This window comes from Tubulanus polymorphus, chromosome 4 (assembly GCF_964204645.1).
Source record: "Tubulanus polymorphus chromosome 4, tnTubPoly1.2, whole genome shotgun sequence".
In the NCBI taxonomy this organism is placed as follows: domain Eukaryota; kingdom Metazoa; phylum Nemertea; class Palaeonemertea; order Tubulaniformes; family Tubulanidae; genus Tubulanus; species Tubulanus polymorphus.
Window position 1 is genome coordinate 14,535,387 of NC_134028.1, and position 106,241 is coordinate 14,641,627.

At 37.6% G+C, this 106,241-nt stretch overlaps 2 protein-coding genes across 2 annotated transcripts; one reads left to right on the forward strand and one right to left on the reverse strand.

Moving 5' to 3' along the window:
- The first annotated feature begins 5,697 nt into the window (after positions 1–5,697).
- Positions 5,698–105,046, forward strand: LOC141903249 (sphingosine kinase 1-like). The gene is made up of 7 exons (XM_074791335.1): positions 5,698–5,829; positions 22,628–23,022; positions 32,926–33,069; positions 39,732–39,826; positions 39,907–40,022; positions 61,822–62,042; positions 100,981–105,046. Exons 2-7 carry the CDS (start codon positions 22,644–22,646, stop codon positions 101,844–101,846), a joined length of 1,821 nt encoding a protein of 606 aa, XP_074647436.1. The 5' UTR covers positions 5,698–5,829; positions 22,628–22,643; the 3' UTR covers positions 101,847–105,046.
- On the reverse strand, positions 9,757–15,348 carry LOC141904312 (uncharacterized). The gene has a single exon (XM_074792891.1). The coding sequence runs from the start codon at positions 15,346–15,348 to the stop codon at positions 9,757–9,759; it is 5,592 nt and encodes a 1,863-aa protein (XP_074648992.1).
- Positions 105,047–106,241: the final 1,195 nt, after the last annotated feature.

Sequence of the window (106,241 nt, forward strand, 5' to 3'; positions counted from 1 at the left end):
TGTACAGCTCAACTTTTAAAATCCCTGGAAAAGCTCGCCACGGATATATCTCAGTAATGATTAATTTTCCCACAAATTCTCCCCTTCGAAAAACCTAAACAACCAATGTACGCTTGCTCTAAGTTTCCCAATGCACTATTGTTACCTTTTCTAGCTATTTGCACTAGCTGTTTGTCGCAAATAGATTGCATCCTCTATTACAGGAGTAAAGGATACAGCTCTGAGACCCGTTTCTTAAAAGATAGTTTAAATTAACCATCATCCAATATGATACATGACTAAATACACTGAAAAAGATCAACTATGTACACATTTCAAATTTCAAACCATGTTTTATCATTAGAAAATTACGACACAACGTTCAATCTCTCACTAGAGATAATCTTTTTGAATTTGTACACTGAGTTTTCGTATCGTATTTTCAATTCTCTGCTTTTGAGTCAACAAGTACAAAGTTATTTTAGCAATGAAAATTTAATCGTCATTATAAATGTTAACTATCCACTGGTAAACTTACTAACTTTTGGCAACTGACCTTAGATCGTGGAATGGTCTCAGGTGGCCTGCTGATCCCCTCTTTATTTATACTACTGAAGAAATATACAGTATAAGACGTAAAAAGTATATGAACATATTATTTATCTTTATATCGCGATAATTCGTGTACGTATGATTGAAAAACGATATTTTATCGAATCTCATGGTACTTATGATTATCGTGTATAGAATCAATAATTAGCAACCCTCCACGTATACGAAGCAGCCTAAGTTTACATCCTACCAAAATTATCCTCGAAACTCTCAGCATTATTTCAAGGGTCGGTCTTAGAAAATATATGAAGGAAGTGCTCACAGGTTAACGAGGCCAAAAATCTTCCCCAAAATTTCAAAATTTTACAAGCAAAGATAATATACTTCATGCTTTTGGTGCACAAAAAAATACATGTCCACAAAATGCAAATTGTGTTTTCAAAGTAAACGATTGAGTGTGGAATTGTTTCGAATTCAAGGTTTTCCCATTAACACTCCGGTATTTTTCAATAAGTCAAACTATTGTTGATGTGATCAGATGGCCAGTTGAATACTTCATCATTATATTGAAAGATATGTTATACTTAATGCATCTTTTCTTAGGCCTTACAGCTTTCTCTATTGGTTAGCGTTGTGATCACTCAAAATTAACCATAATTATGAATTCTCACTGATCTACTACATCTCTACAACAAAAATATATTTCATATTAGGCGATTAACTTTGATCTGTGGTCAGTGGACAGCAGCTACGAAACATTTCAAACTGCTACATTATCATTCCATCTATTTATGTATATATAATATGATATGATATCTTCTTTGTTCAGTTTAAAAGTCTTGATCGTAAAAGTTTGACAAGTCTCGCATGTTGGTACCGATACGCACGTTCACGCGAGTGAAATGTGCACGTTACAGGCTCAAATGCGCACGTTACAATTACAAATGGAAACGTTGTTCGTTCAAAACCCTACGTAAAAATCTTATGCATTTTAGCGGAATTTCAAAGTCAGCTCGCTACCTACAACAAAAATCGGACAAGACTTTTTCAAGCGACACATTTAAATGTAAGAGCTAGTAGCACTAACGAAGGATTCACTAAACATATAAATTACTTATGGGGGTTCTGGTTAGCACTGGTAACTGGTCTGTACTGGTCAAGCATTGGTCAGTTAAACAATTTTTAGATTAATGCCCACATCATATCTATTTATTTGACACCAAACAACTTAATTGTTTGCAAACAAATAATTTACTATATGGTCAGTAGGCCTACTGGTCATGCATTGGTCAGTTAAAAGACCATGGTCCACGCCACATTTGATACCAAACATGATTGGATTGTGTCGTTTCGAAAATTTATCGGTTGGGCAATTTGTGGTCAGCCCTGGTTCGTTAGGTTCTTATTTTGCGGGAATTTTATCTCGAACCACCGAAAGACCGAATCACTAATTAATTCACCAGACCGTTAATTGCTGATAATGAAGATTAGTGTTTAACTAATAGTCCTTGTCTGAACAAAATGTCTCTGGTATGGGTCCTATGGAATCATGTACTTAACTGTACACCGTACTGTATCTTTGTACTGTATCTTTTCATGTTCACTACTACCGTAATTGACTATGATGTTTTCAAGTGGTCTTAAGTACCGCTAATAGCCGAAAGTCGTTGATTTATGTGAAATAAACATACAGCGCCACCCGTTGATAGTAAAACTAACCCGAGCAATACGGGTGTTAAATAGATACGCTAGCAAACCGGCATTCTCATAATGTAATTTTCCCACAAAGTCTCCCCTTCGAAAAACCTAAACAACCAATGTAAGTTTGCCAATGCACTATTGTTACCGTTTCTAGCTATTTGCACTAGCTGTTTGTCGCAAATAGATTGCATCCTCTATTACAGGAGTAAAGGATACAGCTCTGGGACCCGTTTCTCAAAAGATAGTTTAAATTAACCATCATCCAATATGATACATGACTAAATACACTGAAAAAGATCAACTATGTACACATTTCAAATTTCAAACCATGTTTTATCATTAGAAAATTACGACACAACGTTCGATCTCTCACTAGAGATAATCTTTTTGAATTTGTACACTGATTTTTCGTATCGTATTATCGTATTTTCAATTCTCTGCTTTTGAGTCAACAAGTACAAAGTTATTTTAGCAATGAAAATTTAATCGTCATTATAAATGTAAACTATCCACTGGTAAACTTACTAACTTTTGGCAACTGACCTTAGATCGTGGAATGGTCTCAGGCGGCCTGCTGATCCACTCTTTATTTATACTACTAAAGAAATATACAGTATAAGACGTAAAAAGTATATGAACATATTATTTATCTTTATGTCGCGATAATTCGTGTACGTATGATTGAAAAACGATATTCTATCGAATCTCATGGTACTTATGATTATTGTGTATAGAATCAATAATTAGCAACCATCCACGGATACGAAGCGGCCTAAGTTTACATCCTACCAAAATTATCCTCGAAACTCTCAGCATTATTTCAAGGGTCGGTCTTAGAAAATTTATGAAGGACGTGTTCACAGGTTAACGAGGCCAAAAATCTTCCCCAAAATTTCAAATTTTTACAAGCAAAGATAATATACTTCATGCTTTTGGTGCAGAAAAAAATACATGTACACAAAATGCAAATTGAGTTTTCAAAGTAAACGATTGAGTGAGGAATTGTTTCGAATTCAAGGTTTTCCCATTAACACTCCGGTATTTTTCAATAAGATAAGTCAAACTATTGTTGTGATGGCCAGTTGAATACTTCATCATTATATTGAAAGATATGTTATACTTAATGCATCCTTTCTTATGCCTTACAGCTTTCTCTATTGGTTAGCGTTGTGATCACTCAAAATTAACCATAAGTTTGAATTCTCACTGATCTACAACATCTCTATAACAAAAATATATCTCATATCAGGCAATTAGCTTTTATCTGTGCTCAGTGGACAGCAGCTACGAAACATTTCAAACTACTACATTATCATTCCATCTATTCATGTATATATAATATGATATGATATCTTCTTTGTTCCGTTTAAAAGTCTTGATCGTAAAAGTTTGACAAGTCTCGCATGTTGGTACCGATACGCACGTTCACGCGAGTGAAATGTGCACGTTACAGGCTCAAATGCGCACGTTACAATTACAAATGGAAACGTTGTTCGTTCAAAACCCTACGTAAAAATCTTATGCATTTTAGCGGAATTTCAAAGTTAGCTCGCTACCTACAACAAAAATCGGACAAGACTTTTTCCAGCGACAAATTTAAATATAAGAGTTAGTAGTACTAACGAAGGATTCACTAAACATATAAATTACTTATGGGGGTTCTGGTTAGCACTGGTAACTGGTCTGTACTGGTCAAGCATTCAGTTAAACAATTCTTAGATTAATGCCCACATCATATCTAGTTATTTGACACCAAACAACTTAATTGTTTGCAAACAAATAATTTACTATATGGTCAGTACTGGTCATGCATTGGTCAGTTAAAAGACCATGGTCCACGCCACATTTGATACCAAACATGATTGGATTGTGTCGTTTCGAAAATTTATCTGTTGGGCAATTTGTGGTCAGCCCTGGTTCGTTAGGTTCTTATTTTGCGGGCATATTTTCTCGAACCACCGAAGGACCGAATCACTAATTAATTCACCAGATCGTTAATTGCTGAAAATGAAGATTAGTGTTTAACTAATAGTCCTTGTCTGAACAAAATGTCTCTGGTATGGGTCCTATGGAATCATGTCCTTAACTGTACACCGTACTGTATCTTTGTACTGTATCTTTTTATGTTCACTACTATCGTAATTGACTATGATGTTTTCAAGTGGTCTTAAGTACCGCTAATAGCCGAAAGTCGTTGATTTATGTGAAATTTACATACAGCGCCACCCGTTGATAGTAAAACTAACCCGAGCAATACGGGTGTTAAATAGATACGCTAGCAAACCGGCATTCTCATAATGTACTAACGAGGATATCATCCACCCGCTAAGCAGTCTATTACTACGTGATACTAAACTATAAATACGTACTACTAATACCGGTACCATTCTATTCTCACAAGATTGATTTTTCAAAATCAATCTTGTTTTTCAAATTGTATTAATTCCAACGAACGAATTGGCGGTTGCGGGGCCGCCCAGCGTGGCAAAAATTCAAAAAACAATCGGATCAACCCGCTCGTAATGAATGATTAGGCTTCCGTTTATATAATTTCTTAATCTTCTACTTCATATGAACTATTTTTCTTCTTTTCCTGGAGAGCGCGATGATTTGTTTGCACGGTGGCCCGCAACCAAATCATCGTGCCACCTCTGAAATCTTCAATTTATAATAGTTTGAATACGGGGGTGATTGCCACTTGGGTTGTGACACTGTTAAGCCGTTAGAAAGAAGGTCCTAGAAAGAACGCAAAAACCGTAAAGTTTCCCAAGTCTCCGTTTCTACCTAACGCATGCGCATTAGTCAGTGCTGGAATTGCTCTAAGTCGAGAAATCGGCACATTGCGCATGCGGCACTACATGTGAGCTACATGTAACCTTTAATGACTAATAGTCGCTGTAGTTTCCATTAGGTTCGAATCCCGTAAAAATATTGATCTTATTTACGCTGGTTCATCTTATAAGCGGCGCTATCAGATTCGAAACCCGAAAATTACTGATCGTATTTCAAGCGTTACGACATGAACTTTGATGATTAAAGTGTCACTGGGTTATTGTTTGCCGAGTAAAAAAGTGATAGCATCCCGGATATGAAATAATGAACTTTGATAGCCCCAGGATTTACTTTTAAGTGCTATTAGGTTCGAATCCCGAATGTGTAGCAGAAAAATACATTCATCCTTTATAATATACCGATATATATCTTAGATTTTTAGCTTATGGCAAGACCACTTGAACACCTGTCATTCCCAAAAATACAAATGATCCTCTAAGAGGATCATGAAGAGTCTTAAGTGACCAAACAAACTGCGCCTTCCCGCTGCGCAAAAGTTCACGCAGGTTCATTCCGTTATAGTTCTATGTTTCAGCGTTCTGACATGACCCATACACATGTAGCGACGCATGCGCACGCGACCAATTTCTGGACTTAGAGGATTTCCCCAACACAGAAAGTACAGCTAATTCAAAATGGCCGACATTGTTTACTTTTTGAAGCGAAGAATTCGCTCGATTTAAACATCAATTCCGTTGCAAAAAAGGAACTACAGACAACTATATCATTTATTTGTTGAATGAGAAACCACCGTTTATTTATAAAGTAGGTTTTTGAGCATAGTTCATTTTCATGAAGTGAGTTTTGACAGTATAAAGATTCGTCGTTTTTCGGTTTTCCCAGCGGTGCGGAATAAAAATCCAAGATGGCGGCCCCCGGTGCCGGTCGCTATTCTAAGAACCTCTTACTATTTGTTATTGCAGCGATTGCATAACTATATATATATATCAATATATGATATCCCCCAGCTAATGTCAAACTTAAGTCACTTCTATCAATTGTTCTTCAAAGTTCAAATTCACAGGTCTAACTCCAGTTCCTAACCCTTTTAGTTTCAATACCACGTTTCACCAAGAATCTTAGTGTCTGATGTACCACAGACACTAAGTCTAAGATGCGAACGACATTTTCTCGATACTTTTAGATCACTGCAGCTTTAAACCACCAGAAATCCAGTTTCACCAAACCGATTGTGAAAAATGAACTCTCTTTACAAACCTCAAACATTCAGTTTTCTTATTATTATATTCATTCGGAGGTTCCTTCATCATAGTCTGTGCTTGATGCCATATAAATACAGAAATAGCAAAAATGACACCATTTTTTCACTTTGAAACTAGGCATTGTAACACTGTAGTTCGTTAGCAACAAGACACTTGAGCGATGCGTGTCTCATCACTAAACAGCGCATCATTTTTGTATCTTAAATTTAATTGTACTAAAATCAGATTTATCGTCAAAATGATATAATGAACAAAAGTAAGACATCATAAGGTTAGTGTAGATAGTTTATTTATCAAAATCGGTTGTTTATTTGCCGAGATATCGCAGTTTGAACACGGACAAAAAAGCCGACCAAATTCTGGTCGGCAACTGTACAGCGAATTTGAATGCACGCGTCTGGGTGGTTGGTTGCACTGGGATCGTAGAGCGACGGAGATCACTGGTGGAGACAACCACTGCCAGTGCTGGGTGAATACCACATAGGCCTAGGCCTTATAGTGTCTCCGCTGTTTTAAGAACAACTAAAAAATGGTGTATTCCTCCACTTATTTACCCACTTTTCAACCGATATTTCGGAAGGCCGGATGTAAGGGGTGTGATTGGCCTTGGGTATTATTTCTGGCCTCAGAAAATTGTTACCTATGTATTTGACACTGATATAATATGTAATAGGGGCCTATGTAATAAATGAAATCTAAGTGACGGACGCCTCGTCACAGCTTGATTCAATTTTTCATAGTAAGAAATGATTGAAGCGATTGGGGAAAACAACCTCAAGTACGGGGTAATGAAGTCGAAAACACTCAAAATATTGTCAGTGACAAGGAACACACTTAAATGTTGTTAATGAAACTGGAAAGAGAATCAACTCCAATATTTCATATTGAAATTGTACTGTAGTTTAACCCAAAGCAATGAATTAATGAAGAAATTAAATCAATTCTTAGTCAAAACTTGGAAAATTTAAAATTAATGCTTGAGTTAAGGGGTGGGAAGAAAGAAGATGAAACTGTAACTCTGTAACTGTAAGTTTTGATTCATTTCTGAAATTTGGGCTTGATATAGGCCTATTATAAGCCCAAATTTCAGAAATGAATCAAACCTCATAATTCTTTAATCTTATATTATAAGATCAAATGAAATTTAATATTTTAATTTTTGCGAGAAAAAAACTTGAAAAATTTCTTATAAATTAGGTCTTGGTACCACTGTCTGCTTCAAAGATTATTCTTTCGATTTAGATAAAGTGTCATTTTTAGCCCACTTGGGACATTAGTCCCAGTGGGCTATTGCGTTCACTTTTTCGTCCGTTGCCGTCCGTCCGTAGACGGAATCCAGTTATTTTGGGAAGTTTTGAAGACGCTTCAAGGTAATGTCTTGATATTTGGTTAATACATGTATCTACCCTAGACACATCTTCAGCCCAAAAAATGGCCCTGTCAGAACCAAGTTGGCCGACTGGCAGCCATTGTTGTTCGCCAAAATCAGCACTTTTTACACATTTTTGAACTTATTGAGGGAAATTTTGAAGACGCTTTGATCAATTACCTTGATCTTTCGGATATATGTGAATCCCCCCAGGGCCCATCAGCATAACAAAAATTGGGTCGATCGGACTTAAGATGGCCGTCCTATGACCTTTTTAGTGCCCAAAAATGTTAATTTTGGCCCGAATTCTGAGTCCTGTAGCTTCCTACTGGTTTACCATTTCTCATTGCAATTTATGATGGGTATTCTTTGGAAAGGGATGTTTTATACCTGAGACAGTTATTTTTCATCAGCCAATTATGACGCAATTGGCGGCCATCTTGGTGTCATCAGTACTCATTCGTAAGTGGGAAAAAGTTTTTCCACATTATATTGATACCTAAGCGTATTTTGTTACCACAATCATTAAGAAAGTTGTAGCTCATAACGTGTTCTATGATTGTAGTGAGTTTCAAGGTCATTGGATTTTGTATATGGCCACCAGGGGGCGTTGAATAATGCAATATCTTAGCATTTCTATATTATATTCGTACCTATGCATATTTTGTAACCACAATCGATTGGAAAGTTGTAGCTCATGACATCATCTACTATTGTTGCGAGTTTTAAGGACATTGGGTATTCTATATGGTCACCAGGGGGCGTTGAATAGTAGAATAACTTAATATTTCCTTATTATATTGGTACCTAGGCATATTTTGTTACCATGATCAATTGCAAAGTTGTAGTTCATGACATGTTCTATGAATGTGATAAGTTTCGAGGTCATTGGGTTTTGAATATGGTCACCAGGGGGCGTTAAATAGTAGAATAACTTAGTTTTTCCATATTTAATTGGTAACGAGGCATATTTTGTTATCACAATCAATTACAAAATCGTAGCTGCTGACATGTTCTATGATTGTGGTGAGTTTCAAGGTTTCGCATTGGTTTTTGTATATGGTCACCAGGGGGCGTTGAATATTGAAATTGTTAGATTGTTGAGCATTTGGAACCACTTCCCAAGTGGGCATGGTGTCCCTGGACCCCTAGTTTGGAATTGAATCGAGTGGCCTCGGTAGCTCAGTGAGATAAGGCGTGATGCTGTTGTCTTGAATTCCATCCTTGTCCCTTCGGTTGAGCCGAGAAGTAACTTTTTAACGACCAGTTTTTCTAGTTTTCATGACTTTTTATTTATTCTTTACACTTCCGGTTCTGGCAAGTGAGCATTCACAGATTTTTTCCTATAGATGGCAGCAGTAGCCAAGGTTACAATACAGAGTGTTTCATAACAAATGTCACACCAAAAATTGAACACAAATAAACAAACATATCGATGCCACTGCAATCAATCAATGACGTCGTTAATAATACTGATCAATAATAAAAAATATATTCGCACTTCGCGACACTCCCACCAAGGAGAGCAAATAGTAATCTCACCTAATTTTATGATTAGAATTAGTAACTATTAATACTGGTTTATGCAATTCCAATTAGAGAATACTAACTAATCAATAATGATAATACACATACACACACTTTAACTCCTTACAAAACATAACTCCTACATTAATTTTCCTAACACACGTCACAGTGTTTTTTCTTTTTAAATGAAAATAATCAATCTTTTACTTTACGTTCATTTTATGAGTTTCCATTATAATACCCTGAAATTACTTTACACCCTTAACGGTATTTAAACAGCAACGGAGTAAATATAGTTCTTTTCACAGTCACCAAGAAAAAATGTAGGCTCTTTAATACGCACGCAGTTCATACCGTTATAATACACCAACGCCGCACAAATAACAGTCAGTTTTTTTTTGTTTTAACTATATTCACCACTGATCCAGTCCGTTACTAGTTGAATGACGTATTACTTCACTTTGCGGAAATCATACGGAATTTATCTACGCACGAAGCTGCTTTATTATATATAACTGTGAGCTAAAAAGCTCACAACTGACCATAGCACTAGCAGCAAAGATTTTCGAATCTTTAAGCACAATCAAAACAGAATAGCATGAATGATCCCGCTGGATCTTCGTCGTTAATCCATCCTTTGATTTTATCCCGAGCTGCTCGAGCAGCTGAACGTTTTGGATGATCCGGGAATATCACGCTTTTTTCCTGTGGTACAGGTACATTAGACACATTCGGAGGATCCGGGTATATGTTGTCTCGTTTCGCTACAGCTACATCTGACCCCATTGGTAAGGACGATGGACATTCCAGGGGGTATAGATGTCCAATAGATCTTTTTAACGTGTTGCCAGTGGACAATCTGACAGTAGCTGATCTCGTTTCCCCATCCGCTGATCTCATCAAGGCCGACACAACTGCTAACTTCCAGCACCCTCGAGGCATCTTGTCCTCTTTAACTAGAACAACATCACCGACACTTGGCCTACTCTTACTTCTTATTCGGGGTGACCGGATTTTCGTTTGGTATCTTTCACGCAAACTCTGGAGATAGCTTGTCTGCCATATTTTCCAAAATTCATCCACGTAGCTAAGACCACGTTTCCAGCATTTTACAAGATCTCTTGCCTCTTTTTGTTCATCATAATCTTCATCATCATCAACCAAATCAAAATTTATGTCCGGAACTCCCACATTTGTTTTCATTGACATGAAAGAGTTCGGACTCAATATTTCACCCGAGTTGATGTCTTCACCAACATAGACTAATGGACGGCTATTGACTACCGCCTCGACTTCTTTAGTCACTGTCAACATTTGATTAAGTTGTAACAGTCGTTTGCCCACTGCCCTTTTTAGAGCTCTCTTCACCACACCTACCATTCTTTCATATATTCCACCTTGCCATGGAGCTAATTCTGTGATATATCTCCAGGATATACCATTGTTTGACGCATAATTTATGACATCATTATTGGTCATCAAAGATCTCCATACTAGTTGTAGAACACGATCTCCTAGTTTTAACTGGGACGCATTGTCTGATAGAATTTCTTCTGGTTTCCCTCGTATAGCAACAAATCTTCTTACAGCTAGGAGGAATTCCTGAGTTGTCATGTTCATCACTACTTCTAGATGTACAGCTCTGACTGATAAGCATGTAAATAGACATAACCATATCTTCTTCACCTCACTACCCTCCTTCACATTAAAATGACCCATGTAATCGAGACCAACGTAGGTGAACGGTAGAGATCTCATCAGTCTGTTTGCCGGTAGTGGAGGCATCGATGGTAATTCATACGGTCCGCCTTCTAACAAACGACATACATTACAATCGTTCAGTACTCTTCTAACCACATCTCGGCCTCGAGGAATCCAGTATTCTTTTCTGACTTCAGCAAGTGTCTGAGCAGTACCAGCATGTAGTTGTTTGCAATGACCGTGATACACCACAAGATTAGTGTAATGGTTCTTAGTAGGCAGTAACTTAGGTTGACCTCCGGGCAACTTCAAGTTAGAAAAACGTCCATAGCATCTCAAAATTCCATTTTTGTCCAACTGTAGACCCAAATCGGTTTTCAACTTATTTTTCAAATTTTTCTGTACTGCATTGATGACTTCAGGGAATGCCGATTTCTGGATAAACTTATCCCATCTCAGTTTGGCTTCTTCAATCAAATGTATGTTCAAACATTCTTCACCGACATGTTCTTTTTTCATCATCTTAAACAGTTTCAGAATCCATGCTGTTACTCTGAGTAACTTTATAAAGGAGGAGAATTTCTTCATATTCACTTCACATGGACCAATAAACTCAACGCTCAGGAGAGGGGTGCCCTCCCCAGCCACCAATTCTCCTTCTATTTCTTTAGTAAGAATCATTTCTTGCTCATGTACTTCATCGGCAGATTTATTCCATACCGGCCATTTATTTTCTTTCATAACAAATTCTGGACCATTCCACCAGATTTTTCTATTCATTTCTTCAACAGTGCATGGTCGAGTCGCAATATCTGCTGGATTTGATGCGCTTTCGACATAGTGCCACTGTACAGCTTGGTGTTTTCTAATTTCTTTCAGACGATTTTCGATGAAGACAGGCTGTTTCTTCCTCGACTTGATCCAATTCAACACACACTGTGAATCCGTCCACAAATGAGTTTCATCTATTAGGGTTGGTAGTTCGTTCGTCACATAATTTAAACATCTCACGCCAATCAGCACAGCCATTAGTTCCATTCTTGGTATGGTACAACCTTTTTTCGGAGCTAACCTCGATTTGGCAAATATCAGATTGACTTTCTGTTCAGTAAAACTCTCAACCTTCAGGTATACAAGTGTTGAATAAGCTCTATCTGACGCATCACAGAAACATAACAGTAGGTACCTCAATGGATCTTTAACTCCCATATATCTGGGTACCCTCACAGTAGAAATCAAGTCTAATTGCCTTTCAATCCTCATCCACACAGATCTCTGTTCTTCAGTCAAATCATCATCCCAACCTTTTTCTTTCAACCATAACTCTTGAATCAACAATTTTCCTCCAAGAATCACTGGGGAAAATAGTCCAAGCGGATCAAAATGAGATGACAATCTCATCAATATTTGACATTTGGTATTTACAATATTTCTTTCTTTCATTTCTTTTTTCATGGATGGGATACTGAGTTCATCTCGTTTTCTATCCCATGTTACACCAAGGACCTTCATAACCACATCATTCTGTTCATGATCCTCCTTGAGTACGTTCTTCATAAATTCACTATCATTTGATGCATAACATCTCAGATTCATTCCCATCTGATTAAAACTTTTCTTCGATTCTTCGTAGAATGTCTCTTTTCCACTGTCGATACTAACAACCATGTTGTCGACATACATATTTTTTCGCATTTTTTCTGCTACAGCACTATTCTCAGTTCGTAAGTGATGATCAATTACAGCTGATAATAAGAATTGGCTTGAAATAACACCGAATGGTACTCTACAGAAGCGGTATGTCTGTATGTTTTCTGCTACACATGGTCCATCCACATCTTTCAGCCAAGGGAATCTTGTCACGTCACGCTGACTTTCATGCATTGAGATTTGTAGGAAGGCTTTTTCAGCATCAGCCACAATTGCCACTTTATGAATCCTAAATCTCATCAGTAGACCACATAAGTCAGACAGTAACACAGGACCGCGGTACAGACATTCATTTAAACTCTTGTTCTCTCTTGTCCTCTTACACGACGCATCAAAAACGACTCGCACTTTAGTTGTCGTTTTCTGAGGTGTCATCACCGCATGATGTGGGATGTAGTGTATTTGGTTGTCTGTTGGTTTATCTTCAACCTTTTCGATGATATTCTTTTTTTCCTGATCTTCAAATATGGCTTGATATTGAGTCAGAAAATCTTTTGATGCACTCAGTTTCTTCATCAGTGATTTCAGTCTGTAGAAGGCGATATCCTTATTCTCTGGTAAATTCAACCATGAGTCTTCGATCCATGGCCACCGAACCATGTAACGACCATCTTCAAAACTTATGGAGGCTTGAAATTTTTCTAACGCCTTGTCGTCACTAGATATCTTTATTTCTTCAGTTATACCAATTGCATCCAAGTCCCACAATCTTTCCACATGAGGGTTGGTGGCTGCCAATGCCATATCAGCCTTGGTATAAGAATGGAGGTTCGCAACCTCCTCCTCAGCATATGTCAAGATTAGCATACCAGGGTTTTGTTTCACATCTATCGCACTTTCACTTACTGATCTTCCTGACAATAACCACTCCAATTTAGATTCAACCAAGAACAAGTTTTCTTCTACCTGTATCTTCCTCTGTTGTACCAGGTTCAAATAATAATCGTTACCAACCAACAAATCTACTTCAAATATTTTTTGAGTCTTTGGTAAAGTATCAGCCAGTGACATCTCTTGGTCTGACAATATGACTTCTATTCTCTCTATCGTCTCAGGTCGAACGGGATTTTGATGAAGTTTACCCGTTATCATGGGTATTATGGTAATATGTAACGTCATCAAGCTACCATCATTCAGTCTAATTTGCAAATATGATAATTTCCCATTGAGATATTTTGGTGTATTCGACCCAAACGTGTTGACAGGAATGTATTCTATTGCATACCAAGACAGCTTCAAACTTTTTGCTTTCAAGCTAGACATATACGTCCGATAGCTTCCAGTGTCGAATACTAGTCGACCATCAACTTTGTTTTTGGTTACCGGATTCATCATGGATACCGTGGCTGTCTGCATACATACAAGTGGTCTGCCTACACCTGTAGCTACCATACTGAAATTCATTGTCAACATCCCGGATTCAGCTTCAGCTCCCCGTAGACTTGAACTCTGACTCGATTCAGCTACGCTACCACTAGCTGACGTAAACAAATTCGGACAAATGCTACGATGATGGTCTTTCCTCACACCACAGTGTGCGCATAACCGGTTTACCATACATCTATCTTTTCTGTGACCCTTTTTCAGGCAAATATGGCAAACAGCCTTCAATTTCTTCTTCCGACCTTCAATTGTTGAAAATTTCGTGCACTCATCCGACCAATGGGAGTCAGTACAATAGAAACAGCGTGGAGAGTAACCACCGATGGCGCCTGTGGCAGTGGCTAACGTAGCCGACGGTGTATGTTGTCTTTTCTGATAATTGGTGAACTTGAAATTCGATCTCTGGTATTGGTGCTCATTGGGTTTAACCCTGCCAGTTGAACCATCATTCTGGTTCCTCTCCGCAACTTCTCGTGCCGAGATATAATTATCGAGTGATTCTCGAAGTGACTTCACCGTCCACTTTTCGTCTTTTTCTTTCTGGATTTCAATTGTTACCAAACATGCTTTGGGTAATTTGGACATAATAATCGATACGAAGACACTTTGATTAACATCTTGTTTTAAGACCTCTAATGACCGTAAATGTCTCTCAATATTGTCAAGAAGTTGACGTAGTTTTGCCGTTTGATTTGTTGACACTGGTAACTCGATGAGATTTACATAGTGCGCATTTATTAGCACTTGGGTATCCCCAAATCTTTCACAAAGCAGTTTAACTGCCACTTCATAATTGGCATTGGAGATCGTCAGACCAGCAATAGCATCTAGGGCTTCTCCAGTCAACAAACTTTTCAAGTATGTCATCTTCTCCACATCGGATAGGTTTTCATTTTTATGTATCGATGTCTCAAAATGATCCCAAAATTCTTGATACTGCATGGTATCGCCCGAAAATTTAGCAATACTCAATTTGGGCAGACTGACAGATGTACTTTTTTCTTTACTAGTTGACGCCTTCTTCATACCAGTACTGTCTTCTGCTACCGTCAATTGAGCCATGGCTTCCGTTGCCATAGCAATTATATCAGTGTCTTCCTCGTCGAAAGACGCCATAACTTTTTCTTCCTTCTTTCTTTCAGTATCCTCAACGATTGAATCAACAGACTCTGCCAATTCATCCAGGGCTCTTTCAAATTTTGAAAGATAATTTCCTATTAATATTTTGAGTGTGGCAACTTTTTTCCGTAGCTCACTCACGTCATCCTTTTTCGCTTCAGCTTCAGCCAACAACGACCTCTTTTTTTCAACCTCTTTTTTTATGAGGTTCATATACCTTGTACGACTACCTTTCTTAGAAGAGACAGACATCTTTCTTTCTTTTTTTCTTTTTTTTTTTTTCTTTATTTTTTTATTTTTTTTTTTTTTACCTCTACACTTTCACAGTGGGACGGGAGGATGTTGTACAGACCAACTCGAAAAAACTCACCACGTGCACGTGTTCATTTTTCCCTCTCGATTTCTTCGAATTCTGGTGTTCAATTTCTCTAACACCACTATCAATACTTAGTTCCCGGGTTTCGGCACCATAATTATGTCTTGAATTCCATCCTTGTCCCTTCGGTTGAGCCGAGAAGTAACTTTTTAACGACCAGTTTTTCTAGTTTTCATGACTTTTTATTTATTCTTTACACTTCCGGTTCTGGCAAGTGAGCATTCACAGATTTTTTCCTATAGATGGCAGCAGTAGCCAAGGTTACAATACAGAGTGTTTCATAACAAATGTCACACCAAAAATTGAACACAAATAAACAAACATATCGATGCCACTGCAATCAATCAATGACGTCGTTAATAATACTGATCAATAATAAAAAATATATTCGCACTTCGCGACAGCTGTTGAATCCACTATCAATGCTGAGTGACAAGTGGGTTCGAGTCCTGCTGACTGCGAACAGTGTGCGGGCAACACTTCAAAGGCTGTACCGTCGTGAGGTTAAATGAACAATCCAATAGGAATAGTCTTGGGAAACCAAGATCCAAACGACGTATGTAAAGCCAAACAAACAAAAAGACAAACAAACAATCATCAGGCGGCCTCGGTGACACCAACGCCAGCATCGCTCTCTGCGACGTTTTGCATGCGTACATGCATCAGAGCTTGGAGCTCTAAGATCAGAGGGTCTTGCAATTGCATTCAGAAAAATCGTTCTGTTTTTGTTTTCAATATTCAGTGGGGTCTAGCAGTTCATGCGTAAAAATGGGTTTTTGTATCCAAATCTTGATTGATATAAATATCTTGGCTGGGACATGATGGAAAACACCAGAATAAACTAGTTCCGTCTTTTTAACAGAATCGCATTAATGAGGTTTAACAGTACAAATAGCCGAGGCTAAATCGTTCGGCAGAAAATAAATTCATTTTCAGAAATAAAATCGTACTAGACAAATAGACCTTTAAGTCTGTGGTCCTCCCAATCAACATCGTCATAGAAGATTTGCCGGCAGATGTAAAACATTATAACCACTTAATACCACAGTATAATCTACCAATGCTTCAAGGCCCATGGGCCTCTTGTTCCTGGCTGCTGCCATCGTGGATTTTATGCGGATGGCAGCACCGGCTGATACTAATAGATATGCCTTTTACAAGAAGGGTTAAGCGATACCGTATCACATATTGTACGGGTAGGCCTATGCTAGCTTGCCAATTTGTACCGTATGCCATACGGTAGTGGTATTGTATGGGTTAAATCTTATAACTCATATATAACTAGCTTTATGTAAATTCGAGTACCTTATGTTATTCTCTTGTAAATAAATGAATATCATTTATAATCAATTTCATTTGAGTTTTTTTCATTAATGAACTGACATTAGACGGTTTATAGAGTAAGTGTTTAGGGGGTTAGGGATTAGAAGGTAAGTGCTTAGAGGTTAGTGTTCATAAGGTTATAGTTTAAGGGATTTAAGTTTAGCCTTTAGGGATTTAGAGTTAGCCTATGGTTTATGGGGTAAGTGTTTATATTATTAGGATTTTTTGGGTTAGGGGCTAAGGGTTTAGAGGGTTAGGGATCAGATTTATAGGGTTAAGTGATTAGGGTTTATTTGGATTAAGTGTAAAGGGGATTAGGTTTAAACCAGAGGCCGCTGGCGGGGGACTTGGTATCCTCCTCCGTACATCCGTCTGTCCGTCCGCATCAGCTTGTGAACAGGATTCAAGAACAACATTTCATCGCAGGCCTGTTATATTACACAGTATGATTACCCCTAGAGAGAGGATGTGCCCTATTGATTTTGGAGTCAAAAGGTCAAGGTTACTACAGGTCATTCATGTGAAACCTTGTGAACGTGATTCAAGAAGAACCGTTGATCGCAGGACTATGATATTACGCATTATGATTACCCATAGGGAGAGGATTTGCCCTATCGATTTGGGGTCCAAGGATCAAAGGTCAAGGTCACTACAGATCATTCATGTAAAATCTTGTAAACGCGATTCAGGAAGAACCATTGATAACAGGACAAGGCTATTTTATAGTATGATTACCCCTGGGGAGAGGATGTGCGTTAGTGATTTTGGAGTTCTAGGGTCAAAGGTCCAGGTAAGTAGAGGTCTTTTGCCTAAAACCCTGTAAACTCAATTCTTAAATGACTATTGATAGCAGGACATGTTTCATGATATGGTTATCCCTGGATACACTCATCATTTTTCGATATTAAAGATCAGTTTCTTCAGGGGTCATTCCCTACTGGCTAAGGGGGGGGGACGTAAGGAAGGAAATCTTCAGACCATAGACGGATTTCTGACCTTTTCTAACATTTTTAGGCCTGCCATGGGCTGAGCCTATTACTATGCAAATGGAGCGAATTTAAATGACATGGTTTCCAGAGCTAAGGCTCTTTGACTGAACAACTGAGTATATGTTCATACAAATCATTCATTCATGCATTATCCATTCTCCAACCCCTATGAAGCTGAATTTTGAAAAAGGGCCTCATTGAAATTTATATGAGCTTTTTTGCAAAAATCTGAACGCAAAAATATCTGTTTTAAATCAGAAAGCAAAGACTCCTCTATGATTGGCTTAGCCGCAGAGATCAGCAGGTATTCACGCGAACCCGCAGTATCGTCTACCATTTTACTTCCAGGTTTTATTCCAAGATCTAAAATTGTATTTTAAGATCGATTTCTTTGAAATCTTTAGTTGACTTGATTTTTTAGCCCACTTCGGACTTTAGTCCTAGCGGGCTATTGCGTTCACTTTTCGCCGTTGTCCGTCCGTCCGTAGACGGAATCCAGTTATTTTGGGAAGTTTTGAAGATGCTTCAATATAATGTCTTGATATTTGGGTTACATATCAAAGTAATGTCTTGATATTTGGGTTACACATGTATCTACCCTAGACACATCTTCGGCCCAAAAACTGGCTCTGTCAGAATCAAGATGGCCGACTGGCAGCCATTGTTGTTCTCCAAAATCAGCACTTTTTTCAGCAACTCGTTTTTGAACTTTACCAGGTAGTTTTTGAAGATGCTGGATCAATTACCTTGATCTTTCGTATTTATATGAATCTCCCCAGGGCCCATCAGCATAACAAAAATTGGGTCGATCGGACTCAAGATGGCCGTCCTATGACCTTATTAGTGCCCAAAAATGTCAATTTTGGCCCGAATTCTGAGTCCTGTAGCTTCCTACTGGTTTGTCATTGCTGATGGGTATCCTTTGGAAAGGGATGTTTTATACCTGGGACAGGTATTTTTGATCGGCCAATTATGACGCAATTGGCAGCCATCTTGGTGTCATCAGTACTCATTCGTAGGTGGGAAAAAGTTTTTAGGCCAGCCGTAGGCTAAGCCTATTACTATACACTATACAAATGGAGGGAATTTAAATGACATGGTTTCCAGAGCAAAGGCTCTTTGAATGTGCAACTGGGCATATATTCATACAGATCATTCATTTAAGCATTATCCATTCTCCAAACTCTACATAGCTGAATTTTGAAAGAGAGCCTGGTAAAAATTTATATGAGCTTTTTCCGCGAATATCTGATCGCAAAAATATAGGTTTTGAAAAGCCAATCAGAAAGCAAAGACTCCTTTATGATTAGCTTAGCCGCAGAAATCAGCAGGTGTTTACGTGAACCGGCGGTATCGTCTACCGTTTTACTTCCGGGTTTTATTTTAAGATCTAAAATTGTATTTCAAGATCGATTTCTGTGAAAGCTTTTAGTTGATTTGGTTTTTGGGAGGAATATTTTTATTAGCACTACAGAAAATATCATTGACCATTGTGCAAAGTCTAGGAAAAATTGCTGTTTCTCAAATCGAATAGATGACCTTGATGTGCTTAAACTACAAATTCAATCAAATTTTATTCTGCAAAAAATATCAAATCCAATTCAATTTTGCTTTATTGAGCAAATTCAATTCTATTCCGCATTAAAATCAATAAGACCAAGGGAAAAGATTTATCTGAGGTATTTGTTCCTGCCAGATCCAGTCGCTGTCTGGGCTGCTTTTGTATTCTACGATTGTATTGTGTGAATTATTAGATAGGCCTATTGACTCTGTGCTGGGAGTTAGTCAGTAACCTGACTGTGGTTTAATTTCATGATCGGATATTTTCACGTTGGTTTTAAGCTCATCCGATCATAAAAAGCTTAAACTAACTAAGCTTGGACTGTATTTTGACACGTTTAACCCATAGAATGCATCATGAAAAGCTGACTGGCTGGCCATAGTGCCCCTTGGGGCTCTTGTTCAACATTATATTGATACCTAAGCATATTTTGTTGCCACAATGAATTAGAAAAGTGTAGCCTGTGTTCTATGATTTTGATGAGTTTTAAGGTCATTGGTTTTTGTATATGGCCACCAGGGGGCATTGAATAATACAATATCTTAGTCGTTCTATTTTGAATTTGTACCAATGCATAATTTGTTACCACAATCAATTGCAAAGTTGTAGCTCATGACATCGTCTATGATTGTGGTGAGTTTTAAGGACATTTGTTATTCTATATGGTCACCAGGGGGCGCTGAATAGTAAAATAACTTAGTATTTCCTTATTATATTGGTACCTAGGCATATCTATTAGTTACCATGATCAATCGCAAAGTTTTAGTTCATGACATGTTCTATGATTGTGGTAAGATTCAAGGTGATTGGGTTTCATATGTGATATAATATGGTCACCAGGGGCGCTGAATAGAAGAATAACTTTGTATTCTCATATTAAATTGGTAACGAGGCATATTTTGTTATCACAATCAATTACAAAATGGTAGCTGCTGACATATTCTATGATTGTGGTGAGTTTCAAGGTCATTGGTTTTAGTATATGGTCACCAGGGGGTGTTGAATATTGAAATTGTTAGATTATTGAGCATTTGAAACCACTTCCCAAGTGGGCATGATGTCCCTGGACCCCTAGTTTGGGGAATATTTTTATTTGCACTACAGAAAATATCATTGACATTTATGCAAAGTCTGGGGAAATAGCTTTTTCTCAAAAGGGATGGATGACCTTGATATGCTAATTATCAATGTGCTCAAACTGCAAATTCAATCAAATTTTTTTCTGAAAAAAATATCAAATTCAATTCTATTTTACTTTGTTGCACATATTAAACGTCAAATCCAATTCAATTTTGTTTTATCGAGCAAATTTCAGAAAATTCAATTATTCCGCATTAAAATCGATAAGACCAAGGGAATAGATTTATCTGAGGTATTTGTTCCTGCAAGCTCCAGTCGCTGTCTGTGCTACTTATAAAAACACGATTGAATTGTGTAAATTATAGGCATTGAGCTTGGAGTGAATTTTGACAAATATAACCAACAGAATGCATAATTTGCCATATTTATGAAAAGCTGACAGGCTGGCCATAGTGCCCCTTGGGGCTCTTGTCTTTATTCCTGAGATCAGTGGAAATCGCCTCCAATCGTGCCTGCCACAGCGCTCCATACTGAGGAGTGCTCCATAAGACAATTTTCGGAGGTAATTAGCACTACTGTGGACTCAGAGAAACCCATATGGCGTCTCATTCAAAAAGCGACTCTAATTCAGGCCCAAACTATTAACATTTTGACCAAAAGAAAGTAAGTTTTTTGGCTAAAAGTTGCTGATTTTTATTTCCCATAAAAAAATTATATTTTTTAGAAATATTTTCTTACTTTTTCAATATGGGCGGTTTTCATCCCTGGGACATAGATACATAGTATCAAATTGCCTTGTTGCTATCTGTATTCATCAATACCTTCATAACCAGATTAACCCTCTCCTCAGTCCATATCAGAGCCATTCACACCGTTGGAGTTCAATTGAATATCACCTTTACGCTTCACTGACTGTTATCTCCAATTCGGTGCCATTTTGCCTTTTGTTTTACCAAAAACTTGTCAAAAGTTCATAAAACTTTTAAATTCTCTAACAAAATCTGCCGGAGCACCACCTGCTAGATGTTCATTACCGCCAGGAAGCATTCAAAATGGGGTGCGTATATTCTGCATATGTTTTACTGGCTTTCCGGAAGGGAGTGCGTACTGAAAGGGCTAAACGTGCTTCACATCAACATAGTTATTACTATTCACTTTTCAAGTTCAGAGTCACTTAAGAGAGCTTAAACCCATCATGGAAAGTTTCTTTTTGGTTTCTGAATGTGATCTTAGGCTATATTCACAGCTCGCATAGGCTTTACCATCTTCATCCGTCGAGGGATTCGAAATCACTAAGCTTAAGCTGTTCCCCAAACCCCTTGACCTCCCAAGTTGTTGGAGTCGTTACTAGCCAACCCAAATCTGGTTGTACCAGTCTCAGCACATGTAACAAATGGCAGTAAGCATCTGTTTAATTTCCTGTTAAATAGACCGATCAGCGAACAAAAATGTATTTTGCAAGTTGATTAATGATGTCATGTGCAGAAACGACAGAAATGAAATCACGCCTTGTGAGGCCAGGGGGCTTGTGGAAGCGATTTAGGGCAGCAATATCAAACCACTGGCAAGCAAGGATGAGGCTTTACAAGTTGAAAAATAATAAGTTTGATAGCAATATATATTTTAAGCAGGGTGATATTTGTTCTTATAGAATGCTTCTGTTAGCTCTTGGTGACACAAATTGAAACCAGTGGATATACACAACTGATATTTTGTCATTAGGAGGGAATTAGGTATTGGAATTGATATGGCAAGTTTCGTCCATCAGCTCTAAGCTGTTTGGAAGTGCTGGGAGAAAATGTGCAAAACTTCACCGAATTTTTCCCCATTCTACTAATCGATGCTTGACCTTGTTTCCTGATATCACAGGGCATCACTCGGAAATCGCCCTAGACGGGTCTCCCAGTGACATCATTATCAAGATCATTATCATTTTCAACCATGTACTTGTGACTCATAGGGAAACCCATTACCATGTATATCATCAAAGTTGAACGTGCTACAATGATTTCATCTTAATCAGCTGTTTATACATCATTGCAAATCCAGGAACTCATTGATTTTTTGCTCAAAACTAAAATGTACTCAGTTGATTTTACTGGACCTATGGTCTTCTATTTGTAAGATTCTGTGGTAGGGTCCAAATGTGAGTAGGATAAATGAACGAACCATAATTTCAAAAAATTGTATTCTTGTTTTCAGTAAGCATTAGCCAAATATGGCGGCTAAAGAAGAAACAAACAGAGCGCCATTATTACAGGCAGATCTTTACTTATTTCCGAAGAGTAAATCTCTCTATGATGTGAGATTGTATGAAAAAGGGTTACATTACAAGTTAAAAACTGATACAACTGGCTTTGGCGAAGTCATTGATATAGGAGATGTTGTTGGATGTCATGTGATGAAAGGACGCACTGTAGATGATTATATGGCTTATTTTGGCATATATAGCTACCCATACCGTAGGAAATTACTCGGTCAAAGTGTGCGGAAGAGGCAAACTGTAACATTCTGTGTTTCGACTCACGGTACGTTCAACAAAAACAAAGAAATAGCAGATAACTGGCGGACAAAGATTCTTGGTCAAATCCATACAGGTATTTATTTGGTTCATTTTGAACACATTGCTCAATCCAGACTTTGATATGTTTTCAGACCTGTCAACCACTCTGTTTTTCCCGGAATGGTTACGTAAATTAAAATGAAATTACGTGTTACGTTATTCAAGAAATGTTGCGTATTTCATTTAAATTCAAAATCCGGGACATTTTTTTCCATAACGTTTAATTGAATATCATTTATTGAACAAAAAAGTCCTCATATTGTTCATTTAGGCCTACTTGATTTTGCGTAAATCACGTCACAATAGATAATAAACGATCTTTGGTGGAACACTGACTGCTTTGTGACCCGCTATTGTGAAGTTCCATCAGCTATCGCCATCTATGTAGAATCGAAAATGACATCTGGTGTGGATAATTCTGACATGTCTGATGCTGAGTTCTCTTCAGATCCATCATCTCAATCTGAGCCTAGTGACACACACGATTCTCAACTTGAAGAAGGTCCCGCCAAAAAAACATTTGATTTTGATAGATGAAATTTTTATTTTTCTGTTTAGTAAAAGGGTAACTGACACTTTTTAGCTCGCTTAGGACTTTAGTCCCAGCGGGCTATTGCGTTCACTTTTCAGCCGTCATCCGTTCGTCCGTCCGTGCGTAGACGGAATGCTGTTATTTTGGGAAGTTTTGAAGACGCTTCAATGTAATGTCTTCAGCCAAAAAAATGGCCTTGTCAGAATCATGATGGCGACTGGCAGTCATTGTTGTTCGCCAAAATCAGCACTTTTTAGCCTACTTGGGACATTAGTCCCAATGGGCTATTTGCGTTCAGTTTCGTCCGTCGTCCGTCCGTTCCATCGTCCGTCCGTAGACGTAATCCTGTTACTTTGGGAAGTTTTGAAGATGCTTCAATATAATGTCTTGATATTTGGGTTACATATGTATCTACCCTAGACACATCTTCTGCTCAAAAACTGGCCTTTTCAGAATCAAGATGGCTGACTGGCAGCGATTGTTGTTCGCCAAAATCAGCACTTTTTAAACATTTTTGAAGTTTTTGAGGGAAATTTTGAAGACGCTTAAATCAATTTCCTTGATCTTTTGTGCATATTTGAATCCCCCAAGAGCCCATCAGCATAAGAGAAATTGGGTCAAGTGGACTCAAGATGGCCGTTTTATGACCTTTTTAGTGCCCAAAAATGTCAATTTTGGCCGGAATTCTCCTACGGGTTTGCCATTTCTCATTGCAATTTGTGATGGGTATTCTTTGGAAAGGGATGTTTTATACTTAAGACATGTATTCTTGATCAGCCAATTATGACGCAATACTTCTATTCAGATGATTTCAATGTTTGCCGCCACCGCTATGAGCGCAAGTGTATGGTCACCTAGGCCAAAGGCGAAATGAGAAGAAAACCGTTCGAAATCGACAGTTTGAGTAAAATTTAACGAAATTAAGGAACTATAAACCATAAAGAGCCACCGGGCACTGAAGATTGAAGTATTTTATAATTTTTCAGTACATGAATGTACTGTTGTTTGCCTTTGATTCCTAAAAAATTACTTTAAATAAGATAAATCAGCAATGCAATTACAATCGCTGTTACAGGCCCATAGATGGCACCACTATACGGTCATTATTATCAGATATTTTTGGAAACTACCTACCATTATAATCTTGAAGATATAAAGGAGTTATCCATATAAGTAAGAACGACATATATTTTTAGATAATTTTCCATTTTTTCCAATTTACCTTATTTTCTCAAATTATCGCAAAATAAAAACTACTATTATACCAATGATACCATATTCGACGACACAAGTGCACGGAGTAAGAATAACGTTACTAATACTTTGATTTGGAAGCGAATGCGGGCTAGGAACGACAACGGGGCCGATTTTTTTAAGATGCTGATATGCATGATTGCGCTTCTAGTTTCAAGATTCAAATCAAAAATAAATGCAGATTTATGCTTGAAAATAGCTGCATTTGTTCGAATTGAATTCTTCATGAGATTAATATCTCGCATAAAAAGAAGGAAATTTCGATTTATCTTAAAACTACATAGCCAATGATAATGTGTAAACTAATTTAACTTGGATCTCGATCGTTATCGGATATAGTTGAGAATCAATCATTAGATTTCATACGCTTAAAGAGTATCTATGTCTTATGTCTAACTTTTCTTGATTAATTTCTAATTCATTTTTCAAATCTAGTGTACCGGTAATAAGAATATCATGTACAATATTATTAAATTCATATATTTGCTTAGTCATCTGCATATTTCCTGGTGGTTGATTGAATTTATTCAAACTCTGTATAATTTTGAGCGTGATAAAAAAAGCTGATGCTCATTTTTATATGCCTAGGTGTATGTAATTTATTCCACAATAATAATTCATAGATGTTCTGTCTCAATCGTAACTTTTATAACTTTCTGATCGATGTAATGTATGAATTCGCGCAATATTATCAATATATTTATATCACTTTGAACTTTTTTTTGTTTTCAAGTTATCAATTCTTTCTACATTATTATAGATTAAGCTGTATGGATATAGATTACATCCATACAAGCTTTGTAGGAAAAATATTTGTATAATAAATATGTATTTGCATTATATTTGAGGTAGAATCAAAATATTAATATTTCATTGCAAGAACTTGGTTTCAATTATTGGAGAAATATAACATGATTTTTCCGTTCAGAAAAACAGTCACTAGGGTTGATAATCCTGATACGAATTGTCAATTGTGATTGCACCTTTATGTATGATAATGCTACACAAATGAAACGAAATTTGAAAAAAAAACTTACCAGAATAGTTAGTAAATTATTACTAATTTTTGCTGTGCCATTTCAAATGCTGTCTTCGTAGCAGTACAAGTAAATGATGCCATTGACCATCCGGCTCTTTTTATACAGGTAGTCCCGAGAAACATAGATAATTCCTCGGTGATAGTTTATTTCACGATAATCCATCTCTAAAATTATGTACTCCTCAGCATGTGCGTCTTCACTTTCAAAATATGTTTAATACGCTTTATGAATATGTAACTGTATATATCAGAGATGCTAGTTTTCCGGAAATATCCGGAATTCCGGAAATTTAGGATCGCCGATGTCAATTCCGGAAATTGGGTGAGAATTCCTCACGGCGACCAGTAATGGCACGGACCGTAAAAGCGTTCGTTTGCTTGTACTCGTCGTCGCTTCTGTGTTATTTTATCTTGGTCTCTGTTTCCGAGGACGTTCTGCTACAATGTATATATGTGTGCTTGTTGTGGTATCTGTGCGTGCGTAGGCGGAGCGCCACTGTTGTGACGCCATTTCCAATTAAAAGTCAATTATCTTTACGCGCCGTTGTACATCGTCCCGCTGATGGCCAACGATGTGAAGATGCACGTGGTACTAATTAAGATGATATCTAATAAATATCATCTTAATTATTACCACGTGCGTGCTATGTCCTGAGGCACGCAGCTTTGAAACTTTCTTTTTGCCTGCAGCTGTCAAGCGGGACGGTCTGCAAAATGAGCCCGCACGGAAAGATTGTCAGTCGGGAGTCGGCCGATATAAAGGCAATTGACAGCGGTATAAAAAATAAATTTAACTGGCACTGACTAGAGTGTAAGGACAGAAACGGGGACTACTTATCGAACTACATTCGTAAGTTAGACTTAGCTGGCGTGGAATACTGCGTCGTTTGTAAAGACCAGGTCAAATACGGAAGTGGCGGGAAAAAAAGATATTCTTCGTCACCCGGATAGCGCGCGGCATAAGCAGCGAGGGATGTGAAGCACAACGAATGCCTGCCGTCGTATTTTCAGATACCCAGATCGCTCTAGAACGCATTTCCGGCGATGCAAAAACGCAAAAAGACCCCTGTTCTAAATTCCGGAATTTTGGTACTTTGGCCCTAGCATCTCTGATATATAGAGGGATATAGTCGTTCAAGTGTATAGGCAGAGAAATTATCAATTAGGGATCCCGAGACAAAAGGGGAATAAATAATTATGTTGTTTGTGTTCTTAATACCCGTTAGAATTGTGGACCGAAAATTTCAAGAGGTATTGGTATAGTAGAATTTCTAAATTCTTCAATTAGCAAGTTACAGATATTAAACCTATGGTAGTGTGACCTCTATAGAAAATGTTACACATTCAAAAATTATTTTTTTAATTTATGCTAATTTATGCTAATTAGGTGGATTTTTATGCGCAATTAGAGGGGTTTACGAAAAACACTCTAAAATATAAACCAATTGATATATTGATATAATTCTTTCAGCATTTGGTTCATAACTAACATGGCTAGTGCTTGTGCCTCTATCTAGTGATTACACAAGTTATATTTTTCAAAACATTATTTCAAAGTTGAAACTACACAATTTTTCAGAAATTTTCTACCTAATTATATATTCATAGAGGTACCTAGCCTACCATAACGTAGATATTAACTTTTCCAAGGCACATGCACTAGCTTTATGTATAAATAACAAGTATTTCAAATTTCAAGGCTCTACCTCAAATACTTTTTTCAAAATCATGTTTTCGGTAATGTTCGTCAGCCGTAAATGATGATTGCGAGAAAACACCAATCTTTGGAAATTTCTCAAGGAATTTGACTTAATTTATCTAAAAAGGAACACTTTAGTAGGTTTACACCTATCAAATTGTTCATTTGAATGCTGGTTACCCTGCAGGTAGCTCCTGTGCCACCATATTGTGCAGAAGTTGCCAAAATTTTCATCCTGATGCTGAATTTATTGCCTTCACCCTTGGTGGCTGGCTATTTTTAGCAGAGGGGTGGGCTGATTGGATTACCCGTAAACTTTTTTTCTTTTTCTTTGAATGTTTCTAACTTTTCTCATTGATAGATAACAGTTTAAAGTTAATCATTTTACCACTCAAAAGCCCAATGAAGCAGGTATTCACGAGACTAAAGCGAAATATGCTATGAAATTCTGTGAAGTCAAAATTCTGGAAAATTTCATGATTTTCATTTCTTTCAAAAAATGACTCCCAACGACCTTCAGATCAATGTTTTGGGTTATAAAGTCTATTGCGAATCTATTGTAGATGGCAGCACCTCACGGGTATAAATAGTATCGGTTTAACACCTCTAAAAGTAACTTAGAACACGTTGCCAAGGGCCGTTGCTAAGGGCTTTGAGATTGGAGGGGTCTTGTTTGACCCCCAAAAACATACCTTTGCCGTTATCTGACCACTCCAAAAATTTCGGAGGTCATTCTACCCATCTATAGTGTTCAATAACAGTACTTTTTAAAAAACTGAGAAATTTAAGATTTTTCCCTGAAATTCTAGTATACCAATACCTTTTTAAGATACCTGTTAATTTGTCTTGATTTGAAATCTAGACGACTATAGAATTACAGACTTTCAATTAAGGGTAATTAGAGGTGGAGTGACATGTGTTGGGTTCAACTGCCACTAAATCTATGATATATATTCACATTTACTGAAAACACGACAAGTACTCTTTAGTTGCAAAAAAAAAACAAGAAATTGATTTCACATAAGAGGAATCATTGTCAAATAGGTCAAAGTGAATTAAGATTCTATTATTTCTTCTGTTGTGCTATTTCCACTTTCCAGGCAGTGATGCTGAAACCATACAACATGAAACAGCACATCATAGAAAATAACCAACATGAATTTGATAGAATAATCACATTTGGAAATAGACAAACATGGAAATTGACCAACATGGAAAATAATAGATTTCTATCAATTTCCATGATGGTCTATTTCCGAATGGGACTATTCTATCAAATTCCAGTACTGGATTTTTCTATCTTATTCCAAGGTGTTCACTGATGTTAATTTCCATGTCTTGCATTTTCCAGAAGTGAAAATTCTATTTAAATCCAGTACTGGATTTTTAGGACGATTTCATGTCGGACAATTTCTGTGTTGTACATTCATGTTGTACTTTGTCTATGATTGGTTTATTCCATGTACTAATTCAGCATCCCCACAAAAAAATGATACCAATAAAGCGAGAAAATACCAGAATTATGACCGTAAAACTGTAGACGTGGAGATTCTATCACAAAGCTGCGGCAAGCGAGTATACGTGTTGCGTAGATTCTCATGTAATGGATTAGACTTCTCTGATAAAATCGTCGAAAAGAGCTACAAAACCATTTCAAAATATAGTTTTGATCATCTCAAAAAAAATAAAACACTCGGAACCTTCTACAAATTGGAGTTTGCAAGAGTAGGGGATCTCTGTTTAAATGTAGTTCTAGGATGAATACGAAAGTCACCGACATTTCAATGCATTTCACCTTTGAGGTAGGTGACCCAACACAGTAGCGTCGCTTACGGCGGTGGCTAACATTGAAATCATCTGAATAGAAGTATTGGTGGCCATCTTGGTGTCATCAGTACTCATTCGTAGGTGGAAAAAAGTTTTTCAACAGTATATTGATACCTAAGCATATTGTGTTACCACGATCAATTGAAAAGTTGTAGCCCATTATGTGTTCTATGATTTTTGTGAGTTTCAAGGTCATCGGTTTTTGTATATGGCCACCAGGGGGCGTTGAATGATACAATAACTTAGTATTTCTATATTATATTTAAACCTATGCATATTTTGTTAACACAATCAATTACAAAGTTGTAGCTCATGACATCCTCTTTGAAAGTTGTAGCTCATGACATCGTCTTTGATTGTTAGTTATTCTATATGGTCACCAGGGGGCGTTGAATAGTGGAATAACTTAGTATTCCTTATTAGATTGCTACCTAGGCATATTTTGTTACCATGATCAATTGCAACGTTGTAGTTCATGACATGTTCTATGATTGTGGTGATTTTCAAGGTCATTCGGGTTTTGCCTACAGTCACCAGGGGGCGTTGAATAGTAGAATGACTTAGTATTTCCATTTTAAATTGGTAAGGAGGCATATTTTGTTATCACAATCAATTACAAAATCGTAGCCGCTGACATGTTCTATGATTGTGGTGGGTTTCAAGGTCATTGGTTTTGTATATGGTCACCAGGGGGCGTTGAATATTGAAATTATTAGATTGATGAGCATTTGAAACCACTTCCCAAGTGGGCATGGTGTCCCTGGACCCCTAGTTCTGAAAGCAAAAAGTCAACACCTTTTAACTCGAGAATATTTCCTGATATGCCAATAAAAAGAAGCGATTATAAACCAAGTTGCAACATTTCTAATGACCTACAACATTTAATCGACATGATCGATTAGTGTCCACAGTATGTAATTAAATTGGAACAGGAGACCAGAATGCAGCGAGATTGTTCTCTTTGGTTCAAAGAAAGACAGTAAGACTGACTGCGAGTAATTTTGGCTTAGTACTGAATCGAAAAGCAGCTCCAACAGAGATATTTTTTTCATCTCTTGTTACGAAAAAAGATTTGAGTTCTGTTGCTGCCATACAGTATGGCATTGACAATGAACCTTTTGTTCTGTCAAAGTATAGAAACCATATGGCTAATTCTGGAAAAAATGTAGATGTTTTACCACGTGGGTTAGCGATAAATAAATCTTTCGTTTGGCTGGGTGCAACTCCGGATGGGAAGATAATAGCTGCCGATACCCAGGGTTACGGTCTCGAAATAAAATGTCCATATTTGCTTAAAGATGTTACCCCTAAGGCAGCCGCAAGAGAAAAGGAATTTTGTTGTAATCTTATTGATGGCAAAATACAATTGAAAACATCACATCATTATTATAGCCAGATTCAAAGACAAATGGGTGTATGCGGCTTGGACTTTTGTGACTTTGTCATATACACCAAGAAGGGTATTCAAAAGGATTCCATTTCAACAACAATTTTGGGATGAAATGTTGGATAAACTTTCAATCTTTTATTTAACTTATCTAGCTTCATATATTGTGAAAAATACATATGATGCAAATGATGCTTGAATTTTGTACTGCCGAAATAACACATAACACATGTATGATGTATCAATGCTGATTTTATTCTATCAATCATTCACTGAATTTATTATGTTGACATGAAATATCATATAAATCATTTATATGACATTTAAAATTTCATATACAATTTGTACAGAAATACACGAAGGTTGAATGCAGATAACAAGCCTTAGGTTTTCTTAACTTCTTGGGAAATTATTGGGTTCTGAAACAAAGTGAGCAGCACACAACTCGACCATAGTTGATTAATCGACCCGGCCAGTGTGTGAGGAACAACAATGTCAAATATATGGAAACTTTTAATATATTGTTCAGCTTCTCAACATGTATACGCTTGGCAGCAATTGCTTGTGTATTGTACACATCTTCAGCATCTATTTCCCCGTCAGAAATTGACCCAGTGTAAAGTTGCGACACAAAAGTCAGACAACCAGCTGGACTTATCCCAATCGAACCTTTCAAACTATTGCTGCTTTTGTAATTAGAATACGACGCAGACAACAAAACCAGTGACGATGGCATCTCTAATTTGATTTCAGTTGCATAAATTATTATTCTTGTTTGTGGGTATTTAATTTTAAAAGGTTCGGGCATAATGCTGATTGATAGACTGTTTCGTTGCACTTATATTTAATGATACATTTAACGGTGCTGAACTATAGGTGAACTATGGAACAGCAGTAACAGTGCTGAGAGCTTAGCATAGTGTACTTAAATAGCTTTATAGCAGTGGATTGAAATCTGCATCTTCAATTTGATCGATTTTGCCTATTCAGATTACTCATTGATTCTTACAAATAGGTTTATGCAATAGACAATAGATCCTTCTACCTTCCTGGCCAGTTTCAAAGTTGTAAGACAATCTGGCATTGAGATATAACAAAATACACGCAGTCTCCTCAAAATTCTACGTATTTCTATAGACGCTATTTCTCAGCTGTCCATTTAATGACGTTGCAGCGCGCACCTGCTGATTAAGCCAACGCTGTCCATTTAATGACGTTGCAGCGCGCACCTGCTGATTTAGCCGACGCTGAACAGTAAGCGATGTAAACAACATGAGGTCAAAAATCATGTTACAAAATCACAAATTGCGCGTAAACAAAACATTTTTGAACAGAACGTCCGAAGACGAGCGTATAGATCAATAGAATACATCATATTTTGAAATAAAAAAAAGTGTCAGTTACCCTTTAGGGAAACTACTTATTTTTCATGAAAATTACCAGTTAAAAGGTCCTCAGAAATTTCTGGAAGTACAAAAAATTTAGGTATGTGTTACTTGGGAAAAAATTCAGGTTTGGCAGGTCTGCATGTTTAATAGTATTGTATTTATAAGTGTAACTGATCTGTTGGTAAATCCATAGCCCGATTAGCACTGACGAATTTCAAAAGTAGTGGTGTATATTCCACCTCAGAAAATTCAAATTCATATGAAGAAACATGATTTTTGATTTCCATAATTTACAAATTAGTGTAATTTTGAATTAAGATTAAGGGATTTCATGATATAATGTCGATCTGGACCATCACAGTCATGATCTTTTAATCTATAAGTTTATCCCAGCTTGCTTGCTTGAATTAGTGCTTATCAATAATCAATCCAAAACTGGCTGAGCAAGTGCGCATGCGGTGAAAGAGTTAATCCGCAGAGTGAACAGATCATCTGTAGCAGCAAAATGATCAGAATAAATTAAATTTACTCTACTTACATCCTGCCAAGTACAAGTATCATTTCATTAGATATCCCAAACTTCGGTTGACCATCAGCGCGAGATAAGTATGCGCCATATTTTAGGAAGACCGATTCTATTCGATTCTATTCGATCTCACTATGCCTCTAATACCAGTTTATTTTCTTTCGAAACAAAGAGATTTCTTATTGTTCCCCTTTAAGTGCTTTTTTATTGTTCAAATTTTTAATACATTACATTTTTCAAGTTAGGCCATCATTTTTTTAAGTTTTTTTTATTTATTTGCAATAGGTATGACACTCATCCCTCAAAACAAGAAGTACTTAATTCTGCTGAATCCATTCAGTGGACCTGGCAAAGCTTTACAACTCTTTCGTGAAAAGATCGCAGTGATGCTTGGAGAATCAGAAATGCCATATGAACTAATAATAACTGGTAAGTTTTATCGCCTACCTACTGGTATAGAAAATACTAAGGGCTGTGTATGGCCACATTTTTAGCTGTGGCTACTCTGTTACTAAACAGTTATTGGGAATTGTATCTTACGTAAGAAACATGTTCAACTTGGAATCATTAAATCTTAACTGGATTGCTTCGTTATTACAGTAGACTCCGCTTACCTCGGAATTCTTGGGACTGCAAAATTATTTCTGAGGTATGCGATTTCCGAGGTATATAAAGTCCGCAAATTTTTTCATAAAAAAAATTGTTGCTGACACGTGGGCTCAAATTATCCTTCTTATACTAATCTATGTTGAATAAACACTGTATATGTACCATATCTGACAGGCTTTTATTGTTATTTCAATCAAAACCTCATATCCCCAGGATATTTGACTTGTCATCTTTTCAATCAAAACATCGTACTGCAGTACACCAAGTGAAGCCCCTACTTCCCAGTTGAGAGAATTTAAAAACACGTGGGTTTGATGAGCAGTGACAAGTCTATAGCTCCGCCTACATCCATTCAATACACGTGGTAACATAGTGCAGATGTTGATTCACGTCGCGTCCAAGAACAGGTATTGATTAATCTGTTTCAAGTTGTTATGCAGTAGGCTAGGGATGCGTTTTTGAAAAGACGATGCTCAGAATTTGCGAGGTACACGATTTTAGGACTCAATTTATAAAAAAAATCATTCTGAGGTATGCGATATTCCGACGTATGCAACTCCGAGCTACTCGGAGATTTTCATTTGAGAAATAATTGCATTAAGAAAAATATTTTAGATTTGTTCTGAGCAAAGCAATATTCCAAGGTGTATGACTCCGAGGTATGCGGAGTCTACTGTACTAAAATTCATACAAATCATTCATTAGAGCATTATCCATTCTCCAACCCCTATGAAGCTGAATTTTAAAAGGGGGTCTCGTTAAAATTTATATGAGCTTTGCGCGAAAATCTGATCGCAAAAATATCTGTTTTAAAAAGCCAATCGAAAGCAAAGACTCCTCTATGATTGGCTCTATGATTGTCTCTAATTAGCCATGTGCTCAAACTGCAAATTCAATCAAATTTCATTCTGCAAAAAAATATCAAATCCAATTCAATTTTACTTTATTGAACAAGGTAAAACTGCAAATCCAATTCAATTTTGTTTTATTGAGCAAATTTCAGAAAATTCAATTCTATTCCGCATTCAAATCAATAAGACCAAGGGAAAAGATTTATCTGAGGTATTTGTTCCTGCCAGCTCCAGTCGCTGTCTGTGCTACTTATGAAAACACAATTGAATTGGGTAAATTGGATTAGCCTGGGATTGACTAGTCTGAGCAGGGAGTGTATTTGGACGGATTTAACCCACAGAATGCATCATTTGCCATTTTACGAAAAGCTGACAGGCTGGTTATAGTGCCCCTTGGGGCTCTTGTTATACAGGTGTTCAAGACATAACCTCAGCTACAATCTCTCTTCTAATGGAATCTATTTGCCATTCCTCAGGTGTCAAGCAACTTGTTACTGCTCTATGTTCTAGCATTGAAGACTTAACAAATTGTGTTTTATCTCCTACTATTCTTATCATTGTAAAAGCACCCTTTATACAAGAAGAGGAAATTTCTGATTTCTAATAACAAATCAATGTTGTTATCAATATCTCTCAAACTGACGATTGCTTTAAAACCCTTCCAGTGTCTCAGGCGCACCCAGTGCGCCGTGAGTTTTAAAAAAACCGAATGCAGGTGCACCAGATGGCCCACTGTGTTTAAAAATTCAATAGATGGCAAACGTATCGGCATATGTTCACCAGATTTGTCTGACAGCGCGGTATATGAATCATACAGCTGCCAGGGGCGGATTTAGACCGTATTGACCGTGTTGCCCGACACAAGGGAATTTTAAAGTGCCTTTTAATTTTTTCTCTGTATCAAAATTTGCCCTTGAAACCACCTGAGATACACAATAGATATTTTTCCTAAATATATAACCTATGTTTCTTGACTAAATGCCTCTCAGAGATGCTCAGAAAGCTCTAAAATGATAGTAAAATTTCCAAAAATTTGCTGATATGCCTTTCACCCAAAATTAAGAATATGTGTCCTTTTTATTGGTCGACATGGTCACAACATGCCCCTGGATCCGCCCCTGGTCGCTCTTAAAATAACACTCACAATACACACGTCGCGCTGTGCTTGACCTCTCAATATATCGATGCATTTTCTATAGACAGTAGTACTATAGTACATAGCGCATAGCCTATGCTGTAGTAGTGCAATACTATACCATGGGGTCTTGTCAAAGATACTTAGGTGATCAAGCCAGGGATCTTACAGCAATATGTAGATGATGGAGACGATGATTCTAGTGAAAAAAATTAGCGAATCGAGCCAGGGGTCGCGGTAGAGGAAGGGGAGCTCAAAATCATGAATTTTTGATATATCGGATTTTGGACCCCCCTTTTTATCAAATCTTATCCAAGACCTAGTTCAAGCCGCTCGCTAGTTCAAGCCGCTGTATAGCGCGTTGCTACGACGACGATCGATCAACATACTGGTACTCGCTGTGTAATACTGAACACGTATATACCTGTAGATATTGATCGTACTAGCACCGGTTTTAATCCCCGAAGTTGTTGTTACTTTGTTGACCTCGCCGTTTTATAAGCTTACCGATGATTCTTCTAGTATTTTCAGGGTCACAAGACATGACGAAGTCGCAAAGTTTTGTACAAATTTCACGAAACAAACAATTATTTAGGCGGCACCTGATCTATTGATTAATTATGATAACTAATGTTTATTTCATTAAAAATTTGTTTTATTCAAACACTACTTTCATCGCACATAGCGTGATCGGTAGGCCCTACTACTCTACGGTAGGCCATGGACTCTTTCATGTGGTAGGCCTATTACAAATGATACAATCCGCGTGTCCGTGAATAAGTGACACGTGGTGGGGCGGGTTGTGAGGAGCATCGAAACTAATCCGTCACAAATAATAGATAGAAAACAATACCTTAAGAGGTTAACTTTTATTAACATCATTACCAAATCAAAACCTGCACATCCTATCATAAATAGAAATTCTAAGAATTTATTTCAAAGAATAATAAATTACGTCTAAATATTGGGATTCGAACTCGTAGCATCGATTCAGGTGCCTTTCCCAAAGCGGGTATCCCGCGGGGAAAACCCATTACTATTTATATCGAGAATCGCCTTTTTGACAGCGAGTTCGGTGAATGAAACAGAAACAATTACACAGAAACCCATCATGGAAAGTTTCTTTCTGGTTTAAAAAGAGTCGACAATGAAAGGGTTAACAAAATCTTCTCTGAATCTGTAGAAAGTTCTGTACTACCAGTACCCATCAACACTTCTGCACAACATTTTATGTACCACCTTTCCTATGTATTGATATCAATGATTCACTCACATTGTATCCACTACTATTACACGCCAGTGCTCAGGATCCTTAGGGATACATCATTCCAATGTACCCATATATAAATCGTCATATTGGTCGTGTGAGTTTACCTATATCAAGATGTATCTAAATACATAACTCAAAACTATGACTTCAGGGTTGTTCAGAACATTTGAAAGCTTCTCCATCTTCATTAGTCATTTACAATATGCCTAAACTATGGTGGCTGATTCGGGCCATGTAAGAAAAATCACAAATGGTGCAAATTTTTTTTTACCGATGCCTAAAAGTCGTTTTTTCGCGCAATAAAACGAAAATTACCACGTAAAAACGAGAAATTACCATGTTAAAACAAGAAATGTTGTTTCATTGCGGAATTAAAACGAGAAAAAGTCATGCCTACTACAGGCACTCTTCCCTAAGTATCATACTAAGTACTCAGGCCAATATGTTTCTCAAAAACATAATAATGTGAATATCTTCACATTTGGAATGTATGATCACTAATGCAGTAATGAAATCTCTAAACCCTTGCATTTCGCTGGAAAGCATTGCTTATTTAGTTATTTCTAGCATTGGTTGATGTCTATGACGTCATGCCAATGCTAGTAAAACGGATCAAAGTCGTAGTCGAAAAAAAGCGCCAATTCTTCTCATTTTCATAGTAACTTTAAGTCGTAACTCCGTTCTCATAAAACATTAGACACCGCTGAAAATGACTCAAAATAATTTTTCAATTATTGCCTACAAGATAGCCTCGCTGGATTTCTGTTTTATTGGCCCAAAAGGTGTTTCTATCGCAATTTTCTCGTAAGCTATGTGGTAGGTAAGAGGGGGTTAAGCAATGGCGTAGTGATATGTCTGCATTGACATTGGCAGTAAAGAATGGGGAATGGCCTCTTGAATAGAAAAACATAAATTTATGTAACCCCGGTATATGAATATCATAGTCTTTAAATATCACTGTTTTATTCCTCCTCTCAGAAGCTATGAGATTAATTCAAATTAATTCTCAGCGGCAGAATACATATAGGTTAGCTATGTGATCGCGCAGGAACGCCTTAACTAAAGTTAAAACCATTTCATGATGACACAAAACATCAATAGGTTAACCCAACCATGATATACATCACCAATAAAGATAGATTATTTTATTCAATTTTACCAGAGTTTTTTTTGGAGGAAATTATTGTTAAATAGGCCGAGAATAACCATGTATCATCAATCAGGTGACTGGCATTTATTGCAAAATTCCATAGGTTTGGCTATATTCTAAGATAAGTTTTCACTTTAAGATGCCCTGCCCGCCTCCTGCGCACTCACGAGGTAGTAGCAGCCCTGCACGCACTCGGCAGATAGATTTGCTTTCAAATGCGTGCCCGGGAAAAATGACTCTTATTATCTTTTCCATGCATAGCACACCACAACAGTGATTAAGTGAACACGTTGTTTGTTGTAAATTGCAATATCGCGATGGTTATTTTCCGCTGCAGTAGTTTTTTGGAATTGTGGCCTCGGTAGCTCAGCGAGATAAGGCGTGATGCTGTTGCATCCGCTATCAGTGCTGAATGACAAGTGGGTTCGAGTCCTGCTGGCTGCTTACAGTGTGCGGGCAATACTTCAAAGACCGTCCCGTCGTGCATAAGTCTCTTGACTGGAACATGATGGAAAACATCAGAATAAACTAGTTTCGTCTTTAATAGAATCGCATTGATGAGGTTTAACAATACAAATAGCGTACGCTAAATCGGCGTTCGGCAGAAAAATGAAATTCATTCAATTCTTAAGTCTGTGGTCCTCCCAATCAACATCGTCATATGTAAGGCATAACCACTTAATACCTTACCATAGTATAATCTACCAATGCTTCAACGCCCATCGGCCTCTTGTTTTATTGTTTGATCTACATATTTTTTTGGAAGAACACGAACGTTGTTACGTTATGTATGTTTGTGCTTTACTTCATAGACTCGCTGCTATGGGGTGTATTAATCTTTTCACTACTGCTAGCTACATACAGTGCCTTATTTTTGACCCGGCTTTTATATTTCGAGCCTTAGGACCCTGACGTGGTACCCTACTGAGCTGTTTCCGGGATGATTGAGGTGCCTACTTTGAACACCGATTTGAATATTGTCTGACCCATTTTTTTCATTTACTCAAGAATGAACAACGAATGACCAACTGCTTTGCAGCAGTCTTATTTTGTCATTTGAAAGTGGGGTTGAGATGTGCCAAATCTCCTTGAAATCGTAAAATTTGCTTTGGGGAGGCCCCCCAAAACCGCCCTTAGGTGCATGCAGCTTCGGTGCACGTGACTGCTGGCTTGGCCAGAACTATTTAGCCTAATACTTTTATTTCTGATATTTCCCCGTTTTTCAAATGCCTCTCTTTTCATCCCTGTCTGTAGGGGGAAATAGTAGTTGGAATTGATATGACAAGTTTCGTTCCTATGCTTTCAGTCACTAAGAAGTGCTGGGAGAAAATGTGCATAAATTTCAATCATCTTTACTTAAGTGTCTTAGACAAAAGCTTTTGCCCAACATCAAATTCAAGTAACAAGATTTTTTGGCCTCAAATTTTGCAAAATAGAAAATTCTTTCTACCTCCCGCCTCACCCTGAAAATTTGGGATGGCATTATGGCAAATAGACAATTAATTTGTCAAGCCAAATTTTTGAGATAACTTTAAAATTTTTGTGTCTTTAAAGTATAAATCTTTAACTTGCATTAGCAACCTTTTGCCATGGTTCATTAGATGACCTCATGAGCTTTATACTTCGGCATTGTGTCCAAACGTAACATGACATGTCTCCAGATGTTAATGTAATTGACTGATAAATCTTGAATCTTTGTAAGATAACCTGATCAATCTCATGGTTTTCTTGAATACATGATAAGTTTGTGATCCTATCATTATTTGCAATCTTTAAAGGATAACTCCTGGGGTGTTTCAAGTTTCAATACCTATGATTCTTGCTAACATTGCTATTGAATGAATCCACCATCAGTGACAAATTTAAGGATTAACCAGGCATGTGCTTTTGTCCTTTGCTTTAAGTTATACTTCCCTACCAAGATTCCTGTTAATGGGACCATAAGTGAATTCCTACCTTGTAGTGAAAAAGTCTCAGGTATGGTAATTCCAATATTTCCATACAGTAGGAGATCACCATTAGTGATTAGCCAAAATTGTAGAAACTTTGTTAATAAGTTATGTTTCTATTTTTCAGAATATGCAAATCATGCTCGAAATATTATGAAATTATTAACTTTATCTGAATGGGCAGGAGTCATTATAGTATCAGGTGATGGCTTAATATTTGAGGTAGATCAAGTTTTCAGGTTAGAAATCACAATAGTTTGTCAGATTTGTGATAATTTTCTGTGGTGCACTGCGTGTTTTAGGTAGTGAATGGGTTAATGGAAAGAGATGATTGGAGAGAAGCAATTAAGTTACCAATTGGAGCACTGCCTGGTGGGTCAAGTAATGCTCTTTGCTGTGCCCTTAACTTCAGAGCAGGGTACGTAAATTTACTTTATGGTAAATGGGGTTACTAATATAGTAGTCAGCCAGCCACCTCTCGATGTACCTCAAAACTGTGTACCCCGTAGGATGTAAAAGCGCCTTCTCACTTCGTCCGTCCCTTCGTTGTCTGTCTATGTCCATAGACATAATCTACTCGACTACACATTTTGGGAAGCTTTGATGACTTTTTGATGGATTCTCTGGATATTTTTTTCTTACGTGTATCTACCCTATTCAAATCTGCAGCCTTGAAACTGGCGCGGTCAGATTCAAGTGGCCGACTGGCAGCTAGCTGATCAGGACTTTATACTCATTTTTGAAGCTTATAAGGGGAGTTTTGAAGATGCTTAGACCAATTTCCTTGATAATTCATATGCATATGTATGTGTATCCCCCTAAGGGCCCATCATCATCAGAAAATTGGGTCATTCAGACTCAAGATTACCGTCCCATAACTTTTTTTGTGCACAAAAAGGTAATTTGTGGTCTGAATCTAGAGACCTGTAGCTTACTAATGATGCGTAGATGTGTAAACGATTTTTAACAAAAATATCAACTGATTTCAAGTCATGTTATTTGATCATTATTAGCATTAGTCGTAGGACACATCTCCTTATATGGTAATGGGGTTACCCAATCTTATGTTCTCCTCACTTGGCAGGGATGAAAATCTTCCGACCATAGATGGATTTCCAACCTTTTCTTCCATTTTCTTCATTCCTGAGATCAGTGTAAATGGCCTCAATTGCGCGCATCACATCGGAGCGCTCCGTAGTTAGGAATGCTCCTTAAGACGGTTTACCAGTGGTAGTTAGCACAACTGTGGGGTCGGAGAAACCAAAATGGGGTCTCATTCGAAAATCGGCACTAATTCAGGCCCAAACTATTACAATTTTGACCAAAAGAAAGTAATTTTTGACTTTGGCGTATGTCGACATCTTCATAATGGGTCTGGAGACCACTCCGGAAATAAAATGCTCTGCATGTAAACTCGTCTTTTGTACTGTACACTTTCGTCATGCGATCAAACAAAGGTGAAACAGTGAGTAGATGAAACCATGAAACAGTCCAGTTACGCAGTAATTAGCAGTCAAAGTTCGGTATTTTTTCGCGAATATGTTCCATCTGAAAAATTAATACCTTCATACTGCGGAGATCACGTTGGCTCTTCTAGTTAATCACTGCTCTTCAACAGGGTAGGCTGCGGCCTGCGTGATTGCCCTTGTGATATCATTGGGAGAAAGCTGCACTCTGATTGGTTGTTGAGGGAATACCAGGGAATACCCTGAGCAGCTGGGATATTCCCAAACAACCAGTTAAGCTGAACAAGAAATTGAACAAGGGATGGACGGCATTTTGATGTCTGGGTAAGTGAAGTTCATTTTTTTTTTGCTGAATATGATAGAATTATCTTATGTAGTCTAAGAATAGCAATGCTGGGTCCAATGTTGATTGAATTCTGACTTTGATTGATTCCGTCAATGTCTTAATCACGCAAATTCTTACAAAAAGAAATTAATTAAACAACCTGACAACTGTGCTGTTAGCTTGTGTTTTCTCTCAATTTCTAACGACAAACTGTCATTTACCTAGGCTAATGATTAACAGAGCTACATTGCATCGACATCAAAGTATGCGGCGTAACTTTTAGTTGCATGTGATTTGTTTTCAACCGCATTTGTGTGCCCTTATAATAATTATTAATTTTTAAATTCAAATTTCAACTTGATTTATTTCACCTGGGAAATGATCTGCTCTCAGCCGCGTATGGGCCTATGTAACCATAAAATGAGTAAAACATTTCCATTTTTTTCAGATTCATTGTTCTCAATCGCTGCTTCAGGATTCCTGCTAAGGTGAGTTTTTTTTCAGTATTTGTCATTTCAATATGAGACAGGGGCAAGTTATTGTGACAGTTGTCGTAGACTTGCAAGGGGTTGGAGGGATGAATGAAAATGGCTTGGCCGGGCGGTAGTGTCAGCCCAAAGTTTTCTTGAAATATCGATTTTTTTCGCAACCAACACCAATGGTAACTAGATCATGGGGTTTCCATGGCCGGCCTATTAGATATCCTAACTTGACAAGCCCTGACAGTGTATTGAATACTTTTTTATTTGTGTTTTGATTAGGCAGAAACTAAATTGGTACATTTTTTTTTGTTTCAGATTTGTCAAATGGATGTTGAATGATACTTACAATTCCTAACTACACTAGTACACTAGACAGTAGTTTTCTATTCATCTATACTACAGTAAACACCACTTTCTTGGCAATAGCTTCAAAATCGATACTCCACCGGAGAAAAGGCATTTCCTATCTGAAACAACCTAGTGGTACCAGCACGTGCAGTAGTGATAGAACGGACATTGAATTTCCCTCGGATCGCACATTGAACAATTCAAGTCTCAATGGACTCACTGTTCATCAACAACTTGTTGGCAATCAAACTGTTGTGCGTTTTCAAAAATATCGAGAAGCAGGTCGATTTTGATGTAATCACATATGTTTCATTCAGCCACCTATCTTCACTTCAAATCCAGAAAATAAACAGCATGGTTCAATGTTTAATTTGGTTTGATCATAGAATTTGTTGTATGAGTTACCTTAAAAACCGGCGTATAAGTCGAGTTTTTAACCCTTGATTTTACCACTAAATTATTGACCTCGACTTATACACCGAGTACAGTTTTCTACAAAGTATTTTCAGGTCACAAGAAATATTGATTCTACCAGACAAAAAAGACAGTGTTCATCTTCTCACTGCTATAACAGTTTCAATAATTATTCATGATAAATAAAGCTATTTAATGAAAAAAACTTCTTTCATTTTGACACAGCTTCATTTAAAACGATGTATTCATATATGTGCGCTCATAGCAGCGCTTAATACATTAGGCTATATATAGGCTGTATATAGAGTGTGACTCACACTACTGCATCACTGTATGGTAGCGGTGTTGTCATATCGCGGAAAGACGGAATCGCGGAATTTTCCAAAAACGCGGAATTTTTTCATTTTTACTATAAATAGTAAACGGGTTTTCCCACGGGGATACCCACTGTCGGACAGGGCACCGGACCCAGGTTTTCAACATCGGGAATTAGTATTTGATAATTTATTATATCGCCAGTCAACAACTTAACGATACTGTTACAAATAATGGAGAACCTAGGCAATACCATAGAATGGCAATACGTGCTTTGCGAATTCAGTGATACAGAGTATCGCTGCATTAACTGAAGGAATACAAATCGATGGTACGTAAACGTAGGATTTGTGATGAATGACACCATGGGTCATTCTCCAGGACTCAGTTCCGAGTTAAGATTTGACTCTGGTCTCTGGATTTAAAACATTGGAAATGAATTGATTCTAAGTAACTCAGAGTTAACTCACAAAACTGTGGAACTGGATCGATGTCAGATGAAAATAAATATACATTATGTATATTTCATTCTGGCTTAGGATTGTTCATGCGTGTTGTGTGTCTACATTGTTGTTAAAAGCGAATGTGGTTTATCTTTTAGAATTAAATGATATGAAAGATTATAAAATGGTTTCGTTTTTTTTAATGTTTACTTTGTGACTGCTATAACACATCTGTTCCTATGCTGATTATTTGGATCAAAAGAATCTTATTGGTAGCGGTACTGGACGGCCGTATAATTATAATAATTTCAAAGGAATTTGAACCGGAACTTGTTTGGTCGTAGGATTTCATGTTTGCAACCATCTACAACTACAGTCCGACACCGCGAACGTGCTCAATATTTATCTGATAATATTCGTTTCTGAAGTTCTCAAAAAGTCGATGAACTTCGATAACGAAGTTTGCCTAGTAGAAATAGACATTACGTGGCTGGTCTCTTTCACCCCACTTGATTCTGACTTCTTCTACAGGTGGCAGCCAGTCAACGGTATCGTAATATAATAATTCCATATAAAATTGCCTGCAAATAATGGGATTCGAACCTAACTCGTTGCATTGATCGGTCCGGTGCCCTGTCCGACAGTGGGTATCCCCGTGGGAAAACCCGTTTACTATTTAAAGTAAAAATGAAGAAATTCCGCGTTTTTGGAAAATTCCGCAATTCCGTCTTTCTGCGATATGACAACACCGGTATGGTAGTGTATTATACCTGAGTGTGAGTGTAACAGTCTATTGATTAACACACAGCAGCAATCAGGCTGACGCGCAGTGGTGTGCGTGAAGGCACACATCGTTATCAAAACAAACTATTCAATACAATGATACTAGTAATTATTCTTCTAAAGGAAGGGACTCGACTTATAAGCCGGATATATGTTAAAATCATGAAATGTAGGTCTAAAAATCGACCTCGACTTATAAGCTGCGTAGACTTATACGCCGGTTTTTACGGTAGTTAAAATGTCCAAGCTTATTCAATCTTTCAGTGCTGCCAAGTGTCCCCATTAAAGCGGAATCGTTACGCCTTGGTATAGAAAAATATGATGTTCCGACTTGTGCTTTAAAAATAGGATTTTCGAATAAAAATATCCCAATTTCACGATTTTTCTTGTCATTTTTATGATTTTGATGAATGACTCTTAATTGTTTGTATTTCAATCATAAAAATCTGTTTAAAAACATTGCAAGAACCGATCATCGATAAAGTTTCTCAGAAGTTTCAAGTGACTCCGCAAGGCTGTGCCACCAGCTGACTTGATATGCTCCCATGACTGGCAAGTGGGTGAATAAGAACATTACAACTGGCAGCCTCTACAGGTTGTAAGTGACTTGCCTCCGAAGAGGACTCCGGACAGCCAAGTAAGAAGAAGAAAAGAATGCAACAGTTTAAACTATCATATTCGTCAGCCTTCCCTGGCGTCACTATGAGCCAAAAAGGAACACATTTCGTTTTGTGCACTGTTTGCTGCTGTGAGTTTAGTGTCGGCTGGGGAGGAATTTGGGATCTGAAGAACACCGCTGTTCTTCTACAAACACGTGCGTAGAGACAAGTATGAATAAACTGATTTCGGCATTTTTCAAAATACCATAAAGTTTTGATGGCATGACCAAAGTGGAAGTCCTATTTACCATTTTTCTTGTAAAACATAATTTCCTGTTAGCTGCTGCTGACCATGCTGGCCCACTATTTCGCGAGATGTTCCCTGGCCCTAGCATATAAACAATATTTGATAGGGTTAGTCAGCAAAACAGGGAAAACTTGACGAGAAAACGTTTTTTGTTGCGCTGAATGACATGTTCTGGCGGAAATGCGCTTTACCCGTCGATTTGAGTGTTTTTGCACATCGTCATTTTTCCAATACAGGGAAAATTTGAAGAGAGATGCAATAAATACTGAAGTCTCTACAGAGAAGTAGATAGATGTTGGCAGTTCATAGCTGTATTTTCTTAAAAGTTTTTCATTAAAAAGTGTTGCACATTCCATCAAGTTAATTGTTATTGCGGAATAAAAAAGTTTTCTACTTAAGTTTTACTTGTTGTTAATTCTATTTGATCACGTATAAGTGTTATTTCAATGTTACTCCTTGAACCACTGAAAATATGAAAAAAGTTAAAGGCGTCCTGAATTTGAAAATGATAAGGTTGGCAGCACTGTACTTTGATAACAAGTAACCTTTAAGTCCTAATAGCAAAGTCAGTCTTGTTGATTTTTTTAAATTTTAAAACAGGTCCTTAAGTAAAATTGCTGAAATATTTTATATCGTTACATTGATAACTGTTTGTAATGACAAATAATGTGTTATAATCAGGACTTTATGTATTGTTTATTTTTCATTAAGAGATTTTTTATTGCAATATTTTTGGAATGTTTTCAATAAAGTTTGAATAAGTTGGACAACCATTTTTCGCCTTCTCCGGGAAGATTTTGCTGTGGCTTTTATTCATCTACTTTTAAGAGGTATTCACTGATGTGCAGTTGTAACTGGGGTGGTTGGATAGAGCATCAAACATAAACCTCAATAGGAATTACCAGTGAAAAGTTTTAGCTCATGTGGATCTTTGAGAAAATAAGCCCAGAAACAAGCATATTTTAAAATTAAGACAGTATTGAATTCTAAATTACATTTCAGCACAAGTGGTGACATATAATATTTGTCATACATGTAAATGTTATTGATACGTCGGAAAAAAATTGATCCAGCCTGCCCGGCGAGGCGGAACTTGTTCTTTTTCCCAAACTAAAACCAAAAACAAGCAGTGAAAGTAAAAAACCTGTACTCCTGTTTTTGAAAGTTCATAACCATTCACAGATGTAATGATATACTATAGCTGTATTTTCATACAGGGAGATAAAACAAATCCGTACTTTGAAAAGAACAGATGAAGAACTGTAGTTTTAATGGAGCGTCTGTACTTCCGTATTTAGCTCTAAGTCATATGATATGTATCAATGAATTATCCAGAAGTGCGTGAAAATGAGCATGTAGGGATGTTCAATACATTTGCATTATGAAAAATGCTTTGTGTAAAAGATTTAGAATATCTGAATCAGGTGCCTCTGACATCAATCAAGGCTACATACTAACATGACTAGGACTGGTGATAATAATTGATTGATGACAGATATAGCCAAAAAACGATAATTCGTGTATGTACAAATCTCTTTGTATATTTGGATGTTAACTAGTTGACCATGCAAAGCAGTTAGTTTGACGGACTGCTGCTCCTGTGACAGCACACTAAATTGTTCAGGTGCAGTGTTAAGGATCTTTTCAATTTGATTGCCAGATACTTTAACCCATAGTTCTTGCATATTGTTACTGAAGGCATTATTTTCCAGCAATTTAACTGACAGTGCGAAATAAATTTTGCTTTTTGATTGAAGGCCACATTTACGACATGACATCGGATTCCCTATAATATTGAGCTTGGTTCGACATTTACTGCACCCTATATAAGTAGCTGTATTTGCTGTAGTTGAAATTAGGCAATCTGTGTTGTAGGTTGTTAAAGTACAATCTTTTTTAATGTCATTAAATTCATCAATTTGTTTGTTGTCAATGGACACATTAGATAAAGCCGTTTCCTTCGTCGGTGATAATACAGGGTTGAACGTTATAATGGAACTGGTGTTGGTTGGAATGAATTTTATTTCCTTAACGAAATTCTGCTAGCTTTGCAAATGAAACATTTATTATGTCGCCCTCTTCAGCATTGGAATTTTTTGCGAAACCTTCCCAGATACCTTACTAGTTTCATAGTGTGGTCGGTGTAATCTACTATATATATATATATATATATATATATATATATATATATATATATATATATATATATATATATATATATATATATATATACTATATACTATATATATATTACGAAATGTCATATTTTTGTGAGGTGCAACATCAGTGTCATCGAATTTAAATATTTTAGCAGCTACATTAACTGCTTACCTCTGCGGATGTAACAGTTTTGATGTTAGTGGTTGCTATGTCCATTAGCAGTGGGTGATCCATTTCCTCATACATGGTGTTGAGTTGGAAATCTAACTCGACGTCATCCTTGTTGTATCTTGGGTTCGGTTTGTGGTAGGAAACGTCTTTAATTGTATAGGTTTTCTCAATTAATAAGATGATAGCCTTCTGGTCAGCTTCCCCAAAGGCTACAGCTCGTCCGTTCATTTGTCCGTCCGTTCGTCCGTCCGTAAACGGAATCCAGTTATTTAGGGAAGTTTTGAAGACGCTTTAAGGTGATGTCTTGATATTTGGTTTATACATGTATCTACCCTAGACACATCTTCAGCCCAAAAACTGGCCCTGTCAGATTCAAGATGGCCGACTGGCAGCCATTGTTGTTTGCCAAAATCAGCACTTTCTACACATTTTCGAAGTTTTCAGGGGAAATTTTGAAGACGCTTTATCAGTTACCTTGATCTTTCGTTTATATATGAATCTACCAAGGGCCCATCAGCATAAAAATTGGGTCGATCTGACTCAAGATGGCTGTCCTATGACCTTTTTAGTGCCCAAAAATGTCGATTTTGGCCAGAATTCTATGTCCTGTAGCTTCCTACTGGTTTGCCGTTTCTCATTGCAATTTGTGATGGGTATTCTTTGGAAAAGGATGTTTTATTCCTGAGACAGGTATTTTTGATCAGCCAATTATGACGCAATTGGCGGCCATCTTGGTGTCATCAGTACTCATTCGTAGGTGGGAAAAAGTTTTTCAACATTATATTGATACCTAAGCATATTTTGTTGCCACAATGAATTAGAAAAGTGTAGCTTATAACGTGTTCTATGATTTTGATGAGTTTCAAGGTCATTGGTTTTTGTTTATGGCCACCAGGGGGCATTGAATAATACAGTAACTAAGTATTTCTATATTATATTTATATCTATGCATATTTTGTTACCACTATCAATTGCAAAGTTGAAGCTCATGACATCTTCCACATTTTGGTGAGTTTTAAGGACAAAGGTTATTGTATATGGTCACCAGGGGGCGTTGAATAGTAGAATAACTTAGTATTTTCTTATTAGATTGGTACCTAGGCATATTTTGTTACCATGATCAATTGCAAAGTTGTATTTCATTGTAGCTGCTGACATGTTCTATGATTTTGGTGGGTGTCAAGGTAATTGGTTTTTGTATATGGTCACTAGGGGGCGTTATTGAAATTGTTAGATTGTTGAGCATTTGAAACCACTTCCCAAGTGGGCATGGTGTCCCTGGACCCCTAGTTCATATATTGGTTGAAACGTGACTGTCATGTTTGATATTGCTGCTTGAAATCAAATCAGTATCTACCTTTTGGGGTCTACCTATGCATGAGGTAGACTAATGTGGTAATATGTCAGAGGCTTATGCCATATTAGACCAGTGATTGAAAATCACAAAATCACAAAGAAATGTCAATGTAATGTATTTTTACTAGATCGATACTTTTTATGCATAACTAGGGGTCCAGGGACGCCATGCCCACTGGGGAAGTGGTTTCAAATGTTCAACAATCTAACAATTTCAATATTCAATGCACCGTGGTGACTATATACAAAACCAATGACCTTGAAACTTACCACAATCATAGAACATGTCGGCAGCTACGATTTAGTAATTGATTGTGATAATAAAATATGCCTCCTTACCAATTTAATATGGAAATACTAAGTTATTCTACTATTCAACGCCCCCTGGTGACCATATGCAAAACCCAATGACCTTGAAACCCACAACAATCATAGAACATGTCATGAGCTACAACTTTGCAATTGATTGTGGTAACAAAATATGCATAGGTACAAATATGATATAGAAATACTAAGATATTGTATTATTCAATGCCCCCTGGTGGCCACATACAAAAACCAATGACCTTGAAACTCACCAATATCATAGAACATGTTATAAGCTAAAACTTTCTAATTCATTGTGGTAACAATGTGACGGGGCTTTCTTGTAAATCCTCTATATGCCTCGTCCGTCCGGAGGTCCACTCCATCGACCAACATTAAACAACAACGAAAGACCAGCGGGAACAGTGTAAATCACATCAACATATATTTCACAGAGTGGTTGCCTGGAAGGCGACCGCCAACAAACTAACCAATAAATATTACACATGATAAATAATTAAGTCAGAATCATCCAAAGCTTTCTTACCTGCGGGAACAGTGTAAATCACATCAACATATATTTCACAGAGTGGTTGCCTGGAAGGCGACCGCCAACAAACTAACACTGTTCCCGCCAAAACTTCAAACTATATACAGACCATGAAGGTGGCAGCACCGAACGGAGGCTATCAATTATACCGCCGAATAACACCCTCCCTTAACGTCAAGAATTTTCGTCCCCGAAATAAGTGACATAAACAGGATGTCGTTTCAGCAATCTAACATTTTTAAAAAAAATCCCTACCTTCCAGACGGTCGGACGGAACGCAGCGAAAAATCATTCAGAACAAAGCACAGATTACCGACCAAGAACTACAAGCTCTTAATTGATAGTGACTTAATAGAATTTACATAAACAAAATCCAAACCACTCCCACAGTCATTTATAATACTAATCTAAGAATTTCACTTCAATCTTTTACACCAAGTTTGACATACAGACGTGTAACTTCCATCACACACATAAATTAATATATATATTGAAAGACCCGGCATATATACCACCCTTCCAAAGAAAATCTGTCCCCAGATCGAGATAAATAAACACATAAGAAGCGATGTAGCTTCAAAGAATTTGTTGTATTTCACGACTTCATCTTATAGACATCACATAGGCTAAATGAAGAGAAAAGAAAAAAACCCAAAATGAATTAAAACGCACAACACAAAATAATGGATATACATGTTTCAATAACCCGGACATGACATACAAAATACTTATTCACATAGTTTCAAGACCGCTGCCAACAGAGTCGGATTTCCGCTTATCCAAGCATCCTTGCTTGCCAATAACAAAGTATCCAGCTTCTGTTGCCATGAAGGACCTACCGTTAAAGCGCCAACCTGATAGTCAGCAAACCGTTCAGGCATACGTCTTACTCTTGTAGGACGATCGGCAAGGGCTGGACGCACGGAAATATCTGGTGATTGCACCTCATTAGATGGATCGACCTCTAGCCTAATCTCATCAAAAGGTAGCCTAATCTCATCAAAAGGCACGTCCGCAACAAGAGACGCATCAACACCTAGCGGACTGACGTTGGGCCTAGTCTCATCAGGAGAAACGCTCTCAACGGGGGGGGCGATTCAACAACAGAATGACTTTCCGGACTCACGTCCGATGCGACTACAGATAAAGTAGATTCGTCGTCGGGGGCGTCCACTGTTAATGAACGAGGGATACCAGACAATTCCTCATTAAGAGGAAAAGTCCCCTTAGAAGCTCCCCGATCGAACAAGATAAACTCATCGGTCCCATCACAACTCGTGCTGACCGACTCCGCAGGCTCAACAAAACTAGTCTTGTCTCTCCTTATCCCGGGACCATGTTTTCCAACTTCAACAACCTCAGAGCTACGATTTGGACGCAGAGTAACTGAAAGGAACAACAGCAAGTTGCGATGAAGCATCCTCGTCTTACCAGACACAGTGTCTCTAACCACGTAGACGGGTATATCCGTATTAGGCTGGGATACAATCACATATGGATTTTCTTCCCACTTGTCCCCGAGTTTATTGCGTCCCTTAATGCCTACACGATTCACCAAAACGAAGTCACCCACAGAGAGCGAAACACCACGAACCCTGGAATTATAGTTTTTCTTTGAATTCTCGGCTGACTCCGCTGACTTTACTTTGGCCTGAGCCCATAAAGAATTAAACTCCTCCTGAAGAGTAGCTGTATACTGCCGAGAAGGCTTGCTTAATCGTCTACAGGCAGAATCGGACTCCTGCCAAACATTAAGCGATAAGGCGAAAAAACCAGTGGACTCGTGAGGCGTACAATTGTACATAAACAGAACCGAAGACAAATGATCTTTCCATGCAATTTTCTTTGCAGGTTCCAAAAGACCCAAACGTTGATTAAAGTTGAATTAAAGCGCTCACAAGCACCGCGTAGTGCGCGATTTCTCGATGCCGAAAATCGAACATAATTCCTTTATGAGACCGCTTTCAAAGTTCGCACCTTGATCAGAGTAAATCCTCTTAGGGATTCCAAACTTTGAAATGAAAGAATCAAATAGAACACGGGCCGTTGTTCGTGTAGTCTGGTTCCGTGTCGCAACAGCTAAAGCATACTTAGTGAAATGGTCAGTGATAACTAAAACATTCTCAAAACCACCTGTGCATTTGTCTAAAGTTAAGAAATCAAGACACACCACCTCCAAAGGCTCAGACGTGGTGATAGGAACTAAAGTTGCCTGTTGTAAAGGAGTAGGAGCTTTATGGATAACACAACGCGAACAACTTCTAATGTATCGGTCAATATCTGAAAACATCCCCGGCCAGAAAAATCTCTCACGAATCATACCCAGCGTTTTATCGCGACCCTGATGACCTAGGTCATCATGCAACATCTTGCAAACAAAAGAGATCTCAGCAGACAGTGAAACAACTTTTAAAATTTCGGATTCGTCCTCGACAACTCGACGACATAATAAACCATCGCTCATAGCGTAGTTATATTTCTGCCATTTCCGATCCAACCGAGAAAACGGCACGTAACGACCAACTGACTTGATCTGCTTGACAATACAATGGATATCCGGTTCAGCTTCTTGAGCCGCCATGAGATCACGCCAAGGAAAACCCAGGCCGTTCACGGGTTGATCAAGTTTGTCATCAACAAAGTGCACTGGTGTAGCTACCGCTGAATGACACAGAGCATCCACCGCTAATGGTGAAACGTGAACTTGTCGACTCAATGCGTCCGCATCAATGTTGCACTTTCCGGACAAATACTCAAGCGACAAATTGCAAATGGACAGAGCATGGAGCCACCTCTGACTCATAGCGTCCAATTTCGCCAAAGAAAGAACATATGTTAATGGGTTACTGTCGGTCTTAGCGACGCACTCGTTGCCGTACAAATAATCATAGAACACCTCACTGACAGCCCACTTGAGAGCGAGGAATTCAAGTTTATGTATAGGATACTTTCGCTCGGCATCTTTTAAACAGCGACTAGCGAAAGCGATCGGTCTCAGATTTCCGTCCTGGCGTTGGTACAAACACGCACCAAGCCCGTTAAGAGAAGCGTCCGTATGAAGCTCAAACGGAAGTTTATAATCAGCGTAAGCCAAAACCGGAGGCTCAGAAAGTACTGACTTTAGTTGGTCAAAAGCTTTAGACATTTAGGCAACCCCTTCAAAAGATCATTTAGAGGTTTTGCAATAGTTGAAAAACCCTTCACGAAGCGACGATAATACAAGGCAAATCCTAAGAAGCTACGGAGTTCCGCAACAGTCGAGGGAACAACCCAGTCTCGGATAGCCTGAGTTTTCTTGGGGTCGGATTCAATACCAGCCACTGACACGATGTGTCCCAGGTACAAAATTTTTTCGCGAAAAAAAGTACACTTTGAGGGCTTTAACTTGAGCCCGGCCTGTTGAAGCTTCCTAAACACGTCAGACAGACGCACGATATGCTCATCAATGGTGTCACTAAAAACAATTATATCGTCAATATAAACAAGACATTCCTGGAGATTTAATTCGCCTAAACAATTCTCCATTAGACGTTGGAACGTGGTTGGTGCTCCCGTTAACCCAAAAGGCATTACATTGTATTCAAAAAATCCGAACCCCGGACCAACAGTAAAAGCTGTACATTCACGATGCTCTGGTGCCATGCTTACTTGCCGTTAACCGCTCTTGAGGTCAAGGCATGAAAAGTAAGTGGAACCAGCTAGTGCACCCAGCTGCTCGTCAATCCTAGGGAGGCTATACCTGTCAGGAATGGTTCTCTTGTTCAACTCACGGTAGTCTATACAGAACCTAAGTTCTCCAGTTTTCTTCCGAACAAGAACTATAGGAGACGCAAACGCACTGTTGGACGGGCGTATCACACCTGCTTCCAACATCATGCGCAGATGTTCCCTGACTTCATTAACCATCGCTGGAGGAATCTTCCGATACCTCTGATGAACAGGAGTAGGATCAGACATGTTAATCCTGTGTTATATTAAACTCGTATGTCCCATGTCGAGATCACTCATTGCGAAAATAGATCGCCACATCCACAGCAGATCTTCGAGTTTCGATTTAGCCTCAGGTATTACGCCATCCATTTGGAACAGTTTTATAAAATCCTCGCGCGACAAAGATGCGTGCCAAGGTTTTTGAGGAGCAACATTATCGTTAGAGACTTCCGAAGGAGGAGGAGGAGGAGTAGGAGTATCAAGATCCGGCGTAGCATCACCGATGCCCGAAGGACTAATCTCCTCCGATACAAACCTGCGCCCCGCCACGAAATCGACAGGTACGGCACAAGCAATAATCACTCTGGCCTGAATCGACACATCACGGCGGGATGGGTTTCGCACCCGTACTACCTTGCGATTGCATACCACGGAACAGGCTTCCTGCGCTGTAGGTACTACATACAGGCTGCTGGGAATCTGACTACCTTCGGAAGTGATCATATATAACCCTTCCGGCCCTTTAATCCGAGCCAACCCATGTATGGTAATTTCAGCCCCGGCTGGCACAGAGATTGCCTTAGTCAATTTAACCGATTCGGAAATGTTGTTACAACATATAGCGTCCGCTGCAGCCCAGGCCGGCGACAAGGTCGAAAAATCCTTGACCCGGTCCAGCACATTGGTGCCAATCAAAGCAGGTACCTTCTCATGGTAGTCGGTACTATCAACAACAAGCATAGGGATTTCCATTTCCAAATCAGCTGCTTGCAACCGAGCAACGACATAACCGGAATATGGCAAGACCGCAGCACCCGCGGTCGTTACCTCAAGAAAATCAGCTACTGGCTGCACAGGGACTTCGGGTTTTTTTGGAGGCACCACAGACTTGAAATCTCTCCGTTCCGTTTCCCCTTCAATCTTACTAGCCTCTGTTACGATCTCGTAATAGGTCGCGTTGGAATGAAAGAGAAAGCGTTGGAAAGAATGAAAGTGTTCCCATGCGCACCATCTCATTACGGAGACCACGCCAAAACTGACCACGTAGTGTCTCGGAACCGACAGCGCCTGCTCCTGGCAGACCACGGACACGAGAAGCTACATCCTCAAGCCTACAAGACCACTGAGCCACTGACTCATCCGCCTTCTGCGACATCATATAAAACTGGGCTAAGCCTTCCTCTAACGAAAAGACCACAATTAAACAGAACAGCCACAGCATCCCCTCTGAGGAATCTGCGCATGGCTTGAAGAATTGAATCCTGACCATAACTTTCGTCTCGTAGCAGCGCTTGAACCTCAAGCTTCCACTGCCTAAAGGTACGGTCTCCTTTGGAGACACTCTCGCCAGAAAAAGTACCTAACCTGGGCGCTTGAATGGCGAAAGTTTTCTCGACCCGTTGTGGCTGTAAATTAAAAGACAAACCGGGAAGCGGCTGCTTAACTGGAGTAGAACTTCGAAGGTTACAAGGTTGGGAGGACTTTCCCCTGCTAATCAGCTCATAAACTAGACGCTGCTGGTCGTCTTTGTCCAATTATCCAAAAGCTTTATAAACCGTGTTAAAAGTCACGTCATTTTAAAAATCAGGTTTATTTTCATTTTCCTCAACCGTCACCTGACGTAGTTCCCCATCTTCTACCCCATTAAAGACACGAAAAAGAAACTTTTCTTGTTCTCTTTTTGCAAAAGCCGCACACATAGCTCCCCCCTGCTCAAGGTTGGTACTTTGCGCTTGCGAATTGAAAAATGCCATCGCTTGGCTCGCCACGCATCCGGAAGGAAAAAGCACATAAAACCCCTCTACCGCTGAGCCGTGTACAGCTACCACGGGGAAACTCTGGAAGGCTACTCTTATATCATTGGCCGTATAATGAGACCCTATCCCCGAAATAATAACTACCTTCGCGTGAAATGCCATTTTCAAGTACTGCATAAGCAACAACACCACGTAAATAATACAGGTACGTAACATACAACCAAAACTACCTGTGTCTAGTACCCAGAGCAATTCAACATAATATTCATCCACTGAATAACTGATTCCTCAGTTTACATGCATACAAAAGAAAAGCAAAATAGAAACTTGTCTTTGATCACAAGATGCACGTGCAAAAATCAATGCGAACGATCACAACACTCAATAACAACAAATAAGCAACAAAAAAAAACAGAAACAGAGAAAGAAGAAAAAGAACCGATTTACTGAAGAATAATCAAAAGCGAAATAATAAAAAGAATAATGATAAATAAATGAATAATAAATAGACGAATAAACGAGCAATTAACGCTCCATTTCCTAGCTATCTAGCACAAGAATAAGCATTCAGCCACCGCTTTGCAATTTCCACAACCAAGCGAACAAAACGCAAAATAAATTGAAATCACACTGAAACCCAGCGTAGAATTGGAAATCAACTGAATAAAGCAAAACTTATATTAATAAGCAGAATTTAAGAGTTTTCACCTGTCACAACGAATGCGCACTGCTCCAGCAAGCTGACAAAAGAGTCGGAAAAGGATTATTTTATTTCATGCCGGCTGAATTAAATTCGCAAATATCAGCTTAACAGGGCACAAGAAACACGACAAAATACACCGTGCAACGATCTGAATACGACTGAGCGATCCTATTGTAACCGTGTCAATATCAACGACGACTCGAGCTCCGATCCGTTGTTTGACGATCCAACCGCAGCGATAGAAACAATATTTTCCAATTTCAAACTGCACTGAATTCCAGAACTTCAGATCACAATTGAACACTATACATATATCTCAACCAGCGTACCCAATTTAGATTCGACAAAATTTCGACACTGTTCTGCGTATCGCGATTTCACCGCACTAGACGTTCCCGCGCTTTCCAAACGCAAATTGTAGATCCACGTATCTTCTGGTGTAGTGATGACCATCCCAAACCCAACGAGGGTGCCAAATGTGACGGGGCTTTCTTGTAAATCCTGTATATGCCTCATCTGTCCGGAGGTCCACTCCACCAACCAACATTAAACAACAACGAAAGACCTGCGGGAACAGTGTAAATCACATCAACATATATTTCACAGAGTGGTTGCCTGGAAGGCGACCGCCAACAAACTAACCAATAAATATTACACATGAAAAATAATTAAGTCAGAATCATACAAAGCTTTCTTACCTGCGGGAACAGTGTAAATCACATCAACATATATTTCACAAAGTGGTTACCTGGAAGGCGACCGCCAACAAACACTGTTCCCGCCAAAACTTCAAACTATAAACAGACCATGAAGGTGGCAGCACCGAACGGAGGCTATCAATTATACTGCCGAATAAACAGCCCGGCAACAACAAAATATGCTTAGGTATCAATATAATGTCGAAAAACTTTTTCCCACCAACGAATGTCTACTGATGACACCCGGATGGCCGCCAATAGCTTCATAATTGGCTGATCAAAAATACCTGCCTCAGGTATAAAAAATCCCTTTCCAAAGAATACCCATCAGCAATTGCAATGAGAAATGGCAAACCAGTAGGAAGCTACAGGACCTATAATTATGGCCAGTCTGACATTTTTGGGCACTAAAAAGGTCATAGGACAGCCATCTTGAGTCAGATCGACCCAATTTTTCTCATGCTGATGGGCCCTTGGTAGATTCAATTATAAACGAAAGATCAAGGTAATTGATCAAAGCGTCTTCAAAATTTCCCTCGAAAACTTCGAAAATATGTAAAAAGTGCTGATTTTGGAGAACAACAATGGCTGCCAGTCGGTCATCTTGATTCTGACAGGGCCAAATATCAAGACATTACATTGAATCGTCTTAAAAACTTCCCAAAATAACTGGATTCGTGTAGGAAGGACGGATGACGGATGAAAAGTCCCGAGTGGGCTAAAAATTGGGATTGTGTACATAATAACAGAATGGTCCGTCAAATCACACCAATCATGGTACAATGTGGTTAAATGTTGCGAGCAATAGAAAGAAGTATTACGACAGTAGCTCATGACATGGGTTTCATATATTTATGGAGACAAATTTTATTTACCACAACTGATGATGTAAAATATGGCACTCCTCTTGCAGAGGTTTTTCCAGAGGGAAGCCGCTGTAAAATTTTCAGCTTTAAACTCCTGCTTCCGGAGGGGACTTAGGTAAATCTTGTAATAACACTGTAACAATACAGGGAAGCATTAATCATATCATAATAAAATCGTCATTAGCAATATTAATGTGATATAAATCTATGAATGGGAAAGCGTCTCTTGATGAATGAGAAAGCAAGTAATTTATACCAAAACAAACAGTGTGGGAAAGCATACTGATAATATACTGTTCACACTAGGATTTCAGTATGGTGCTAAGCGTTTACACTAGGAAATTATTCAAGGCCTATTAGCGGCTTATTCAATTCCGTAAATATGCAGCTTATTAAGCGCGGAATGCAAACGTGCCAAAAATGAGCTGCCGCATATTTTCAGTAGTGTGAACGCAGATTCGATGCTTTGCTAGCTGCATATTTACATCCGCGTAGTACAATACATTCAACACTAATAACACTCCCCTCTATCGGCACACCGGGTGACTACTATAAGCCTACAGGGTTCAGCGATCTACTAACCAGCGTCTACTGTCTGTCACACCTGCTCTCCATGCAACGTTTTGGTCAGTAATTTCGTTAATAATCGGTTTATCTCTAAATATTATGTATTAAATATTCAGTAAGGAATTTGCATTCAGAAATAAATCATGAAGTGGCATAGATTTGTTAGTATTTTCATCTATCAGCGATAGTTTACCTAGCATATGCTCGCGTAATGCTGGAAAACAGCTTTTTCTGGCCCATCACGTGGCGCCACCTACTGTATTTTGATATGCTAATGAGCTGGTGATGGCGTCACGTTAAGTTTCCGAAATAAATAATATCCCGTGGATTCGGTAAAGATCGGTATGTTCTGTAGGAAAAATAGAATATTGATAAAGGTTTGAAATCCGCGGCCAAATGTTTGAAATCCGCGGCCGAATCACTGGTAGTTATAAATCCATTTATTGATACCTCATCACCACAACAGCTTTTCTCCGCTGCATCAGTTCGGCGTGTTTAGTTTAGGCCTATACGTCTTGGTACTCTAATGATTTATCGTAGTAAATATCCGATAAAGAAACTAACTGTTTGAAACCCGCGGCCAAATCACTGTGAGTAATAAATTTATTTGTACTTGCTTTGATTCTCATGGGCGAGGAGAACCCGCAGTGGACCCGGGGAACGATGATGTCAAGACACAAGTTGATTCATCCATCTTTATAGCTCGACAGTGCTTATAATATTTTGAGTAGTAAATTATATCCTGTCGGTGGGTTAAGTGTACTGATGAAGAAAATTGCTAATCGTTAACATTTACTGTTTGAAGACTGCGGCTGAACGCGATATCTTACAAATTTGTTTATTTACACTTCAATTGATAATCGAAGTGACGAGCAGCCTCCGTTGGATTTTTCGGGATGACGAAAAACATGTCGCCTCATTGAATAGGGCCCAATTTTTGATGTTTACGGCCCGACAGTGCTTTTGTAACGTTGATTCATGATAATAGGCACGGAGTATTTGAAGATCGTAGTGAGCTGAAGGAAATCATACGGAGTATATTGGCAACAGTGGCAAGGTAACAAAGCCTAAGTGCTTTTTAGTGAAAATAGTTTGACATAAAATAATAATAATAAGAAACACGCGAATCTCAAAAGGGTTTTCTGTGAAGTAACAGAAAACCCTAATTATTAGATTTATCAAGCTCATTACTTATGAAGTGGGAAAAAACGGCACTATGGCCGGTTTTGATCATATGAAAACCCTGATCCAGGACTTTCGCCTCCTACTCGATCTGTCAAGCCGATATACACATGCTTTTAAGTAGGCCCTAGTACTTATTATAATCGTCAAATGCATATTTTACTGGGTAGGCCTATACGTGATGTTGTACACCTGCTGAACGTTAAATGTATAAAACCATAATACAAACTTATTGTATATTTACCTGCTCTCTCAGTCTCACTACACCACGACATCCACGTGCACTAGTGTCGCTGAACAGCAAGGAATTTCGGCATGAATACATGCAGTGCAAGGTTATCTAAAATCGAATTGGAACGAAAAATTACTTCCGGAACGGTGTAGACCTAAGTTAAAACTTTCACTCTATTGATACAAATTTTAAATCAAATTGCCTTTTTATTTTATATAGTTCAATATGAACTATTGACATTTTATAAATGCAGCCATTTCATATTATTGTATAAATTTCGTTCCGTACCATGGTTTGTCTGTTTACCTGGGGGAGGCGGATAACTACTTTTTGCGCATTGATAAATAGGTCTAAAAATCTAGTCTTCAAAATATTTAATGAAGAGATATAAAGTTTCACATTAGAATGATTAAAGTACGTATTCTAATCAATAATCAAATAAAGTCATCGGGAATATGCTCATAATATTCTAACTGCTGAGTGTAAACTACAGTGTACATGTTTCGATGACGTTTGTGTGACTGTTTAACATCTTTCATTCATAGTGGCTTCTGAAACGTTTTTATGGTTCTCATTTATGTCTGGTAACGTCTTAAGAGGCCGCCAAAAAGCAAGGGTGGGATACAGACATGCCAGTCCCACTAAAGAACTGCGTGTTTAGAGTCATAAAGACGAATACAGGCAGCTCTCTGCATGTTTAAGCCTTTTCTAGAAAGGAGGCCGATTTGCAAATTTATTGCTAGGCTGTTCCTTTTATTAGCATTGGTTTGACATCTATGATGTCATTCCAATGCTCGTAAAATGGATCAAAAATAGAAGTATGAAAAAATAGGGCCGGCTCTCCTCATTTTCATAGTAACTTCAAATTGTCACTTTGTTCACATAAAACATGAAACAACTGAAAAAGACTGCGCGATGAAAACAGGGACATCAAACTGAGAAGCACTGAATTTTTGAATAAGGTGTGATTTGAAAAGGCATCTGTGCTGGTTTTTCAAAAAGTCGAATCTTAATTGACTCCTATTGCATAGGCCTAAGCCAGGACCTCTGGAATTGAATTGAATTGACACAGTAATTCGCCTGTAATTTGCGATGGTAAAAAAGTGAGACCGTCATGATGAGAGTTCTACATATGTGGGTCATAGTAACTGTGATGCTAACGTCTTACATTTACAGTATCACATTACATTTGTGGTTTGTTGAGGTAATACTTCGCGAATACTCATTTTCAGTTTTTCACTTAGACCCATCATCCTGACATCCTTGTAAAACCATAGTCCTGAGGGGCCTTAAATTCCATCAGAGTGTTTGTTGGGAAGGAGAGTGGGAATGTCTTAATTTGAAAGGTTGACAAACAATATCCTTGAGTCTTTGTTTTTTACAGTTAGAAAGGAATTATCCCTAAGGGCATGCATGTTGGCATGCATCTATTTCTTCACTGCAGATGTATTGCGTAGCAAAAGTCGGTATCTCGCCATGTCAATGTACACAAAGCAAGCGTACGCCCGCAGATTACTTCTGTGTGCCTCAAACTGCACACGGTCTGGTGTCAGTATAAAGATGTTCATATTGCCATGCTGGTTATGAATATCCCCATTTTCTAAGTGTTCGAATGAAATAAGTGGTTTGAATAAGTCTTAATCATTGATTTTCATTTGAATTATTATCAGTCTAATTACGTGTTATAATAAAACGTCTTTGAAAGTGATGCATAATGTTCATGAAAAGTCTTTGACTATCATTGTCACTCTTATTATGCCATATATCACTCAATTTTAGTTGCAGTTGAGTATGGCGCTGTGATTGGCACGACTTGAAACTGTAATTTTCAACAAACGCTGAGAGTGGTACGTCTACTGTATGTGTTTGTTGAAAATTACAGTTGAGCGAATGTTGTATCTTTGCAACTGGTATAATTTCATAAAAATGATAGATCAGTGACATCGAAATCAGCTAAGTTAAAATAGTAGTTACATAATTTTTCACAATTATTTTGAAAACCTTTATTTGAGACCTTGAGAAGACCTTTGGTCATCTAGTTTCCCTAGTTGGTTTTCATGGTTCAAGTGGATATTGCAACATCTGCCAGCTTTGTCCTGACAAAAAATTGTAGAAAGTTGTCTTCACAGCTCTTGTGCTTTTAAAGATATGATGATGCCTTTCATTTATTCAGGTCTACAAGGTTCTAAAAATAGGCAATGAAATATTAAGATGAGACATTACCTTTCTTGTAAATTATCTCAAAATCTTATTTCAGTGAGCCGTACTTGGAAAATATTGTCCTGCATTCTACGTTTGTTCTTTTAAAACAAGACATCATGCCTGCTGACCTTGTGCATGTAGAAAATAGTCAACAGAAGTTATACTCATTCCTATCAACCTGCTGGGGTTTTGTAGCAGATATTGACATTGATAGTGAGAAGTATCGCGGTATTGGTGCCGCACGATTTAAATTGACAGCTCTTGCCAAAATCATTAGTAAGTATAACCATATAATACAAAAATGCTTTAATTGTTCTATAGAATTTCTTGATTCAGGGGATTTTTCAGAAATGCCACTCAATTGCTTTTCTAGGTGTATTGAATTATATCAGCTTCCTTACCCTTTGAGCACCAGCCGGTTTCATTATCTATACCCCTGGAGCGCCAGCACTTTTTGGTGTAAAATGCCCGTAATAGGTACCCCCTTTGACAATACAGAACTCCAGAACTATTGGTAAGAGAAAGAAGTTGTCTTTAGAAACTTAGTAGGGGACTAACTAAGCTATCTTGACCATTTAACCAGTGTTAAGGTCATGGTCAAGGTCACGACTAAAAAAACGAGTAAAATTGTTATTCTCTATCATGCAGAAGTTTTATTGAATGATCAGATACTTATTGAATTGAACAAACACTCAAAAACACTGAACAAACAATCCAGAAAATTTTAGTAATTTCAGGGCCGAAAAGTAAACTTTGAAAGCCCCAGTATCTATTTGTATGTGCTAATAGGTTCGAATCCCGTAAGTGTGTAATAGAAAAATATATTAGGATTTATTCATACACCGCTATATATTTCAAATTTTTAGCTTACTGCAAGATTTCATAACTTGTTATCCCCAAGAATACAAAAGATATTCTTAACTCATTCACTCTGAAATACCCATATTCAAAATTGCGTGCAGCAGACGGAATCAATTTCCGCCATTTTGGTTAACAGGGGATTCCCCCTCTGGTACTTCCCAAGATCAATAGTGTCTATGACGCGTTGTGTAGGGGATTCCATGGAATTCCCTCACATAATTTATGATAATAATGTTTACTCGCATTCTGATTGGTTAAAGTCACGTGTAGTTTGATTGTAGGCAGTGTTTACATTTGTGACGTCATGCTCTCAGCGGCTTTCCGTATGCAACGGTAAATACCGGCAAGCCGCTTACAGCGGCTTAACGTAGTCATTGAGTTAGGTAATTCTATTTCGTTTCGGTTATGGGTTTTGGAGATCCAATGAGATATGCCTCGCGCATGCGCCATCAGTTGCCTCTTGACGCCATGCGGCAGTCACGGCGTGAGAGTTCACGCTCATAAAATTTTTCGGATTTTTTACGTTCCACTTGCGGGTTTTTCAAGATTTGAGATCGATTATGCAAGAAGGAACGGTACCGGAACCTGGAGATGGGAGCGTGGCTCCTGTTAGTGTTAGTGTTTCTAGGAAAAACACTCGAAGAAGCCCTCGACGAGGTCGGGTGGAAATTCCGAGAAAAACAAAATCGGGGCGGCGAGCTCCGCTACGTCGATTTTGCCTTCCACAGCGGCGATTTCTGGTTCCAGCGCGTCGCGTTGTCGAACTGTCGGGTCTTCGAAGGTAAAAGAAAAGAAAGATTCTAATAATAACGCTTTGGATTTTCAACGGATTGAGAAACTTTTGACTGAAGTAATCCAGTCCCAGGTCGAGATGAAGGAAAAAGTGAGTGTTATGTGGGAAGCCGGGTGCGGCGACGAGGTCGGCAGTGATTCGGTTTCGATTTCCGATTTCGACCAACAAAACGGCATGATATTTCGGACGATGAGGACTATGAGGGGCCTCCAGCAAAAAAGAGCAAACCAAGTTCTGCCGAGGGAAGTGCTCAAGCCGCTGGCTCGAGTAGGCCTAATAGCATTTTTTCAGCAATGCTGAATAAATGGCAAACTAAAGAAACCACAGGAGTTTCTGTGGATGGAGACCTTGCCAATATTGTGCATGGGCTATTCCAAGAAGGGATTAGCGATGAATCGTATAAAGACCCTTGTAAAAAATATGAGAGACCGGACAATTGTGAGAGTCTCGGCCCGTGAAAGTTGACCAACTGGTTTGGGATATTATTTCGACGAAGTCACAGGCGATGGATGCAAAGTTACAAGTCACTCAGACTTGCATCGCAAAGGCAGCGGTCTGTCTTACTTATCTGGTGGATAAGTTTAATATTTGCGAATCGGCCGAGAAGCCGAGTAACGACATCGAGGAATATTCTTCTGCCTTAGCGCTGCTAGGTCATGGATACCATAACTTATGTTTGCGACGACGAGAACTGTTAAAACCGGATTTGAAAAATGAGTATACTCATTTGTGTTCCTCGTCTGTTCCTCATACCGACAAACTTTTCGGAGGAAATGTGGAAAAAACAATCAAAGATATTACTAATGTGAACCGTGTTGGGTCTAAGTTAAAACCACAGACTTCAGGCTTCAGAAACAGGGCTTGGAATAGGAGACCGTGGAAAGGGCGCGGCGCATCTACATCGTACAGCCGATATAGCCATATGCACAAACATTTCGGCTCAAAATAGAATAGTTATATAAACTTCCAGCAGGCCCATTTGCACGGTGGAAGCGGGCCGAGCTACAGCAAATATAAGAAAGGAAAGAGTCTGAAACAAGTCAAACAAGTCAGGTTAGTAGAAAGTCAGATTTTACTATTAAAACCGCTGGAAGTCTCCAGTTTCATTTGGAAAACTGGAAAAAGATCACATCAGATGTAACCATCTTGAGTGATGTTTCTGGCCACAGGCTTGAATTTATTGATGGTAAGGTACCAGTTCAGCATTGGGTACCCAAGCCGTTGAGATTTAATGATACAGAAACTGCAATTATACAGGTGCAGCTTGATAGATTCCTGTAATCAGGTGTTATTGAAATGACTGATCATAGCTATCCAGAATTTATATCGAATATTTTTATTCGCCCGAAAAAAGAAGAGGGGGCATATTGAGTTATTCTGAATTTGAAAAATTTGAATACATTTCTGGAATACCATCACTTCAAGATGGACACTTTTGAAGCTGTTCTCAAGCTGGTTACACCTGGGTGTTTTATGCAGTCTATTGATGTTAAAGATGCGTATTATTGTATATCAGTCCACCCGGAAGACCGGAGATGGCTTAGGTTCATGTTCAATGGAAAATTGTATCAGTATACATGCATACCAAATGGCCTTGCATCAGGACCTCGGACTTACACGAAATTGTGTAAGCCAGTTTTATCTTCCTTAAGGAAGATGGGGATAACAATAAGTGGTTACATTGATGATGAAATAATAATCTCAGACACTGAATCACAATCCCAGCAGGATAAGGTTGACACGATTGAGTTGCAAGAAGAATTAGGGTATATAATTAATTATAAGAAGACTACTAAAGACGGGTCTCAAGTTATTACACATTTGGGTTTCGTTATAAACTCCAATGAAATGATAGTCACTCTGACTGAAAAGAAAAAAGAGTACATCTTAATTGAATGCTCCAATTTATTACAGAAGAACATTGAGACGATTAGAATTGTGGCAAAGGTTGTAGGACTCATCGTGGCAGCTTTGCCTGCTGTGGACTATGGAATGATGTACTATAGAAACTTAGAAGGTGAGAAAATCATAGCTTTACAAAAGAGTAAAGGAAATTATGATAAAACAATGATTGTATCATGTGAGATGAAACAGGAATTAAAATGATGGGTTGAGAACCTGCATACGGCAGAGCGGAAGATATCTCGAGGGGAACCGAATGCCGTTATTTCAAGTGATGCTTCCTTTCAAGGCTGGGGGGCAGAATAATAGAACTGGAGGGAGATGGAGGAAAGATGATGCTGAAGAGAATCAATCTATAAACTTCTTAGAATTAAAAGCCGGATTCTTTGCTCTAAAATCCTTCTGTTCAAAAATGAAAGATACCCATGTCCATCTGAAGATGGACAACACATCTGCCATTTCGTATATAAACCATATGGGTGGTACAAAAGTCAAAAGCCTTAATAGCCTGGGTCGTGAAATCTGGGAATGGTGTAAAATAAGGGGTATCTGGCTTTCAGCTTCACATATACCTGGAAAGTTAAATGTGGACGCGGATTTTGAGAGCAGACATTTCTGTGATGAAGCAGAATGGAAGTTAGATTCCTCTATATTCAGAAAGATTGTGATGAAAAATGGGACAACAGACATTGACTTATTTGCTCACTAGAATGAATGCACAGTTGCCGATTTACGTATCATGGCGCCCGGACCCAGGGGCCACATTTGTCAATGCATTTTATGTGTCATGGAAATTTAATCTATATATATATGTTATATGTTTCCACCTTTCAGTCTTGTGGGAAGATGCCTACAGAAGATTAGAATGGACGAAACTCCAGCAGCAGTATTAGTAGTTCAGCTGTGGGCGACACAGGCGTGGATGACAACACTTGAAATTATTGATAGACATCCCCGTAACTCTGCCGAAAGTCGATTGGCTGATAACGCGACAGGGAGAAACTCACCGGTTGAAGGACAGACTGACATTAGTTGCCTGTCTAGTTTCTGGAGTTCAGGAGAAAAACAGACGTTTTCAACAAGGACTAGAGAGATTGTTGGCCTCATGGAAAAAGGGCACACATCAATAGTATGAGGTTTTTCTCAGGAAATGGAAACGGTTTTGTAATAAATGGAAAGTTAATCCAATTCATCCCTCTGTAGAGCAGTATCTCGAATTTTTAGTTTATCTTGTTGATGTAGAAACCTTAAGTTACAGTGCAGTGAACTCAGCGAGGTCTGCTGTTGCTCAGATTGTAGAAGTTGATGGGAGATATAATTCAATGAGTATAGGGGCTCACCCCTTGGTGTCTAGATTTATGAAAGGATTGTACAATTTGAGACCGCCCCAGGTTAGATATACTTATATATGGGATGTTTCCGTTGTTTTAAACTGGGCGGAGAGTTTATCGCCTGTTAGATTTTTAAGTTTGAAACAGTTGACTTTGAAACTTGTGATGTTATTATCGTTGATTATGGCTGCCAGACCAGCGCAGTCAATGAGTCAATGAGGATGATTAAAGAGAACGAGAATTATAAGTTTTATTTTGGGAGAACCGATTTAAAACAGTCACGAAGGGGATATATTCCCCCAGATGTTTGTATTAAAAAGTATTATGTAAATAGGTTAATTTGTGCTCATCTTGCATTGTCGGAATATATTAGGAGAACTAAGGATATTCGGGAATCTGAACCTAGATTGTTTGTTATTTACTTAAAACCATACAAAGCAGTTTCGAGAGATACAATAAGCAGATGGGTAAAAACTGCGATGTCGCAGGCTGGAATTGATACAAAAGTATTTAAGCCTCATAGTGTAAGGGCGGCAGCTACCTCGAAAGCTAAGCTGAACGATGTGCCTTTGGAAGATATTTTGAAAACGGCTGGTTGGTCTAACGCAGCTACTTTTGCTAAGTATTATGGAAAACCAATTGTACATGATTCGCAGAATTTTGCTGAAGGAGTATTGAAGAAGTGATTATATGTTAATAAATTTTTGCAATACTACGTACATTTGAGTTGTTACTGTTTTGTCGCTTCTTTGAAGTCTCATTGGATCTCCAAAACCCATAACCGAAATGAATAGAATTTGAAAGTTAAACGAGCCTTACCTGAAAGGTGAAGTTTGACTGGAATTCTATGGAGTGAGGTTATGGGTTGGATATCAAATGCCCTCCCTTCCACTCCCATTGTTAGGGCTCCAAAACAGTATTTGTTGAATACTGATGGCGCATGCGCGAGGCATATCTCATTTGATCTCCAACCCATAACCTCACTCTATAGAATTCCAGTCAAACTTCACCTTTCAGGTAAGGCTCGTTTAACTTTCAAATTATTGCATGACCAAAAAACGAAGAATGCCTGATTCTGGTGCATCCGCAGTTGTGAGCCAAAAAGAGTCAAATGAAGACTCACATCTATGAATAATTTTTTGGATTAGAACCTAATAGCGCCGCTTATAATTGTTATTAGCCACTTATACTAAGCGCCTAATAGCACCGGATCAATATTTTGTGGGATTGGAACCTAATAGAAACTACAGCGACGCTCATGCTAGAGTCATTAAAGTTCACATGTCATGACGCCTGGGCGCGATTTTTTTTTCACAAGAGCGTTTCCGCCATCTTGTTTGCAGTGCACATGCTCCCTATTCCGTTTGTAAACACAATCCACACGTGTGCACTACACTCGCTGTATCAGCGCCCGCTGCTATTAACCTACTAACAAATGTGAGTCAAATATACCCGCCAACCTGGGCACCTTTTCAACGATTTTACATTATGAAAAATTTTGAAATTGACATTCTGCCACCGTTCTACATTCATATTTCAACTATAAACTTTTGGAGGAAATTGTCGTTAAGCTTTCTGATCGCACCTGCGTGCTTGAAATGGAAATTAGTAATAGTAGTATGATTGAAAATAAATATCTAAATCTAAATCATTCTATTTTCTTTCAAAAAGGCTGCATTGGGTAATGTGGTTAGGGAATAAACAGAATTTTCTATGCCTTTGTATTCCTCAAAAGTTGATCTCTAATTTCTAACACTCATCAACAAGTCTTTTCTGTGTAAGTTTCAAACATTTTGATTGAGTAGGAAAATGCTACACGTCCGGGTTCATGATAAGCAGGTCTGATAAGTAGTAGACCCTAACGTGCGCTCGTATCAGCGTGTTAACAGTAATACACTTCTATATACGTACGCGGGCACAGGCCTACACTATGGAAACTCTCCTGTGCACAACAAAATTAATTTATGATAGACTGGCATGCCATCTGGTGATATTATAGGTTTATCCTTGATGACGTGAGTTGATCCTTCACGTCATGACATTATCCTTAATGTTATGAATTTATCCTTCACGTTAGGGGTTTATCCTTCACGCGATGACTTGATCGTCTGTTTGGCGGGGATGGCCGCCCATACAGGTCGCACATAACAACGATTCTGAGTGAAGATATAAGCTTGCCTGCCTACTTAAATCAATCCTATCGTGAAATTATTAAACACCATGTCAGTTGATAAGCTTTATTTCGTCAGTAATCGGCAATGGCCTCAAATTTGCATACACTTGGGAGCTTCTGTCCTAATTGAGTCGTATGCTGATGAAAATCCTCCGATGAAACCCAGGCTCTCACTTTGCTGGGTCACTCATAGTTTTAGTTTTTTTATATGTCATTCTATGAATGTATTAGAATTATGAATATTAATTTATTGAGACAAAATTTCCCAAAATCAAGTCTTTTCTGATATATTTTTCTTATTTCATTTTTAATGAAATTAATTTTTTCGTACTAGTAGCCTATACATGACAAATTTCATATATTCATACAAATCATTCATTAGAGCATTATCTAATCTCCAACCCCTATGAAACTGAATTTTAAAAGAGGCCTCATTAAAATCTATATGAGCTTTTTTTGCGAAAATCTGATCGCAAAAATATCTGTTTTAAAAAGCCAATGTGAAAGCAAAGACTCCTCTCTGATTGGCTTAGCCGCAGAGATCAGCGGGTGTTCACGTGAACCCGCGGTATCGTCTTACCGTTTTACTTCCGGATTTTATTTTAAGATCTAAAATTGTATTTCAATATCGATTTCTGTGAAATCTTTGGTTGATTTTTGGGAGGAATATTTGTATTTGCACTACAGAAAATATCATTGACAATTGTGCAGAAAGTCCGGGAAAAATAGCTTTTTCTCAAATCGGATGGATGACCTTGATATGATAATTAGCCATGTGCTCAATCTGCAAATTCAATCAAATTCTATTCTGCAACAAAATATCAAATATTGAACAAGGTTAAACAGCAAATCCAATTCAATTTTTTTTTATCGAGCAAATTTCAGAAAATTCAATTCTATCCCGCATTCAAATCAATAAGACCAAGGGAAAAGATTTGTCTGAGGTATTTGTTCCTGCCAGCTCCAGTCGCTGTCTGTGCTACTTATGAAAGCACGATTAAATTGTGTAAATTATTAGCCTGGGATTGACTTGTCTATCGAGCTGGGAGTGTATTTGGACAAATTTAACCCACAATGCATCATTTGGCATTTTATGAAAAGCTGACAGGCTGGCCATAGTTCCCCTTGGGGCTTTTGTTCTTTATACCCAATTGTGGCCAATCGAGCTTGTTCAAAAGGTGGATAACTCTCATCCGGCGTGTAACTCTTATCCTGATGGATAACTTATAGGAAAAGGAACTAGCCTGGATAAAGTTATACGGCGGATAAAATTATACACTTATGAATAACCGGCCCCTGGTGTCTCCAATACATCTGTCTTCAATGAAAATACCAAAATAATTTTACCGAGGTACTAGTCTTCCAAGTTGCATGGGTGACAGTCAACCATACCATGACAGCCAGGAAAGAAGCGGCTGCTGAAGCCATGATTGAGTTGCAAAGAAGGTCCACTTAAGCTTCCAGTTAGGGAGTTGAAGTTTTATTTATTGAGGCTCTGAGAGTTCACAACGCATCTTCAGAAGCATAGATAAGCAAAATTTTTCACGCTCACAGCCACCAATTAAAAATTGTGCCGAACGTGCTGCGCGCTTCGGTTTGCGGGTACTATGGGATTTATTATCAGAAATCCCAATCTTCCGACTTTAATCGGAATTCCAAACATTTTAAAAATTTTCATGGTCTCTGAGATAGATAAAGATTTGATGTTACTTTCAAAATTTTCCCAAACCCCCGTTATAGCTTCGCACCTTCGGTGCTTGGCGCTGGCAAGGATAGAATGGGGTTAAATTGATTTCCATTATTTTTAGTAACTACTGTTGGGATCCCTGATTATGTTGTGAGACAGTCACAAAATGACCGTGGATCTGCGCCTGAGAACGATTGAATGGGGTTTGAAATAACACGCGACAAACAGATACACCAGTTCATGTAAAGTACTATGGCTCAATAAAGTTACATACCATGCCTCACTTATCACAATATATAGTTTAACTGGTTTACAACCAATTTTTGCTTTCTCTGTGAAATTTTTGCTGTGGCTGTTATTCATCTGCTTTTAAGGTATTCATTTATGTGCAGTTTGATTTAAGGTGGTTGGATAGAGCGTCAAACATAAACCTCAAAAGGAATAACCAGCGAAAAGTTTCAGCTCATGCAGATCTTTGAGAAAATAAGCCCAGAAAACAAACATAACTTTTAAAATTAAGACAGTATTGAATTCTAAATTAAATTTCAGAGCAAGTGGTGACTGGTATTAATTGTTATACACATGTAATTGTAGTTGATACGTTTAGATACATTGATCCAGCCTGCCCGGCAAGGCGGGACTTGTTCCTTTTCCCAACGTGCTTCGGAAGTCGCAGGGTCCATAGATCTCTTGTTTCTTATACATGAAAAGTGTCGGTTGGCATTCTGCCAGAAGTATGTCAAATCGCAGCACAAAATGTAGTGGTAATTCTTACGGGGTTGTCTTTTGTCATTAAGCAAGTAGAATTGATGCGCGGAGTTCAGGCCAGTAAGCTAAGAAGGGATGATGCAATTTTTTCCGAGAAAAAAATGAAAAACATTGAAAATTCTCCGCTTTCTATAAGTAACACTTATATTTGTGTTTCCGACGTGAATACGGGAAATCTAGAATTCCAGGGAATTTTGGCACTTCTGACATAATAATGGGAGTCACAGAATGGCGAGCAATTCAGTTGATAGTAGACAAAAACCCACAATAAAAAGAAAAACTATCTGGTAGTTTAACGTTTCAACTCCATTCTATGAGCCACTTGTCTATGGAAAACAATTCAGTTGATGTTCGTGCCGTGCTTAGTTCGCTTGTAGTTTGTTCGTTGTGAGGATTATAATAGTCAGCTATCTAATTTATTATCCCAAACTTAGTTAGTATGGCCATAGAGTCCTAGCTTAGATTTGTCTTATCATTGTCTTATTTTGCCTATAGAATACATTCTTGGAAAAATTGAGATGATGACGCAGCTACAATGCTGTTTATGGATAGACGGTCGACAAACATTTTGCATCCTTTTTGATGATATCCGAGTAAATTGGTTCCACACAGTTTTGTGCCCATTTTTTCCATTTGTTATTGTCTTAAATAGTTGGTTCTATTGTGGTATATTTACACCGTTCGCTTAAACGCGCTGCTGTTACATGATCTTAACCTATAGAGAAATATTGCCTCAAACGCTTGCTTGTGTTGTCCAGGAATATGATTAGCTGGTAGGCCTAAGATAAGAATTTTGGAACTGTTTGATTGGCTTCCTGGATTTTTATTTTGGGGATACTAAGAATTGCAATTGCATAAACACAGCCAATGTCAAAATGTGTGTCATGCTTCCCAGAGCCCTTAAAGTTTTCTGGTCATATTTAAACCCAAACTAACAGGCGCACGAGTGAAAATCAAAATGAATACATGAATAATCGTACGTTCTTCTAGATACTAGAAAGGTAAACCACTTTGCATGTGGAAAATTATTTCTTAGGCATACTGTATTCACTGTCTGTCCATCCGTGCAGTGGTTTCCCGTGCCCTTGCACCTAAAACCCTTTGACAGATTTATTTCAAATTGAATAGTTGTGTCGAACTATATGAGGTAAGTAACTGATTAGATTTTTGGTCCTGTAGGTCCATGGTCAAGGTCACAGGAAGCCATTTTGTGAATGTCATTTCCGGGCTCTAACTCATAAACAGTATAAGATAACTTACTGAAATTCTATGGATGGGTTATCTTAGAGACCGTGGGTAACTGATTTGATTTTGGGTCCTGTAGGTCAAGGTGACTAAGCTGTTATGTATTTTTTATATCCGGGCTGTATCTCATAGAGGGTTTAAGATAATTTGGTGACATTTTTCAGATGGGTTATCCTAGAGCCGTGAGTAACTGATTACATTTTGGGTCGTGTAGGACAAAGGTCAAGGTCACAGGAACCGGGGCGGATTCAAGGGGGGAATGCTTCCCCTCAAAATTTGAAGGTGCCCTTAAAATATTTTTTTTTTAAAGTTATTTCTAATTTAAGTAAATTTTTTTATAAAACTAAACCATCCGTAATTGGGTGTTTCAAAAATAAAGTTGATGTTTTCCGGTGACTTTCACGGTGGGGGCCTAGACCACTCTTCCTTTTCGATTCTTATCTTTGGCTGTTTGATACATGTCTAGGATACATGATTCGCAAAGGCTCCCAGGTGCCACCAGAAAAGCCCAGATACCTCTAAAATTGTGGGTATGTGGCGGTGAAATATTGTGAATAGGTCTCAACAACAACCTATCCGAATTTATGTCCCACGATAAACCAAGTACATGGGCAGATGATGCGGAATCTAGAACACCACCATTTTAGTCATTGATACGATCGCAGTTGCTTCTCTAACACATCAGTTAAATCCACCGCAGTACATAAGTGAGCATGCCCCGAAATGAAATTGCTCTGCAATGACAAGGTCTGATAACGAAGAAAGCACATTGTCTTCGTATATATTTTGGATGATAATGTCCGCAATCCACGACGAATCAACGAATATAGCATCAAATGCTTATAAATCGTTGCATTGAGCATAAAGGGTGAGCTGCTAGCACCAAAATAAAACAAAACAATTCCATTCAATCAGGTTTGAGTCCCACCCTATACGATTTGAAATTCTTATTGTGTCAATTTGAAAGTGTTATTCTTTGAATTTCTGGCTGGTTATAACCATCGTGTGATAAACCTTTGACAAAGAAACAAATCTTTTGTACTACGCAACGCAGCAATGCTGCCGGATTTTTTATTGCAAATTTTGTTTTAAGTTCAATCCATGTGTCCGTAAATAATCACAGCATTTATCCTGTGTTTGTTTGAAACAGTAAAGCACAGTAGGCCTAAAGGTCATGTACAACTCAATAAACACCTTAAGTTGCCTAGAAACGATATCCTGCGGCATCAAAATTTCCTGCGGTTCACCTGTGGCATCAAAAACACTATCAAGCGTGAGGCCAGCTTCGGATAAGTATGTGTTATATACAGGTATTTTGTCAATATACTGTGGATTTAGTAAATATCGATACGGTTCATGAACTTCGCTGAAAAAGCTGAAACACTGAAACGCTGAAATATAAAACGCTGAAATTTCAGGGAATTTCCAAAAAACGCCGAAATTTCAGGGAATTCCCAAAAAACGCTGAAATCGTGCTAGGTACCGACAATACACGGATTGAAATATTTTTTGGGCCGGTGTCCGCTGTCGAGTCCTGAACCGTGTTTTAGACTCTACCTTCGGTTACTGAGACATGCCTTAAGGTCGTCGTCATGTTCAACTTGATCGATTGCGGATTGCGTGGATTGTTAGATGTGTTTTTTGTTTTATGTGCATATACCGGTACGATCTAACAATGAAGTTATCACTTCATTTAAATAAATTCTTAATTACAGTAATATTAATTCTCAATATTTTTTTCTTATGTTTGGTGATTTCTTGCAACTTATCATTGCCAAGTCTCATACAAGTAGTAGCTGAATGAAAGTACAGTTAGGCAGAACCTGATAACCCATATTAAGTGCTAGCATGGAACTTATGATTATTTCGATTCTATTTTCGGTGTCATTGAAATTCGTTAATAAAGGTTCAACCGTCATAGTATACTGTACTTAGCATTGCTACGATTGGGTGCCATATTTCTACAATTTCTACATGGAGGAAAAAGTCTTGAAGTGTCTTTCGTTCCCGGGTAGGGTACGGGGTAATACCTGGTTTACTTTTTCTTTCAACTTGCTGGAGACTACTATCTGCAATGTATTGCATGCTTTGATTTGTCTGGCTTATAAGAGTCGAACGACATTTTCCCATACACAGGCTTGGCTTTAGTGTAGATGAAGGCTAGGCACTGCACATTATGGATTGACTGGAACTCTAAACTCACAAAATGAAACGAGTCAACAAGAAAGATCCAATAATTGGACGTTTGTCTAACTATATTATTTAACAGCCTAAAATAATACATAACACATTCTGCAATAGTACACAAAGGAAATCAGTTCTCACATTATATCAGAATCAATAGTTTGCTTAACTCTGGCTTGAATTCTGGTTCCATTGCTTCATATTCTAATGAAATCCACCAGCATACCTTAGAATATCGCTTAGCTTAAGACTAAAAATTTGGTATCAGGAAAACAAGGAAGTAAAGTGGGTGTACTGTACATCCGCAATTGACTTATTTCTCTCTGGTTGAATCAAGTTATTACTGAAATAGCATTCGAATAGCCATTTTATTTTTAAAAATTATGTCGTTCAGCTATCCTGCTGCAAATTTCGCAGTTGAAATTTACTGGTGCCATCTGATTTCTCAATATCTCAAAAAATTTGCACATTCTTAGCCTGAGTCTAAAAATAGAAAAAGGTGCATTTAAGTAGGTAATAAAAGAATAGTGGCTAATACACCCTGGACTATATAGCCTATGGAGTGGGCCTAGTTTGAAAGCACTGAGGTCCGAGGGAAGAGAAATAAATTATTCACAGTTGTTGAATGGTTTGCCCTAATTAGATTAATTGGTTGACGCTAATTAGTATGACCCATACGTAGGGGCCTACTACATGCCATTGGCGTCAATCCATTCCATTCCATGGTGAATTAAAAAGAAATTTAGTTAGATCCCTTTTGTCCAAAAGCAGCATCATTTATATAACTAGCTGTCAAATTTAATTTACCTCCTTCAGAGAATACCATAGTCCGTCGCCCATCAACGTGTTGACAAAAGAAAAGTTGCTCATAATCATGTTTTATACATGAACGGTCAAATAAGATTTTATACGTCTTGCAGAAGTAAACCATATTCTTGGAATATTGAGCATAGTGTTTAAGTTGGCTTGCACGGTTTGGAAATGGTTTTTCCTCATTATGCTGCCGGTACGCATTAAAAATCCAGATTTAAAGCAAATTAATTTGTCCAACAAGTGGCCCTCGCAAAAACCGTAATGTTTCCAATGTCTCCGTTTTTAACGCATGCGCATTAGTGAGTGTTGGGGAAATTCTCTAAGTCCAGAAATCGTTTGAGTGCGCAGGCGTCACTACATGTCAGAACTTTCAAAACTGGGTCATGTCAGTGTACGCATAATGAATGTGTGATTTGATGACACCAATGTTTCCGTTTCTATTAGATTCAAATCCCACAATAAATAATTATCTTATTTCAATTCGATTTGAACATTGATGGCCCGAGTGTCACTCGTTTATTTTTGCGGCGCTACCAGATTCGAGCCCCGAAAAATACTGAACTTATTTCAATTCAATTTGAACTTAGATGACTCCAGTGACACGGATTTATTTTATACGACGCTATCATGTTCGAATCCCGAAAATGCTGATCTCGAAATGCTAACCATTATGAACTTCGGTGCACTTTCTATGGTGATCCCAATGTCACTGTTTATTTATTTGGATAAATTCATTTAATTGTATTAAGATATAATACGCAAGCATATGATACGAGATTATTTAGACCCCACGATCCCGCTGCTAAAGTTCACGCTGGTTCATTTCAAGCGAATACCGTACTGAATCTGTCTCTCAGGATCAATGGATTTCATACATAACCGAAATTCGTTACCTATCCTATTTGCAGAAATTATGGCAACATTTATGGGGGACCTTTTCTTCACTCTAGGTACTATTTTTGGGGTCCGGCCCTACGCATCTTCGAGCTACTAACCTAATTGTGGTCTGATGCCTGGAAATATTACGGTTTTTGCGTAGCCCTCTAGAAGTATACTCCACACAATATGTCCATGCACATCCTCGCTTGCCAGGGGTCCGGTATCACTCCCGAACTCGCTTCCACCAGCCCCCTGGCCTCACAAAGCGTGATTTCATTACTGGCACTGTTGTGCATGACGTCATATATCGATTTGCGAAATACTTCCTTGTTCAGTAAAACGTTCGCTGATTGGTCCATTTAACGGGAAAACCAATAGAAGCCTAAAGTCTTTGTTACAAGCGCTGTGATTGGTACGACCGGATTCTGGTCGGCTAGTAACGACTCCAACGACTCGTGTGGTCAAGGGGTTCGGCGAACAGCTTTAGCGTAGTGGTGAAGATGGTCCATGCATGTCTCTGTAATGAAGGTAGAGACTAAAACACGGTACAGGACTCGGCAGCGGACACCGGCCCGGAAAATATTTCAAAACGTGTATTGTCGGTTCCTAGCACGATTTCAGCGTTTTTCGGGAATTCCCTGAAATTTCGGAGTTTTTCGGAAATTCCCTGAAATTTCAGCGTTTTTATTTCAGTGTTTCAGCTTTTTCAGCGAAGTTCAGGAACCGAGATCGACATGTACTGTAGGAAAAATAGAATATTGATAAATGGTGGAAGCCCGCAGCCGAATCACTGGTAGTAATACATTCATCTTTTTTGATACCTCGTCACCACAACAGCATTTCTCTGCCCACATTTAGATACCTCGTCAACACAACAGCTTTTCTCCGCTGCTGCATCTGTTTAGCGTGACTAGTTTAAGCCTATGACTCACTGGTACTTAAATGATTTATCGTAGTATCGTAATGAAAGGCTGAATCCAAGAACATGTCCATCGCAATTTGAGCCCAAACGTCTACTTTTACTTAGTATCCACTTGAGAACAATAAGCAATTAAACGATATCGGCTACTTTTCCAGTAGTATACATTTCAAAACAGTCACTCTAAAACAGTATTCTTTTCAATTCAGTTGGTTTTCTATAGTGGCTGTTTCGAAGAGTAACCATTTTAAAAACATCTGGTTTCAATAGTGCACACTAGCAGTAGAGGTGACTGTAAAACTGCCTGCCTGTAACCAGTGACTTTGTGATAGTTACTCCTACCTTAAAGGGTCATGAAGAGGTTTTTAACACGTTCGCTGCCACCTAGCGGTGTAAGGTCCGGTCATCATTGCCAACGCTAATTTTTTACATTATACAATTTATATGCTGCCAGCACTATTTGGGCATTGATAAATCAATACACTGAACTATTTTAGTATAAAAAAACCAATGACGAGATAACTTGTCACTGGCACTGGTGAAGAGATTCTCAATTTTTTCTTGTCCCCATTGCCAGTGAAAAGTATGAAAAATCAAAATAAAAATCTAAAAGATTAAAAGTTTTGTTGTAAAAATTATATGGAATGATTTTAGTTGTTATATTCTCTCAAAATATTGGCCGGAAAAGAAGCTAAAACTCATTGCTTTCTGGAGATTTTTTTGAAAAAATTTCAAGTGTGCGATGATAGATGGCGAATTCATCGCACAACACCAGTTAGTTGACTGCCTTTGCTACTAAAACAAACTATCATCAGTCGTTCAATGCAGTGTGTTAGTGACGTCATCTATTGAAATGGGGTCTGAACACGCATGAATGGGCATATTTTATACAAATACCCCCTCTGCACTAGTGATTGCTGCAGATTTTATCACTTTTAAAAGAAATGCTGCTTATTTTACATGAAAAAGACGAGAATATAATAACGAGCAATAACGTGTTTTCTGCACAACCTTGTTCATATTCTTGATCTTGTCTGGATACTGTGTCGACCACGATCGCGTGAACGTTGATGCAGCCAAACCATGCCATGAAAATGAAGGGAATTTAGAATCCTGTTCAACCGTCAATAGGGTTTTATAAAAGGACGGTCGCCAAACAGTCAATTAGGCCTCTTTTGAAACCATGGATGACTGGACCAGATAGTTATTTGACTCTGGAAAATCGACTGTTAGGCCTATTAGTATTTATGGTTTTCAAAAAAGCATTTGATAAGGTACAACATCAGCGATTACTAAACAAGCTATTCGGAAACTGTATCAATGATGGGTCGTTTAAATGGCTCAGCAGATTTCTCTGAACCATAACAGGTGGCCGAAATCAAAGGAACTCATCTTGGAATAAATCGGGCTAACGAGTGGAGTCACACAAGGTAGTATCCTAAGTCGTCTTCTCTTCACTATCCTGATAGATGAGTAATCAAATACGTAACGGACTGAGTATATTTCATAAAACGATCTAAACAAGCAGTGTTCTGTACATTGTCAGAAAGTTGGGCTTCTACCTGAAAGGCATGATATGGATATTGGATACAAAGAAAACCCAGGTTCAGATTATACCTTTGTGTTCGAATGAGAAGATTATTTTGTTCGAATTATGATTACTTATTATAACAAAGACTATCTAGTTCCACCATAATTTTGCTCTTTGGAACTAAAAACGCTTCGAACAATATATCTGTTCGAACAAAAAACGTGATGTTCCGAAGAAAATCTTGTTCGGATAAAAACTATTCTGTTTGATCGAACAATACACTTTTTGTTCGAAGGACAACTTGTCTTCGTTCTGACCAAAAAAATTAGTTTGAATAAAAAGCTTTGTTATTGTTGAAATGAAAACTTTATGTCCCGACAAAAACATTTTGTGGAGCAAAAAAATTTCGTTTAAACGAATGTTTGAATGAAAACAATCGTGTTCGATTTAATAATATACATGTACTTAATACTCTGTGTTCGGACAAAAAAGGTTGTTCGAACAACGAAAACAACTTTGTGCTAATGATTCTTTCAAATTGGTTCAATCGAACAAAATATTATTGGTTTTATCGAAATAATTTTTATTCCGAGGAAAAAGCTTTTTCGAGAGAAAGGTCTTTTGAACGAACAAAAGATCTTTCTAGGGCTCCGCAGTAACTTAAGTCATTAGGAATTAATGAAATACCAGTTTCATTGATGATGAAAAAACTCAAATGAAAAGTCTGGTTTATAAAGCTGTCTTTTTTTTCCAAAAAATCTTAATTTTTACCAATGAAATATCGTTTATAATTGTGATTGATCATTGCAAGTCAGAACCAGTTAATCACTCATACATGTATTTTAATAAATCTGATTCCTCCTTTACAATGAAAGACCTAGAGGTCACGTACAACTCAATAAACACTTCAAGCGACCTACTGTCTGTCACACCTGCTCTCCGTGCGACGTTTTGGTCCGTAATTTCGTTAATAATCGGTTTATCTCTGAATAATATGCATCAATTTGTTCAGTAAGGAAACCTGCATTCAGAAATAAATCATGAAGTGGCATAGATTTTTTTGTATTTTCATCTATCGGCGATAGTTTACCTAGCATACGCTCGCGTAATGCTGAAAAACGGCTTTTATGGCCCATCACTCGGCGCTACCTACTGTATTTTTATATGCTAATGAGCAGGTGATGACGTCACTGTAACGTTTCCGAGCGTCCGCGGAGCGGATTTTTCAGCATTACGCGAGCGTATGCTGAGTAAACTATCGCTCATAAATGAAATCAAAAACAACGTAAGTAAAAATTGTTGTTTATTTCTGAATGCAAAGTCCTCACTGAACAAATTGCTGTGTAATAAAGGTAGATAAACTGTTTATTAACGAAACCGTCGCATGGAGAGCAGGTGTGACAGACAGTAGAAATGATCTACTATCCACCGCGGCATCCGAGACGCTCACTCCGAATATCAAGCTTGAGTCCAGCTTACGGATAAGAATGTGTAATATACAGGCATTTAGTAAATGTCCCGTGGATTTGGTAAAGATCGGTATGTTCTGTAGGAAAAATAGATTATTGATAAATGTTTGAAATCCGCGGCCGAATCACTGGTAGTAATAAACCCATATATAATATTATCACCACAACAGCTTTCTCCGCTGCATCAGTTCGGCATGTTTAGGTTAGGCCTATACAACTCGGTACTCTAATGATTTATCGTAGTAAATATCCGATAAAGAAACTAACTGTTTGAAGCCTGCGGCCAAATCACTGGGAGTAATAAATCTATTTGTACTTGCTTTGATTCTCATGGCGCAGAGAACCCGCAGCGGATCCGCGGAACGACGATGTAAAGACACAAGTTGATTCATCGATCTTTACAGCTCGACAGTGCTTATAAAATTTAGAGTAGTAAATTATATCTTGTCGGTCGGTTAAGTGTCCTGATGAAGAAAATGGGTGATGATGATAACTCTCTTAGTTTTTGTTTTATGAATTTCTAAAAAAACATGGAAATCCTGGCAAAGCGCAGCATTTCCTGAAATAGGCCTGGCAGGCAGAGATAATTCCAATCTCGACTTTTATTGGTTAGAGTCGGGAATCGCTCATTACATTTCACATCCTCAAAGAGTATCTTCAATATATCTTCTGATCTTAACTGTGTCACTCTAAATAGAACTATACCCCAAACTATAGCGTGAGTAGAGTTTTCACTATAGTATCTCAGTATGTTTATATTGTCACGTATCACTGCAAATCTGAAGCATATGTTGCTACAGTGTATTTATAACAGGGAATCTGGCAAGCGATCTCAAAATGGTCACATTTGAATAGTTGACTGGAACGATGTGTTTAGGGAGTAGCTGTTATGGTATGAGTTACTATCACTAAGTCACTGTTTAGAGGCGGGTTAGATGCCTTCACTGCTAGTGTGCACGATCGAAACCAGATGTTTAAAAATGGTCACTTTTCAATACCGTATTTTCCGGCCAATAAGCCGAGGGCAGTTTTTTAGCCTAAAATACATGGATTTCATAAAGCTTCGCCCAATAAGCCGAGGCCCTTCATCAGAGATTTTAATTCACCGATTTGTCAATTAGTTCGTCTTAATTGAGGATTTAAGAGGCTGACAGTAGCGCCCGCCGATGTGTGAGAGTGCTGTGTATACTATCATCGCCGAGTGACTGTGCTATATATAGACTCACTCAGCTGATTACTATACACACAGCCATACACGCAGTACGCGGCTCACTGCTGATTTGCATATATACTAATGTATGAACTGACACGTGTTATATAAATGTATACCATTGCCGCTGTGCGGTGATGGAACAATCAAAGTAAAAATAAAATAGTTCAAAATAGATTATAATTGGTAGTAAATAATGACCTCAAATAAATATCGACCACTTTTCTTGATTTTGACGATCATTGAGAGCATTAGAGTGGCATAGATCGGGAAGTGATTTTTTATGTCAGATCGTATCCGCCCAATAAGCCGATCACGATATTTTGGGTAAAAATCTGAGGCTAGAAAATCGGCTTATTGGCCGGAAAATACGGTAGTACTCTTCACTAGAAACAGCCACTATAGAAAACCAACCGAATTGAAAGGAATGCTATTTCAGAGTGACTGTTTTGGAATGTATACTACTGGAAAAGTACCCGATATCGTTAATTGCTAATTTTTCTCAAGTGGCTGCTAAGTAAAAGTAGATGTTTGGGCTCAAAAGTGCGATAGACATGTTCTTGGATGCAGCCTTTTAAATATCAGGGCCCGGTTCCATAGTCGAGACTTAAAATAAGTCTAGTCTTAAGTCATTTTTTGTCTTAAATCCTCTAAGACCGACTTTGCTAAGTTGGTCTTAATTTTGCGTTCCAAAGAGTGGTCTTAGTGTTGGTCTTAGTTAAGACAGTCTTAAGCCCTTTTTTAAGGACTTAAGACTGAATCCAAAATGGCGGAGATTTTAAATGACAGTATCGCGCGGAAGAGATCTTTCAATTACACGACGGATGAAACTAATCTTTTAGTTAAATTAGTTAATGACAATAACGCAATTTTATCGGGTGCATTTAGCAATACTATAACCGCTAAACGAAAACGCGAAATTTAGGAAGAAATCTGCTCGAAAGTGAACGCGATCGGCGTAGCGCGAAGAACGGTCGATGAAATCAAGAAAAAGTGGAAGAATGTCAAAGGGGAGGCGAAAAAGAAATTCGTTAAACAAAACAATTTGATTTCCAAAACCGGTGGAGGACCTCCACCCTCTGAGTTGGACCAGGCAACTCAGAACGTGATCGAATTGTGGTGTGACAATCCAACGTGGTGCGGGATCGACGGCGTGGAAACGTTCATTCTACAAAGTAAGTTTATTGTTTCTATCTTTTTGGATTTAAATCATTCACGATTCACCATTTGTTTAAGAATGGTGAGGGTGTGGGGTGTTTGTTAGTTGTCTAGAGCTCATAGTTTGTTTGTTTTATCAGAATCAGTCTAGTCTGCCCTAACTCATTTTCGTCTGTGTGTAAACAAAGGTGACCCTGACCTAGTACGTCATCTGATCACGCACCTGCTAACTGGCGCGCACCTGCTAACTGGCAACATTTGAATCGAATCCCAAACTAATTGACTTTATAGGAAGATTCCTACCTTGACAGCTATTGGAAGACTTATCCACATATATATCTAACTATATTCCAATCTAGCATTGCACGACTGAACTGTATCCCCGGCTAAATCCATAGCAATCGAGTATTAAACATGATTTAATAAACTCATCGTCGTAAACCGTAGTGTCAGGCGACAGCTCTTTCCCATGAAGTATATTCCCATTCTAAGCTAAATTGACGCATAGTTCGAATCCCGTAAATTCATATTGTTTCTAATTTTAGACGATGGAGCGGAGCAAATCCGAAATATTGAAGCTCCCAATGCAATACCTCTGCCCACAATTACGACAAATAATCTAGGTAAAGCTTACATATAGTTCTTTTACAGTGCTTAAATGATTCCAGTGTATTTTTTTGTTTGAAAAATAGACAAGTAGTACTAGTACGCTACATAAAACAAATTGTATTTCGAGTTATTTTTAGCTCTATTGGTATTCTCGTATGAAATTATTCAATCTTTCATGAATAAATAGTATATTCTTACCGTTAAAGGAGATGACCAAGCAAATAAAAATGTAACGCTGATTGAAACAGCTATGGGAGATGGCCCGCATGTCATAATTGAAGGAGGTAAGTATTGGAAACGTTACATACCGGTATACTGTATTCCATCTGCAACCCGACTGGGTATCTTGATATTATATACGTGTTTTTCAGGAGTAGGCCTACAGGCAGCAGAAACAGAGCAAGCTAGTTCATCTAAGGCTGATGGTAGATATTTTTTAAATGAATGAAACTTTGAAGAACTAGAATAGAACGCTTAGTTTAATATTCTATTTGATTATAGGCAACAAGAAAAAGAGAACGGCGACACAGGCATATCTCATCGAGCTTCAGATAGAGTATGTGAAAAGAAAGATGATGAAGACTGACCTCGAAATAGAAAAAATTAAAATTGAATTAAATCTACTGAAAAACCAAGAAATTTAAATTTAATCAAGTTGCCAATTAACATATTGTTATTGTTATGATTTATTTAATGTTTAACTCTTTGAATTTATATTACCATACGATACATGTTATAAATATTCTCAAAAAATATATATTTGAGGTTAAATATTTACAAAAAATATTCTTGAACAATGTGATTTCTTGTTTCTTGCCCGCGATTTCCAAGTACTTCACGAACAGCCTCTTGTTCTGGCAAATCGACTTCAAAGTTTTCATCAAAATCTAAAGGTTCATTCAAGTTGATCGCTATATTATGCTAAACCGCGCACGCCGAAAATATCTTACAAACTTTTTCTGGCTCCATACGAATTTCGCCATGAAGACAGTGGAAACGACGCTTCAACACTCCAAATGTTCTTTCAATGAGGCTACGAGTCATCTTATGAGCCCTATTATAACTTTCTTCGGACCTGTCTCCGGGCTGATGAAATGGGGTCATCAAGTACGGTTTTAATGAATAGCCGGTATCTCCCAAAACCAGTCCATTTCTCAATCCTCCGATTGCAGGATTTCCCTCAAAATACCTATTATACGTAGGATATTTAGTCAAATCACCTCACAATTCTACATTACAATTCTTGAAAATGTGAAACTTACCTCCCGATTTGTGAAGTTCGCAGGATATGGCTATCGTGAGTGGCTCCTGGCGAGCGCGCTACTACATTAGTAAAACGACCTAGAAAATATCAATTTTCTATGAATCAATATTTCTTTGATTAACTTCGGATTGACGAAAATATGAATATGCCAATAATTTGGTGAGGGTTTACCTTTGTTGTCACAAACAGCTTGAATATTCAATGAATGATACCGCTTGCGGTTTACGTAGTCATTTTCGTGATGATGTGGTCTTTGTATTCGGATGTGTGTACAGTCGATGCACCCAATAACTGATGGAAAATGGGCTATGTCATAGAATCCTTGCATTATCTCGCGCTTTGTATTTTCGTCGGTTGGCCATCTTACAAATCTTGGTATTTGGTCAACGATTGCATTTGTTACTCGAGTTATTATGCGTGAAACGGAACCCTTCGCTATACCAAAAGTATCCCCAATTACTTGCAGAAAATGCCCTGTGGCATAAAACCGAAGCGCGATTAAAATCTGCCAAACTACTGAGATTGGTTTCCCTCTTTCGTTATCCTGCATAGGCGTCAACGCGTCTCCGAATGTTCTCACAAGAAAATCGATGCCCTCTGGCCTGAATCGAAACCGTTCTTTCAACTCATCAGCGGTAAAAACCTCTAATGGGTTACCTAACCGACGAAATTCTCTTTCTTTTCGAGCTGGCAAAAACTATGGAACCGGCCCCTGGTGCATTTGGTAAAAGAATATAGAATATTGTTAAACTAACTGTTAGAAACCTGCAGCAAAATCGCTGGGAGTAATGAAATTATTTGTACTTGATTTGATTCTAATGGTAAGGAGAAACTCGCAGCGGATGCGCGGAGCTATGATGTAAAGACACACGTTGATTCATCGATCTTTACAGCTCAACAGTGCTTTTGATATTTAGAGTAGTTAATATTCTGTGGATCGGTAAAGTGTACTGGTGAAGAAATGGGTAATTGTTAAAATTACTGTTTGAAGATCACTGCTGAATGTGGAGTCTTGCGGTAAAAAATGTGTTTATTTATACTTGAATTGATAATCGAAGTGACGAGCAGCCTGCGGTGGATTTTGGGACGACGACTCAGAAAAACGTGTCGCCTCATTGAATGGGGCCTAATTTTCTATGTTAATGGCCCGACAGTGCTTTCATCAGAATACCGACGGAGTATTTGTAGATCGAAGTGAGCTAAAGGATATCATACGGATAGTATCGGAAACGGTATCATTTATGTTCTTTCGACGAAAATAGTGTGGAAAAGGGAAATAAAGAATAAATCACGTGAATATCAATAGGGTTTTTTTGTTGAGAAACATCTTGAAGGAGTGCCTTATAATTTCATTGGTCGTCACAGCCTGCCATGAAGCGCTCACCAAATTGATAACGGGCTGGCGTGTTGATCTCGGCTCATTTATGGGTCTAGTAGAATACCAGCTAACCCCTGGTTCTTGTAACCTATCTTTAAAAGGAATACAACAAAGGATATTTTTGGATATTAAATGTTATAGATATATTCAGTATTTACGCATGGTCAATTCCAATCAAAAATAAAACAGGTATAGAAGTTACTAATGCATTTAGAAATATATTTAAAGAAGCTATCCCAGATAAGATACAATTTGATGAAGGTGAGGAATTTTATAATAAACATTTAAAAAAATTATTATCTGATAACGATGTAGATTATTTTTCAACACACTCAGATTAAAAAGCATCTATTATAGAAAGATTTAATAAAACTAGAATGTGGAAATATTTTATTGCCAATGAAACATAAATATATCGATGTGTTAGATAATTTAGTTAAAGGTTATAATAATTCTAAACATTCAAGTATTGGTATGAAACCTATACAAGCTAGAAAAGAAGATAATTCAGAAAAAGTTTGGAATAATTTGTATGGTGCATTTGTTACACATGATTTTGGAGAATCTAAATTTAAAATTGGACAACATGTTAGAATATCTAAATATCGAAAAACATTTTATAAAGGTTATACTCCAAATTTTACTGAAGAAATATTTAAAATTAAAAAGTTAATATTAACTAAACCTTTTGTTTATAAATTAGAAGATTTAAAAGATGAAGAAATATAAGGTCATTTCTAAGATCAAGAATTATCATTTGTACCAAATCCATATGAAATAGAATATAAAATAGAAAAAGTATTGAAAACAAAAACTCTTAAAGGAAAAAGGTATTCTTTTGTGAAATATAAAGGGTATGATGATAAATTTAATGAATGGATTTTATCTAGTAAAGTTAAAAGAATGAATGAATAAAGATTTATTTATATTTGAACCGCATAATATGTTAGTTACTGGAGTAACCAACTGTGGTAAAACGCATTTCCTATTTGATTTAATAGAAACTATTAATACGAATCATTTTGATAATATGATGTTATTCTGCCCCACTTATGAAATGAATAAAACATATAATAGGGATATATTTAAGATAAAAAAGTTTATCATATTAGACCCTAAAAAAGTAAAAGAAAATTTAGATAATTGTATAAAAATAGCAATTGATATTTATAAAGGATCAAAAACATTATTCATTGTAGATGATTGTGCTAATTTACATGATTCAAAAATTAGAAAAAGTGAGTTAGGCTATTTAGCTTTCTCTGGGAGACATTTTGTAATAACAACATGGGTTTTAAATCAAAAATATAATTCAATTGTTAAATATTTTAGGGAGAATATTAGATTTTTGTTTTTATTCTATAACAAAGATAGAAAATCTATGCAACAATCATTGGAAGAAAATCAAATTATACCTGCTGAATTACATGATGAATATATGAATAAATTAAAGAATAATACAGGTTCAAAATTACTGAGGCTTCAATATCCATATGAATATAAATTTATAAAATAAGGTATTTTAAGCATTTATGTATTAGATACGTATTAGATACCTTAATACTTAAAACCCCCTTTTTGGTTTAACTGTGTTATGGCTGTTGGTTGGCAGTCTGCCAAAAGTATGTTAAATCGCGGCACAAAATTTACTGGTAATACTTACGGGGTTGTCTTTTATCGTGAAGCAAGTAGAATTGATGCGCATAGGTCAGGCTGCTAACTTTCGAACGGATGATGCAATATTTTTTGAGAAAAACGCGAAAAACATCGAAAATTCTTCGCTTTCTATAAGTTACTTGTGTTGACCTATATTTGAGTTTCTGACGTGAATACGGGAAATTCTCGGAATTTCCAGGAATTTCGGCACCTGTGACATAATTTTGTGAGTCACAAAATGGCGAGCAATTCATTTTATATTCGTGTACCAAGCTTAGTTCGCTGTTAGTGTGTTCGGTTGTGAGGATTATAATAGAGTCAGTTATTTAACTAAGTATCTCGAACTTAGTAAATGTGGCAATTTCTATAGTCCTAGCCCGGCTTTTCATTGTCTTATTTTGACCGACTCGTACAAAATACATTCTTTCTTTGAAAGAGTAATATACGATGGCGCCTGTCCAAGAGCCGGCGTTTTTGGAGAGAGGCAGTCGACTTAATGTTTGGCATCGTTTTTGTTGAAATGAGAGTTAATTGGTTCCACACAGTTGTGTGCGCTTTTTCATTTGCTATCGCCGTAGGCTAATTAGTGTGTTTGCCGATGTGTTTGCGGTATATTGGCATTCTTCGCGTAACAACGCATACACGTTAAAATCCGCGCACTATATCCCTATTTTAAGATTTAAAAAAAAATCCGTGCACTACGTAAATCAGCTGGTATGTAATCCATATATCTAACGAACGTTCTATATAGCATAGTCAAGGTCCGGTAAAATTACTGTTTCTTGACGTAAAACCATAACAATGTATATTTATATTTAGGTAGCATCAGTTAAATCTAATTCATCTTTACTGAGTTCAGGTTCCTTTGATAAAAATTCGCCTATTAAACCTTTATATAAATCTTTACCATTTACTTTTTCATTTGAAACAAACTTTGTTACATATCTAAATGGGTGTTCTATAAATTCTCTTAAACCAACACGTTTTATAACATTAGTAATATGTACAGCTGTATTCATATGGTTATTCCAATTTGATGGGCTGTTTGAAAATTCACCTTTACAATAACCACAATAATTTCTATTTTCACTATAATTTAATATTATTTCATTATTATGTGTAGAAGGTAAAACATTATCAGATGAAGAAGGTATAACATTATCAGATGTAGAAGGAATAACATTATTATTAATTTTATTACTTAAAGTATCAACAACGGCACTTTTATCATTATCTATTTTACTTATTCTATATTTGAAATGATTAAAGTATTCTCCAAAATACTTACTATATTCATCATAAGGTATCATATAATATATATCTGATATCATTTCACTTGGACTTTGTATTTCATATATTCCTCCTTCCATTTATTATAAAAAGTTTTATTAAAATTAAAATTTTAATACATAACGCTGTGTAATTGAGAATTTACAATATATAATTGCGCGTCAGATATAAGATAAATGTGCATTTTGAAATTTTTCATTTTTTCTTTCTTTTTCATGAATAATTGTATCCCATCTTTTGTATTTTGTAATTTTTTTCCCAGACCCATGTAATTAGTTATCCTCTGTTGTTCTAAAATCTAACCATAATGCATATTTATTACCGGTATAATAATCAATTTGATTAATATTACAATCTTCAGATGATTTCATTTTTGGTTTACGTTTGTCAGCGATATGAGGTTGGCATTGAGCCAATTCATGTAAAATCGCGGTACGTTTTTTTATGTGAGCATTTCTTTCATTGATTCTCGGCTTAAACCACATATAATCGATGCGATTGAAGACATGACGAACCTCCGTCGATGTACATGGTCAACTGAGTTAAAATTATACGAAAAACTGTTTTTGGCGGGCAAATTCTTAGCTCTCGCGTATAAATTGCCATTACCTCGATTGGGGGGCGGATATATGGGGAATTCTGGCGCTACTAAATAATTATGGGAAAGCCATAGAATGGCGTACGTTTCATTGGACTAGGTGCCGTATACGTGCAAATTTTAAATACTCATTGCTGGTGAGGATGTAATTATATCACACATCCGCCATAGGTATTGTTTCATTTTAATACCCGGTGATTGTTTTGATTGACATTGAAGTGTAAGCGAGCATTCACTTACACGAGGCCTCCACGTGCGCGCAGTGCTACACGACACACACACAAACTCGTACAGTACACTACTCAAGGTGATGCTGTAACGCGTGCGCGTTTGACATGAAAATAGGCTGAATAATCGTAGCAGAAGATGAGTGCTGTGTTTTCTGTTTGATAGAATTTGTAATAAATTGTAATTTCTTGTGACCTGAAAATATTAAGCAGCAAACTAAAAGTATAGGTCGTGGTCTGAATATTGTAGTCGTAAATTCCAGGATTTAAAACGATCTAATAACCGATTTCTTCTGTACCGGTATTTTAACTTCCGCGGCTAACATTGTAAGAGGTTTCCAAGACCCGATATTCAGCCACCCTCTGATATGTGACATCATATGAATTTTAGGCCATCCCATATAATGGTCTGTTTGCCGTAACCCGACCGACCCGACTCCAAAGGTACAAAGGTAAAAACTTTTTTTCTGGGATTCATTGAAATAAATTTTAGTTTTGATAAAAATGGCCGACCGACCCACTGCCTACGTATGAGCTACTTATGTTTGAATTCAAGTGTGCATCGTGTGAAAACATGCCATGACATGTGGCCTAATTTAAGTTTTCCAGGAAACTGGCAGTGTTCGAATAAGCTGCCATTCATTCTCATAGTGACTATATCAAAGCTGGTTACGTAAAACCGCGCACATATTCAATGTACTGTTTCATTTTTAACACAGAGATGACGCTCTGGACGAAGTTATAATTTTAGAATAATTCTCGAAATCTACGCTATTAGACAAATTTCCTGTGCACAACGTAGATGATTTTTGCGATATTGTTTCCATGTAAAAAGGTGATAAATTTGTTTTTTTTGCCCAAAAATTAAGCAAAAAAAATTTTTTCTTACCTACCGGCTCATCCTGAAAAGTTGAGTCAGTGTTATGACAAACAGACAATTATTTTGGGATGGCCTTATTTGAATATTTTTTTCATATTGTGAAACATATTTTTTTTGAAAATATAAAATAATTTCCCTGCCACGCCTACCTGTACCCTACAAACTTTTGGACGTGGACCGTAACCAAATGTTTGGTCTTATTTGACTACAAAATAATCCTTTAAGAACCCCTGTGAAGCTGGCTACCGGTTCCCGGTTACCGATGGCTACTGGTTCAGCTACCGATTCAGGTTTTCGAATCGGGAGCCGAATCGGGAATCGGTAGCCGGCTACCGGTTCGGCTCCCGATTCAAAATGTGAAGCTGGCTACTTATTTGCCAGGTGGCGCTGGTATACACTATGCTGTACACTATGCTGTAGTCCAGACATTTTACGTAACTATGTCTACTCTGCTGATAAACAAACTCGACCTCGACAACAAATGGCCAGGTGATGGCGCGAGCCAATGCAGACGTCTAAACACGATTGCGTATGCGACCGCGAGAGCGGTCAGCTGTAGCTATACGTCAGTAAGCTGCGTCTATTAATAACATAACTTGGTTTAAGAACGTGTGTATTGCTCGGTCGTTATTCTCGTCACCGAATCGACTTCTTCATATGTTATTCGCCTCTTTAACCATTTAATCAATAAACCATCGATTGTTCCCGAGCTATAGGGTATTAATTAGTCAGCACGGAAAGGGTTAACAACAGAGAAAGTTTCTAACGAAAGTTATCGAATCCCCAAGAAAACAATATCTGCAAGCCAATGAAATTGTAAGATATAGAATTAACAGACGCTTTCTGCCCGCCGTATAAATCACCCTTCATGCAGGGTAAATCCATTGAAAGATGAAAAAACAATCACTTCAATATTCTATTAAAGTTAATATTTTCCTATCTATCAAATTCCATAGAAAACATAAAACAACATTTTTCTCATCCCTAAACCGAAAAAGGCTGGAAACGAGAGCGCACATAAATATGTTCTATTAAATTCTAATCCAATAGTTACCGCGGTTGCATGGTAAAACAGTGAGACCACTAACATTGGCGCAGAGATAAGATGGTTGTTTAGACGTCTCAATTGACTAGTCGGTCAAGGTCGGGGTTACCGCTCGCCAACAGACACAGTTACGCAATAGTGTTGGACGTCTTGCATTGATTATGAGCAGATGCGCTTATGAGGAATACGAATACGAATACGAATATTTGATTACGATTACGATTATGATTACGATTACGATTTATTTACACTCCAACCATTTCCATGGTATATGGAGGAAAACTATTACACATGTATATACAAATATTTACAAAACAACACTGAAGTGATTAAAATTTAGAGAATGAAAACGTAACAAAATATATATATATATATATATATATATATATACATGAATTATTTACAATACTATATATACTATTGGAGGGATCTATATACATCTAAGCCGGACTTAATGAATTTGGCTAAGTTGACCGTTGGTTTTTTCAGAATATCAAGGGTATTAAAGGTATTCAAATTCAAATAATTTTTGCGGGGTTCGTTAAGTAAGGTACAGTCAAACAGAAAATGGGATTCGTCACCTTAAGTATTACAAGTGGGGCATATTCTATCGGCTCTGTCTAAATGAAGGTTTGAAAATTTGTTCACAGGTAAAATATAGGACCTGACCCTAAATTCAAATAAACTAGTTCCTAAGTCATCAAGTTCTATTATATACTTCTCTAACCTACTATCATTTTTATATTGCCTAAAGTTAGTGTATATCGGATTAGTATTTATGGCAGATACGGTTTCTTGAAGGTGCTGGTCACGGAGTATCTGTTTTATTCGTTTTGAAAAAGATTTAGTGTTAGTCATGAATTGCTGCGTCCAAATAAAGGACAAACCACAGTCATCAAAGGTTTTCTTTATATATGATAACCAAGGGCTCTTAAATTTATCCCTTAGAAATAAATTGAAAGATATTTTATAAAGTATTGAATTAAGTTTGGTTTGCTTTCCAGATACTGTTTTAACCCAAAAGTTAATCATCCTTCGTCTAACATCTATATTCAAAGGATAATGTCCTAGCTCTGATAAAACTTGTTAGTTGTGAGAATATTTCGTCACTTTCATTAAGATTTTACAGAAGAAGCACTGAATATTTTCTAATAAATCAAGATTTTCGTATCCCCAGATCTCACACCCATACATGGCTACCGGAGCAACACACATAATAATTTAAACATAACATCTATGGGCAATTTCAAACGTCTGCCTTTTGAACGATCGAAAACATAGCTCTCATAGCTTTATCGTAAAGATACTTTTTTGCCTTAGCAAAGTTACCATTCCAATTAAATTTTACTCCGAGATAAACATAATCTTCAACTAATTCCAACTCTTGATCACCAAACATAAATTTCGAAATCGTTTTTATCCGGGATTTACTTCGCGCAAATACTAGTACTTTAGTGTAGCTGAAGAGATTTCTCATCCTCAGCAAGAATAACTGTATCATCCGCGTATAGTATTATGAATAAATTCAGTAAAGTATCAATATCCTGGTCACGATTCAAATTTAGTTTTTCAATAAATGATAAAGTCGGTTTTCCACGATCCATGAAAAATTCTTCAATGTCGTTTAAGAAAAACGAAAAGAAGATAGGCGAGAGATTTTCGCCTTGTCTTAAGCCTCTATCAGCTGCAAAGTATTGTGACGTGCAACCATTAAATTTAACACATGATTTTATGGAATTATACATATTTTTGACCACATTGATAAAGTTTCCATTAACACTGTTAGCGATTAATTTTCGCCATAACGTTACCCTACAAATCAAGTCGAAAGCTTTCTTAAAATCAACAAAGGCGCAAAAAAGTCTTCTTCCCTGACAAAGATACAGCTCTACGAATGTTTTTAGCGTGTAAATATGATCAATGGTGGAATATTTCGATCTAAAGCCAGCCTGGGCTTCACTTATGATGTCATTCATATCTAGGAATGTTGACAATCTTTGATTTAGCATACTTGTAAATAACTTACCAAGACAGCTAACTAAGGTAATACCTCTATAATTATCGGGATTAGAGGGATCGCCATTCTTTTTGAAAATGGGTTTGATGACGCCGATAGACCACATCTCTGGAACATGTCCTGTTTTATGAACTAAATTGAATAGTTTTTGTAATATATCAACTAAAAACGGGTACTGACTAACTCCCAACAGCTCATTCGTGATTCCATCAATGCCTGGGGCCTTATTGTTTTTGAGTAAAGAGATAGCCTTAATTACTTCATCACTGGTTATATCACTGTTCAAAATAGAATTGTCATAGACAGTAGGGTCACCCATGTCTTGGGGCTCATCATCGTCTTCGGTTTCATTGTTAACATTATTCAAATCATTTAATCTCATAAAATGTTCAAGAAAAATATCAATATCTATATTTGCCTCATTATTTTTTGTTCCGCTCGCAGAGTTTAGCATCGATAGACCGAAGTCTTCACTTTCATTACAAACAACAAATGGTGCATTTAGGATACAGATTATATATCGCATAAAAGAAAAAATTCATTCTACAAAAACGACATGCAGTCAATAACAATATATACATATAAAAGCTTCAGTTACACACATGTTTTATAACTATTCGATCAGATTGCTCTCAATACTTTTAATACGAATACGAATATTCATTACACTCCAACCATTCTATGGTATACGGAGGAGGAAAAACAGCATTCATTTAGGAGGTAAATGAAAACGTATCTTAAAACATAACAAACGTTATTTACAGAACATACTATTTACATATTTCCCGATGGATTCATATACATCTAGACTTGATTTGACAAGTTTAGCAGTAATACTTCCCATTGAGCAGCGTTATCTGGCGGCTTAGGTTTGGGAAGGTTACAGTTATTGATATGTGAGGTGGGTGTAGGCCTGGTATCTGACCCAAATCAAATGCGTTCCAATCAATTCCAAACTAAAATCGGTCGGACCGTGTATTTCTCATAGATAATAGACAAAGCTTATTATGGTAATGATACCGTGGTTAGTCTTGGTTCTCGTAGCCCCAAACATTCAAAAATGTGAACATCGAATTTGTCAATCCTCAAGAAATGAATCAGTGCTCTGCCACATCATTCCATGATTTCATGTTCGATTGGAAACGATTTTGCTGTTTTCACACCTCTCAGCACAGCGATGCGTTTACACCAAGTGATGTAGTAATACGCCGCAATTAATTGACTTCATAGATGAATGTATATATCTTTTTTCATCTCTCTTATAATCTTTATTCTCTTTTTGATGGGTTTCGTCGTCAGATGGCATCGTCGTCATGTCTGTCTGTCTGTCCGTCTGTGGATGTTTCTTTATGACACGATTTAAGCTGTTTGTGTGGACCGACAATTCTGTAATTTCACACAGGTATTCTCTACTTGATGTAGATGGTGCAGCTTGGTTTATATTTGATTCCGATGGTTATAAGTGCTCTAATTTGGTTAAAAGATAATTAACGTTACTCGCTAGTTCAAGCCGCTGTATAGCGCGTTGCTACGACGACGCTCGATCAACATACTGGTACTCGCTGTGTAATACTGAACACGTATATACCTGTAGATATTGATCGTACTAGCACCGGTTTTAGATAGCGCGCGCGCTGATCGGTCTTAACACTTCTCGGAACTGCTGTGCTAAATGCTGAGAGGCCGAATCTATGCGCAATCATTTATTGGGCTCGTCACATTTGATAGTGAATGGATAAATAACCGGTGTCAATGACGGTCGCTACTCCCCATCAGTATAACTCATCAGTATAAGAAATAATTCTTTCGAGTTTTTTTTTTTCAATCCCCGAAGTTGTTGTTACTATGTTGACCTCGCCGTTTTATAAGCTTACCGATGATTCTTCTAGTATTTTCAGGGTCACAAGACATGACGAAGTCGCAAAGTTTTGTACAAATTTCACGAAACAAACAATTAATTAGGCGGCACCTGATCTATTGATTAATTATGATAAATAATGGTTATTTCATTAAAAAGTTGTTTTATTCAAACACTACTTTCATCGCACATAGCGTGATCGGTAGGCCATACTATTCTACGGTAGGCCATGGACTCTTTCATGTGGTAGGCCTATTACAAATGATACAATCCGCGTGTCCGTGAATAAGTGACACGTGGTGGGGCGGGTTGTGAGGAGCATCGAAACTAATCCGTCACAAATAATAGATAGAAAACAATACCTTAAGAGGTTAACTTTTATTAACATCATTACCAAATCAAAACCTGCACATCCTATCATAAATAGAAATTCTAAGAATTTATTTCAAAGAATAATAAAGTACGTCTAAATATTGGGATTCGAACTCGTAGCATCGATTCAGGTGCCTTTCCCAAAGCGGGTATCCCGCGGGGAAAACCCATTACTATTTATATCGAGAATCGCCTTTTTGACAGCGAGTTCGGTGAATGAAACAGAAACAATTACACAGAAACCCATCATGGAAAGTTTCTTTCTGGTTGTATTTTGACTTAATTTGCGTCACAATTTACCCCTTCGTTACCGTATATCCACTATGTTATGTTTAAAATTCTCATGTCTTTAAACATTGAAAACAATGAATTGTCAACGACTTGCTGATAAACTATTATTTACAATATTTCTTAATTGATTGTGATCAATTATCTTCACGATCCAGTTAGATAGAATGCTAAAAACTTGATAACATTGTTGCGATGTTTACATTAAGGATGACATTTACGTTAATTTCGCTTAATTCACAAATCATTCAATGAATGCAAGAAGATGTACATATGTATGTATCTATGCGGTTCACACCTGTAGTATATTTATATAAGTAACCGATTTCCATAGCTAGATATCAATATACGCAACTTCGTTACGTGTAGTGACCGCTCGCGGTCAGTAGACATGCTTACGCAATCGTGTTTAGACGTTATGATTGGCTTGCCCCATCACCTGGCGATTTGTTGTGTCGATTGACCGCGGTCGAGGTCAACGTTGTTGATGTTTAAAGTTCAATGTTTCAATGTTTAATGTTTGGATAACCGGTTTATCAGATAGAGGAGATCGCCACCTAGCGAATAAGAAACAAGAAATGGACCAGACATTTCAATAGGTAACAAGACTCTTGAGGGGTAATGAGAGGTCACCTGTATTTGATACTAGAGGACGCACCTTACTGCAACCATAGTGTTGGATCAAGTGTTTAAGTGAAGTCTAAGTGGATGGATTAGAAATACAGATTATCAGTTAATTGTAAATCACATCAGCCGTCATCACAACGAGGCCAATTGGGCGTGGAACACATGTAAACCACGCTCACCGGATACAAAAAGCAAAAAGTGTCACTTCCGGAACCTATAGATTTGGCTTGAACCTGGTCCAGCGTTTTTATTCAGGGCTCATTTGGCACCCATGAAAATAGTTGTTACGGGGCAATTTGGCCGGGTAGCAATCGGTCTCACTCTGATTAATGTAAGGACGGTGATAGGAATTAGCCGATGTTGACTGCGTGAAAAACTGTGAACCCTTTTATTGGAGTAATCCATTACTGCAATAAAGGGTAACTGACACTTTTTTAAAGATTTTCTACTTTTTACACTAGACGATATATTATAGTATACAATAAGGCTAGGTGATTTCATAATTGGAAAAATCTTTTCAATCTAATTGATGATTTTGATGTTCGCGCACCTGTTCAGTGTATACATTGCTTTTGCTGAACGCGTGGTACTGTGTCTATTAATAGAACTACGTCACTAAAGTGACGGCTCGGAAATGATGTTTATAGAAATGAATAGGAAATAAGCTACAAGAGCAATTCAACTTAATTTTATACCTATTTGGCATTCGAATTGAGACAAAATGCCTCTTGATTTTGAAATCTTTTTTAGCAGAATTTTTAGCATTGGTTAACGTCATGCCAATGCTAGTAAAATGGATCGAAAATAGTAGTACGAAAAAATAGGGCCGACTCTTCTCATTTTCATAGTAACTTCAAATTGTCACTCCGTTCACGTAAAACATTAGAAACAGCTGAAAATGACCGTAAAAAAAATGTTTCAATTATTCCCCACAACATATCGTCGCCAGATTTCTGATTTAATGGTCCAAAAAGTTATTCGATCGCATTTTTCTCGTTCATTATCTGGTAGATGAGAGCGGGTTAAATAATCGCTTAGCGATATGTCCGCATTGACATTGGCAGTAAAGAATCGGGAACAGCCTCTTCTGAATAGAAAAACATAAAATTATGTACCTCCGGTTTATAAATATCACGGTGTTTGGATATCACTGTTATTCCAACTATCAATATCCATGGGATTATTTGGGATTAATTCTCAGCGTCTGAATACGTATTTCTAGAGCAGTGGAACGGCAGCCTTCTCGTGACTGAAACCCGAATGTGATCGTGCGGGAACACCTTTACTAAAGTTAAAACCATTTAATGATGACACGAAACATCAAACGGTAAACGGTAGGCTACCACCATGATACGATATCACCAATAAAGATAGATCATTTTATTCAATTTTACCAGAGTTGTTTATTGGAGGAAAATATCATTGTTAAGTACGCCGAGAACAACCATGTTGTATCATCAATCAGTTGACTGACATTGTGAAATTCGATTCGGCTATATTCTAATATAAGTTTTCACTTTAGGACGCCCTACCCGCCTGCTGCGCACTCATAAGGCGGTAGCACCCTCTTACGCACTCGGCAGAGTTTCGCTTTGTAATGCGCGCCGGGAAAAAATACCTTTTATTATCTTTTCCATGCGTTAAACAACAGTGATTGAATTTACGCGTTGTTTGTCGTAAATTGCAATATTGCGATGGTTATTTGCCGCTGCTGTAGTTTTTTGGAATTGAATCGAGCGGCCTCGGTAGCTCAGTGAGATAAGGCGTGATGCTGTTGAATCCACTATCAATGCTGAGTGACAAGTGGGTTCGAGTCCTGCTGGCTGCGAACAGTGTGCGGGCAACACTTCAAAGGCCGTACCGTCGTGAGGTTAAATGAGCAATCCAATAGGAATAGTCTTGTAAACCAAGATCCAAACGACGTACATAAAGCCAAACAAACAAAAAGACAAACAAACTATCATCAGCCGGCCTCAGTGACACCAACGCCGGCATCGCTCTCTGCGACGTTTTGCATGCGTACATGCATCAGAGCTTGGAGCTCTAAGATCAGAGGGTCTTGCAATTGCATTCAGAAAAATCGTTCTGTTTTTGTTTTCATTATTCAGTGGGGCCTAACAGTTCATGCGTAAAAATGGGTTTTTGTATCCAAATCTTGATTGATATAAATATCTTGGCTGGGACATGATGGAAAACTTCAGAATAAACTAGTTTCGTATTTTTAACAGAATCGCATTAATGAGGTTTAACAGTACAAATAGACTAGGCTAAATCGTTCGGCAGAAAATAAATTCATTTTCAGGAATAAAATCGTACTAGACAAATAGACCTTTAAGTGTGTGGTCCTCCCAATCAACATCGTGATAGAAGATTTGCCGGCAGATGTAAAACATTATAACCACTTAATACCACAGTATAATCTACCAATGCTTCAAGGCCCATGGGCCTCTTGTTAAATTCTCTATCTAATTGTACTAGTAAATTATGTGATTTATAATTTGTCTGTCTTCTTGAATCAACAAATATTCTGTATTCTTTTAATTCTATCATTTATTTTTCAAATTTTCTTATTCAAAATCTATTTCATGGTGCCCTTTTTCATTCTTACCTTTGTATATAAAATAGAAATCACCTGAACATAATTCTTCTAGATCTTCACTTGATAATCTATGGAATCTATCTGGTAAATATGTTCTGAATTTATATTTATTTCCTTTTAATCCTTCATATTTTAAGTGAATAACTAATTTATCTCCATATTTGTTTGTAATTGTCTCAATATTTGTAATTGAATATTTCTTATGAATTGTTAGTTCATTTAACTTCTTAAATTTATAATCTACAGATTTAGCATTTGTGATATCTTTTATTCTATCTAGAAATGATTTGTTGTTCTCACTGTGTACTTGTATACTCTCCATTTTAATAACATATTTTTTATTAAAATTGATTTTAGAAGTTATTCATATTCATATATATGAATATTTTAAGATTAATAGGGAATAAGTTGTTCCAGGCTAAAGGTTGAAGGGTCCGAGAGTGTGCGAGAATTTATTTTTTGACCCTTCGACCTTTGGCCTGAAACAACTTATTCCCTATTACTTAGTTAGAACTGTAAGAGGTTTCAATATAAACAGGTTATATAGGAGATTTCTCCTGTCAACGTGGATGAAATCACTCTTGTTGCAAAGCGCCAGGAATGTGTTCACATTAAGGCATTCAGCAGTGTGTGGTCAGTCAAAGTCCAGTTCATATGGTGTCTGATTCGGGCCATACTAAAAAGATTTTCTGTATGGCTAAAGCAACGAAAACGTTTTGTCATCGGCCCGTTTTTTTTTTTGTTTTCTCGCGCGAGAATTCAAAAAGTTTGGCCAAAGAAGAACCTGTACCTCAGTCAAATTGCATACCTGGACGTATCGGCCCCACTCCGCTCGGTGGCGCCACCGCGCGGGATTTACGCGAAGCAGCAGAACACAAACACGGCCACTCTCTCAATTTTCAATGATAGAAATCGTGTGTGCATTTCAATTATTTCGGCTGTTAGGGTTTTAAGGCACAATATAAGTTGATGATGTGATATGGCGATGTTAATTAATGATAATTCCGCAGTGAAGCTAGTCACGAACGGTGCCGATTGAGTGTACAGCTGCCAAAAACACTAATATGTGCGTAGTTGCGTAACTATTTGCAGTGAATTGCAGACGAAACATGAAGCCTTAACGGCCATTTAAAAACAATTTATACCAATCGCAATTGTAAAATAAAAATGAGATAGAACCTAAGTTAAAATTCTGGCCATTTCTAAAATGTTATTAATTATCATTACTAATTTTTAGTCAGTGCGGAACGTTTACTTTTCCAACAATAATGAGGGGTGGTAGGTAGTCATGCAATTCAAGTCATCATTTATTACACGTTACTATCGTGTTGTTGAAAATCTCGCGAGTCCTGGACTAAACCCCAATGAACAATGTGATCTGTGTGCTGGCCACAAATGCACACAGATCACACTACACTACCCATTACACACTCCAGTACCCACAGCTTTCATATATCCATCCAAATATTTAGAGTGTCTTTCTTCCTGGATTTAGTAATCAGTGAAAGATCAATTGCCCACTTAGTCGTGATGTATATAATCCCACTGCATCGCTAATGACATATATTTTTTAAATTTTTCAGAATTAAAACAATATCATGGTAAAGTGTCCTTTTTGCCAGCAAAACCATACACAACCTGTAAACAACATACATTCTCAGGGAAAGATGATACCCATAATTTCGCAGCCGCTGCCTGCCAAACTGATAAAACATGGGACGAAATATATGGTGAACTTAGCAATTATGGCAAGGATGAAGTCAATCCAAAGGATCAAAGTTTGCCTCACACAGACGAACAATCAGAAGTGACAAAATCTAGCTCAGTTATTGATGCCGAAATGAAAGAGCAACTTGAAGATATAAATAAACAATCAGCACAAGTTGCAGCTGGCGATCAGTTTTCCAGTGATCGACTTCTTGATGTTCCTTTTACTGGTAATACAGATCATCCAACTGATGAACTTTCCACTCAAAATCATAATAGAGGTTACAATCCTACCAGTTATAGCCCCATTAGTGAACAGGACTCTAATTGTGGTAAGGAAAATTGTAACTTGTTAGTTGGTTTAGGTGAAAAATTACCTGATAATTGGGTAACAATAGAAGATGATTTTATATTAGTGGTAGCATCGTATCAAAGCCATTTAGCCCCTGATTTATGTCCATGTCCTAAAGCCAGATTTGATGATGGTATGATATATTTGTCATTAATGAGGTCAGGCATTTCTCGTACTGCTTTACTCAATATATTAGGTTCTATGGATGTATCTCATCAACAATCTTCTTATATTGAAGACATACCATGCTATGCCTTTAGAATTGAACCAGCTACTGATGAAGGTAGAATGACAGTTGATGGAGAACTTGTGAATACTGAGGCAATACAAGGACAAATACTTCCTAAAATGATGAATCTAATTGCATGTGATGAATGCGAAGATATATAAATTATAACTACACTTAATAAAATAACGAGGATCCCACAACAGAAATCATGAAATATATATGCAATCCCGAACAAAGTGACTAATCTAAGTAATCAAAGGTGATACAAACTAAAGGTAAATTAAATGGAAACAGTTACACGCTAAAACAGATCAAAGAGGTGCAAGCTAAGCATAATTATGTAATACATTAGTGAATCCCCATAATTTCTGTTGTAACTCAGTATTCCTGAAGATGACTATTAGAATATAGTCGAAACGTAAAAAAAAACTACGGGCTCTAGAAAATATTTTAGGACTTTGTCTTTCATTATCACTGTGGGATTATCGTTATTTTATCGCCATAACACGGATATGGTGTTTTAGCAATGGTGATTAATTAAAACTATTTCAGTTAGCCATTTAAGGCCACACAGAAAATACCCTAGTTTCTCATCAGATATTTTTCTGGAAAGTGGTGAGGGCAAGCCACTTTTTATCTTTATTGCTGTTTTAAATGAAATAGTTGAATTAAAAAGCTCAAACCGAGACTTTTAGAACAGACACGGGAGAGAAGTTATTTTTACCAATGCCAAACAAATACCAGTTATGCAAGTAAATGATATGCAAAAAAATCTATTCAGAATTTGAGTAGCTTCCCAAAACCTATAGAATCAAATTACGAAACTGAGACAATCTTTTCGCTATTTTCACGCTTCCTCGAAGAACCTGGCGCTGTATTTGTCACCGTAAATGTGGATTACCAGTCAGTAGAGGATGAATACATGAACGCCCCAAGAAATAAACCAGTCGTACGCTATTACAGCCATGCATGCGAGCAATTTTATTAAAAAATGCGATTGATGTTTCGCCGATGTTGCCTAGTGCATTTTTTTTTTTGAATGTTAGTTTGGACTTTTTCATGACGCGGGCGGCATATTAATTTCTGGAGAAACTAGGGTATTTCTTTGTCTGGCGTAAGGGGCAAGTATTTTTCAGCCTGTCACCGATTTTGGACGATGCAACTGGAAAACTTTATAACTTAGTGGATATGAGGGAAACCCTATAATAGTATGTATTTTATTGAGACTCTTTTCACAAGCTTTTGAATAATCACAAGCTTGTTAACTCTGGTGGTTACCTTTAGTCTATGACCCCCTGGTCAGAGACCATTATCATTACTATCATCGGATACATCCCAAAACGAATTATCACCAGAATCTTTCATTTCATGTCCAAAATATCAGCCAGACTCGCTAGAGAGCGTCTCAAGTGTATTGCTCCAGTTCTACTGACGATCTTCTCAACTTCAAAAATCTAATCTGCATGATGTGTTGTCTATATCCTTAATTATATGCCAATTGTATGGAGAATGCTTTGCTAGACATAGTTTGGTTTGCCATCTGCTCATAATAAAATGAGTTAGAATGCTTCACAGAAATCAATACCTGACTATTCTATCTATTCACTATACCTGGTCTATTCAAATCGGTTGCTAGCAACCATCTGCTGGTTAAACGCTTAATCTTTTCATGGCAAAATCATATAAGTGCTTATAAGTGTAGAAAATGTTAAAACATAAGTTATGTGGAAGTAATGTTTTCTCCTTAAATTTCTGTGTGTGGTCTGTAACTGTATAATCTTTTTTTTTCACTGATTCAATAGGATATTTCTACAAAAATACCGAGTGTTATCGGTCAAATGCCTTCTATATAAAATATTATGTAAAACCTATTTTTTGAATGTTATATATTTATAAATGATGGGTATGTTACTATTTTTGATTATTGTACAGCTGTTACGGAGAAGTATGACTTATAAGTCGGCTTTTTTAACCAGGTGCCACTGCACAGCGGGATCATTCCATATGATCCCAACCAATGCATATCCATGCGTAGTTACAGATTTTGTTCATATTTATTTTATTGGTATCACAAACAGTTTTCACCTAGCTCTCCCAAAAGGTTGACCCCTATTAATATTGACTGACAGTAGTTCATTGCAAAAAAGTATTGTGGTGACATCAGATATAGCGTTTTGATGTTCATATCAAATGCGCTCTTGCGCTTTGCCATTGTTTGTGCATGCTACATGTAACCAAATGGCGCATGACTGGGGAAGTTTATCTTGAGCTGAGCTCCGGCTAGTTATATTTATGAAAGAGGATTTTAGGACAGTTGAAATATCCGCAGCCGGTTGGCTGAAGGAGATGTCATAAGGTTTCAGTGCGTTTGTCAAAAATGTATAGTCTCTTATTTAATCTCCGTCGAAGTGGCCGAAACAGTAAACTTCGGGAAGATATATTAACTCGATTGGTTCATGGTATTGAATAAAGAGCTTAGCGACAAAATCCTACAAAAGAAGTTACGCAAAAACTATGGCATCACCGTAACAATCTCAACAATCAAATGTCATACGAGAAAATCGGGGTGGAGATATACAGGTACAAGGATTTGCCAACTTGTGAGAGACGTCAATTATAGTATTCTACAGGTCGTTTGTTAAGAATCCCTGACATCAGATGATACATTCGAAACGTCATGTTCTCATATGAAACATCAATCGCACTCAGCAAACCTCAGAAAATGATTCAGATGAATAGGAGAGCCTAAACCAAAGCATCCTTTGAAGGTATGAACGCACATACACACAGTTAATGTAAACAAATGAAATAAAGTTCAACTTATTAGCACTAATGCCGCTCGTATCCATTCGCCCTGCCTATTTTTTCTCAAGCTGCCTGGACACTCTTATGTCTGCTGCGTAAAAATGGCTAGAGTCGGATTTGAACTCCATACCTACCCTTGAATTTTCCCGAGGAGCAATACACGCTACATAGTGAAATTCCTTTATGTGTGCTAATAGGTTGAACAAGGAGAGAGTTGCACGAACGTTGGTTAAAGATAACCTCTGGATAAATATCATAACAACAATGGACTTGCAATTGTCACCATGTCAGCTATCTGATAGTTATCTCTAACCAACGTATGCGTAACTGGCCCCTGCTGGGTATCTGTAGTATGCACCACGAACCGGTAGCTATAAAATACGGTCCAAATTTACAAATTTACTCAGGCATTTGCTCGGCCGAGCATTATATCAGAAAGTTGTTTACCCGGGTTGGTTGGTGAAAGAGTCAGTGAAAGTGCATACTGTAAATTGTTAAATGAATGAAACCATGCATGATGGAATAATTAAGCCAATTAAAGGTAATTCTCCCTGCATTTATTTGTTCACATGTATTTTTTATTACCTTGCGTTTTCGTGATACTAGGTGTAAGAATTTTGCTAGGTGAAATGTCTACTCCTTATTGAAAATCGAGTTGAAGTATGGCCACCAGGGTTGCCATCCATCTTGGATTTCTTTTCAGCACGATGCCTACACCAATTCTTGATGCCTTTTTACATGTAGTGTGATCTTTGGGGCAGCTAAAATTGGCTTGACTTTTCATGTAAGGATATATTAACAGAAAATGGACATTATCACCACATAGCCTATACCATCTTAACTATTTTGAAACTTGTTACATCGTTACAATGTAAATCTTTCTGTAAAAATTTGAATACTGAATCATTCTTCTACTGCGTCTTGAAGGTATAAGGCCTTGTTCTTTCATGTATTCCAAACAATTTGACAGTGCTTAATATCATTTTAGTTTGTTATCGACCGACTACAGGATCGTGTGACTGTAAGCTTCATTTTGATGATTAATTTAAACTATGCATATTTTGTAGATTATCGGCCATTGTTTAGATACTTATTTAGCAAAGCTATTTTCTGTCCTATTCTCGAAGAATGGTCGACGTTGGAAATCCGGAACAGAGCGAAAGAGTAACGAGCGAACTATTAGTTTGGAATATTAAAACTGGAATTGATATATTTTTAAACACAAACTATTTATATACATTGAGATACGAGACAGGTGGAGACATGGAAAATGATAGAAAAACAAAGGTGACGAGTAGTGACATGACAGAGACAAACAACGATCAACACATTCCGACACAGACAAACGGTCTCAGAGGACAATGGGTAATTAGATAGAGACATAAAACAATAAGGAGATATGAAATATAGATGAAATATGTATAACAATTATCAGTGACATTTAGTGTTGTTAAACTTACATCTGATGGTTGAGGGACGCAACACATTTTCAACATTTCAAAGGTATGCTATCGAACTGTACATTAAAATGAAATGTAAAAAAAGTGGAATCTTTATCAAGATTTTCGTGAACATTTTACACGAGGAAATATTATTATCAAATAGATATTTTTTTTATTTTAAGGGCACTGTCTCGAACTTCTGTGAATCATTTTATTGAACAGGTGATTCCCCTACATGTATTGCAGCGAAGCTGGAATGTATTTATCAGGCTACTCTCGTTCAACTGGAATGACGAGTTCATGTGTCCG

Excerpts from the sequence above, each read along its gene's own strand:
- LOC141904312 (XM_074792891.1), bottom strand. The coding sequence starts at position 15,348 with ATGTCTGTCTCTTCTAAGAAAGGTAGTCGTACAAGGTATATGAACCTC.
- LOC141903249 (XM_074791335.1), top strand. The coding sequence starts at position 22,644 with ATGGCGGCTAAAGAAGAAACAAACAGAGCGCCATTATTACAGGCAGAT. Across the intron at positions 23,023-32,925 it reads TCTTGGTCAAATCCATACAG|GTATGACACTCATCCCTCAA; the intron begins GTATTTATTTGG and ends TATTTGCAATAG. Across the intron at positions 39,827-39,906 it reads GTGATGGCTTAATATTTGAG|GTAGTGAATGGGTTAATGGA; the intron begins GTAGATCAAGTT and ends TGCGTGTTTTAG.